The sequence below is a fragment of the Onychostruthus taczanowskii genome, unplaced genomic scaffold, assembly GCF_017590055.1.
Source record: "Onychostruthus taczanowskii isolate IOZ18803 unplaced genomic scaffold, ASM1759005v1 scaffold71, whole genome shotgun sequence".
NCBI lineage: Eukaryota > Metazoa > Chordata > Aves > Passeriformes > Passeridae > Onychostruthus > Onychostruthus taczanowskii.
In genome coordinates this window covers 386,755-530,933 of record NW_024504898.1, presented here as the reverse complement: position 1 = coordinate 530,933, position 144,179 = coordinate 386,755, and the positions used below count along the sequence as shown (strand labels likewise).

Below are 144,179 nucleotides of genomic sequence, written 5' to 3'. Positions count from 1 at the left end.
GTATTTTTATTTTGTCTCAAACACACCACAGTTATGTTGTACCAGTGAGAGCCATGTGTATGTATGGACCAGCAGAGCTCACACCAGCAGGACTTGGATGTCTTCCTTCTCCCAGGCCTCAGTGCCTCATACTACCTAAACTGCCCCCAAAGCAGCCCAGTTTCTCAACTGGATTGTGTTATACAGAGCCACTAATTATCCTGTGATTTCCTATCACATTTATTGGCAGAGAAGATCACTGTTCTCCTTTTCCATTGGAGCTGCATGAAAAGAGTGAGGTGTGTTCCTGAGGTTATAGTCAAAGCAGGAATACCTGACTCCAATTTTCCTTAGATTTATCAAATAAGGACAGAGGCTCCCTGGCTGTTACTCTGATGCACAACTTTTCTGCATATTTCATTGCAGAAAATAATTGCAAAGGAATTTGCCACCAGGGTTATCTTCTAGAGTTTTTCCTGCAGCAGCAGAATCTTAAGTTTTAAACTTTTACCCCAAAATCTTAAAAATTATCTGCAACTAAACTCAAGAAAAATCAGCATGATCGTAAAACTTAAGAAAGTTCCATTATCTGAACTAAAATTTTAAAAATGATACCATATATATTAAAGGAAATTACACTGAGAGGAAAACCCCTCCTGGTATAATGTTCTCCAGATGATCAATAAAAGCCACATGTTGTATCACAGAAGTTTGACCAGAGTAGTTGCAGAGGAGGCCTGTGCAGTTCATTATAAAAACCCTTTGGGGACAGACAGCCTTGTTTCTAAACAGTGTTATTTATCATCAGAAAAGCAAAAACCTATTATGAGTCATGGCATCTGACATTAGAGCCTAAGCATATGCACAAGACAGAAGTACCTTAAAACACCTGACACTGAACTAAGGAAGTGCATATTAGAGGTATTTGTTTAATTTAGAGCAAAGGACACAGATTGTTCACTTCATATGAGGTCTCACCCCGAAGCAGCCACACAAGATGACATGATTGCATGACAGACCACAAATGTCACGTAAACAACCAGCGCCCTTTGGCCATAATACTTATAATGTGATCAGAAGGTTCACAGCCAACATGAACATGACTAAAAATGCCAGTTGTATCAGATGAATACAGGCTCTTTGGATTTCACGGAGCATCAAGTTAGCTGATATTCTCAGTTAGAAAAGCACTGGAAAAGTACTGTCAGTACTGGACATGTAAGATTTGCTTCCCTTTTTCAGGGCTTAAAAAACTTTCAGGTGTCACCAATTATAAACAAACAGACAAACACACCAACCACTAGACTTGATCTTGAGGACAAGTAATTTATATTATTTACAGTCTTCAAGCCCAGGGTACTGTGATTGTGCTTGCTGTTCCCTATCCCATTATGTGCCTTCTACAAGAAAACCCAGTGGCTGTCATTGAGTTTTCAAGTTATTTTTAAAGTCTGCATTATGCATTTAGGGTAAGATTTTTAAGGACAAGACATTTTGAAGTACATTACATCTGACTCAAACTAACAATGAATTTCTCTGTGGTCTTACTGGATGAAAAGGAAGTCTTGGGTGAACCTGTTCTCTTTAATCACAGTGAAATAATACTCTTTGATTTTCAGTGCATGTCATTCACAGTTATTTAAAGGACAATGCTGGAAGTCAAAACAGTCATCAAGGGTTAGAAGATATTAGACTTAACATCATACGTTTTCATTAATGGGCTTAAATGAACAAGTAAAGAAATACTCCAGTGATTAAGGCTATTAGAAAACTAGTCACTCATATCAGCCACCAAACATGACTCTCAAATTTCCATTAAAAAAGTATTTTCTGTCTTAATGAACGATTATTTGGTCACAATATGATTTTCTGAAAACAGCTAAATTATGATGCATCACTAAGTACTGATGGCTCAAAAATTTAATTGTCTGTGTCAGATTCTCTTCTTAAAAATCAGGCACTAGAATCCAAGCAGCTAAAACTATTACTTCTACAAATATAGCTAGTTTTAGGCAACATTACAGTGTTTTAAAAGCCCATTGCCATCTGCTCTGTCAAAGTAATAAATGAAGAAGTTGGATTTACATGTGGCACTCTGTTAAATGAGGTAAAGTTCAGAACAGACTTTTGCTTCCCAGCAGATGGGGATCTCCCAGCAGGGATGGAAGTCAACAAAGAGGGTAGCAGGGGGTTTCCATAAATTCATGTGATCCCTGGGCAGAACTAAATGGATTAAATAACAAGGACTCTAGGAGTTAAGCTGTATCTTGTTATACTAAGATGTCTCTGCATATTAGGTACACAACAGTTATTCATGCTTTCTTGATAAAGTAGAAAAAAACATACTATGCTTTTTGTTTGAATTTTGAGCTTGTTTTTCCTTGTGTCTTCTTGTGGAACTGCAGCACATGAGGCAAACTATAAATGTCTTCTACACAATAAGATATTCAAAAGTCTATATTATCATAGAGAAAGGCAAAAAATATCTGTGGATATCATTCAAGGGTTTCACTCTAGTATTCTAAAACTGCTCCCATTCATAGTTCATTATAATTTGGTTCACAGGATTTATTGTTAGAGGTTTTTAAAAAGGATTTTTAATATTATTTATCCTTTGCGGCTGCAAAAGTAGACAAATTTGCTAAAATTTCCCTTGTTTTGCAGACTCCTATTTATCACCCAGATTCATCACATTTGAAGAGTTAGCCATTAAACAATAGCATTTAAAAATGAATATATTAATGGGAAAGTGATTGGATGAGTACAATATGTATCTTTAAAGTTATTTTTATGTTTGTGGGCAAAGAAATAGGCATTGAGTTTAGGTTTTTATTTTAGGGCCTTTGAGCTTGAACAAGAAATTGAATAGCCGGAATTATAATGCATCACAGTGAACAGATATGTTTGCCTTTGAATAGTCTTTCATATTTGCTTTTGACAGCATATTCCAAAATTAGTCTCCTGAATTTTTGATGCTTTTTTCTGACATTCCTTGAACAAGCACCTGGTCTGGAGTAAGGATTTTAAACTTGTAGTTGTTTGTTTGTTTCTTTAAATTTACTTTGGTTGAAATCATGCCATTTTTTGCATCAGTGATCAGGATGACTGCTTCCTGTATTATTGAATAGTAAGGCTGTTCATTTTTCACTGTTTCATGGCATTGGATTTTCAGTAGATGAAAACCAAAATTTGCCCCCTTATGGTTTCAATAGGTTGTATGAACTGGTTACTTGCAGAGCATCCTATTTGAGATGCTGTATTTCACTTAATTCCAACTCAGACAAACACGAGGAAAGAAAGCATTTGCTCCTGTAGCAGAAGTAACAGACATTTGTTTAGTCTGAATGGTATTTTAATTAAGACAAATTATTTTAAATTATACTTGATGTTAATAGAGAGAAGTGTTTAATTTTAGGCACAATATAGATATATGCCCATCTACACCAAAATACATATCCACACAGGAATTTTGGATGGTTTTAATTAGAGAGATGACTACAGGGCCTGTGTCACCTGATTGCCTGACTGCTGAAAATTTGTTTCTTCACTTAGGAATGATGATTGATTTAGAGATACAGAATAATGATTATGACTGTGGCAAATCTTAAATTATTGTTTACAGACTTTTCTATTTAGCTATCTTTTTTACTTTACCTGACACTAAACTTCATGAACGATAATCCCTTTCCCAAGGAGGCAATACATTTCCAAAAATACTTTCTTAAGGTGACAGGCTAATAATTCTACCCCCATCAGCCTACTTTTCCCATATCGCCAACTCTTAGCATGTGAAATAAATTTAGGGGGAGGATCTCTTTATCAAAATGCGTTCATTGCAATCTCAACCAAAATTCTAGCACACATTTATTTTCATGTTTCTAAAAAGCATATAGCAATTTCAACAGCTGCTGACATTGACCTGACTGGCTTTGGATCTTCTGAGAAGAAAAAAGAGAAGCCCAACAGATGAGTGTAATGTGACAGAAATAGGCTGCCCAGTCTCTTCAGCAGTAGCAGGACCAATTTCCTACTGCAGAAACATCATAACACATTCAGTTCCCAAACAAATGATGGGATACTGCTGATTGATTTGCCAGTGAGCATCTACAGAAAAATGAATGGTGAGACAGTGGGAGAATCAGGCTGCAAGCTTCAAACCTCTTGCACATTTTTGATTTCACACTCAGCTAAGCTGTGTCTGCCAGTTTTTTAGTGTTAGCCTGGTTATGAGTGGATGGGATAGTTCAGGCATAGAAATATTCTTTCTGTTCCTAATTTATTTGCAATATGTGTATTTCAAAGATTATCAAAAGCATAAATCTTTTTTTAAGAAAACTGCAACAATAGAGATGAGTCTTTCATTTGCTTCCCCTGAATAAAGCATCCAGCTCCTATTGTTTTCAAAAATGAAGGATCATGTTCATGATGTGTTTACAAGACAATACAAAGGGAAAGCAGAAAACATAACCAAAGTATAAATATCTCTATGCCTATCTATATATCTATATACCTATCTAGATTTAAAAGTAAAAGTTTTTAAAGCAGTCTGTTTCAAGAAATACACAAATGATCATGTTAACTTCTGAATATACTATGTCACATTGACTGAAAGGGAAGGGAAAAAAAGCAACAGAAAGATAACACTTGAAAACTATGATACAGGATTGTATTGTGCTAGAGACGGGAATATTACAGGCAGGCTTGAATCCTGAAGCAATTTTGTGGAAGGTTCCCTGTGTGGACATCTTCAGAGAGCACAGGGCTGTCTCAGAGCATCTCTTTGACTTCAGAGAGAATCTGAGCTGCAGCTCTTCACAGGAACCACAGGTGCAAGCTCACAGAGCACCATAATTTCTGGATGCACATAAGGGAACACATGTACTGAGGTCTCTCCAGTTACTTCTTAGAAGGACTTCCTAGTCTGATTGTATTTTGCAGCAATGTCCTGCTCTAATTAGTCTCAAAAGTCCATGCTCAGATATCATGTGGCATTGCTCACTGACATGGACTAGATAAAAGCACCCACCAATTTGTCAAATCCTCGGGAGTGCCTGTGTCTGCCAAAAGTGCCAGGAAACTTAGCTCATGTCTGAGTGTCAGAGCATTTTACTTCTTCAGTCACCCTTCTGTCTTTTGTCGTTTCTTGGCCCTCATCATATATCTTCTAAAAGTGTATTACAGCTGAGAAAAAGGGCTGCCATGGGTTACAGCTGATTGTCCTGGTATCTCTATGCTGCAATGTAAAATATAACCATTGATATCATAAGAAAGGGTACTTCCAGAACTTCTGCAATTTAGTCTCATTTCTTTACTAAAAAACCCTAATATTTTGCTGTAAAATGATTGAAAATCAATAGTACTAGTCTAAGTAATTTTGTTCAGAAAATAAGGCATTTAAATTTTACCATTTCTTTTTCTGGAAAATGGAGAGTCCCATCTTCAGGAAAAGAGAGTTTTGTTTAAATTTCCATCAAGCTATTTTTAGGTGACTTAGGTTAGACTCACACACAGACTCAGGCAATGGTGAGAAATGCAGGTCACATTTCCTAAACACCTGCATTTCTTATTAAGCCCCACTGCCCTGAGTCAAATTAAATTAGCTATCTTATACAGAAGACATGAACAACACACACTTTCAAAAGAGCCTCCAGAAAATGCTTAGTCATGAGGCTTTAGGTTACTCTGAGATGACAGATTTTGGGCATTAAATTAGTGTTTTATATGTCAGGCATCATCAAACTTAGGTAAATATGTACACAGACAGGGGCAGAGCTTTAAGGAACATATCAGACAGGCGCCTCTTTGGTTCCTCAAGCACCAAGGCAGAGTGTTAGACTTCCAAACTGGTTGTCAAGGTGAATGATCTGTCCTAGTCTTTTGACAGAATTAGCCTTAAATTGCTTCAAATGTCAATTGTTGCTTGAAGAGAGGTGAGCTGTTCAAACTTATCTAAATATTTCCAGTCTAAGGAGGAAGTGTGCTGTTAAAATAGTATTGCCAACAGAAAGATTGAAACAGCAAAAGAAAAAAAAAAAATCCCTACATTTTAAAGAAGCAGCTACTCAACCATTTCTTTGGTAGTTTAATTATACCTTAAGATTTCCCTAGGGCCAAGTTTCCCTTTACATAGTACATATGCAACTAAAACTATTTTTGCTGACAAATGCTATATGCAGTGTGACAAAGCTGCAAAACAAAGAAGTGAATGTGATTGTAAATGAGATCTTCATAGAAGACTTTTTACTTTTTAGTTGGCAGATTCCATTGCTTTGACTCAGTACAAATCTGTAAAACACATTTCAGATGTAACCTACATTATGGTGTCAGGTTAGAAGAAAAATATCTCATCCAAAAGTGTGCAAAAAATTAAAACAACATTTTCCCTTAGCTTGGCTACTTATGAACAAGATGCTGAAAAGTAGAATTATCACTTCTTGGGAGAGGCTATTTTTAAATTAGTTTTTAAATCCATGGTGAAATAAAAGCTAGTTTTATTGTTCCAAAAGATCAATTTCATACAGAAAAATAAAAGCCATATTTTTCTTTTATTTTGAAATGTTCCTAAGTTACTTTCTGAAACCATAAAGTACATATTTTAAACTTTAACTTTTTAAAACATGAATGATCAGTAAAATTTATTTCACTCCATACATTGCTGATCAAGGATATAATCAATTCAGCTGTCCTATATGCATTAATTTATTTTCATCCAAATATTGCTATTTATAGTTAATCTGAATTTTCACATGCATGATAAAACAGAAGAAAAACATATAAATATTTTCTTTAACTGAGGTAAGACTTTCATCATGAACATTCTACTCAGCATGGGTGACCAGAACCTAGGAAATGTGATTGTTTCACCAACATTGATCAAAAAATATTTACACACATGCAAGTTCAGAACAAATCTAGTGAAGACTCATGAACACATTCTGGATTTTCAGCAGTCTAAATGACAGTAGAAGCGTAACCCTGGCTGCCTCTGACAGTGTTTCACTTAAGTGTTATTTAAAACAAATTTCCAGTGCAATAAGGCCTCTCCCCTCTGCAAACGTAAATTATATTTAATATGCCTGGGAACAAGCGAGGCTGCCAAAGTCTGAGGCAAGCCAGCCTTTATGACTTCAGTCCGTTCTCAGCCCTTGATTACAATTTGATTTCCTTTGGCATCAAAAGACAAACTATTTTAGTGAACAATGTTCTTCCTTTACCAAGAGTGAGCTCTAGTTTCTTGGCAGAGTGCCTATTTACTGGCAGACAACATGTCCAACCTCCCAGCAATAGCAGACCTGTGGACTTTGATTTAAAGCAGCACAAAGTAAGAAAAACAGAACAGAATGTATATTGCTCACTTGAGAGGCTTATTGTTTAACCGGCCTACTTATCATTAGCCTGTGCTCCAATCCTCAACACTTTCTTTTGTGTACTTTATGTCAGACATATGGCCACGTTGGGATGCTGACAGCAGTTTTAGCACTGCTGCACTATATGTACTACTTGTAATTTGCTCTGTCTTATAGCTGGGGCTTTCTTCAAGGAAGAAAGTGAATTTTAAATGCTGCTGTTAATAACTGCAACCGTCTGACAAGATATAAAAGTGATGTGCTTGGAGTGATAGCAGCGTTCATTCATCTACATTGAGAACCTTGTAGATGTTAAAGGATTTAAAATGGAGCATCCATTATGTGGAGAAATTAAATCCACAAACACTGCTGAATTTAAGACAAAATAAAGCATTCCCATGCTCTTAACTCCCTTGCCCCCATGTTAAAAGGAAAAAAAAAAGGAAGAAACACATTTCAAAGAGAGACAAATTTCACCCAGGCTTTTTGTTTACCTCCACCTTTGGGTAACCATATACGTCCCTCGGGAATCTGATAGCATGCTTTTTCCCTTCTCATCACTATCTGAGCTCCAAGAATGCCCTTTTACCTCTTCTTCTGTTTGTTTGTTTCCTTTACTTAAGTACCTTAAACCTGACATAGTGATCAGGAGGGACGAGCTGGTGGGATACCACTCAGGTCCAGCAGGAGCCTTCCTGCCTGCACAGGAACACCAGGGTTTCCCTGCTGTTGCTCCCCAGTTTTCCCTGGGACCAAGGTTCTTCCTGAAAATATTAGGAGCATCTTTGATTTCAGCTGAATCCTACACCTTACAAGAGCTTACCAGCTCTATTGTAGAGTAAGAAGCTTCCAATAATTATGTTCTTACATTAGAAAATATTGTTTCTATAGGAAAAAAAAAAAAAAAAAAAAAAAGTGAGGAAATGCCCTGGTAAAGAGACTGCTTTGTTTAAAAATTCTGATAGAAAATATTGATAATCTCAGAACTTTATTCCAGTTCTAAAGTGTTTGTTTTGTTTTTTTTTTTTTTTTAGTTAGAAGCAGAATAAAAAAAAATACAGGTTTGAATCAGAGCACAATATTTTAATGATTTTTAGGCAGAGCATATCCATCAGTCTCCAAATATTTGGTAAAAACTTCAGTCAATTTTGGAATTAAAAATAAAATAAAAATATATCTCAGCATTTGCCAAGGAATAGACATTACAAGTTCAATCAGCCTCACTCTAGACCAAAATACAGCTGAACAGAAAAATGGGAGCAGATATAAACACATAACATAACCTCCCTCACTGTGATAGCAGAGACACTAAAGTGAAACAGAAATTAACATCAGATAATTATAATAACAGGTAAAATAATCGAAATAATTACCTTTTTACATATCCTATTGAAAAATTCAAAAGCACCTTGGTAAGGGCAGTAGGGTGGAAGGGGGAGAGAATGTGTCTGATCTATTATTGATAGCAAAAATGAAATTACATAAGATTATTAAGGTCTTGAGCATTGTGTTATTGTCATGACAAGTGAAGAATAAGGTCTAGCAAAAAAAAAAAAAAAAGCCTCCTGTGTGCTCTGAAGATTGTCATAAGTAATAAAAGGAAAGTACAGCTGGGTGTGCGTTCTGAGAGCTAGCTTATTGTGAGACTGCTGGAGTAGAACAAAAAGGTAGGATGAAAGAAAATAATGTTATATATATAATGTTATGATATCTCAACTGGAAAATTCCTGTAAATACTTAAGGGAAAATATTAGTGGGGGAAAAAAACCTGCAGGTATTTTTAAAGCATTAAAAGGTATACTGAGACAAAAAAGGAGCAATGTAGGGTAATTAAAAAATAGTGAAGAATTATTACTGTGCAGGTTTTAAGATAAATTTCACAGAGGTGTAGTTTATTTTATATGGAATCTTACTGAGCTCACCTCAAAGCTAGGTTTGATTTGCTGGCATAACTCTTAGAAATCTCTGGATTGTTTCTTGGTTCTGGCAAACAGGAATAATCAGAGTGCTACACTGCAGATATATTCTCTTTTCTCTTAAACATGCACATAGCTAGATACCTCAAAAACTAGCTAAGCAAAACTATGTGCAATTTTACAGAGTAATACTGAAAATCAGTGCTGATGCTCCTGTCACACTGACATGATCCATGTGAAGCACAGGGTTGATGTTCCTCTGCAGTGAGACAGACTGTCAGCCATGAATTTACTCTAAGGGCATTTTTGTCTAGTTTTCTATGTCAGTGAGAAGCCACGGGAAGACAGAGAAACCATCAAGCAAATGCTTTCTTGGGTCATTCACCTGTGCTTTAAGAGACTTGAATCTAATCTCTCTTGTAACTTTAGAGAGGCAGTAATCTGAACTCACTTTGGAGAGATTACCCTTAGCAGTTTGTCGCTGAACGTTATTGGTCCAAGTAATTTTCCCAGTTAGAGGAATTTGTTTTGCTCAGTTAGAGGAATTTGTTTTGCTCATCATTAGACCACAGATGGAAGGAGCTGCTGTCCCCCAGTCCTTAAGACACATGCCCAAGAAACTGGTGCAAGTCTCAGCTCCAGCCACTGCTCCAACAATTGCTTCATCGATTACATTAAATAAATATCCAACAGCTTAATGGCTGGAGCTCTCACAACATTCAGTTGGAAGTCCTGCCATCACAGAAAGGACTTGGATACAGCTTGTTATGCTGAACATGCCACTGTCAAGGATTAAGACCAGGAATCAACAGAGGAAGAGTATGCTATGTGTATTTTATGCAACACATTCACAGGAGACATAAGTACATGAATGGTGCATTTGAGTAGCCATATTTTAGATGATTGGAATCTTTTGTTTCAGTTAGGAAATCTACTGTGGGACGGTCAGCAGTCACAGTGGCTACCTGAGGCACCATCCAAGCTGTGTGCATCTTAGACACTCAAATGGTGACAAGGTATTAAAACTCAGTTAAGATCAGAAGCTGAGGATGACTTTGAAGGTGTCATGGCTAAAGGTGAACCTCAGCACGACTTAGAGAAAGGCAGGTGCCTCACATCCTTAAGACTCTGGATTTCAGATGGCAACGGTTCCTTCACATATAGAAGTGCAAAACTCAAAACTTTAAATGTTTGGACAAGGACAATGCTAGCTAAAAATAAATTAGCTCAATACTCTATTTCCCATACTCCCTATCTCACTGGTCTCTGTCACCCTTAAAAATTCTCTTTCTTCTCAGGCTTCCAATGCTCCTTTGCATTCTAAATGAGAAGAAAATTATGATACCACCACCACTTTAAAACTTCAAATACAAGAGCCAAATTTATCACTGATGTGATCTCATTAGCTTAATGAGATTACACCAGGGATGTATTTGTCCCAAGGACTATATTAAATGAACAGTAATATATGTTTTTTGTAAAATCCTGTAATATGCTTTCATTAACTTTGTTCCCCATACCACATATTTAACCTCTCTTCCTCCCTTTCCACTCATTGTCAGTGTAAATGCAGCTCATCACCTAGGTAGAATGAAGCACATTAACTATGTGAAGGAGTCAGTATGCCGAAGTTATCTATTAATCTTTTCTCCCATCCTCTTAATGGACTGATTTCAACTCCATGAAACACAAAGCAAATATTGCTTTTCCCCATAATGAAAACTTTTTTTTTAAAAAAAATAGGTGCCAGGTGCTTTTTTTAATTTGTTTTTTACATTGTCTCTTCCTCTCCATCTCCTTCAAACTGGCAAAAATCCAGTGATTGTTTTGCTGCATCATGTATGAAATGTTTCACTTCACTGCGATACCAAGGCTGCAATCCTTCTTTCAAACTGTGAGCATTAATATGTATTTCATCCTCTGGCTTTCCTGAGCCAAAGCAAATGAACTGTGGCCTCATCGAAATGATACGGTCTCTTGACCCTTTGTGCAGTTTAAAATGATGTAACCTGAACCATTTTAATCTGAAGGCTGGAACAAGTCAAAAGCTGTAATGAGTTCAGGACACTTCAAGACATTAGAAGAGCTATCTTGCCATAAAAGATGCATCTTTTGCATATAGAAGCTGTAATAGCATAAATCTGAGTGACACAGACATAAAAAATCTGCCCACTACTAGATTTTTTCTACCTCTTCCCAATGATGACTTCAGAGACCAGATCTTACATAAGGGACATAATAATTGACAGTAAAAGCCACACCAGAGTTAAATGCCTCTGTCAATGTTTCAAACAGAATAAACATGATGGGGAGGGTTTAAACCTGTGCAATTTCCAAAGTGGCAAACTATTAAAAGCTTGGGGGAAATGCTGCCTTTCAGTGAGCTGAGTTTCTTACAAATTTTGAGAATAATATGCTTGTCCCTCCAGCCCACTCTGAGATGCCACTTCTGAAAATAACCTTCAGATCTGTTGTGAGTTCCTTCCCATTTCCATTGTGATCACCTCCGGATATCTTAGAGACAAACTTTGACTCCGCCGAGGTCACTGAAAAATTAATACAAGGAAACTTCATATGTTAGTTTGGGGTTTTTTAATACCTCTAAACTCTTTATAAAATGGGAGAAGTTCAGTCTTACAAGTGGGAAATCTTAAGAATAATGATCCCAGCCTGGAAAGCAATTAAAACGGCACAAAAACTCAGTCCCAAGTGTCAAATCCAAAGGATCGTCCTATCTTTTATAAGAGTTTAAGAAACAGCTTCTGTTCATATTATGCAGTGGTGACTTAGTTGTCTGTTCTCATCTTGAGGGCTAGCAATCTAATGGCAAAGGAAAAAAGGCAAATTAAACAAGGCAGAATGAATTCAGACTGCAAAGCATCCAGCAGAGCTGAACCTAACAAGCTTGAATTAAATAATTAGAATACCAAGGAAAAAAAACAAACCTTCAGAGAGCAAAGGGTGTTCTTGGTCACTGATTGCTATTTAACTTGATTTGGCCTCTAACGATTTAGAGATGGTCAAAATGCATAAATTTCCCCAAGCTTGATGTGCTTGGCCATGATGACTGAAGAAGGGAAGAAGTCCAATTTACATAGTACATTTTTTTAGACAGTTAAGCCTTTAAGTAGATTAATAATGTTTGGAACTTTAAAACACATAAGATTTTATTAAATGACAGCATTCAGGTTGAAAATAAAATGGAAACGAAACGACATAAGCATACACTGATTAGAAACATGCAATACCTATTTACTTAGGTTAAGGTCAAAGAGTTATTATAGTCAGATAATCAAAATATCTGCAAAGGAAAAGCTTTCAAATTTCACCAAATTATGTATCAAATAATTTTGAGAGTCTCATGGTACTGTTGAAATCCTTGAAGATTGGTGTAGGCTGAAATAGCTTTCCAGCTTGGAACTCCAGCTAAAATCCTTCTGATAACTATTCACTCACTTTCCAAGTGCAATGTCATTCAAGCTCTTAATTTTAACTCTCCACCCCAATATAGTTACATTAAATGATGGAAAAAAGTGTTGTGATATGGTTTGACATCATAATGAGAAAGAGAGAGAGAGAGAACACGACCTGCCTACAAACCCACAATATTTAATCTGATCATGCAAATTCAAAGTTTTTGCCAATAAAGAAAGTATATATTAACAAATTATCACTGGATAGGTGAGAGTAGGTTTGTGGATTTTTTTTTTTTTTTGTTATCTGGTTAAATCAGAAAGAAAATTTCTGACTTACTTATTATTCATTTTTATATGCTTGTGATTACATGAAAACTAAAATAAGTTGCAATTGGATTGGGGTTTTATACATGAAACAGAGTGACTTCATTTCAAAAATCTCAAAGATAACCTTTTTACCAAAATATTATTTGAAATTTAAAAATTAAGTGTTTCAATTGCATGATATTAAAATTGAAGTTATTTTATCTTGCACAAAATTGTATTATTTCAGAAAAATGAAACTTAATTGAATGCAACAATTAATGAGACAAAAATTCACCCAAAGCAACATTCTGCAAAATTTTTCAACCTTGAAAAATGGAACTAAATGTCTTGCACTACATTGGTAAATATTATATTTGGCTGCCCCTGTCAGCAGATCAAAATTGTCATGGCATCCTTTTGGATGCAAAGTGCTGTGTCAATACAAATTGCACTGGAAAACATTTCATCAATGACTGAATGTGAATCTTCAAAACATAGGGAAAGAACTCTCAAAAAAAGAAGCCATTCAAGAAAAATGCAAACCACAATGTGTAGAAGGGGCAAGACCTTCCTCACCCCCCAGAATTTGACTTGAGAAACTGGCTTAGGGCACATACAGTGTCCAACTCCTTCTAAACAATTAAATACCACATCTACATAGAAATAGCAATATTATAGAATTGGAATAGTGATCACTTTAGCTAGTAATACCTCAATGGGGCCTTTGAAACACAGTCATGTAACTAAGCTATTAATCAAAACAATGAATAGGTGTACGAAGTCAGTGATTAACAGTATTTTAGAGGACCTAGTAGCAGGGTTTTCAGACTTAGACTAGGCACTTTTCTAGCAAAATTAAAATCAGGCCTAGGTCACTCTTGCCTGCAGAGCACAGCTGGTAATGGCCTTCAGGAAATCAGTGCAGTGGATTTGCCGTGGCACCTCTGGTATCAGCATCCATGCTCCAGCTGTTTCCAGTTGTGCACGGTATGCACACAGGCTCTAATTTAGGACACCAAGCTCTGTTTCTTAGCTTGCATTTGGAAGGAGTTTGCAAAGGGTTAGCCAAATATTAGTCAGGTGATGTCAGCTTTGATTGCATAAGTTGCTGTGAAAATCTGGGAATCCCTGAAAAAGTCAGGAAACTGCTTTGTGGGTGTTGCTTCAAAGGGCTGGGATGGACAGTGTCCTAGATTCTTTTTCCCAACAGCATCTAAATTTATCTCCATTGTTCTTTTTTTTTCTATTTTTTTTTTTAGCTTAGTTAGTACTAAACCTGGATGCCAGCCAGCGAGGAACAACAATATCTTGACAGGGAACCTCATGCATCCCACACGGGTCATCTACATTGTCTGGGATCCGTGTGCATCAGAGATTACAACAGTGGAAAACAAAAGAATTACGCAACACAAAGGTCTCGATGAGAGTAAACAAGAGAAACGTGACTTGCTGCTGAAGCACTTTCCTGCCTGTAGTTGAAGCAGAGGGATAAGAGGAGGTCCACCCTTCAAATCTTCCCAGACAGTAACATACAAATGCAACAAATAAGCAACAGGAGTCTCATGTACTGTTGTCCGGTGTTTCTGTTTAGTCAGTACTTTCCTTGGAGCAGAGATAAAGGACTAAATTGTATGCAATTTCATACCAAAACGTGCTTGCTTTTTTTTTTTTTTTTTTTTTTTTTTTTTTTTTAAGCTGATAACATTGATAAAGTCTTAGGTAAATTAAAAACATGTGACTGAAGTCAGACCCTATTTATTCCAAAGGAAAATCAACCATACCCATGAGAGACTTTGACTGAGGGCAAGACTGTGGGACTGGTAAAATAATGATCCATTCTGAGAGAGGTTGTCTGACCTCACATTAAATGCCACAACAATGTGGCTAGCTGAACTAGCTCAGAGCCCTTGGCACAAGTGCCCCTCTAAGCACCTGCTCTGTGGGTGGTTCAGCTTGCCAAGGCTCAGCAGGCTCCCCAGGCACAGCAACATGCGCCCAAGGCACCATTGCCATTACTTTTAACCCTGCCTGAGGCTCCGCATGTACCAGCAGGGGACCACCCCTGCTTTGAAGGAAGGGGATTGCAAAATTGTTAAACTGGAGATTCATTTTTTCTCCTGCAACTCATTGGCAACAGCACATTGCTTCCGTAAGCACAAGTACATCTGCTCTATGTGGAAAGGAGAGACCCAGTCAGAAACCAGCTGAGGGTGTTCAGCATATTAAAAAATTCGTGGAGAGCTTATTATCAAGAAGGGCTTGGAAAGATGCTGTCTAGTGACCTAAAATGTTGGGAAGCCTCAAAGTACATAAAATACTGCATTTTTCTTTCCTGTCCTTTTGCACGTATTGACTGTTTGGTAGAGTCAGTCTTCAGTCTCTCACTCCCAAGGAGAAAGATGGTGCCTGTGCATGAGCTGTGTTTTGAGATATCCCTGAGGGCAATGCAAGCTGAAAGCAATCACAAGTAGCTCAAGAACAAGATTTAAGCAGAATTTAAGTATACATGACAAAGAGGTATTATTCTGAATAGACTTTTCCAGATCCTGCCTAATCCTGGAGCTACCTAGACTCCTTTGGTAAATCCATGGACTTTTGTGGTAGTCCAGAACACACAGAGGTATCTCTGCCTTCACAGTACTAAGTCAACAAATACATTTCTCTTACCTAAACCAGATCAGTACAAAAATAAGAGATGCTTTTCCACCTGTTTTGACACCATGATCCAATAATCATTCTCAGAGCACACCTAGTATCCCCTGTCATCATCAGGACCCAAGCGTACAGTTTCCCTTTAATACAAAACCTAATGATTGTAATGTTCAGTCAGGATGTAGAAAGGAGATTCAGATGACTTCCTTATTGAATCAATGCAAACCAACAACTATAATGTCTGCCAGACAATGCCATAACCACTGGGATGCAGATTACTCAAAATTTATCTCATCAATGGTGTTGAAGCAGTGCCACAGTGCACCATAATTGTAGCAGAACAAAAGTGGTTATTCCACTTTATTTGGCACTTTTGAGGCTCAGTTTTCACTTTCCAGCTAGAGGCAACCCTCTGCAAGAAAGATTTTGAAAGACTGGATCAAATCCAGAGGATGGCTAGCAAGATGAGTTTGTGACATATGAGGAGAAGCCAAAAGAACTGGGTTTGTTCAGCCTTAAGAGGAGAAGGTGAAAGGGAAACCTTTCTGATCTTTGCAGCTGCCAAATATCAAGATGCAGAGATAACAGAGGAACAGCTCTTGCCAGAGGAACAGGACTGAAGATCTCATGCACTGATGGCATGAGAAATGATAGTCACACGTTAGAAGAGAGGAAATTCTCTTTAGACATAGAGGAGGAAAATGTACCATGGAGATGACTGGGTGCCTGAGCAGGCTGCCCAGAAAGGCTGAGGAATTGCAGATACTAAAAAGTTTACTGGCCAAGTGTCCCAGCAAGCTGATCTAACTGAACCTGGTTTGTGAAGGAAATGGGAGAGGATGTCAGGAATCTCTTGGTTTGCGTGAGAAAATCTGAATTATGGTCTCGAGAACGAAATGTCAACTTATATGTGTGTATACACAGGCACATGGGGAGATATTGAAGCTCTGTTAGAAACAATAGTGCCAAACGAGCCACTCCTTTTTAAAATTCCATGTGTTTCTGTCTCCCATACAGAGCTTGAATTCTGGGCTGCAAACTCCAGATGAAGAGGAGCATCTCTAGAAATTTTAAATGAGAATAAAGTAAGTGGGATTTCATACATATCCCCAGCCTTCCAAATGGTTAGACTTGGGCAGAATTGCACATGTTTTCTAACCCAGGTAGCTTCCTCCCTCCATTCCAAAATTACTATTTTCCTCCATTCTTCGGTACAATAAGTCTGTTCCTCCTTCCCACTCAAGTCTTTTGGGTGCTCTAATTGAACTGTTCCCTAATACTCCTTAGATTTCCTGCAAACACATCAACAGTCTTGAAAAGTTTCTGCCTTCTCTGAAAAAAATTCATAATATTTCACCTTTTATGAAGTTCATTTCAAATACACTTTTACAAAAAGGTGCTTTAACTTCTGGATCTTCAAGTTAGTAGATGCTACAGTATTTAAAATATCAAAGTGGACACTGCCTCATTCGCAGATAATTTAATTTTTATACATATCTGCCTTACTTGATAGCTTCTCTTGCAGTCCACCCATAAGTGTGTATTATCTGTTATCTCCTGCCTTACAATGTGTTCTCTTGAGAAACTATGAAAGGGAAAACTAATTTCATTTTCTGTGCTTTCTTTCATAGACCTCAACACACGAGGTCTTTGTTACAGCCATGGGCCCTGGGTGCTATAGTTACATTATATTATTTCATTTTAAAAATTGAAATTATTATAGACTTTGTAAGAAAGAGGAAGGTGTAATTACAAATTAAGCAGTAAGATGGTATGGTCAATGAGGGCAGAAGTGTAAGGAAATAGCTTCAAGAAAGGCAAAACTGGTTTTATATCTTACTAAATATAGGTATCAAGATTTCAATTTCTTATATCCTCATATAAATGAAATAGACTTCACCTATGCAAAAGCCTGAAAATTATCTCAGCATGAAAATAATATTTTTTGCATGCAAATATCTTGTAAATAATTTTTTAAAATATTTTCACTTTTGCTCCATGCAATTAATTATTGGAATAATGCTTCTCTTACCATTTTTACCATTCTCACTGAGTGTGGATGTTCTGAACTATATATCGCTGGTGAATGAGTACTGAATTGACACTAGTGATCTAAGGAAGCAGAGGTGGATGTCTAAGAGATTTCATGCAGGCAGGAAATGCTGATATGTTACAGAACAAAATAAATTTCCCACTGTGACATGTAGGTTGGAGTTTATTTCCAAACTATAGCAGAAGTCTCCATCTTAATGTTGCTAATCATATTAGCTAAATATCACAGCAAGTAAAATGAGTTTTCAATAACACTGCTGAGTAATTTTCCAGCTAGTTTCATGCTTGGGATAATCTTATTTTTTTTCTTTGTAAGTTTTGCATGGATATGCTGGGGCAATTATCTTCAGGCATTTGGAAACTTAGCTAGCACAGCAGCTTGCCAGTCTGCCTTAGTGTGACCCACTGTGGTGTTTATGTTCTGCATGCCAGTGGTTATTAGCTCACATGTGCGTGGAATACCATTTTCCTCTTTATTGGTTTAACACAATAGTATGCCATGGGGAGTGTTTTACAGAGGGGACAGGATCTGAATATAGAGGTCTTTCTTCAAAGCAGGTATTCATTATCCATACACAGGAAATTTTACTCATTACTCCCATTTTTTATATTTAACCACGAACACCAAAACAGATTATATGGATGAGCTTAAAGATTAATAAATAGTGGAGAAAATAATTGCAGTTATCTTCTGAGAAATCACAGTTTGCTCACTTTTGTATAAACATATTCCAAAGCTCAGGCATTTGTTCAATAAAGGCCAGATTAAGATTGCCCACCATAGGAGAGGAGAAATTTCACAGTGATTTTCTCAGTAAATTCAACAAGTATAGGCTTCTGCATTGCTTTGTGTCTTCATCTAACATTGTGGCCACATCCCACCCAGAAATAAGCTACACTTAAATGTCTCTTCACTTCCCTAACATAAAGCTGCCCTCAGCCTGTCCCTTCAGCTGTGCACACTGAGTCAGGTCAGATAACCATGCAGGTCTAAGAAAACTAGAAGATACAAGCAAAATCCTCAGAAAAGTTATTTTTCCTTTGTCCTAGTCTAGTGTATTGCCTCATAAATAATTGTAGTAGAGCAACACAGAGAACAATGTATGGAAGGAATAAAAAGGCAGGGAGAGTAAGGTAAGGAATGCTTAAATCCTCAAAACTGCAGAAAAAGGTGTAGGGAAGGAGGATTCAAAAACAGACAAAAGAGATAGGTGTCATGTCCACAGATTTTCCCATAAAATGAAATTTTCATTAGAAAGAAAGAAAATCCTAATATGAGTGAGGAAATGGAAGCCAAACCTCAGACCATACAACAAGGTTATATACTTAAATGCATTGAACCCCTTTAATTTTGAGCCACATTTACCTATTGATCTATTGTGAGACTCCAATCCTAAAATCCTTATTTCCAACAGATGTAGCTCTTTTTTGTTTTAGCTGAATTCAAATAAATTAATTTTTATATATACTTTTTATATATGGGGTAGCAAATATTTATATTTATATACATGTAGCAAAAAGACATATCTCCTAACTGTGGGGAAAATTTGTGTCAGTGTTTGTGCCTCATTAGATGTCATAGCATCAGCCTGTAAGTAACATCATTTGTAAGAGTCTTTATCTCTAAAAAAAGTTATTAACAATGACTAGGAAGATTTTTATTTGCCTTGGGATTTTTTTCCCTCATCTAGTTATGCCATTCATAACACAATTGTCCCAAGTTCTCTGATCTTTGTCTGAGTTCATGCACCACTACTTATCTTCACTGAGAGAATTAAGTCGATTCTTTACTTGGCTGCAATTTTCAAGAACCACGTGAGAAGTCTTTATCTTTCGTACACCTACCTCTCTGTCTGATTTGGAAGCTGGCCAGTGGTTTCCAAAGTTATTAGGAAGAGAAAAATGAGAGTGAACAGAGTGACAGGCTACACAGTGACAGCATCTTCACTTCACTTGGAAACCAGACAAAAATAGATGCTTGCATATCCTAAATGACAAACTTAAGTGAAGGCAACTTTTCTGGGCTTCCGGTCTAAAGAGAAACCAGATGTTCTAGTGTTATTTTCTCTGGTGCTCCAGAGAAGAGTTTTTTTTGCCAATAAGTTTCTTTCTCCATCATGGCCTGAGACTTTTTCTGATGATAGTCAAGTGCGCAGAAGGTTGGAGTAGGGGGAACAGCCAACAAACCTTCCTCCAGAATTTTGGAAACTCACTATACAAACACATGTGAAGCACAAATATATATGAGCACATAATTTTAATTTTTAAACCTGTTTTCTTCTTACAGATATGAACAGTCAAATTATCCGCTTGCCTAAATCACCACAGAACCATTTAAAAGAGTCATTCCAACTTAAACCAACTGAGAGTCTTCATGTGCAAAACCGGGTGATTTCCCATACACATCACATTTGACAACTGTGCTGATGAAAGTGCGGGAGCCACTTCTCCTTTGAATGTTGATATTAAAATAAAGAAATTAGTCTTAGTGAGTTGTTCCTACACACCATCAGGTGGCAATCCCCAAAGAGTGTTGGGAAGGTACGGCTGAAGGAAATCTTGTGAAAGGCCCAACTCAAAAAAAAGATAACTAGGTAACGTTTCAAAAGAAATATTATCTAGTTTTATTTTAAATAAATAAACAAATAGAATCTGGGACAATAGGTATCCCATCAGACTCCCTTCTGAATACAAGAAATAAAATTTTCTTGAGGAGGATAAACATCTATTAATTCAACAGATTGCTGTTATATGCTGAAGATGGCTAAGCTCTAATTTGGGGTTAACACACTCCAGCTCAGAGAAGATTGATATGAGAATTTAATTTTACATGCTGAAAACTATCAAAATACATTATCACTATCAAGAAATCATTCTCCAGAGGTTTATACATGCACATCATCAGATATGTTACAGTCATAGACAAATCTGGGTGTAAAAGTTGAGCTAAGGCCTCTGTTGCAGGAAAAGGACTGTAATTGTAAAACTGAGGACAAAAGTACTCCTTGAATACACGTCTTAATGTCAGTTCCAACACTGATAGAAGCAATCATAATTCCTTACTCTAATGTGATAAGTCATACGAATGGGGCTTTTGCTGCCACTATCCATTTTTTTCCTAGATCAACTATCACTATGAATTACATATGAAGATTTGGGAGGGTTAATGTGTTGTCTTTGTTTTGGGACAGGGGTATTTATAAAAAAAAAATCTCCTTTATTGAGAAGCAATAGGAAAACTGTGTGGAGATGACAACATAAATTAGATGAAGTACTAAACTAAACCAGTGTGAAATGTCTACCAGGCTATTCAGGGTACTGGGACGACAGAACAAAATACATCTGGTGAGATTTGACAATATTTAACAGGAAAGAGAGGAATTTGTTCACACAGAGGTAATAACAGGTGCAAAAAAAAAAATGTTTGAACTTTTTTTTTTTATTTGTAAGAAAGTCAATTTCAGGTTTTCCAACAGATTATTTACAAGGACCATCACAGATATGTACAAGCACAGTGAAAGACAAACACAAGATGAATCCATCCTACTTTACAAAACAGAAGAACTTTCCAGGAATGTATTATTTTCTTTTTGTTTTAACTTATTCTGTAATGATAGCAGTCTTTGACATACTTGCTATGTACTGAAGAATGTCACACTTGGATTTTCTGCTTCAGTACATAAGAGGCATTAATATCCTAATGATAAGTATTCTAAAATGCCTTATTAATATGCCAGGTCTACTGGTTTCTCAAGTCTCAACACAGAAATGGAGACATTATTTTTTTTTTTCATAAGGAAATCATTTTTGTAATAGCCTCCACATAAAAATCAACTTACTTAATTTTAAAGGATCCTTCCTATGACTCTATACTTCATGTAAAACTGGCACTTAGCTTGTTCACATGCTTATTTCTTGATTTAGAACATGTAAATATAAACAAGCTTGTAGCCTGGGGTTTTTCTGTTTGGTTCTTTTTGTTTGATTGGGTTTTTTTGTTGGGCTTTTTTGCACCTTTCAGGAGATTTATGGGAAAAAACTGCACAGGGAGGCTGCTTTTTATGACCATGTGCATTCAGTCTGAGTCACCTGTGTTTGCTTTTAAAAAAATTGAGTCAGTGCTATGCCCTATCTTGTAGTGACACTTACAGCTGCACACAGACTAAGCCCATCTTACTGCTAAAATGTAGTTTGACAAGTGCTATGAACAGAGCATTAAATGGGGAAATGGCAGTACTTAAACTAAAGAAACTACATTTCCTCTCCTTATGCTTTAGTGACCAAATTAAGCAGTCTGTAAAAGCTATTCCGATACATGTATCCTCCTAATGAATTGTCCGAGTTAATTTTTTAGGTAAAATTAGCATTTTAGTAGCAAAAATATCAAAATAATAGGAAACTATATTGCACAGGGGCCATAAAAAGGTCTCAATCTTCTGAAACTCCTAAAAAATTTTGGACTATCACAGTTTCAGAAAGACCATAAAAACGTTTCTGAAAAATGTTTTCTGACAAGGAGAAATAGACCTGTCTGTGCCAATGTCCAAGACCAGACCTAGAAGTAATGGGTCTATTTAAAATTGAATGTGGAAAGCACAAGTACGGTAGGACAAGAAAGGCATACAAGGAGAAGTATCACTCTAAATTTGATTAAATGCATACCTATTACATCATGCCTCCCCTACTAGCTGTCATTGGAGACACTACTCAGGGCAGAAAGCTTGTTCTGCCACTGTTATATCTATATGGATAAATGCATCTGTCCCAGAGAATGATTGTTCACCTCTGAGCAGGTGCTGCAGCTCCTTTCACATACATTACTCAGCTGTTCCCATCTAGAGGAAAATGGTCTCACTCACACTGCATAGCATTTCCTGTGTGTCTCCCCTCTGCTCCATGCTGGTGGCCCTAGAACAAAATATTTTTTGGTGTGCTGGGTTTTATTCCAGTTCAAGGAGTTTAAGCAATTGTGAGATCAACACTTCTGTACACAGCACAGTAGTTATATGTCACTTACTAAGGAAGCTGTTGCAGAACCTGGGGCATGATGTGGGTGCTTCAGAGTGAAAATCTTGCCAGGAACATAAAATAACCAAATTTATTGAAATATATTCCAAAAATATTTTTCCAATAATGAAGGACCTACAAAGTGAAATATTCCCCAAGCTATAGCAAGTTGGTTTTTTTTTTTTTTTTTTTTTTTTTCTGATGGAGAGCTATTAGCATACTTCAAAAGAAAGCCAGGAGTCAATAAATACTTCCAACCTGTAAGACCTCGGCCCATTTCAATGTGTTCAGTTCCTTACATGAATGGAGAAATCAATTATATTGAAGCCTTGAAAAGTAACAAGAGTATGTGGGACAGAGTCCCAGTCACACACATGCAATCAGGACTCTACCTCTGTTCCTTTACCACCACCCACATGGCCTTTGTCTGGTTCATACCTGAAGGAAAAACAGAGCAGCATCTAGATTAAAATGACTACTAAAGGATGCGAATGGTTGCCCTGTTCAAACATTCAAAACTTAGGATATCAGATAGTGGCAAGGAGAGAAATAACCTCATACCATTCCTTCAGAAGCTTGTCAGAGCAAGTCATAGGGAAGGCAAGGATATCTATAAGCACAATACCACTGAACAGATTAGATATCACTATGTAGTGCGAATGGGCTGAACATGAACAACAGTATTCGATGCGAGATTGTACAAAGAAACCACAAATGTAAATATTAAACTTTGCCCAGACAAGCACATCACTGGTACAGGCAAGTTATTACTGCCCCAAATAGTATTTACCAATGTCTAACTACAGTAACCAAATGTTTGGTTTGAACATGTATTTTAAAGGTTGCCTTAGCTCAGCTATTCCAGTAGACCTATCCTGAACAAAACAGCAGCCTAAACAAAACCTGCAGCTGGGAATTTTTAGGGAAGGATTTCATGTATCTGAACAAAGCATTGAGGCTGAAGACCTGACTAGTTTTTGCTGGTGTGTGACTGCAATTGAAGTGATTCATATAGTTCTGTTAAATTGCACTATTCAGGTAAGGTTTAATTCTTTACTGGAAACTGTGTTTACACAGTTAAGCAATTTTTTAAGCATAAAACAATAACAGTTATTTTTCAGAAATATTTTTCCAAGGTATGGACTAACTGAATTAGTGGAAAAAATTGGAATTTAAAAAAAAAAAAAACAAAAAACCACAACCCACAACAAAATGGGGGTGGGGGGAGGGAGAGTGTGTGTGATTGAAGTTTAGAAGTACATAAATCACTTCAGAAATATAATTTGCAAATTCATTGTGTAAAGTAATTAATCAAAGCATGGCTGAGTTACAGTACTTGAGGGACTTTGATCTGACAACTGGAAGAAATATAAAGAAACTACTGCGTATCAAGCTACAGTGTTAGGATGTAAAATGTTTCTCCATGCTAGTCACAAGTTTAATTACTTCTTTTTTTCTGCTGACAGATCTAAATTAAAATAAATGGGCCACATCGAGACAAATTTCAGATGCATGGAGTGCTTAAGAATATATTGTTCCCACAATACAGAAATACCATGGAATTTATTAATAAGGCTGTTCTTTTTTTTTTTTATTTCACTGGGAATTGTATTGGGAAAATAAAATGGAATATAACAAGTGCTTAACATTTTCCATTTAACATGCTTAATTTAGAGGTTTTAAGGCGTTATTTTTATTCTTAAAAAAGCATATGTGTCTACCCAGATTTACAGCTGCATATAACAAGAAAAATAGTTATGGTAAAAAAACACAGACAGCAGTCACATATTAACTGAACAGCCTTAATACGGTCATGCCTTACTCTCAATATAAAAAATTCCAGTTCAAGTAATACACAGTGATTACTATGCTAATCTGAATTGCTGAAAGTGATTTGAGATGCATCTAAAGTAACTAAATGTTCTTTTAGAGTGACTAATTGCAAGAATAAAAATGAAAATACAGATTATTTATTGGAAAAGTATATGTAAATCTGTGCATCAGATTTAAAGGGTTTAGAAAGTGAATGGCACCCTTGCTAAAGGAAAATTTAAATCAGTATGTTATGTTCTGCTGTCACAAAAACTGTGAAACACAGATGGGGCTGGTCCATCTTAGTGAAACTCACATCATTAAACATGCAGTGAGAAACCAGAGTCAGGATCAACACACCCAAAGTCAAGTTTTCTAGTCATCTGCCTCAAATGAAAAAAGCACAAAGTTGAAAAGAGCTGTCATTGTTACATCACCTGTGTTCTGGCTTTTGAAACCATACAAGTTTATTTCCTAGCAATATTTCAGACGGTTATGAAGTAGCCAAAAGAAGCAGACAACATGTAGCAGACAATGTGTCCCTTTCCTATCCTCCTCCTGGCAGATAGGAAGAGGTCTTGAACAGCTCTTTGATTTCAAGGGTGATGATCTCACTCTTTCCCTTTTCACTTTCTCATCCTCCCAAAGCTACCTTCCAGCATATTTCTCCCCCACCTTCACAGTCTCTTACTTCTCACAGTTTTCTGCCCCAAGTCATTTGTAGCCTGTATATAGAAATCAGTAGATAAAATGCATAATTGCTTACATGAAGCAGGAAAAAAGCAGGAAAAAAATTGTCCTTTTTTTCTATTTGAGTGGCCATACAAATGTAGATGTTTCATTGGCTGTGCTGCTGCTATTACATAGCCATAATTCCCCTGCATATGCCACGCACAATGCAGTGAAGAAGGTTCATTCTCCTGCTCCTGCTGACTAAATTGCACGAGTGATTATGCAATCTTGCAGCAGAGGCTTCCAGAAACACTCCTTTTTGTGTATGAGCCAGCAGTGCCTGTGGGTAGGCTGGAGTTGTAGGGAAAAGGTGACCTGTCTAAGAGAAGGAGAGTAGCATTTAATGTAAGAGCACTTCCTCTGGGAAACATAACTAAAAGCCAGGCAATTCAGAAGATGTGAACACCTTTTTTCTGTGTGACTCACAAGTAAAATTATCCTCAAATAAGGTGGTTTTAAAGCAAACGCTTCACTCTTAAGAGTCTGAGACTTTAAGGTCCCCTGCACCTGGGATCCACTGACATCTTCAGATTTTATTTACTTCACAGCACTGAAGGAGTCAAAAATTCGCATGGACAGTCAAGCCTGAAGTATCAGTCCTAAAGCAAAACCAGAATGAATAATCTTTTATTCTGCAGACAAAACCAAAACACAACCTTAAATGAATGAAATAACTTAATTGCAGCTGTGGACACAATGTGCTTTGCAAGCCCCAGCCTCATTGTATCCTTCCTGAGGCCCTGCTTCCTTCCAGACATCAGTGGTTCACAGGCACCCAGTCCCAGCTCTCAGACTACGATCTGCTGAGTTCTCATGTCACTAAACCTTTGTCTTGCAATCCACCTATTCCCTCAGCTTTGCAAAGGTTGCCTCCATCCCTTGCCAGGCTATGAAAGTTGGTACAGCAGAGGTGAACAGGAAAAGCAGCGTTGGTTTGGAAATTTTAAAATAAAAAAACAAAACAAATCAAAAAAATTAAACCCCTTTTTTACTATTTCTTTACATCAATCCATACAAGCAAGAAAGGCTAAGGAAGAAAGGCTAAGAGTATACCCCAGAAATGGGATATACTTTTGTTCACACAAGTTTCTTTAAATGTGTATGTATACCTAAAATCCTAAGACATAAGTAATGATTATCTTTTTCAAAATTTCATTGTCTTCCACAGAAGTTCACTGAGAAAAAAATAATGCAAAAAAAGGTTGTCTTCTCCCTTAGAATGAGGAACTAATGCAGTCATTTTCTGGAAGAACTTCATTAGGGTAAAAAGGGTTGCAAGGATGCTTGAAACACAAGAGGTAATCCATAACACATCACTAACCCTAGTTACATATATTGCAAATCCATCCATAGGAACTTTCTTCATATCTTACACAGCAAGGAAGATTTTCTGATTGTAGCCTCCTTCCTCCTGCCTCAATTGCATTTTCTTTCAATAAATGTGTTTACTGTGAGATGTGATTTGGAAAACAAACCTGGAGGAAGGATGTTGAGGAGAGAAAAACAGGCAGAATGGGGATCTTTGTGGAAAAGAGTAAAAGGTAAAGGAACAGAAGAAAGTAAAATATAAAAGTGAAGGAAGCAGAAATTATGAACTGTCATATCAAATGGCAGAGAATTTTTTTTTTTTTTTGCTACAACCCAACTTTTAGCTTTCAAGGACAATGTCTAAATGTTGTATTAACCATTCAGAGCTTTATCCTATCTGTATAAATAAAACCATCAAAAGCACTCTGTACTTATGCACCCTAGAAGCTCAGTAGCCACTATTTTTTTTTAATTGCTGATGTATCTTTCTGTCACTAAGAGATGCAATATTCTACTCCATTGGATTAGGCACTTTGAATATTTTTTTTAATTCTTACGTTCTCTTACCACAAGTAACGTGAGTGTTACATATGTCTGCAGATATTTAATCTTGATTTTTTTTCCATTGGCATTCAAACAGTGTAATCCTCACTTCTTACACAAAAGTGAACAATGTTCAACGAAATGAGCATCTGTTTCTTTCATCCTTTCATTTTATCAGCAGGTTATTTGTGGAATCTTCTATTCTGCTTGAAGGAAATGAAAAAATTACTGATATGATTGCTACGAATTCTTCTCCTTTAGCAACCTTTGAAGTTGATTTTCTGTGAAGTATTCAGTGAAATCAAGTCATTATAGAAGATGCACACCAAGATTCATTTTTCTCCACTAATTAAGAACCTATATAGTATCAATATAAAGGCTCGTGAAAAATATTATTGTTTATTCTTTAAATAAAGTAAGCAAATACCATCTTAGGCAGCTGTGCATATAATTAATTTGTTTTGTTTTCAGAATTTAACAGTTTTCTACAAAATATGTGTCATTCTATATCATTACATTAATCTCAGAACACATCATTCAGTTTCTATATTGTGGATATGGTAACAGCTGCAATTTTCTAACAGCATGGATTCTATCCCTTTTGGTGTCCTTTCTCTCAGAGTCACAATTTTTTCCTCCTCCATACCCTCTGATTACTTTTTCATTGGATTCCATGGCTCTCCTTGAATATGACTTGGGGAAGTTTCCCAAATCTGATTGTCCAAGAAATACAGGTTCTGGGGTTTCTTGTGTGTTTGGTTGTTTGATTGTTTGTTTGTCTGTGGGGTTTTTGGTTTGGTCTTGTTTGGAGGTATTCTTGCATCTGAAAATTAATGAGAAATTTTAACAATGAAATTGACCCTTTTTGTCAAATTCCCTTCTGGAGGAAGATATGTGATTCTCATCTTAGAGTTAGAAAACAGAAAAAGGAAAGTTAATGCCATAAACCCAAAAGCAAATATGGGAAAACTGTGGTTGTATGTGGAATAAATAGTAGCTGAATGTTTTGGGCAGCATCTTCTCTTCCTCATCCCCTTTGATAAGCTTACAATTTAAGCGTGCAGAAACCTAACAGGCACTGAAAAGTGTCCTCTGCTCTGCCATGTTATATCGCAGAAAAGAAAAAAAAAAAAATGGAAGACTGCAGAAATGTGTGGGTTAGAGGTTCGGGATCTGCCAAGCCCTTCGATGTAGAGGGAAACAGGAGGGGGAGCTCTCAGTACATCGGCCAGCGACGGAGGGACGCTCCAGCACAGCCGGGAAAGGAGGATTCGCTTTCCCACCGCTTTCAGCAGGGAAAGGGTACAATTTTCTCACCTGCAGAGTCTGACCTTCGCATTTACTGGCCAAATAATTTTCTTTAAATTGCATCTTCCCCTTTCTTGATCATTGAAATCTTGTTTGTTGGGTTATATAGGAAAAAAAATGAACTTTTCTCACCTTTGCCTTTTGATAAAATGCATCTAACTTGGTTCAGCAAGCAACTACAGCAAACAGCTAGAGAAAGAGCTTTGACAGCATCAGTAACAAGTCAGAGATCCAAGAAATGCTGCACAGCAAGAGAAGCCCACACAGCTGCTTTTTGCCTCATTTTTTGTCATCATTAGGTCTTTACTTCATATGTTTGCAGATCAGCACCACAAAAATCTTCTCCTGTCCTGCAGCCCTATATGACAAATGCAAACCATGCCTGGGTCTGCTATCTACCAAAAACAAACTCACCACTAGAAATCACATTTCCTCTTTGCAGCTCTCCTCGTTTATTACAAGGTGCTGCACTCACTCAACTTCAAATCAAGTAGAGACACTTGGGATGCCTGAAAATGAAACAGATAATTACAAAGCAGCTACACAGGCAAGCAACAGGGCAAAGAAGTTAATTTTATAAACAAAACCAAAATACTATTGTAATCAGTCAGGAATAATTCATTTAGTCATTGCTGCCTAGCAATTTTATAGCAGGTAACATAAATATGCAGAATTGAAACAAAGGTTTAATAGACATTGGACAGGCTAGACACAGAAGGTAGACTGCATATATTGAGAATCATCACCCATCATAAATTCATAATAAACCAGGATTATTTCAAGTGTAAAAACCCTAGGCAAGACAGGTACGATCCAGAAAAAAAATATCTGCAAATGGTTCTAAAATTATCTAATTTTACTAATCTGGTAATTCAGCAGGTAGTATTCTCTTCAAAAGAGAAAACAATAGGATGTTTTCTATCCTTTCATTATGAGTTGGATTCAGACCACTGAATATTGTAAAATCAATAGTTTTTAAGTAAGCTACAATAAAAAGAAAGAATTAGAGAAAGATTATGAATAAAACCAGTACTTGATACAAATCAACAGTGACTGTTGATTATTAGGCACTTAAGTTCATGATTGGCTTCTGAAGTTAGGAAAAAAAAAAAAGAAAAAACAACTGAATTAGGTTGAACAATAATAAAAGTAAGAAATCTGAATAAATGAGAATAAAAATGTTCCTAGTATGGTCCAGGGAATAGAAAGAAGATTTAGATAAGTCTTGATTAATCTAACAAAATAGATGCTCTGAAACAAGTATACACTAGAGAAGTCAAAGAGCTAGTAAAGCTGAGAAACTAAAATGTGTCCAAGGATGATCAAAAAAAAGTATTCTTGGTTAAGATTATACTGGAAAATTAGAAGGAGCTTTCTAATTGCTAGAGAAGTAAAATAGCAGCTTAGCTACTTCTAAGATCAAACTGGAAAAGAAATTATGGCTGCCAGCAACAGCAGAGAGCTGTTGGAGGTTGTAGCTGCTCCCCTTTACCCAGGATGCCCTTTCACATCTCATGTCCTCATCAGACAGAGAGGCCAGTCAGCACGGTTTGGTATTCCACAAACAGAAAAAGAGGCTAAATGTGTCGAATGCACTTTAGAAGTAAATTATACACTGCAAATTATTCACAAGTTTTATTATTCTATAACTCATGCAGTGAATGAAGTTCATCTACTATTAATGAATTCTCTTAGTAGGACTAATTTAAAGATTTGTGGTTAGGCTCTCAAATGACATGCGTCAGACTCTCAAAGAATGCTGGCTACTATTTAGTTCCCCAGCATCAAGATTTTGCAGTCCTTTTTTCTTTTTCTTTTTCTGTGGCATATATTTTGCATCAAGTATTTATGCAAAAATATCTAAAGTTAAAATATATTTTGAAAGTAAGGACTGCTGGGTCCAAAACCCCTGTGTGTAGATACATCCCCAAGTCACTCCACGGAGGCAGCACCCAGTCTCTCTGCTGAAAGTTATCTACATATGATGAAAGATATATATATATACATATACATACATATAGGCAAATATCTAAATTGCAATCCCAAAGCTATAGATAGACAAGCACAATCATCTTACTTATCAGTGGAGAGAGCATCAGTAACGGAAAACATTAAATGTGTAGCAAAAGCAGAGAACACACTAAATCAGCTTGGAAATGCCTGCACACAGATAGTAAAAATGAGAAAAATGAACTCTGTATTCTGACTTAAAGGAAGAATCCAGAAGGCTGCTTTGAAAAATCTTAAGCTTTTCTTTGAATGAAATTGATGGAAGAATGGAGAAGAATGAACTCTGATCAGAGAAAGATGCTGAAGCTTAATGAAGAGTCTTTTTGTCATCACACTTGGGGATTTTTTAGATTCCTATGTATTTACTAAGTAAGGGACTGAGCTACAGGTTTGGCACAGGGACACTAAAGTTCAATGTTTAGTTGTATCTAATTAATAGAAGAGCTTTTAAGGGAAAGTTTCATTTAATTTACTTGTAATTGTTCCTCATTTTCTCTCTGATTTGGATCTGGTTTACCCATTGTGGTTTATAGATAAGAAATTATTGGTTTAGGCATGCTGTTGATGAGAAAGACATGGTTTCTTGTTTCATTTTCTCCTATCACCAGCAGCATGTTTCCGGCCAACAATATTCCCACCTTTTGTTCAAGGATGTTTGGAGATACTTAAAAGATATTAAGAGCGCTACGAGCAGAAGCAGAGGCCGTGTATCAGGTAAATGTCCCAAAGCTTCACTCACTCTGCACCCTCCTGCTTCTCAGCCAATGGTTGTTTCTATTTCTGCAAAGAAGAGGAAATTTGGAAGACCTCTTGCTGAAACATTTTACAGAACAGCCTTTGAGCAGTAGCTGGAGAGTTCTGAATTCCTGGAAGCTAGATCTCACATTACCTGGGTACCACACACACACACTTTATGTGTTACCCAGGCTTTATGTGGTGTTCGTGATCCAGAACAGTCTTCAGGCAGGCATGCAGGTGTGAATCACTGAAATGAGCCTGGGCATGCTATAGTTTGCCAGATTTTCTCCTTGTCTAAATCTAAATCTGCACTCTCCAAAACCAGACAAGTGGAGAAAATGGAAGAGCTTACCCTTAGTCAAAGGTACTTAATTTACAGTCATGTACCTTCAAAATGAATTACCCATTTGCAGATATAGGTCATTGTGCTCCATTGTTTATAGCTCTAAATTAAAAGCATTTTTTATCCAGCAAGTTTAAGTGATGCTACTGCTTTGAAAACTGAGTGACACAATCAGAAAGACATAGAAGGAAGTAATACCTGAATGGTGAAATGAGCCCCTTCCTTTCTTGTGAGAGAAGAGAGAGGGAAGTGAAGGTGTGAGTCATTTCCAGATTTAGTTCTGGAGCTCTCTGGGAGGTACTCAACTACAGCTAAAATGGCTGCCATTATAAAGTCCTGGATAGATGAGATGCATAGAAGATAAAGTGGTAACCAGAGTCTCCCTTGGAGCACTTTAACAACTCGGTTTGAATTCGTAAGCGGCCTGATTGTACATGTGCAAATACTTCCATATAAAGGTTAGGCACCCATTGTTATTGCAGCGTCTGTTAAAAAAAGATAGCCATATCGGTTGCTAGGAGATGGCAGACTTCTCCTGGAGAAAAATCACTCCTGATAAAAAAAAAAAAAAAATTATTTTACATAAAGACCCTCTTAAACATAAATATCTTTGACAGCAGCTATTACTATTCACTGAGTTTCTTCACAAATGAATAAATGGCAGAAAAATATATTATTTGAATACCATTATATCCTAAAGTGTTAAATAGATTCTTCTCCCACTTCTCCCCTCCCTTTTTTTGTTACACAGAAGCGATATTTACTTCCAGCTAAAATTGCTGCCTTCCTTTTTCTAAAGACCATTCAGTGAAAGAAACATTTGGAGAACTGAGCTCAAAAATTGAACTCACTTGTCTTTCCTTCCACTGTAAAACCAGCTTTGATTAAAATGAACTGTAATGTAGGATAAACACTTTGTGGGGAAGGAACTTGATGCAAAAGTATGAAAAAAAGCTGCAGCAAGTCTTCATAAATGGATAGCTGGGAGAAAGCAGGTGGGAGGCTGTGCCACATGAAAGAAACTAACCATCCAATTTCATTTCAATAATGTTTGGAATTTTCTTCCTACTGAGGTGGCTGGAAGTACAGCTGCCCTATAGTTGTGTCCATGTGCCCAGCTTTTGGTGAGAATGACCTTAACAAATAAAACATGAAACAAACTATATACTTGCTGTTTTAAACTTGTGTAGTCAATAAATGAAACAATAATCTTTCCTAATTTAGTGCGCTCAGATTGGCTATTGTGGACATGAGAACTCCCCAGCTGCAAAACACAAAGGCACGCTGCCTACACAATATGGGGATTCAGCAGCTGTGCCTTCCATTGACCAGAGCTGGGAGAAATGTATATCAAATACCGACAATAAGAGATCGATGTTGTAAATATTAGCATGAGAAAGAGTGCACCAAGCTCTGAATGTGTGCTTTTTTTGTGCTTGTAAATAAAGTTTCTCTAGAATTTTGCATGCAGTGGGGTGTGTGTGCGCGTGCATGTGTGTGAAGTGCTTCCAAATCAGAGAGCAGCATGTTTCCTTATACAAATATTGACAGGAATCCTTCAGTTTATTTGGAATTTTCCTGAGAAAGCTGCAACAATATGGTAATACCTCTTCACTACTTTTCACACAGTTGTTTCAACTGTTGGCACCAGGAAATCCTTATTGTTTTAATCAATACCACTTGGAGTGATGACATGTTTCTTTTTTACTTTAAGTGACTGACACAGTGCATTTCCTTGCACAAAGTTCTCATGAGACACTTTTGTGCTGTGCTCAATATATCCAACAGAAAATACGTATTTGCCAGAAGGCTGAAAGAATGGGCTGCTATTTTCTCCTCTTACATTTTTCATCCTGCTACTTTATGCTTCATTGCTGTACTTTCAAACTCATAAATGACCCCAAGAAAAGCAATGAGACTTCTGTCAATGGTTATAATGAAACATCTGAGTAATATCTGGAAGATCAGAATTTGTTCATTTAATGAAGCTTTGACTTTAACCTTGATGGTGCCTTCCACCTCCATCTCCTTTCTACTGCTTAGACTTGAACAAAAAAAATCTATATAATAATGCTTTAAATGCATTCTTTATTGCTTTACATTAATTTCACAATTTATTAAAGTTATTAAGACACTTTGAATATAACATGCATATACCCAACTAATACACTATGATGCATGAAAGCAGCTCAGTAGTCTCTGTCCCTGTGCTAGTAACAGCAAAAAATACTCCATTTTGAGCACTCAGGGAACAGGCAGGACCCTCACTCCCTGTTCCCACAGACCCTGAGCAGCGAAGGAATTCAGCACCTGCAGCACTCATGTCAGTGTTTGGGATAAACAGAGAAAATGCACTTGTTTGCACAGCGCTATATATGTTCATCGCCCAGCACAATGAATGAGTGTGCAAAATAAACATTTCTGACTTCAAACTTTTACAACTTAGCGCATGCCCTTTAAAGAGCTTAATTGCTGCAGCTGCACATCCACTGATCTGCTGAAGCTTATGTGTTATGACATCCTCTCCGTTCTTTTTTTCCTGACTTGATCAAGCAAATTTGTAGCTTCCAAGCTTCACTCAGTTAAGTATTGCAAAGCAAACAGCATTTTGTGCTTTCTGAGTTTGTTTGTTTGGGTTCTTTTTTTCCCATTTCTCCTCTCTTTCCATGATTGGGACTTCCTGTTTACCTCTCAAGGACCTTCAAATCATCCTTCAGTTGCAAACTTCTTTCTGAGCCATCCTGTACCACTCCAGACAGCAAAACAATTAGACATCTGCTTTAATGAAGGTGGGATTAAAGCCCAAATTTTATCTGTATCATAAGGCCCAAACTTCTGAGATACTGAATTTTCCTCTCATGGATTCTTGAGTGTAAATGACTGCATGATGGTCCATATATCTATGGTTAGGGCACAAAAAGTGCCATCTCACCCTATTTCTCTGGTGCAAAACCAATGTGGGTAACTAAAGGAAGTGGCAGCAAAGCATATCTGCTTTCTGAAAAGATGCATGTATAAGATGGAGAATACATATGGTTGGTTGCCATTTCTTTAAACTCTGAACTAATTTCTTCATTTCAAACAGAGCCAGTCTTACAAGAAGATCTATACCAGCCAGTTCAATGAGTTAAAAAGTAATTATCAACATTTAGACCTTGCAGTAATACAACACACAAGTATGCTTTTTTTCATTCTGCTAAGTTATAAATCAGTCATAAGGTAAATTCCTGAAAATAGTTATGTTTTAGAACACTCATAATTAACCATCTTATTTGGGGCAAATGCAGGGACTTATTCCTTAAAATGAAGTTTAAGAGCAAATAGAAATAATAGCTGTTTTCCTGGGAATCCTTCCAAAAAACAGAACTATGTGAGTGTAAAGTTATTATTGCTATGTTGTAAGATTAAACAGGATATTCTGAAAAAAGCTTACACACTGAAAAAAAAAAGTATGCATAGCAGTTCGTATATTTGTAAGACTTCAATTCAACAATAGAAAGTGCAAAATAAAGGGGGAAAAATAAATATATCAGGAAACATGTCTACAGCCCTAAAGATTACCTTTATTTTTTTTCCTAATCCACAAAAATTAATTGCTGTTTCATATGCAGCAGCAACTTTGGACAATGGCATTCTGACTGTAAAATGCTCTTGAAAGAGAACTTGGTGAGACTTGTCCTTGTTAAGCTTGAACAATTTTTTTTTTTTTTCTGAAACTACTTGAAAAATAAAGGAAAGAAAAAACAACTCTAGACATGCAGGAAAATACCTGGTTTTGTGTTGTAGTCAGTCATGAGAATTAGGAAATATATTTTGAACTGTACTGAACTACAGATCATTTGACTATGCTAGACATTTGGCTCTTATGTCCCTGGAGTTTAATGCTGATTCTATGACTAATAAATGCACAGAGCTGGGAAGGACACAGCTGGGTGCATGGCTGAGTACAGCACAAAATTTTCAAAGTGTTAGGGATGGTAAAATTACCTTTGACTTCAGCATAGTAGGGCATACTTCACTTAAACAACTGACTTGCAACACTTTTTGATATTTATCCCATCCACCTCTTTAAAAACACATCTAATTAGTTTAACTTGAGCCAGACAACTTTTAAAAATTACAATAAAAACAAACAAATCCCCTGATATCCCCATTTTACTAGCAATAAGTAGAGAAAAGTCTGAGTTTAAATGCTAGCTTTGACCCCTGCTCCTCACAGAAAGTTAATGTGCACAAAAAAGAAAAATAAAGGGAGAGAATTCAGTGTGTCTTTTATCAAAAGTCAATTCAAATCTCAATCTAAAGTTCAAACCTTCTGCAGCATACATTATCATTAAGATGAAATATTTAGAGGCTCTGTATTCCGGTCATCTTTTGACAATAACCTACAATGTCTCAGAGGTGGCAGGTGCTGGAGAATTCAGTGAATTTTTAAAGAATATCTCATTTTTCAGGAAGGATGGTTGAAAACCACTAATTTGTATTAGTATGCCATTGATTAAATTGCACCTTCCATTTTAAAAGCCCTGAACAACTCCTATAAGTATTAAAAATTTTAGCTGCTTTCAATCTTTTACACGCAGTTTATAAAACCTTGAAACATTGCTATTTAATAGCCATCCCCATTTGTTGCCCCAGTGAATGGGTATAACTCTTTGTCCTGTGGAAAATAGGAAGTCGCATTTTTGGAGTTCATGCAATGTTCTTTAGAGATAAGCTTTTCACAAATCATAGCTACTAATAACGTTTCAGGCTTCCCTGTGTGATAGGTGCAAGGTGAACACAAGGTTGGAGGAAAATTAAAGTAGAACTGCTTTAACAATTTTTTCAGATTAAAACCTCACTAACATTTAATATTTGAATTCATGCAAGTGGCAAATGTTTAAAAAGTAAAGATTTTGTGATTATTAAATGAGCACTAACACAATATGAAAAATTGCATTCACATGGATATACACACAGAAGATAGTTCACATGGAAAGCATTTTCCAAGGAAAAAAGCTTATAAGTACTTATTTTGTGTGGCACTCTACTCACAGAATTAATTTGCACCACACACAGGGCAGAGGAAGAAGTACCTCTCTTGGGAGTTTCAGAACAGCACTCCAAGCTCTCTGAGACTTTCAACATTTTCGTCATAGATTGCACTACATTTCCATGAGTCTATACTAACCAAAGGGAATTAGGCTGATCTGGTACCAAGGGGTAAGATCTCTGGGGGCTGGTACCACCTTTCATGTCCACAGTTACCAGCCATGCTAACAAAGAGTGTCTCCTCCATGAATAGTCCCATTCCATCAGCAGGTTCAGCTGTGACAGCCAGATGTAACTGCAGCATGTGACAGTGCAGTCATAAATTATACAATCATACAATCATCAAGGCTAGAAGAGACCTTTAAGATCATCAAGTCCAACCACCAACCCAGCACTACCACTGCAGCCCCTAAACCACTAAACCATCCCCAGCACCAGACCCAGGCACCTCTTAAAAACCTCCAGGGATGGTGACTCCACCACATGCCTGGGCAACATATTCCAATGCCTCACCTCCCTAACAGTGAAAAAGATTTTTCCAATATCTAATCCGAATCTTCCCTGTCTCAGCGTAAGGCCATTTCCTCTAGACCTCTCACTGTAGGCATGGTAGAGGAGACTAGCACCCACCTCACCACAACCTCCTTTCAGGGAGCTGCAGAGTTGTGCCACTGCAGGACAAAGCCAAGGGGAAGCCTCTGCCCCCGAGATGTGCAGCCCAGGTCTCTCTGGCAGTGAAGCAGAAGGTAACTTTGGACAGCTTTGTGAGATCTGAGGAGCAGTAAGGGCTTGGGATAAGCACGACTCCATTGTCTCTTTCACTCCTTTCGTCTTTCTGTTCTTTGATGCCACAGAGAACAAAAAAGCAGCTATTTTGCACTTGCCTGAATGAAAAGTTCTGGATAATACTTACACATGCCACACTTGATACCCATACATTTTAAGAAAAGATCATTTCTATAAATATTTCCGCCTCAATATATGCAAAGCAAAACATTAACTGAAAAGGGTGGGAATTAAGCTGAAGTACACTTACAAAACCAGCTATATTAACAATGGAAAGCTTCTTTTCTTCTTTTAATTTCCTCTCCTCTGGCAATAGGATTCCAGAGAAACCAGCTTCACAGAAAATGAGCAAGTGAACAAGTGCTTAGTAACTAGACCTACACTGGAAATAAGGACTTTCCAGATGTAATTTAATGCCATTTTGAAACTGACTTCACAGAGGAAATGAACCCTTCAATTAATATTTGACTGATTTTGTTTCCTTGTCTTCAGTGATATTTTTTTTAGTCTGAGGGAGTAAAATCCAGATTGTTGTGACAATTGTGAGAACAAGTTAGTCAGCATTTATAAATCACTTGGAAGAAAAATTGGTATTGCTGATAAATATGAAATTGGATGAAATCAGCAAAACATGTTGCATTGAAAACCAGTTTTTTTCTGCTTTTTTTCATCTCAAAGTTAGAAACGCAGAACTGCAGTAATCTATTAATGGTGATGTGGTGGTGGAGGCTCCAGTACTCCACTTAAGGCTGTTAGAACTCATACTCCTATCTCAGTATTGACATAATTTTGCCTTTCCAGTTTTGTAGGAATGTAAAGACAATTGACTCATTTGCACAAAACATCAAAAGTCTGAAAACTTGAATAAGTTTTCCTTTAGCTTACAACCACCTAAACTGTGCAAAAAATAACTGTGTCCTTTGATCAGATTTACAAATACAGCAGACAAACTCCTGGATTCTCAAAAAGTATAATTCACACCTCAGTTAACCCATATCTCCTAGGAAACACTGGCACTTGACTGTGTGTGGAATTGAAGGTAGACAATTATTGGGGAAGGTAAACCTCAGGGATCTGCTTCCCCTGCACCCAGGCAGTCACATCTGCACACATATATGTACACATGCAACCCATGCCTCTCACAGCATAGTTGTGTTTTGCCTGCATTTTGTTTACATTTTATTTTATTATCCTACTTTATTTTACTTTTACAGTTAACCTGAGGCTTGCATGAACAAAATTACAAAAGTTCTTTCTTAGCTGCGTGATGAATAAAGGCCACTGTTTGTTCTTGAATTACAAAACATTGGTACTGAAATATGTAAGAATAAACACTGGAAAGAAGGGATAAGTTTTTGGTTTTAAACATCTGTTTTAAAGTGATATGAGGGAGTGAAATTAAATTTAATAATCTCTCTTCCTTCCTCTGCTTTTGAAATCATAAGACAATGTGGTAGGACATGTGTTTCACATCTAGTGTGGTATTTTCAGATGTAGACAATTCATTATCCGTGGTTCTCCTTTTCTGCATAAACCACGATTTTTCTAAGTACAAAATTGTCTGCTAAATTGTCCCCAGGTTACACAACATAAAACAGCATTTATGTATAATAAGGCATTACCTCCACCTGCTATAGACAGTGTTTATTCTGCACATTTTGTTTTCTCTGTTGGATTGCAGCCAGTGAACTCAATAGTTTGTTGGAAAGCAACGGATCTTACATGTCAAATTGCCTGATTTATTTTACATAAGTTTAATCATCTGTCAGCCTTTTTTCAAATGAATAGAAGGGAAATTCTTCCATGCTTTTTAAGAGATATTTCTCCAGTGAGGTTTTTCCATGCCTTTTAATGGATATTTCTTCAGTGAAAAACTCATTTTTAATATCTTTGTCATATTCTAACTCACACGTGTGTGTTTAAATCAGGCCACAGGGTGTGAGCTGATTTAGGCACTGAGCTACAGGACTTCTGCATTCACTTTAATCACACACTTGAAAATACTCATCAGTTGTGCCAGCCACCTGCTCATTCTGATTTGTACAATGTCTTCTAGACAACTTGGATTACCTATGCCCATCTTTATGCCTACAGCTATATGCCTCAGGGCATCACACCTCCTTGGACCAGTGGATCAGCCCAATCAAGAGAACTTTATCACACAGAAGCTAAATCTTTTGACTGACTGTCCATTTGGATCAGTCAGTTGAGAACAAAGCAGTAAGTGACATAACATTTTTTTCTCTTCTGTGCAGGACAGAACTGTGCTTAATTAGGCATTTAAGAGCGACTTCACTTCTATAGTTCTTACCACACGTTATTTTCAAGCTGCTCAATGATCTGAAACACCAATTAGTTTCAATTCACACCTATTATCCTCCTTTAGTGCACTGTTAATTCAAAGTCCAAATTCCTATCCTTGTCAAAAAGTGGTAATTTTCTCTTTTTGCAAGTGTTTCCTCTGAAGTTCAGAAACATGTAGTGCCAAATGCCATTACTTAAAACTTCACACGGAAGCCTTATACCACTTGCCAGGTTTCCAGTTTTCATGGTTTTTAGGTCCAGCATATTCTTTTGCTCTCTCTCTCCATTGATGAACATATTGTTTCAACTCCTTAGAAACATTCTCTCTTCAAATTTTTTCTTTCTAAATCAGTTACAGGTTTTTACAGGACACGAGTGGTATCGACAAAGACTATTATGACTGCAGTCTCATAAATGACTGCAAATAAACACGTAATATATGATAGAAAAGCTGAAACATAAGGTCTTCACCCTTTTCACACATCACACTCATTCTGCAGTAACATCAGAAAAGCACTCAATGCTTAATATGAAAAAAAAAAAAAAAAACAGACACTTTCAGGTAAGAATGCCTAAAAATTAAAAATCTCCATTATTTACCAGTCTATTTTCAGATCACTCATTTTCACCAGGCCATAGTCCAAAGAGAGGAAAATTCTTAGCCAGGTTTTTACTATATATGATTACAAGCCTATACAATCAGTGATCCCTACAGCACTATGGGCATAGCTGACAGTAATCCCTTATTTTTTCCAAATACTTCTATTTACATAGCAGATGAAAGAAATGGGGGGAATTACTTATTGCATAAATATGGCTTTTGTTTGAATATCTTTAATGCAACTTAATTCAGGTCATGCTTAGAAGAAGAATCAGAAAAGAAATTATCAAGTATCAAAATAAGCACTTAAGAAATGCATGTTACTTTACCTTTTCTTTTAGAAAACTAATGCTCAGAAATGCTTATGACTGATTATATTAATTGCCCATATTATTTTTTTTATAATAACAATAATTTTTTCACTGTCCTTAGTTTTTGAGTGCTTATTTTGAATTTTGGGAGAAAAATAAGAGGTGGGATAACATTTCCAGTCTCCTGCTTATGAGTTGACAGTACAGGATTACCCATCACTATGCAATAACTTTCCTTCCATATAGAAAGTTACTTACCTGTGCACCTGCTGATGTTCTTTCATGCATGCTGTCTTAACAAATGAGCATGTTTCACAAACTGCTTCCAGCTACTACAAGCCAAAATATCTGTTACACATTAATCTTTTCAGTTAAGCTGCCAGTGTTGCTCAAAATCTGTTGGAGTGCTTTGTCAGTCCAGCCTAGCATCAAATATCTGCACATTTCACATCTATCTGACTAGTTTTACATGTGATCTCTTAATTATGGTGGCAGATTGCATAAAAATTGATTGTGTCTGTAGGTAAGAAAACAAAACCAAAACCTTTTTTTCCCTAAAAGCTGAAGAGACAGATCTAGACTTCTGGATTGGATTTTTCAGTTAAATATGATGTAAATCCATATTTACAATGATCTAAATCCATTGGTTTGGATGGAAATCTGGAATTACCTCTGACATGAACTATGGGCATGTTTTATTTCAACACAAATGTAAATCTCAGTTTATATATATGCACAGTATATGCTACTGCCAAAAAAAAAATCCAAGCTCAATTTTGTATGTCTCCTGCACACTTCCAGTCAAATGTACATATGAAAACCACTCAAAGAAAAAAAAAGTTTCCCTCATATCAGCAGCTAAGAGATCTAGCATATGTACAAGGGTCAAAATTTGCAGCTAGCTGTATTAGAGACACAAGTAACCACAATGCCAGACAAAATGTAAAAGCCAGACTAGAATGCATCCAAAAGGGACTATTCACTCGAGACCACTCTTATTTAGATTCATAGAACCGCCTTCTCACACTCATAATGAAAAAGCTAGACAGCACCAGCAAAGCATTCAAGTCCCAAAAAACTGTTAAATAAGTCTTTCTCTGAATGTAAATTTTTACAGACCCTCCACAGCATTTGAAGACATCATAACAAAGCGAGGACAAATCTCATCCACAAATGTAATTAAAAACTTTCATATTTGCCTAAAGATGGTGAACAAGGACTAACGAAAAAACAAGCAAAGCACAACTACATGTTGTAATTATTTCTCCAAACCATCAAGGAATATAACTGCACTTTCTTTGCCAAGGGTTAATTCTGGATAGCTCAATAGCATATTTTCTAGAGATTTTTGTTCCAGATTGCAGTTCAATCTGGCCAGGGATTCAGACTCTCAAAATTGAGGATGTTCAACCTCTAAACAGTCACAAATGCTCAGCTTTTCATCTACAGTTCCTATCAAATATAGAAACATCTTTCAAACGTTTAGTTTTTACACAGATTTCAGTACTCTTCAAACTTATTTTAAACCATTCCACTGCTATCCTTCCTGCCTGTTAAACACATCAAGTGCTTCAGTGCCAGCTGGTGTCAGAAAAGAAAGTCTAAAAACAAAAACCATACTGCTGGCTGTCTTCTACCCTTGCTGGCACCCACTGCTTGAAGAGAGATTATAACACTACTTGTAGCTCTTCCAGCTTTCCACAGACACCAGAATTTTATAGTGGGAGAGACGATTAACAATACCGCTGTCCTGCAAGGGGCATTTTCTGAGTTCCTTTCCTTAGCTCCTTTATGACCTTCTATTTTGATCCCCTATTGTTTGCAAAACTGCTTTCTGGAAAAAAAAAAAAAAAAACACAACTGAGAGAAATGCAAGGTAACTCTCTTTTTTTTTTTTTTTTTTTTTTTTTTTAAATTCTATTCTGGTGTGACCAGTGAACAGAAGAAAAAAAAATGCCTTTGCATTGTGTGTATTCAAAACTTTCAGGAGATTTATGCATTCAATCCAGTAATGTCTCCACTTTCCCTTTCACCTTCCTTACACTGCTCCCTCACAAAAAAGAGGCTCCAACCACTTTGTTTTCCTCTGTGCTCATTATAAGCTTTGGAAGAGATGCTAAACTACATCACCACATCAGATGAGACAGAGCCATACAGCTCCATGCTTTCAAGAGTACAATAACATTGAAAAAAAAAGGAAGATTGTATATATCTTTTCAGACTAACATGCTTGAGTTATGCCCTACTTTGGCAGTTAGTTAAAAATGTAACTAGGAGATGTCTCATTTACTCCATACATTGATCCTGGGATTTTTTTGTCAAAACCATAATTTTTTACAGTCAGTGTCACCATTTTCCTACAAACAGGAAGGTTTTGTACATAGAAACATTTTGAAAAATTTGTTGTTCTTTTGGCTTTAATTGGATCCATTTTGTGGAGCACGTTTAGGTGAAGACCATACATTTTCAAATAAATTCCTACAGGACCAAACTGTTATGCAGCAATTGTAGGAAGACTTTAATAAAGCAACTGCTTAATATTTTCAGTTATTATTTTCATGAGCCAATTTATTATTTAAAACCATATGAAAGTTAGATGGTAAGTGCATACCAGCTCTCACACCATTAGAAATTTTAAAAATACCTGCAATACTAGTCTGATTTGAAGGACAAAGTCTAATTCAGTCAAAGTTAATCAAGTTTGTGGGAAAATATCAACATATTAGGAATTACAGTATGTGAGTCTCCTAATTTTACCTCCTAGTAGCAAAACTGAAAGATCTGCATCTAATGCAGTCATTTTTTTTAATATAAGTAATGTGCCCTTTTCTTCCAATAAAATGTCATGATTAAGATATTTTTATCCCTATTGCTGTTACTTGTCAGAGACTCATGGAATCATTAAGGTTGGAAAAGATCTCCCAGATAATCTCCTTTTTCCAACCTTTGACTGAACACCCCCATGACAATGAAAGCATAGCACAAACTGCCATGTCCTGCTGTTTCTTGTAAAACAATACCTTACTTTTTTTTTTACCAAATGCACTGAAAATAAGTGTATAAATAAACTGGTAAAAGTAGCTGCAACTGAATAGAAACATCACTTCATATAACTTTGGTTTTCATGACTACTACTTTTATGAGACACAAAAGCCTTTCTTACATATAAATAGATGTTTTAAATGAAAAATTCTACCCAAAGCATTATTAAAAGTTTAAATCCAATGTCTTTGGTTATTATTCATTGCTGGAACAAAAAGAAACAATAGTAAAAACTTCCATTGGCTATGCCCATTTTGGCAGACAGTTTATGAACCGAATAACTACTTTGTAAGTATAACTTTTGAACTTGCAAAGTAATAGACATTTTGGCACTGTTCTAGATGTTCTGATAGAACTGCATTTTCTTCCAATCTCCAAATATCTAGATAAAGCAGAATATACTTTATGGCTCAGTTCCTCCTAAAGACAGCTAATTCTAAATAAACTATCCAAATAAGGAGAGAAAGTATAATTGTTTTATGGACACACTTCAGCCAGACTAACTTACCTCTCAGAGAGAAACCCATTCCAGTATTTCTATAGTACAATTTACTGCTCTTTGTAGACAAAACTAAGAGTGAGGACCATGGGAGGATACAGGCACCTAAAGCAAAATAGAGGCCAATGCAAAGGCCTGTGTACAAAAATACCAATTTCATATTGGAGGTGCTTACCAACTGCCAAGGAACAGGCAACAGAGAATAAAGGTTTTTAAAGATATCACTGTACTCCCTGTTTTCCAGTTCACAGCTCTGTAAACCCCCTGCAAAGCCATGGTTTCTCTCAATGGTTAGGTTTAAACAACCAATCTGAGACTTCCCAAGCACCAAAGCCCACTTACATTCACCAAAGTGATCTTTCACGTAGATGACAATTCTCCCTCTTCCATCCTTTTCCTTTTACTCATTGCCAGGGATGGAAACCTTACTGCATAACCACAGTTATCTTCCTAAGGAACTTGAATCTCCCTGCACGTTGTATAGGAATATGAGCTGTCCAATTCTGGCACCTGAAAAGGGAAGAGTTTCATTGTCTAAGTCCCAGTAGTAGACCTATATCTGCAAGTAGTTATATTATATATATAGTTGTGTATATATATATATATATATATATATATATAGTTGCAGCCAACTCCACAATCCTATTGCATCTAAAAAAAACACTATAAATGTGCCACACTCTATAAAAATAATCAGTCTGAATGCCAATCTCAATCTGGTCTTGTAAACAAAGATTAGAGTGCCTATATCTGAGCCAGTTAAAATAAAGCAAAGGGGCACTCTACAGTTACTGAATACGATAACTCCAGTCCTGCAAATACAATTCAGGAGTTTAAACTCAAACTGGTTTAGTTAAAACTAAAACTAAACTTAAATCTGATTTAGTTTCCAAAAATGATTATTAGTAAGTGTAGAAATTTAAAAAGAAATATTTTAAATTAACAGGTCAATCACATCTCAATTGAAGTGACACTGTCAAACTTTTGTGTGGTGTCAAAGTACAAAGCTAAGACATTTCAAACCAGGAATGATGTACTGATTCCTGCTCCCTCCTCCCTCTTTTCATGTAACCCTTTCAACACTTAAAAAATGAAAACACATCTTATTGCAATAGTTGCTGATGATTACTTATATTTGCTGTTTCTAAAAATATCCAACTTTGACAAAATAACTTGGACACAATGTCAGATGCTGATGTATTTTGAACTAATCTTAAGGAAAACAAAGATATTTCATCCCAAAATATTCAAGCAACTTACAAATATGATTCATAGGTGATTAATTATGGCTTTGATATTACTTGCTATACCAATAAAAACAGTAACTCAAGACTTCAAACCATTTTGAAACTGGTCCACAAACACTTATGAAACTTTTTGAAAGAGATGTCCAAACCCAAAAGCATTAATCTTCAAAAGTATTATATAGATTTAATATAAAATCTATATCTGTACTCAAATTCAGGTTGATACTTAGCAAAATCACTTTTATAACAGTAAATACTTGTAATAGTTCCAAATTGACTATTTCTTACAATCCTCACTTAGAAATTGTATTATTCTGGGATTTGCTATTGCTGTTTTGTGAGGATGGAGAAAATTTCTCTCTTCTATACTGTTTATTATTTTTTCACTGGTTTTAAATGTAAAGATTCCTCTTTTGCAAAGGATTTTAGGTAAAGGTCTAGAAAATTATATTTAATTTTATTATTAACTCTAAAGTTCCAGCTTTTCAGAGACTGTTCATGTATAGACTATATGTAAAAATAACATAACCCAGACAGATTTAAAAACAAAACAAAGTCACTCAACTTCTGTGAACCAGACTAATGACATAGGTCTGTGATGTTTTTGTCCCTGTTTCTAGGCACTCTGTGTTGCCAAAAAGAATACAGTGTATGCCAATCTTCATCTGACCATGGGAAAGAAACAGCCAAAGATATATAGCCAGAACTGTTTACGAGATAAACAAAAAGTTTACTGCTTCCCACATACTAGGGAAACAGTTGGATTACACATCAGCATCTGGTTGCTGCAGACAATACTACCAGGAAGTTAATGAAATTGGAACAAGGAAATTACTATGACTCGGCACTCCATAAAAAAGTGTAATTTATCATCAGTAAAAAAACAATGGGAGCTTTGCTGATAAATTAACAAAAGAAAATAAAAAGGCGGTATTGCTGTAAAACAATAAATCAAATTTTTTTTCTGGATATGTTAGTTCTGTTCCAAAAGCTGATGTCACCTAATATTAGAAAAACGGCAGCCTCGTTCTGATGAGAATTGGTGACCTTTCTGGGTTACAAGCAAGATGTTTATCTGAAGTTTCAAGATATTAATGATATTAATGATATTCAAATGAAAACTCTTTTTGTTCTATTCTAAAGGGATCTGATTCTAGCAAGACGGGGAAACCAGAATACATTCAGCATTTAGGAAAGTTTCTTCCTCTCACTACAGACAAAATAAGTTTTTCAATTAAAAGGCTCATTTCCCAGGAATTAAACTTGAGCTGGCAGTTTGGTCACCTGACAGGAAAAATATTCTGAAACTCTGGCATTTTGTTGCCTGAAATTTCTCTACTTTAGTTTTTCAACCTTTACTCAATCCACACTGCCTGGGGAGTACTACAAAACGTCCTGTATGAAAGTTCCTAAGAAATAGTTTCCTTCAAAGCCAGAAAATTCCTCTGATGGGAATGTACTTTTCATTTGGCCATTTCCACAGCAGATTTATACCTGAATAAGATCTCAGTTATGGCACAACAATGGAGAAGACTATTTCCACATCAGGTTCTTAAGAGTGTCTTCAGATGACCGTGGGCAGAGCACACCCAGGTCAGTACACCCTGAGGGACAGCACTTATCCACTAGCCCTGGCCCAGCAAGATTTTCTCAAGCTGGTCCATCCCGTCTCCTGCATCTGCGTGCCAGCAACCTGGCATACCCATGGCCTACACAAAATTCCCTGTCTGACTTACATCAGCAACTGGCAGCACTTTTCAACAAAAGAAGGAAACTTCAGCCCTGGTCTGGGTTCCTTACTCATAAAGCATATTTGTCCACTTGCCAACCCAGGAGCAGGCAGCAAGAAGTCACCCTACAGGCTCAGTCTTCTCCCATTAGCAAATTTATTATTTCTAAAGACAGCTGGAAGAGGATGGCGTGCCTTCTCTACTGATTTCTCATGCGGAGACCTAAGAACACAAATGCCCCATAGCAGGTCAAAACCCTCCTTTGGATCAGTATGAGCAGATAACAGCAGCAGACAGAAACACAGCTCTTTTGTCTGGAGAGAATAAGGGATAGCACCACACGTACACATGCTGGCGGCAGAAAATTGAGTTATGAATGATGTGAATGGTGGAGAATCCTAGTTCTCTAAGAGTTCTATTAGAAGACAAGTATAAAATGAAACATTACCCCCTTCAACTTAATAATAATGATAATAATAATTAAAAATCCTATTGTCTTTGTTTGGTTGGGATTTTTTTTTTTTGAGCAAATACATTGCTCCCCCTATTCTTGTAACTGCTGAAGAATAGACATTTGCTGCCAACCCCCATACTACATCTTCATGTTCTTAATCATCTTGAAAATCTGTAGCAGTAGACAGGATTGTGTCTTCCTCTAAGCAACCTCTAAAATAATGCCCACCTAGAGTCAGGCCTGTGTTCTTTTGCACTACACCAGATTAGGAAAGTCTGGCAATGTTACAAAAAGCCTCTTCTTAAAACACCTTCTGAAGACATGCCATAAATTAAAAGTATTGTAGCACCTACAGTCCTTGGTTCCAAGCAGTACAGAACTGCACTAAAGACTCATCTCGTGTCCCTGGGGCTGACCTTCAAATCAAGATGAATGAGGCCTCTTTTTCTGATTATCCAACTGCCCAAAGTAAGTGATTTCACTCCACAAGGGAAATTCCAGTGGGAAAACAGCACCCTCAAAGATGCAGACTTGTGGTTGGCCTCTACTTACATCCAGCATGTTTTCACCAAAATTGAGCCATGGGGCTCTTGGGAGAAGGTGGGCTGGGGGGGAAGTTTGCTTCAGAGAGATGGCATAGTTTGTCAGAGCTCTTTTCTCAGACAGTTGTCAGTATGGAAAGTAAGCTGTCATCAGATCCTTTTGCAAGCCAATGCATTTTACTAATCTGGCAGAAAAATACAGCAGAAGAAAACCTGACTAGCTTCCTGCCAGACTAGTAAGACAAATCTGTCTTACTGCACAAGCTGACACAGGGGAAGGGGTGGAACCATATGGGTAGAAATTGGAGTAGGGGTACAAACGAATATGGGGAAAAAATTACCCAATTTTCTTGGCAACAACTACATCGGCCACTTACCCACAGTCTGGGTACTCACACAGCACAAGATGGTAAGAGCTTTAGAGAATGTGCAGCTGATGAATGGCAAAGGGCAGGAAGATGCAGCAGCATTTCAATGAGACAATAAGGTTCAGGGACTTGGCCCTGGCTCCCCTCAAGTCAGTGGAACAACTACAGTCTTCTCCATCTGGCTGGGCTTACTATCTGTCTGTCCCATTAAAAACCCACTGCAGTGTTTCCAAAACAATAGCCACTCAGAGTAGCACTCATCTATTGGATAAAATTCATGCAACTGTAGATAAAGGGAATAAAAACACAGTAGGATAGAAGTGCCTCTAGCATTTGAAGCTACAGTGCTCAAGAAATATATTGCCTTGTTATGAAAAATACTGCTTATTGGCAAACTTTTACCAACATTTTGTCACTCCATAAAATTAGTACACTGTGACTGTTCCCACTGAAATGGCAAAAAATTTCCACTGTATAAAAGGCACTGTATAAGTCATTACACGATTTAAGCCACAGATATGAAACTCTACAGCCTGGAAAATACAAACAGTAGCATTGTAACAACCCAGGAACTGTACTAAAAGTTAAACAATGCCTTTGGACATTAAAGATAAGACATAGAATAGGCTAACAAAATACACAGCTGATGAAAACAGTAATGAATTGAAGACTTGAACAAAAAGCATGAAAAGGAAGAACATCTGCAATTCTTAACTACTGGAGGAAACAAAGGACAAATATTCCTGTTTCTTTAGCTGCAATCTATATCCCCACAACAGTTAAGTTAAAATTGAATGTATCTAGGAGGTAGCACAGCCCAGCAGGAGAAGTGTACAGAAGCCAAGGATAACCATATGCAGTTTTATAACCCCACAGGCAAAACACTAATTCTATAGCTATGTGAAAGAGAGCAGACCAGTTGGAGATTCATAATTTTTCAGAGAAAAATATAAAGTATCCTTATTATTGAGAATGCTTTGCTGACAACTCAGTTGTTACACACATGCACACACACACTTTAAGTAGGAAGGACCACACCATTTATTTGACTGATTTAATGCATAAATTATGAAAGTTTCTTCAGAAAGTTTCAGTTACTTCCCTTCAAGGGATGGAAGTATATGCTAAATAAAGGTGAGCTAGGAGGGAGTCCAGGCATTAGACCTGACTTGTTGCTTAATTGTTATTCCAGTCCCTGGCTCTCTTTAGGGATGCTGCAACTAGTCATGTCCAGTACCATACTCCAAAATCCATAAATAATGCTAGCTTATTGCAATGGCCACTCCCAAAACCAAAATAGGGGCAGAAAAGCATGTCAGAATTCAAGTAAATTCTTTTTGCTATCAAAATCAAAGAAATATTAGTACAGCAAACATTATTTCAAAATTACAATTTTGTACAGTAGCTTTTAGCCAAATTTGAAGACCCTGACTCAAAATAACATGAGGAGGAAAAACTTCTGATTTGAAGACAATTTGATAATGGGCAATTAGGTACTAAAGGTAGGTGGGAAATTAGTAGGTATTGAAGAGTTTTTAAAGAAAGTGCTGCTGAATGTTGCATGCCACATAAAATCATCTTAAATCCTGATAAAAAGCACAGGACATATATTCTCCCTATTAATGCAAAAGAAACAGACTAAAATTAAAAGCACCAAGGCTCGTAAGTTCTGAGAACTTATGAGTAAAGAATTGTTACATTCCTTTTGTGAGACATTTTTAAAAGGACACAGAGAAAGGGCTGTGATCAAATGAATTATTAATGGTGGGCAGAGCCCAAATATTAGAAATATTGAAACAGATATTAGAGAGATTAAAATAAAGCCAGCCTACACTTGTACTGCTAGCTAAGGAAGGCTCCACAATGTATATTTATACACAGATGATATTAAAGTAATGTGAAGCTTAGAGAAGGATGTTGCAAGTCCGACATCTCAGTCTTGACTATTGCACACTCTAAAGCCTAAGATAAAGGTTGGAAAGTCTAAGACTCCAATCCCCAAGTTAGTTAATTTGGCTAACACAGGATTAATACAGGGCACTTCTTGCTGATCACCATAATGAAATTGCTCCACATGGGATGTTGAGCCAAGGTAATTAATAAACTTAAGAATTTCTGGACCATGAATACTAGTGAGACATTTGACTCATGAGCATTTTTTTTCTAAAAAGGTTTTAGAGGAATGCAGATTTAGATGGGTCTACATACCGTATAAAAGACCAGTGCACTCAGGTGGATAATTAATCTGTAATTAGATCATTAAGGCTAAACAGACAGATAAACCAGGAATGCTGTTATATGTCCTGTATTACTTAACCAAGCTATTGCATTTTTATCTTTATTAAATTAAAGGATTACTGCTATAGAAGGCATGGATATTGGAACAGGGAAAAAAGATCACTTTCTCTGATAATGATGTGAAAGTCTTTGTTAAGGATTTGCAAAAGGTCTGACCATGTTTCTGAAGGCTTAAGGAATTGCTTGGGATTGTTGTAGTACAACATGAAGTACGCTAAATCTGAAAAAAAAACCCAAAAAAAGGACAAGCAGTAGTCTAATTTGTCCAGTGACCTTAGAAGGGAATGAAATTAAAACAAAAAAAAAATCAAGCCAAAAACCACTTAGAGATTTGTCATTCTCTTTCTATCACTCTCTTAATGCTGAACTTTTGACCAATAAAATATTTTGTGATCTGATAAACAATATTCAGTCTTACATAAAAATGTGGGCTGTTTTCAGTAGACATATGGATATGTGAGGGTGACAAAAATGTTTACATCTATTTACCAAATTTCACTCAGACTTTTGCATATCTGAACATGCATAGACTTACAAGTGTTTCAAATGACGCATCACTATAAAATATTCAAGTTAGGAAAAGGATGCAAAAAGTTGCAGTATCACCAAACCTAGTTCAGATAGAGAAAACAAAGAAAAATAAATATGGGTTTAGATTCATAACATTTTACAGCTTGCTATCTCTCTCACTCGGTGCACAACAAGCAGAAGTTCTTGTGAAACCTCTGATAATATTCTTACATATTTATCATGTAGACTGAATCTTTTCCCACAGTCAGCAACCATTCCATAAACTCTGCAATTAACTGGGAAGCATTTTCCCTCAATGGGAAAAGATAATTAATTGAGAAGAATTTTCCCTCCAAATTTAGGAGCTCAGAGGCACAGTAACTTCCTTGTTTACTTGTACAGAATGAAAAAATTGACCTGACAACACTTCTCTCCAAGAAAATGAGACTGTAACGAAAATTTGGAAGAACAAAATGTCACACCATATAATTGTTCTTTGTTGTCAATTGCATGAAAAGATTTTATTTGTTACATGGCCTACAAGAAAATTGTGAGAAGTGGTATCTCTGTAATACAGCATATTTTCCAGTGATGAGAACTGCACCTCCTGGGTGCAGGTAACAGTAACCTGCTTTGTACAAAAGGCACAGAAGTCTATAAGGAGTCACAAATTATATATTATTACATACCTAAATGTAAATGAATTACATAATTACTTTTACATTTGTAGTAAGATAGATTTCATCTTCAGAACATAATGTGTTTGTTAATGTAACAAACCTCAAAGTCCTCTGCAGTAAATGCTTTTATGTACAGCAGGAAAGAAATATGAGATACTTCAAATGACAGCCTGAATGCTGCTTTAGTACCAGGGATACTTTAGTGGTCTCCCTCTGATTCAATTGTTTAGGTCAGTGGAAGTTGTGAATCCCTTAAATGAGAGCTGTGATCAAATGAAGTATAATTCTCTAATAAAAGATAAGTTGTTGCAAAGCTATATTTTATGCACTAATTCCATCCAGCAGTTAAAACTCAGGTCCCTGAACAATAAAAAGTGTTTTGCTGAGCACAGTCCTTCCCGCTCCTAAGTTGCTCCTTCCCCCACTGTCTTCTATGTAACCAGGCAAATACAAAAGAGACCAATCAAACAAGATTTTTGTTTACCTTTCACTGGGAGATAGAAAGTGGTGAGCCTGCATATCCTCCTTTGTCCACAGAGGACATACACTAGATTTTGTTTGATAGACATTTTTAAAGTTCCTTTTAAGTTTTCACTTCTTAGAGAATGGTTGTGTTGCTATAGTTTTTGGCCCCTTGCTAACAGCAGCTTTTTCCCCTTCACCAGAATTTGAAGCTTTTGATCTCTTTTATCTGCTGCTTGCTCATAGCCTAAGAATTGCATCTGTGGCAAAGCTTGTTCTCTTAAGAGTCCATTGACTTATTGCTAGAAAACAAGGAAATAGCTTTCTTTTCACTCAAGTCCCTGTTGAGATAATACATTCTAAGGAACACAGTCTGTGTGGAGTAATCAGAGCTATTGTTCATCAGTGTTTGAAATGCTACTGGGGAGATGTGGGGGGAAGGTGGAAATCCAAGAGGGCTTCTACCTAAGAAAAACAGAGAGATGGCAACCCAAACAGGGCTTTTCTTAAATATCACACATCAGACTATTCTACAATTTGGACAATAGCAGATCTTGAACATAAACAAACAGAGCAAAAAAGCTATTAAATGCATATATTTTATTTCATTTCTGTGCCACAGGGAAGGCAAGGCACTCATCTTTCCAATTCAGAACAAAACACAGTTCAGAAGACCATCTCAGGGTAAGACTGGACCATGATTTCAGGCTGATTTTCTAAGCACTGGTGACTCTCCACAGCATTCCTACCAAGAAAAAAAAAAATTTAAAAAGCAGTCCTGGCCTCCACTGTACTGGTATACCCAGAGTTCACTAGCAGAGCACATTTCACACCAGCTTGGCCAGAGGGCTGACACTTCCCAGCCTCAGCTGGAAAATGAGTTCTTCACTTCCATATCACATTGTTGCACACTGCAAACCAAGCAGCTGGACAGCTGTCACCAGTGAAGCAACGGTAGTGCTCCAAATGGTCAAGACTGAACACCTTCCTACAAAACTCCAGGTGCAAAGGTGCCCTAAATGTGACCTACTGGCTCCCAGTCAGGTCCCCACTGCACAAGATCTGTGATGGTATGAAATGCTTCTGATATTGCCAACCTACTGCACCACGAGAGTGGAACTACAGTCATGCAGCTCCTTATTCTGCAACTTTCTCCTAAAGAAAGGGTTTTCCCAGAACAATTTCTTTATTTCCACTCAATAAGAGAGAAAAAGTGGGTTGAAACTATATTTATATAGCTTCTCAGCTGTGATGTTCACTCCTTGCAACTGCAAATTTTATTTTTAAAAATCTTTGAGTAGAATTACACCCTACAAAAGCAGGCTATCATTATTTTAAGAGTGCTTTTTTAAAAACTTCCTTTTCACTTGTTTACAGTGCTGTAAAGACTACAAACGCCTAATGGAAAGAAATTTTTATATATCACAGCTAAATCCTTAATTTAATCCATTACCATGTAAAGGAGCCTACGCGCTCATGCCTTAATTATTAAGAGTGGAAATTGTGTGTGTGTGTTTATATTTAACACTTCCTTTTTTATTTTCTGCAAACAAGTTCATTTTCATTCAGGGGAACAGCAAATTTCAACTTTGGAAGCAGAGAAACCCTCTGCAAAATTCTGACAATGCAACTTTACATTCTAGAAAATTAAATATTACAGGATAAAAATCATTAATTTTATTTGTTTCTGAGTTTGGCAAAAAGAGGATATGAAAGCATATTAAGTCACTAATTTCGTGTTCTACATACAGTGGCATAAGGGAATAAAGACTTAAAAGTTAGCAGAGCAAGAAAGACAACCACAGCAGTGCTAAACAAAAAAAATCAGCAATCTTGCCATCTTCAGAAAAAAAAAAATAGTGTAGCATGACCACTACCAAATGAGTTCTTCACACTTTACATAAAGAACTGTAGAAAAGCATAACAAAAAGTGCTTCTGGTCTTCTATTCCCTCCTAATTTCTTTTCAAAAGCCATTTTTCTGCCTAAGGAAACTACACAAAGAATAGTAATTTGGCCCAGCTTTTTTTTTTTTTTCTTTGTTTTTTACAGACACATGATGGTATTTCACTTTATTTTACTTGCCAACTCTCTTTTCATAGTCCAAGACATCAAGCACTAAGGTTATTGAACAAAAAAAATTAAGAAAAAAATGGCAGAGATATACAACATTTGAACTCAGATTGCTGTTTTCCCTTGTAATTCCTACAGGACAAAATTTACTAGGTCCTGCATGAAAATTTTCTTACAAAGATTTGCCTCTGGAGATACATAATTTTGAGGAAAATTTCTCAGAGTAGTCCCATATCTGCTTGAACTTTGGTGGTTCCTTCAAGTGAAGTCACACCACATGCATTCTCACCCTTGAGGGCTATTACTCCAGTATCCACCAAAGAAATCAATGACAAATTCAATGTTGCCTGAAGTTGCAGTGATCCAGAACAGGAACACTAAACACTTCCTCTACCAGCTGCCATCAAAACTGAGAGAAAATTGACACAGCCAGGTGACTTGTGTCACAGCTTTCCACAAGAATAGAGGGAATAGTGAAACGCCATTGTGGTAAGGAGGTGAGATAAAGCTCAATGCCCTGCAGGTTGTTTCCTAGGAGTAGAAGTTAACCTAGACTAGACCTTCAGCTCCAGTGACAACACCAAATGAGAAATTTGCTGCTTTTTCTTTTTTTTTTTTTTTTTAATTTGTAAAGAATTAGCTTTTCTAAGATACGCACTTAACATCATAAATTACAAATTAATTCTGTAAAATATAATTAGCAACTATGATAGAAATTCTCAGCAGTAGCACTGAATATCTCCTCACAATACTTTTGAAGCCCAAAAACACCCTCAGTAATTTTTTCAGTCAGGCCTTCAGGCTGCATATCAATTGTTTTAACTGTTTTGAATACTACATTGCAAATGTATTAAATGCACTTATTTATTGCCTAATTCCTTTAAATTCTGTTAGGTATGGACAACATTTTTATACAGCAATTCTGACAAAAGCTTTAAATAAACTTAATTTGTAACATTACAGCTCTACTAAGCTTTTCAAAGTTGCAAAACAAATAGTTTCCAGGCTTAACACAAGGCTTAATCAAGAAAAAAAAATATCCCAAATCAACCATTAAACAATTAAAAATCTTACCATATAAAGTCCATTTCTGTTTCCACAAGAGATCTTTTCTTGCATAGTCAGCCACATTAAAAAAAAAAAAAAAAAAAAAAAAAAAAGTCTAGCTGCCTCTGAACTTCTGAACTTAATAATGTCTGCAATGAGGTGCTACTACCAGCAATGAGAACATCACCAGTATCAGTAAGAATGATAGTAATGAGGGGAAAAAAATAACACATCACAGTTACAGGATCAATCAAAAAACTGTTTCTGCCTACCAGTATGGACAGTCTTCACAATTTCATCTTGGTTCACGGGGTATTTAATATCGTTTTCTTGAAAGTGTAGTCCCAAGGTTTGTGATGATACTGCAGCCGTCAAGTTTAATTTTTAAAAGTTTATATCCCATGAAACTTTTAAGAAACATTTAAAAACTAAACCCCATGCATTGAGAGGAAAACAAACGAAAAACCCAACAAAAAAAAAAAATCAAACAAACAATTAAAAAAAAAAAGAGGCAATATTTCTTTCTTTTTTTTTTAATCTTCACTTTTTTAATTTATTCCCAAATTCTGTACGTTTGGAAACAGATTCAAACATCAGCTTAAGATCCTGCTCCAGGCAGTTGTGTAGACACCAGTTGCCCACAATAGCCCTTGCAGGAAAAGAAAGACAGGCATCTGCCAGGGATAAGGGCTCCCACTTACACTGCCACACATTTGGTAAAACAGGAGTTGAGCAGGTCTCCTTCTCTTCCTATCAGCTATTTAGGAGACTTGGTTGACCCCTAAAGTTAGATGAGAATTCTTTCACTCCAAGTTCTAAACTAAGCTATGCATCAATTAACTAATATAAAAAAAAAGATATAAAAGTTCAGAAATATTTTAATTCTAAGGCACATTTTTATTTCTATTATAATGTACTACTCATGTAGGATACAAGCACTACAATATATCCCAATAAAACAAAACAAATTAATTAATCTTTGACCCTAAATCAGGGCTATGAAATAAATATAATTTCCTCTTACTATAAAACTATGAAATTATTTCAGGAAAAATGCTACATCATCTTTTCACCACCAGTGGTCCAAGGGTAGCTACAACAAACCACAGAAAGTTTTAATTTCTTGTGCAGGTTATCATATGGCAATAAACATCTCTGATATGTCAGCCTCAGAAACAAGAAATTCCCTAAACTGAGATGACTGCCAAGAACCAAGTTCTGTGTAATGAACTTTCCCATTCTCTAATGTTTCATATGTTCCTCTTTATACATTATATCATGAGAAATCAGTATGACTTTAATACAGGCTTTTTAAAAAGTTACATGCTTTATGTTATGGTTGTTTTTAAAGGAAATCAGTGCACAAAATATTTAATATCTCCAGTCACATTGTATTATACTAACTTTAATTTTTACAAATGAGGGAGTCATTTCAGTGGAATAATTCTTTTCCACTAGGGTTTGCCGGTTCAGAGATAACTACTACAAGGTTACCCAAGAAGATCTTAAATCCCTGTGGCTTGACACAAGTAACACACGCCAGAAAGTCTCACCCCTCACAGAGCTCTATTATTATACATGTTTGTAGTCCAGCAGGGAAGGATGACAGTGAGTCAGCCACAGCCAGTGCCCCAGGGAGATGATCCCTTCTTGATGTCAATCACAGTGAAGATTCTCTCCCTCTTTCACTTGCCGAAAGGCTATGATGGCCAAGAGAGAGAGTTCAGGAATGCAGTTAGCACTGAGCCATAAGAGGTCCTGCTCAGTCGTGCTCATTTAGGGCTTAAATGCTATTAGAATGATGCTACTGAGACAATGTATTACAAACACAAACATTTCACTTAAAAGAAAATTTTACTAAGCTTTATAGAAGATCAAGTTCAAGGCTACTAGGACAAGTAGATTCCCCTTATGCTGCTACACAAAATATATTCTTTGGGTCTGAATTAGTAAGAACAGCCTCTGCCTTTCCTAAACCCAAGACAGTTGGCTTCATTTTCTACTATGGTAGCTTAAACTAATTACATATACAAGAACAAAAAGGGTTGTTGGAGGACCATAAGAGGAAACATTGATGCCTTCAGCCACGGAATAACACAGATATTAATCTGTAACATCTTCCCTGGAACTGTCAGAATTACTCAGTCTGAGGCCTGATTTTGAACTCTTCATAATGATGATGATCCTAATAGTAATAATGTGTTTGGAACAGGCAAATGCATCTGAAGTAGTAATGCTGGAGCCATCATTAAACTTACTGCATGTTCCTGACATTAGACCACAGCAGGATTACCATGGACTGCTGGTACACTTTGGTTTCTGCAAGAATCTGCTCAGTAGGGGCAATCAAAATGCTGCTCCCATAGGTATTTGTACCTGTAGAGCCTATTAACATCAGCTATAAAGACAGGCACACAGCAAACCATCTTACCCGCCTTTTTCAGACCCATCCTTTGTTGAAGTTCCCCAATTTCACCAGGATTCAGGTGCATTTAAAACAAGTGTGATATAAAACAGAGTATCAGACTTCATTTGTTCACTGAATACACTTGCTTTCCAAAGATTTTGTGAAGTGAGATATTGTATTTTATTAAGATCCATTATTATTTTCATTGTCATTGTTGTTGCCATTATCACTCATTAGTAAAATGAAGCACAGAAACTGGATTGGCAAAGAAAACACTCTGATCAGGGAAAAAGTGCCAATTTTAAACATGCTGTTGCATCCACAGGCTTACTTGACATTACAAATACACTTTGTTTCTATAAATTGAAAACTAATTTAAACCAGTGATGAAGTTAATTCTTCATCAAGGAAGTTCATATGCTTTTCAGAGAATTGTGGATTATAATGTGCGGACAATGAAGGGAAAAGTACTTACTGCTGTGAATTGTTAACTTGCTGGTGGTTCTGCTCTAACATTAATGCTCTGCAGGTATTGCTTACAAGGAGGTTTATGGTGCAAAGAACATATATTGAAACCTATAACGTATACTGCAAACTTTGCTTTTAATGAAAAACTCCTTTTCAACTAATTCCTGCCCTGTTACAGAAATATGCTAAGGCACCTGAAGCCATAAAAGCATTTATGATCTCCTATAGAACTTAATAATGGACAAATTGATTTCTCTCAAAATATACAAAAATAATTGGACTGAGAAGTTACATGCCAGGTTTCCACTTGGAAAAAATAAATAGTGATTCCTACTACTACAAAACATTGAAAATGAAGGTTCATAATGGAAATGCTGACCAACTATTTACTTCACCCATGCTAGCTAGACATATAAAGGCTCTCAGACACTCTGTAAAAATCTGAAGCTTTCTTTGATAAACTCTGCTTCCATAACCAAAAATGAAAAACTACCTTTCCCAGCTTTTCAGATCACTACAGATATAAGCACAGAAATTCCTATCTTGTGAATTTCCTGACTTCCCAGAACAGTCTGGAAGCAGAAATTACTGTAAGACATCAGTGAAGACATGAAGATGTATTACAACAAGTGCTACAAAAGCATGAATTACACCTTTTTTGTTTGTTTGTTTGTTTGTTTGTTCAAGATACCATCCTATGAAGAGGTCACCAAAGCCAAAATATAATTGCAAAGTTAATATTCTCTTTTCAGGGCAAATTGAAGGAATTTGTTTCAGATTATCTATCCCACAAAAGCTGGGGAAATAGCAACCTAATCAAATCAAGTGTTGTTTCTATTACAGTTCAGCAAAAGACACTGTATCTGACACTTCCAGAAATGAATCAGATATCTGGGTACAGTAATTTCTGTACAGCAGTAGGCCAAGGCCAAACATGAAATGAAACTCATCACTAATGTAAAATCCTTTAGCCTATGCTGCTCTTGAGTCTTTTTTCACTAGATCCTTTCAACAGGAAATCAAACAGCTTATTTGTGATTCATGTTTTTTGCCTTTTCTGGGAGCGGTTCCCAGTATAATAATCTTTGCCAACGGGACCGAATCACAGTCTTCAGGAGCATGTTCCAGATTTAGCCCTGTGATTCAAGCTCCCACCTGCTTTTAAAGGGGAAAACCCTTCTCTGCGGAACTATTAACCTGACATGTTCTCCAGTCTAGACCAATAATTATGTTAAGAATTGAGTGAGTCCATTATCTGCATGGAATGGGTGGAGGTTTTGATAAACCAGTAATAATAGGCGTCAGATTAGTCACCAAGGATTGTTCTTACTTGCCTTCCTATAAAAGGGAACTTTAGGCTCATTCAAGAATTCTGCTTCCATTGGGACTGACAAACAGTGTGTTTATTTCCATCAAAGGCAAGAGACTGTCCTGTAGTGCCTATAAAATGGGAAATGGAATATTGTTCAACAAAGGTTGACCAGCTCATGTAGATTTTTGTCAACACTGCTTTTGTTCAAAATGGGAAGCAGTGTTCCTCTAATTGTACCATTTCAATTCCTCCCATTGCAGTATTCGAATGGATTAATTAATTTAATATATTCTATGCTTTGGGGGAAAAAAACCAAAAAAACACCCAAACAAACAAACCAAAAACAACACACAAGCAGAACAAACGTTCAGAACTAGAAAGAAACTGGTGATCCTCAGAAATAAAGGAATGTAGAGTTCACAGGGCGACAGTTATGAAAACGCAAGTTGCCCAGGCCCCATTTCAGCAGCGGGCCTGGCTGAGCTTCCACTGGGAAAACCAGGGAAGGAGCTCCAGTCCTGGCAGGAATCGGCCGCTCACCCGCACGCCGGGCCCGCGGCGCGGGGCTGTGCCTTCGGGTGCCCTCTACTGGCACCGCGAGCACGCACCGCGGGTACCACCGCGTCATCGCCGGCAGGCACACAGCCAGCCCACTGCCCGATATCCACAAGCAGGGGTGCAAATCCTTCTGCCAGCCTCCCTGAGTCTATCCGGAGACCTTAAAATGGTTTTTCCAATTCAAGAGTGTTAACCAAAGTATTTAGCTATACAGAAAACTCTTTATCCCCTTTTGAAGCAGGCAAGAAGTGCTCTTCAGACAAAGGAGAATAAACTACATAGAGGACTATTATAAAATATTTGAAATATTTATTGTATTTTCCTTTCAAATATCTCAAAGAATTGCAAGGAGATTGAGATGCATTGTTAAAAACAAATGAGGAAACTAAAATGCAGCTGTTTTATTTCTTACAAGCAAAGAATGCTGTTACTGAAAGGTAAATAAAATATTTCAGGAATTCCCACTTCTATATGCTGTTTTTCATATCACTCTTAAAAATAGGATATTTGAACTGATTGTTTTCATATTAGTTGAGGAGTTTGACATTTTTAAATAGCTGCACATAAATGTCTAATGAAAGATAAATGTATGACGTCTTTGAAAAAATATTGCTGCTCTCTAACTTTGCAGAGTTATGTCAGAAGTAAGAACAGTTACTTTCACTTAGAATATAAATTCCTTTCATAAATGAACACTACAGAATGTAACACAGTCACTTTCACACACAGACATATACAAAGGTCCCAGCACAATGACCACTCAACAACTACTAGTCTTCAGGTATCATGGTAGTTTCAGGTTCAGTTTTCTTTCAATAACAAAAATATATTTAACATAAAGCTTCAAGCCTACTTAAAAAAACCTCTAAAACATATATTATTAGAAATACCAATTTGCATGGTATGTTTCACTCCTATGCAGCAAGTTCTAAAAGATGACTATGCTTAAAAACACTATTCAATTTACAATGCTTTTGTAATAAAAAAGCTTGACAATTCAAAGTAATGTTTTTCTTTCCCTTCTGTTCTCTGAAGTAACTAACAGGAAATAGGAATCCTAAGAGACTGAGCCCTTTTGAGGGACAGAGATGCCAAACACAGACACAAAGAAGATATAATAAAACCTCTAAGATTCAGTTAAAAAAAGCAAAGACAACCCTGAAGCTCTTGTAGATACCCTAATGAAGTAACATAAGAAATGGACATCACTGAAACAAAGAATGAAAAAACAATCAGGAAAGAAGATCTAGCCACAGGGCTTTGTTTTTCTGCAGATGAGAAGCAGTGTGCTACAGTCCCTATAGAAGCACAGTAATTGGTGTGTTGGGAACATCCAAGTCATCCATTCTGCAGCCCAGAGGACTGAGTACATGTTACACAATCTAACCCTTCCCAGCAGCATTAGCCTGGACTCTTTCTGGAGTACTGTCTCTCAGTCACTTCCAGCATTGCACTGAGGTTTGAGAAAGGGACACTTGCCACAGCACGTTGTTTTTATGTAAGCCCTGGCGATCGAGGAACAAACCTTCCCACAAATCACTGCTAGTAAAAATAAGATCACTGAGAATGCAGAACTGCTTGCAGCGTGGCAGAGCTAAACTAGATGGTGCCATTCAGTGAGGTTACCTCTGAGGAAGGGCGAGGAAGGGCTGTAGCCACATTGTCAGGGAACATGACCAGAGCACTGCACAGCCTCCTTTTGTCAAGCTCATCATACACCTATCTGTTAACAAATAACAATGGCTGTTATGATTTGGCCTTAACAGGCTTTGCCAGTTTTAACTTAAAATGAAATTGCATTCCTTTTAAATAGGGTCTTGCTGCAATGCAAACAGACATTTCATTATTAATGTATATTTCAAGGTTATATGGATCTCCTATTGAAATTGCTGAAATTATGATCTGAGGATTTTTTAAAATTTTTATTTTCAATAGCATGCTTTGTTCATTTAGTTCCTGGTAGGTAAACTTGACTGCTCAAGAAAAACCATTTTGCTTGCCCTCCCAGTACTAATATTCTACTACTGATTCTGTCACCTCAGAAAGTGAGCAAAGAAAGCTACTGGCCTGTGATTTGCAAAGGCCCTTGCTGCCATGAACTGTGCAGCTGCAAGCACTGCTCTCCTGCAGGCTCTGTTGCCCATTTGTGAAGCAGAGATAATAGCTACTCCTTGCTTGCTGCACAATAGCTATGCGAAGTCAAACACAATAAACCCTCGGGAACACTGTGGTCATAAGAAGAGTAAAGCAGCAAAGGTGAAAAGTCAGGACATATTTATTCTCCTGGCAGAGCACTGCTCTCAGAACAGTAAGGCAAACAGGTCAACGACACTGGTATAACAACAGGTAGGGTTGGTTGCAAGTAAGATACATTTGGCTTGTTGCTTCTAACTGGTATTGTTTCTGTTGCTAGCTTTGTACAACACTGTGATCAAATAATTATTGCTTCCTTGGTTGCCAACTATTTTTCTTTTATTAGTAATACCGACCTTTGTTTATTCTTCTTCCTCCCATGGGAAATTTCAACACATCTCCAGAAGGGATGTCGTATGACTCTCAGTTATAATGGGATCCCTCCCTTTCTTCCCAGGCAAGGCTCTCTCTTTCCATTTTTTTCCCCCTCTATATTTGTAGAGAGGAACACCAAGTCAAATCTCTAATGTGTTCACATTCATGTGATCTGAACAAGATGAACAGATCAGCAATTCTCACACATTTGCCTAGGAGACGTACAGCTGAAGAGAATTCATCTCAGACACCATTCCATTTGAACTGTTTAACATTCATTCTGACAACATTAGCAATAGACCATAAAGAAAATTAGTGTACATATATGTATACAGTACATTTTTGTGGGCTTTTTTTCTTCCCTTAATGCAGTGAGTGTTTTCAGGGATTTTGCATCCTTCATTTCTTGCCTCTTTTGTTCTTAATTTCCTAGTTGTTCTCCCACCACACTCTTTCCTGTCTCACCAATGCAAGCATTTTACTATCTGTCCCCAATATTGCTCACTCACAGCCTATATTTTGGTGTGGTTTTGTCTGCTTTAATTACCCCTCCACCCGCCCAACACACACCTGATCATCCTCTACGCAGTTGATTTTGCCTTCTTATCATGAACTACTACTCTTTGTCCTAGAAAATCCTTTTCTTTCACTAGGTCATCATGTACTTCTGTCATTCTCATTTGTAGCCCCCAGCTCCACTACTGGCAGCTCCTGCTGATGACAGATGTCTCACAATCAGCTGCAAGCCTGCTCTTGGCTCCAAGCCTGAGGGAAGCTCCAGACTTTTGTTCACATTTTCTCTTTGCAGCAGCACTTTTATACAGATGCAGCAAAGTCACCTTTTCCTGAAGTACAGCTTCTTAGAGAATTCCAGGTCTCTCTGCACCACCAAGACTGAATACCTGTAGAAACAGCCTGAGAAAAATTGCAGACAATGCTATCCAGTAGGGTGAGTAAGCATGGATGGCATTTTGCCCTGGAAGTCCTGTTTTGAGCAGTCAGAGCATGTCAGTGCATTATTTCATTGCCTAATATACACAGCAGGAGCTCCAGAATTGAGTGTGCAGATGAACCTTCATCATACCAACCCTAGGCTGCATAGATCCTCCCCCACCATCTAATGCAATACTTTCATCTCTTCCCATGACTCCAGTGCCATTCAACCTCAGTATTATCTTACTCTACTCATTTCTTCTACTTACCTTTGGCAAGTCATAAAGAATACATAATTGTCCAACATGGAGCTAAATGAAGAGAGTCTAGGATGTGCTAAGTCATCAAGCAACAAGCAGGAAAGTCTATACACTCAGATTAAGTAGATATTCCAATGCTATACACATTTAGATTGGCCTGGTGCCTATCAGGTGCTGGCAGCCAAATACCACGGTCTTGTAGACTGCAAAAAAATGTCTTAAGGGGCTACATCTGTACAGATCCAATATATAAAGTAATTGTATCAACTTTTGGCCTTTTTGCCCTATGTGCTCTGAAGCAAAGAAACCAACACCAAAGGACTTGCTAACTCAGCTCTACATGATGTTACCACATTGGCAAGTAGCACTTTGCAATAAAAAGTCTGTGAACTAAGACAGTGGCTGCTGAGAACTGGATGCCCATGTGACCTGCTTTTGGCAAGAGCTTTGCTTTCCACTAGCTCTAGACTAGTCCTGCAGACTGCAGTCCCAATAGCAGAGAGCGTTCTAGGACACATCATTAGATATCACAGAAACACAACAGTTCAGGCTGAAAGGGACCTTTGGAAGTCAGCTTGTCCAATCTGTCCTGTTCAAGCAGGGCCACCTAGAGCAGGTTGCCCAGGACCATGCCCAGAATATCCCCAAGTATGAATACTCTAAAATCTACCAGGACAACCTGCACTGGGTCACCCTCACAGTAAAAAAAAGTGTTTATGTTCAAACAGAACGTACCATGTTTCAGTTTTATTTTAGATTTAGTCTTATCCAAAAATAACCCTGTTCACCCACTTTGAGACCACTCCAAATGAAATTAAATTGATGTTTGAGAGATTTGCTTCAACAGCAAAACCAAGATTTTGTTCTAGCTGAAACATTATTGTATATTTGTTCACTGTTTCATCTATACAACCATGTTCTGCCACTCTTATTCACAACCAGCTGTACCTACCTTTAAAAGTGGTGTTTAACACAGTATTTCTTCAAATGTTTTAACATTGTATGGCCAACTTTTTCTTCTTCCCTTAGCTGCTTCCTCATCTCCAAAAACAGGACACAAAGCAAAATATAGAGAACTGTCCAAATGCAAATATAGCACCACACTACACTTGCAATGATTTAAACAATAGAAGCACGTTTCATCCATTCAAAAGTTGGTAATAATGCAGGTAAGAGATAAAGAAGAAATGTGCTTTCCATTCCACATTTACTTTGTTTCCCACATTACCGAGATTATATCCCGAGACTTCTTAAAGCCACAATCAGCATCTTGATAGAAATGTGAAAACAACTTTACCAAAGTTGTAGGTCAACACAAAACACTGTCAGCAACCAGAAACCACATAGACATTGATGGCAGGTATATCTCCGAAACAGCACATCTAGGCAGTAGATATGCCATGCATTTAGAAGCTGGTTTTGTTCTAACACTGTCATCTTAGACCCAAATGAACCAAACCCGTTGTGAAATCAGCGCCCAGCTGGACTGACAGCTGATGAAAGAGACTGTGCAGAGGCACTACAGAGTGTGTAGCTGTGTGCAGTGTGGCAGGACACTATGTAAGCAGTGGGTTGGATGCTGCACATGCTGAGGGTGTCCAGTGCTCAGAGCTTTGTGAATCATCAAGGCAGCCCTGCTCCAGTACTGCTGAGGTCATGGTTATGGTTACAGTTCTGTGGCAGATCATCAGCGGGGACAAGTCAACCAGATCCCTCATGAAAATACTATCCAGTTTGACCTGCAGAAATGCTATAATTGCAGGTCAAACTGGATAGTATTTCCCATATATATCCAGTAATCTGCAAACAACTACTATTGACAGAATTTAGGAATAAAACATAAGGAGGAACACTAGAGGAAAATAACACATGCCACAGTATTTTTGGTCTTCCAAAAACAATGAAGAGACACACAAATGAAAACTCCCAGAAGAATAGACTTCAAAATGTCCTCCTTAGTATTTTATTACTCTTCAGATCATTAAGAAAGACTTCTACAAGTACAGGGTCTCAGCTTTTGTCATTCTAGTAAGATTTTTCTCAAAAAGTTTCAAAAGTAAAATTTCTGTTAAAACAAAACTGTACAATAAAATTGCATCATGCCCCAAAACTTTATTCCTTCAACCTTTAACCTAACAAGTCAGGGAAATTAATTAACAAATAACTTGCAAAACAAAGCACTACTTTCGTGAATACAGGAGGCAGAAACTGGCACTCAGAAGACTTCCTGCTAAACTGGCTTGCTCATGTCTTATATTTTTTAACTAAGCATAACTGTTATTTTCTGCCCACTCTAATATGTACAAGTTTTAAAGTTCATCAATTTGCATGGTGAGTAGAAGAAAAAAAAAAAAAGTTTAATCTGACCTTTTTTTGATAAAATTATAATAGAATAGCCATAAACATTAAATAATGCTTCAGGGCCAATTCCCATTAATTGTGGTAAAATTGATTTAATTTGGAGGTGTAGGTAGAATGCTTTTCTTGTACCTGCAACCCTATTTTTATCGTAAACAAGTTGTTTCTTGACAACTTGGAGGAAAAAAAAAAAAAAAGTAGTCACTCCCAGTCATTTTCATACAAAAAAAGTAGTATTACTAGAGATATTAGTGTGCTTAAAGAAATAAGGAGGAAAAAAAAGCAGGAAAAATCATGGTTACAGATAAAATGTGCAAAACATTCTGGATATAAAATTCCCACAGTCAGTATTTAATCCAAATACTTTTTTCAGAATTAAACATAATTTAGGAACTCATCAAATACACATGCTAACTAGGAGACACCAAGCCAAGAGGAAGTGCTGTACAAGGAGGTGTGGCTGTCGCCGTGTTAAAGCCGAAGTGTCTGAGTCAGCACCACAAAGGTGGCATCTTCATCTATTCAGGAGCCAAAAACTGGGAGTCCTCTCCTGAGGGCAGTGCCTACGGTAGCCTTTGAAGAACAGAACACGCTCAGTCCTTTTGAAACGCAGCTGCCGTGGGAGGGGAAATGTTATACAACACCCAAGCAGTTACAGCACCTGCCAAGTTTTGTGATCCAGCTCTCAGGGTTAGCTCTGTCTCTTTTCTCATGATTATGGAACAAAATGTAAAACTAGTCTGTTGAATAGACTTAAATCCAGAGCAACTTGCTCCCCCGCTTCCAGAGTGCCGCTGACATTAGGTTACAACATGTTGCCTCCTGCCTCTGAACATGAATTTTCTGTTTTGTGAAATCTGTGAGGACACAGAGGGGAACTTTGCCCCTAGCTCCCTTCTCACCTTCCTCCAGCCTAGACATTGGCCTGGTGATTAACATACGGTCATGGGAAGGAAGAGACATTGATATGAATGAGGACACACCTGAATCCCATTTTCCTGCTTGTCCAACAAGTCTAACCACTATGTTAACCACTGAATCATCAGCAACTGGTTTTGAATAACAGTGTTCATTGCTACTCTGGTTTGTTTTGTTCGTGGTTTTTGGGGGTTTTTTTTAAAGGCATTATGCCAGTATTCACATTGGATCTGTCCCTCATAAGGTTTAGATGACACCTCAACTCCTTGCTGATTGGTTTGAATCCCTAGTCACACATACCAGAACTGTAATTGCTAAGAAATCCTTCAGATAAATAACAGCATGCCTACGGAGTTAAAGTAGTTCTATGATTATGCAGCTGCTCAGGAAGGTTGGTTGAACTTCTTTTGTTGCCAAACTTTGATGGACCAAGTCATAGGTCCATATATAAATAATTATATGTGACCTTAAATGTACATACTTCACATGGTATCAAAAATATTGAAAAAAAAATACTGAGAAAACAGTGAATTACTATGAATCGCTATAGTTCGCAGATCAGTGTCTCAAGTTGTGATCAGAACTTATGTTCACCACTTCTAATAGCATTCAAGAGCTTTTGTTTGGGACCTAAATAGACCAGGCACTACAAACAAATCATGCAAATGAACATTCTCTTCTTCCTTATAGACAGAATAAAAGTAGTCCAAATGTTAATAAAAGTGGTTAGTGGGCTTACATAAAAGAAAAAAATAAAATGTCCTCTGACATTGATAATTAATGTAATTTTTAAATTCTTACAATGATAATTAATTTTTAAATTCCCATATTGATGTAAATTTCGCCATTTTATTTATTTTTTTTAAAACTAAATCCACATGGGAAAGATACCAGATATTGTTTTAAATTAATTTGAATCTTGTATATACACACACTAGCCCTGATTACTAAAGCTGTGCCTTTTGCATATTCAAATTACAAAACACTTTCAACAGCATTCTGTACAGTATTGCTCATTTCCAAGGACATGATTATCATCTGAACATATGGAAAAGAGGAAAATAGTTATTTTACCTAATAACTATATTTATGTATACAATTTACTCAACTTTATAGGTACCATGTGAAAACTCTTTCCATTTATTTAATTTCTCATTTTACACCATTTCCTCTACATTCTTTCAGTTGAAGTGATTTTCCCCTTTTTGACAGTCCTTTGAAGCAGAGCTTTGGTGACTTATTCTCTCAAGTTTTAGAAAGAATATTTCTCTTTCTGCCAACTGTTCCATGCTCCTGCCATGCCTTCCTCACAGCTGTTCTGCCAGTCTCCCGGGTGCTTCATCTCCCTGCCTCTGCAGCTTAGCAGCTCAGAACTCCACAGAGCTGCTCAAAGAGAAACAAAGCACCTGACAGAAAATGCAAAAGCACAACAAGCAACTCCAGCATTAGGCATAAAAAAAAAAAAAAATTTAAAAAGTGACTAAGTGATACAACTTCTACTCCTGTACAGCTTCTGTGATCTATGTGACATGAATCCCAGCGCAGACTCACTTAGAAAAAGAAAAAAAATTAAAACCCCCCAACCTCTATTCACAGTTTCTGACTTTGTAATAAACTCTGGCTGAAACAGCTACTTTGAAAGAACCAATACACATTTAAACCACCTTTTCTTCCTCAGCTCTTCTGTGCTACTTCTGTCCTCTTACTATTGTGAGACAGACTATACCAGATGACAGCAAATTACATACCAAACACCTTATCCTATTATGCTCTTGCCTTCTTCCCCTGCTTGCCCTCCAGAATTCTTCTATTTTAGACCTATTGCAAAGTTCTCACATCCAGCTGTGCCGCACTAGCACTACCCAAAATAATCCACCTTTAATCTCCCAAGATCCCTCTTGACCCAGCTAATGACAGAAGTGGTGGTGCAAGCAAGAGCAGGTACAATTTGGAGATTATGAGAACACAGTATCACCATGGAGCTACCCCCAAATGCCTATGGGTTGAGAGATTTCATGTGATGACAGTAGCCAAGGTAAAGAAGGGTGAGGTGCTTTAATTACGCCACCATTTGGCTGTCAAATAAGGTATTTTCCAACTCCAAGGCAACCGTTTTAAGAAGCAAATTATGCATTTTAATATACTGAGATACATTAAAATAGAAAAAAATGCAGAAACACAAGAGTGCATGGAAATTCAGTATGTCTTGCAAACTGGGAATAAAACACGTACTTACATGGGATTAAAAACTTCAAAATTCTAATATTATTTAATAAAAAGAAATTGCATTACTTTAATCAAATACTGAAAAATTTGAATGGAAACTGACAAGGGAAATTACCATCTTTTTTAATTAATTGAAAACAAGAAATTAAATTATGTAATTAAACAAAGTTTTTAAATTATTTACTAAAAAGTTCCTTTTGGTACTGTAATTCCATATCAATTATATCTGGAAAAAAAACACCTAAATATTTATATTTTACTACCACTAGGCTAGGAAAAATAAGATGATATAATTTAAAAAAAAATATTTAAAAACACAAAAAAAACAGCAATCAAATAACTACTAAACTTTACTGTAAAAAGAAATCATAGATAGAAATGTTCTTCTACTAATTTTTCATCTATTAGGAATATATTTTTAAGAGGACAAGGAGCTTTTTCCAGAAGTACTAGAATTCAGTCCTTATAAATAACAAAGTAAATAGACTAATGACCTTAAACTATTACAGGTAAAAAAAAAATCTTGTGTTCTTATTAATTTGGAAACTTAAAAAAATGAGACAGAAAAATGTAATAATGGATTGGGGAAAAGTATTGCATTAATCTATATAATTCCTTAATGCTACACAATATATCATAATTAATTGTTCTCACAAAATATTGCCTATTATATTTTATAGTTCTGATGAGTCAATATTACTAAGTAGGAATAAAATAACAATAAATACAGGTCCAGGCTATAGTGACTTACCAAGGAGAAAACTCGGTTTATGATAAATATTTTAAAAACTCATTTATAGTTATAAGTGACTGTATAATAATTAATTCTTCCCCTTCCTCCCTGCTACTTTTCAGGTCAAGTTTAGTACATCCACTATGACACGTAGTACTAAAAAAATGATGCTCCATTTTTCATCCAGAACCTGATGCACCGTGTGAATTTAAAAGCTCCAGTACACACTTGCAGACAAGTTGCTGCAGGAAAGGTGCCAGCTAGAAACTCACCTGCCCGGTCAGGGGCTAAAAGGTCTGATTATCAACTTCCTTAGTTACCTGTTGCATAAGCTTCCCCTGGGCTAGGGACAAACAAGAGTGCCCAGGGCCTGTGGCACTGGAATTCCTGCCGTGCAGGTTTCACCATGTCCATTACTCTGCTGGTACTTGCACAGTGACCCGTCAGAAAGATGCCTCCCTTTGATTTATTTTTGGTACTAGATAGACTGAATTTCAAAATAAGAAAGTCTTCTTTTGAGAAAAGGAAGGCAAGGCAATCAAATTATTAGGATAAAATACTTTTTAGTGAGATTTGATTATGTGCAGTGGCTACAGGAATGTTTTGCAAGCTTAGTAAAAGTACTTACAAAAAGTGCAGACCAATGTGGGGGGGGGGGGGGGGGGGGCAGGTGGGGGGGGGGGGGGAGCATACAAGTTCTGAAAGATATCAAGGAGCTAAACATAAAGAATGAGGTTAACTATCTATAGATTGTACCAGTTTACTGGAATAAAGAATAACACAAGTTCCAAATTTTGTCATTGCAGAAACGGCTAGCAATTGCATGGCAGAACTGGGATAAAAGCATCCTACACAGATGCCTATAGAACCTCTGAGTTCATACTCTCTGCCTGACCCGGATACCTCTGAGTCCATACTCTCCTATGCCTACACTATGCCTGAGGCTAATAATGGACAATAATGTGTACAGGTAAATACATTTAAATACGACCAAGACCCTTCCCTGTGCCACACTGAAACCACCAGGAAACAGACCCCTGGCAGCCTGGGCATCCCATCGGCCAGACCAACACAGCTGGACTGACACCCCCCTCAGCTGGGTCGATGCTGGAACCAGGACTGACGACCTCTTTTTCATCTTTCCTTCTTTAATTCATCTTTCCCTCTTTAATTCCTCTATTCCCTTTCACCTTGCCCCTTTATCCAAAACCCACTGCCGTGTGCTTATACAGTAGGTCAGGGAATAACCTACTAATTTCTTTGCCAAGTGTGTAATTCACTGATGAAACTTTATGGTTATTGGAGACCCCTCTGACTTTTGTGGTTCCTTTCGACCAGTGATCATTTACGAATCATAGGCGATTTTTTCTCTTTAAGGGCGGGTCTTCACAGTGGTGCTCCAGAGGATTCAAAAACTCATTTTCACAATTTAGTGGGGGCTCTAAGTGTTTTTCGCAGCTTCCTTCACCTGCAGTGATAATTCCCTCTGTTCCCCGTATCAAAACAAAACAAAAAGTAGATAATCAGTGTTTGAGAGAACTTCCAATCAAAAGAAACACAGCAAGGCTCTCTGAGGCGCCCCTCGGCCGGCGCGCACTCCTCCCCGCTGCCGAAGCGCCCGCTCCGAGCGCCGCTCGCCATTGGCTGCCGAATATTGCCGAGTGCTCTCGTGCTCCTCCGGCGCGGTGCCGGAGGCGGCGGGGAGGGGAGCGAACGGCTCGAGCACGGCGCGGTGCATTGTGGGGCGGGAGAGGAGAGTCACTGCTCAGCCAAGGCCGCCATCTTGGCTGCGTCCGGACTCGCTCCTGCTCCCGGGGCCTGTTCCTTTTTCTCGCAGCGCAAAGAGGTGAAAACGGAGAAGACGAAGGGCCCGCCAGGGTGGTGCTGATGCGCGCAGAGCCTCCTCGCACCTCTCCCGAGCGCCGCTAGCAAAGGGGGCGGGGGTGGTCGAGCGGTCGCCGGCGCGGCCTCTTCTCTCCTCTGCCGGGATGGGTCGGTCCCGCAGCCGGAGCTCGTCCCGCTCCAAGCACACCAAGAGCTCCAAGCACAACAAGAAGAACCGGAGCCGATCGCGGTCCCGCTCCCGAGAAAAGGAGCGGGCAAGGAAGCGCTCCAAGTCCCGGGAGAGCAAGCGGAACCGGCGCCGGGAGTCCCGCTCCCGCTCGCGCTCTAATACGGCCCCCTCCTCCCGGCGCGACCGGGACCGGGACCGCGACCGCGCCTCCTCCCCCCCCGACCGTATCGACATCTTCGGGCGCACGGTGAGCAAGCGCAGCAGCCTGGATGAGAAACAGAAGCGGGAGGAGGAGGAGAAAAAAGCGGAGTTCGAGCGGCAGCGGAAAATGTGAGCCCCGGGCCTGCGCTGGGGACGAGGAGGGTGGTGAGGGATGGGGGAGGAAGGGAAGTGCTCGGTGCCTCTCTCTCCGCGCCTTCTCTCTGTGGGCTAGGGCCGCCTGCGGCTGGCTGCAGGCCTTTAGGCCCTGGCTGAGGCCGGACCAGTGTCTCTTTTCCCGCCATCCGCCCCTTTCTCAAAGCCCGGCTCCCTTAGGTGCGTTAGGAGCCGCCCACTCCGGTGCGAGCCCCCCGCACGCCTCCTCCCTCTCGGCCGGCTCTGCCCGCTCCCCGTCGCTGGTTTCTCCCTCCTGCCCTGCTCCTAAACTTCCCTGTGCGGCGGAGGCCTCGGCGCCCCTGAGGCTTTGTGCTGCACTGCCACACGCCCGCCCCTCCCCTTCGTGGCGTGGAGCTTGTTACGCGTCGAGCGGAGGCATCTGGAGGTGCTCGAGTGAGGGTTTCAAGAAACTATGCAGCCGTTCTATTAACAGTGTGGGATTGCTTTCTTGCCAAATGGGACGGTGAGATCCGGTGACTTGGTTCATTTGAAACCTTGCCCTTTTTTCAGTTTGTTATGTTTATGGGGAGTATGGTTATTTATGAAGTCTGCAGATCTAAATAGTATTTTAATAAATAATGGGGATGCATTAATGTGTTTAGCAGCATATAAAGTTATAAAACAGACCTTTATGCAGCAAAGAGAAGAATGATTTGTAATCAGGTGATTTTTTTCCTTTGAACACTACCCTTGCTCATTAGACCACCTTATCCAGAAAAAGCACTTGTTTGTACATATGAAGCCAAGTGGTGCAGTTAATTCTCAGGTGGAGCTTTATTTAAGCATAACGTTCTCAGGAAATAGTAGTTGGCATTGTCGGGCTTGGTGAGCCCAAGCTGTCACTTTCATTTTCCTTTGAAGATAATCACCTTTGCTAACTTCAGAGTTTTGACAGTCAAAAAGTTCCACAGTAACACAAACATGTGAAAACTGACATATTTTGACATACTGATCCTAGTTTTGTGGTTTAGAATTTCATTCAGTACCTAAATTAAGAAAAATACTCTGTGCATATCTATAATGAAGAACTGGAATGTGCTTAAAAATTTGAGAATAGAATAAATAGTATTTAGGAACGGGTTTAGTTCATGTGTAAGTAAATTTTCTATGTAAGTTAACTTTGAAATTTTAAAAAGCTCATGAAGTCTGTATAGAAGGAATATGATATTTCAGCAATACTTGCTACAGAATAGTAGACATTTGAGGAAGAACCAGTATTGAAAAAGATTTGGTATGGAATTTTGATACTTCTACAATACACTTTAAATTATAAAAAGAAAAAGCAATGAAACTTTGAGTAGAAAAGTATGGTATTTGAGTAAGTCATCTGTAAATTGTGTTACGTATGTTAGTATAGATTCATGTTGGATAAGAAAAGAAGTACTTCCTTTCTGACTGAGTCCATTAGTGGACAGTTTCTAGATTGGATCTGACTTTCTTCTTTTCTTGTCTTCTTGTCATGTTCAAATCTCAATACCCAGCTTAACTTCAGCCCTTTCCTGTAGTGCTCATTTCCTTGCCTTGCAGGTATGACTTTTTTCCCCTCAGAAATTTGGTAAAATGTAAGTTGTTTCTTTTCTGCAGATTTCATACAATTACTCTTTAAGAAGTAAATGGATCATACAAAAAATAGTTTTTTGCATTAGTGACTTATCTGTTGCTCTGGAATCATAACTCTATAGGCCAGGATGATAAAATGATAAAATACTGTAAGTTCATGTGATTTTAAAAAAAATAGTTGGTATGCTGCAGAATAAATCACTGAGATTTATATCTGTGTTTATAATTTTATTTTTTAATAAGGTCTAAGCCGTTGTAATATCATTGCCTATAAGTCTAAAAATACATTTGATTCATTTAATTAAATTTGAATGGAGTTTGTTGGAGTAAGAAGAATGGAATGCACAGTGCTTAATTTGAGTGCATCATCAATTGTTGAGGATATTTGAAAGTCTATTTCAGACATGAATGCAGTGGTATTTTTGTAACTATGCACTCTTTATTCAATTAGCTAACTTTTTTCCTAGATTTCCTGATGTTAAATGTAAAGCTATGATAGTTTAATAAAACATGAGAACATGAACTTAATGACAATTTATTTCTCTGGAACTCTAGCCTCTTATGTATACTAAGCAGTATTGGTTCAGGATGGTAAGAGTACTCGCTGCTGAATAAGAGGGAAGGGAAACCTTTTAAAATCAAGTCATATTTATTTGAGTGGGGTTGATGCATTTTTCTGGGAGTGGTCTAGGTTTTTTGTTTGCCTTACATTGCTTTGGGCTTTTTTTTTCTGAAAGAAATCACTTCAAGATATTTTGTGTCCATTTTGGAAAAATCAATGCTGGTCTAATGTGCCCCCAGCTAAATTTGCTATGTCTTGAGGATTGTAAGACTAAAATTGGTATTTTCTGGCCAAATGATTGAGTTGAGGATTCCAAAGCTTTCTACTGAAGGAAAGCTCAGTAAGTGTAGTAGATCCATGTAGCTCGGTAGTTTTGAAAAGGTGGAAGATGACATGGGGAAATGGAGAGCCTTTCACGTTTCTATTTCCCGTGGTTATCTAGATAAGTAACCCATACTTCACATCTCCTATTGCATATTTGCAAGTTGTGCCTTGGGTCAACTAAAAGTTGGTAAATGATGTAACTTTTTTTTTTTTTTAAATTAGTTTTTTTTTCAAATAAAATAGATTAGGAAATATTTTCCAAATGAGATAGGAAAATGCAATCATTCTGAAAATGACAGGCTATTAAGATACTACAACAGTAGTTGTTCTTCTAAATCTTGGATTTGTGTTGCTGACAGGCCAGAACAGAAGAAAAGTTTCATAAGATTGTTCTGTATTTCATGGAATATTTGGAACGGAAGTTCCATATCAAGTTTAAAACCAAGAGTCTTCTCCCCAAAGCCCATAATAACTCCAGATGAATTGTACTACATGAAATATAGAGTATTCACTGTTGTTCATTCATCCTTGGATATCTAATTGCCATGTTGCACTTGTGATTACTACCTGGAGTTTTTTCTGTGTGTGGTAATTAACCGGCAAATTTACCTGATTTTTATATCCTTTTTAATGAAAAATTAAAACAGTGATCTGGCTGAGTGATAATACTGTTGCTCAACTAAAATAAAGACAAGACATTTGAAAATATTTCCAAATTTCAGAACATGATAAGCTGCAGTTTGCAAGGATTTATTTAGTGCTTGGTATTGATATAATTTATTTTTGATCATTATGGTAGAAACAGAGTCCTGCAATTAAAAAAAAAAAAAAGTTAAGAGCTGAAGTTACTGAAATTTTTTAAGGTAGGTGGTTGGATAACACCTGGAATTCTAGTTAAAATCACAAATTTGAAATCACAAATTTTATTTCTTCTGTTTTAAGATACTGGAGATAGTTTGGTGCCTCTAAGGTGATGGCTTTAAGGCAAGGTTTTACAGGATATTACTGCTATATGTGACTTAAAATTCAGACTATATAAACTCCTGAAGGGTAAATGATGAGTCTCACCCAAAAGAGTTGCATGAGATTTGTATGTTTTGAGGGAGGGGGTGGCATGGTGTTGTAATTGTTGGTTTGGGTTGGGTTTTTTCTTCCCCCCCAGCTGTGATCAAGAAGTACTATGATAAGTTGTCCTCAATTTAGTCTGTTGTTATATAGAAAGATACTAAATATGGAATGGTCTGAATGGATTCCCTGTTATAGGAACACTGCCTGAATATTCACTTTCTTTAAAAGTAGGGCAAAATATTCATTGAATACATAATCTGTGTGTAAAAGTTATTTAGTAGCATAGCTGATGCTGCGTGTTGGAAGGAGTGTGTTTCAGTGCCAATGTTATTGATTAAAAATGTAATCCTCATGTTTGCATTTTGCAGTCGTCAACAAGAAATTGAAGAGAAACTCATAGAGGAAGAAACTGCTCGAAGGGTGGAAGAACTTGTAGCTAAACGCGTAGAAGAAGAGTTGGAGAAAAGAAAGGATGAGATTGAGCGAGAGGTTCTCCGCAGGGTGGAGGAGGCTAAGCGCATCATGGAAAAACAGTTGCTCGAAGAACTCGAGCGACAGCGACAAGCTGAACTTGCAGCACAAAAAGCCAGAGAGGTAACGCTCGGTCGTTTGGAAAGTAGAGACAGTCCATGGCAAAACTTTCAGTGTCGGTTTGTGCCTCCTGTTCGGTTCAGAAAGAGATGGAATACAGCAAATCTAATTCCCTTCTCATATAAACTTGCATTGCTGCGAAACTTAATTTCTAGCCTATTCAGAGGAGCTCACTGATATTTAAACAGTTACTCTCCTAAAACCTGAACAAGGATACTTGATTCTTAATGGAACTGACCTACATATATTTCAGAATTGTTTGAAACTTTTGCCATGGCTGCAGGATTTATCAGCAGTCCTTTCATTTTGGGGAAGGGTATTAAAAAATATGTAATTATGTATCCTTCATTTGTTTCATTTTGTTTACCTAGACTGTAAGAGGCTTTTGCCTTCAGCCAGGCAAAAAGCAGGGTCCAGCAGTGAGCTGCAGTACCTGTCTTTAACAAATAGGTTTCTTATTCTTCATTTAAAATGAACATTTTCCTTGAGCATACATTGGACTAATTCTGGGACTTCGAGCATAAGCCCATCCACGTCTTCACGAAGGATCTCTGTCCAAATCATTATATCCATTTTTAATAACTACTAACAACTCCTTTTTTTCTCCCTAGAAGTTATAAAAGAGCAGGTTGCCCTTGTCTGAAGTCAAGCTGAACGTGTGACTTGGGTTTTTGGGCCTTTTTTTGTTGTTTTGTTTTGTTTTTTAATCAGCAGCTGGAGCAGAAGCTGAAAATGTCTTTCTGTGAGACAGTAATTTGCTACTAAAGGCTCTGATGCCTGCCTGCACCAATCATTCCAGGATCCAGAAATTTCAAGACAAACTTCAAACCATAGAAAAAATTTGTGCTAAATAGTCATAAGTGTTAAATGCTTTTTTCACTCTCTACATCTTACACAGTTTAATTAATATTTTGATTGGCTTGCGAAAGGAGAGACAGTAGCAATGCAGCTTTCCCCTTCATACTAGATGTGACTTGCCAGTCACATAGTATCAAATTAAATGGAAACAAATGGAATGCTGAGTTACAATAAATACTAAAAAGAATAAATAAATTATACTTTTCTTTCAAATTTAGACTTTGATATTAGAGTTTCAGTTGAATTTACATGTTTATAGTCAGCAAATTCTTCATATGTAGAGGTTTTTATTTGATCAGATGAATGACTTGTTTTTTTTAAAAAAGTATTTTTGGTATCATTGTCATGTGAAGTCCCACCAGTTCCTTGTAATGCAGAATGAACCTCCATGCCTGGAGTGAAGTGTGCTAGCTAGTAGCTGGTTACTAGTCATAGTAAGAAGTTTTCATATGCTTGCTTTGTTCGTATTAACTTTTTTTTCTTACACAGACACAAACCTCTGGCTAACTTTAAATCCTCCAAATATAAAAATAATTTGGATATATATTATGTGAACTGAAACACTTCAAAATTTTTCACGCAGTCTTCATATTTGAGTTGCATAACAGAGTTCCATAAAATTCACCAAGAAAGCAACAATTACAAGGCTTTATTTCCTGATCTTGCCTTCCCTGGACTCCTGAATTCCAAGTTCATACTGCAGACAGTTTCAGCTGTCTTAAAATTGTCAAAATACTGAATGTTAAGACCATTCTCCCCATGAAAGAAGCCCATAGCTCCATGAAGTATGGATTACCATTTGTATTTTTCACTAACAGTAAATGTATTTTTCTTATTAACTGTTTGCCTTAGGAATGATTTACATATTTTTGTTCCTTCTTACCATAAACATCTGCATTCCTCAGCTCAGCCTTCCTTGTATGTTGTTTCTTTATAAATGGTTGAGCTGCTGATGCAGGTATTGCCAAGCTAACAGTACAAATCATTTTAAAGAGGAAGCTGGCGCGTATGGCAGCCGAGGAGCACACTCTGCAGGACACTGGACAAGACAGTAAATATTCAACTTTTAATGCTGATTAAAGGAGTATAGGTAAAGAATACGTAGGTATACTTAATTGGTGAGACAAACTATTCACTTTATTTATATTTTCTATGTTACTTTTTAATTTGGTAAATACTATCCAGTTTTTGTAGTTGTCCTTGTTGATTTGTGTGATATTAAAATTCTAGTAATAAATTGTCAGGATTCTATGATTAGGGAGGGTTTAGTTGGTTGCTGTTTGGACTGGGCGGGATGATTTAAATTGAGTGCTAGAAACCAGTTTTAGTGGCTGCACAGTTTACCGTTGTGAGGCAAAATAGGTGGCTGTAAAGCTGCCGCTTTAATTCAGTTCACAAAAGAATTCTGAGAAAGATTAGTGAACATGCAGAGATGAATATTTTACTTTACTAACATCTTGCCCTGTCCTCCCCTTTAGGAAGAAGAGCGTGCAAAGCGTGAGGAACTAGAGCGAATACTAGAAGAGAATAATCGAAAAATTGCAGAAGCACAAGCTAAACTGGTATGTGAAGGTGTAGGTAACTGTTCTGTAGGGAAATACAGGTGTCTCTGCCAGATTTGCAACACAACTAAAATAAACAAATCAGCCTTTTCTTGAGTGTTGGTGGTTCCATCAGTAAGATTGTTCTGCTTTCCCTGAGCATAAAAAACCAGATCCTTAGCAGTAACATTAGGCTGGTAAAATAGTTCAGATGCAGTTAATTTAGAGGGGAGATAGCTGCATTCAGAATTTCAAAAGTATGTTTTAACTATATCTCATGGGGAGGGTTGAAGTAAGTTTGCCAACATGTTCAGCTTTGTGTGACTAATTCTGTTTTTTGGAGTGGGACAGGTACAAACTAGATTTGATTCTAGTATAATGTTGGTGTAGAAGTGCTGAAAAGGACTTTCAGCATAAGCTTAAGATGTGTAAGCTAGGAAAGTCTAACTTACGTTGGTCTTCTTAAGCCCTTTTAAATCAGGTGCTTGCCACATGAAAACATTCAGTATGATTTAGCTGATTCTAATCAATTGATAAGACAAACTAAGCTGCTTCTAAATCCTGATTGAACTCTGTCAGTTTCAATTGCCCAAGTAATTACACCTCTTTCATATAAAAATAAGGCTTCTTAAATCTTTTTGCTTGAACTACATCTGCTTTAGATTTTTTTCTGTTTTACCCTTTTCTCAACCTCTTATGGCAGAAACAGTACAAATGGAAAATTTAAAGTATTGACTGATGTAATGAACTAAATAAGCACCTTTAGAAGACCACTGGGAGAGCTGTAATAACCATAGGTCAATGTAAGGATTGACTAGTTGCAAATCAAGTGAAGATGATTTTGGATTAGGAGGGGTTTTTAGATGGGTTTTGGAGCAGGGTGACTTGGCCTGAAGATATGTGACTTCATTATGTGTGTTTGTTACTTCAGCTTACATATGACAAGTGCTGGGACAATTTCTGTATATATCTAATGTCTTCCTTAATTAAAATATAACCTGTTGTTTGCAAAGCAATGCTGAAAAACTTGGCATGTAAGCACTCCAGATTTTGATACACTACCTGTAGAAAGTTCTCAGTGTTTCTTTTAAACTCAATTCAAATAACCGTTTTATAAATGGTTTCACTGAAACCAACTATGGCACCCAGCTCGGGTGGAACTGCTTACATACTTATGCAGGATTCGACCTGTTTGGATGTTAATATGGACTTGTAAATTGCTTTTATGACTACAAAATACGGTGGCCTAAACTCTTTACCATTTTCCTATATAGGCTGAAGAACAATTGAAAATTGTTGAAGAACAAAGAAAGATTCATGAGGAGAGGATGAAACTAGAACAAGAGAGACAGCGTCAGCAAAAGGAAGAGCAAAAAATTATCCTGGGCAAAGGAAAGTCTAGGCCAAAATTGTCCTTCTCCCTAAAAAGCAAGGATTAAATTTCAACTCTGAACTCTTAAAAGAAAAAAAAAAAAAAACAAACAAAAACCAACAAAAAAAGGAAAACAAAAACTTTGTATGGTAGCTTCATGTTGAAGTGTTTTTTGTTTTTTTTTCTTTCTCTCAAATTTTTTTTTGTCTTTTTTGAAAGTTGGAAAGTTAGCTTGTTCTAATAGGGGCTGTGCTCTGCAATTCTTATTTTTTTTAAACTTCCATTAAGTTAAACCCTTATCAGATCATCGTTGCCTTTTAGAGGATCTGTTTTCATCAATTTTGTTTCTGTATTGGTGTTCTGAAGCAACTCATGTCACTTTATGAACTGTGGATGATCTGATAAGGTTTTACTGACCTACTCATCAGAGTTTGACTCTGATAATTGACAGAACTTTTTACTGGGTATTGCTGACTTTTAATGTTTTTATTTTAAAGTCAGTAAATACATGAGTAAATTGCCATAGTATTACTGGACCTCTGTGGTTTATTGTTAAATCAGTGTCCTATGATACTGTCCCGTTGTTGCGCTTGATGTTCCTGATACAGGTAAGGAAATAGTTTGTCATTTCTGCTATGAATACATAGAGAGAGTTCAGTATTGTCTCTGTTAGATTTGTTTTTATTACATTGACAGCATTCAACCAGCGTTCCCCATTGTGTAAATAAACCAATTTGCTGAATAAAGTGAAAGTCTTAAATTCATATGTTTAAGTAAATTTTTTTAGTACACTTCTATAAACAGCTATAAGAGTGGCAATTCACATTATTAAATTCAAGACTATAGTGATATTTTTTTAAATTTTGCTTTAAACTGTTGTGGCTTCTACTTAAAATGCAAAATCACAAATAGTAAAAAAATCCCTGCAGTTGTGAATGTTATTGATGGCTGCTGCTTTTTTTATGAATGTTGGTTTTTATTCTGACAGAGACTTATTTCAGCTGTAGTATCATGTTTAAACGGCTGTTTGGCTTACTGCACCCAGACCGATACTTCTGATATCTAAACCCCCTCAGTTCACCTCATAATATATTGTATAAGTTAAGGTCATTACCATATAATGAATCTGATGGATCCTAAAGGATTTAAAAATTAAAGTTTTTTTCTCCCAAAGGACTGAACTGGCTAGTATATTTGAACTGAAAAACAGAAAGTGAGGTTCTGTCTAAATATATTGTTTTAGCCAGAAAGCAACTGTTATACAGATCTTGAATATTATCCATTTATATTACAGGTTTTATTTTGAAAAATGAAACTACAGATTGAAAACTATATCTATAAAGTCCCCATTTTTGTATGTAATTCCTCTACTAAAATCTAGATTACTATAGCTTGTCCAGTTCTAAAACTTTCTTTTTCCTGTCAGTGTGCAACATCTGTAATAACCATAAAATGACAGTTACCAGTAGTTGCCTGAGCATTTGAATGTCACTGGACAAAGTTGGAAGTAGTTCCTCATATGCCCAAAGGGTCTGTTTCTGTAGATTTAGCAAATTAAATTTGGGAGCAAGTTTAATGTGCCACTGAAAGCAGTATTCAACCAGCTTTGTCTGAAACTGGGGCTTGGGGCCAGATTGATGTGTATCACTTCGTCCAGTATGTCAAGAAAATGTGAAGATGGTAAAATACCTACACTATTACTGTACTTAAATTTGTCTATATATTGTATGACAGAAGAAGGTTGAAAGTTGCTTAATGCATAAAAACAAAAGCTGAAGCCAAATAAATCATGTACATGACCTGTTGGCAGGAGCAGGCTGTATTTAAAGATCAACTGATACCTGTATTTCTAAAGCAGAAAACATCCCCTGTTCCCTTATGAGAAACAAGCTATTAAAAGTCAATACAAAGTCAAAACAGACCTATGCAGTTTTGTTTCCTCTTCTAAAAGTGAGAAGCTAAGAAATCATACATACAGCTGTGGTATCAAGCGTTTTGTTCTGCATCACATAATGTGCTGCTAAATAACAACATTTGTTCTTTGCATTTAACATTGTGTAGGCTTAAATATTACCAGGTTATTTTCAGTCCCACCTCTAGGATTATCTTTTGGACAAGATGCCCATTCCTAATGAGATTGTCCCTCTTGCCATTATACATTTCACTACCTGTTTCTCTTTCCCCTGCCCTCCAATTAAAAAAAAAAAAAAAAAAAAAAACAAAAAAACAAGAAAAGAAAAGCAGTTAGGTCATTGGTTTGGTTTGATTTCTTCTGTTAGGGTAGGAGTTCAGTTGTGGAACCTGCTGTCTCTTTGCTGTCCTTAGGCATTCTCTGTGTCTGTTAGATTTTGGTAGAACTGCTGTGGGTGAATGTTATGTTTGCATTACTGTAAGGTTTTCTTTTTAAAATTATTGTAAGACTTCAGAGATACTGTTGATTTCTAGAAAAAATATAAATGCATATAGTTTGGAAAGGGGGCAAGTTGACATTTGATGGTAAGAACTTGGGATATTCTTGTATTCCCGTAGGACTTCACACCCTTTTAACGTAAAGTATGCAGGAGCATAGACTGACGTGTAGTCAGTTTATGGTTTAAACCATGAGGTCCCTGCATGTGTCTGCATACAGAAAATGCTGTTGGTGATTGTGTTCAGTGTTTAATTTTTATTTTATTGCATCTGAAGTTTGAACTTCAAATTTTGGTTAGACAAGTTTTAGGTTGTTCTGGAATTTTGTATGTCATTGACCACCCCAGGAAGGCAGGTAGGCATTTTTGTTGCCACCTACCTTGAGCAGTATTCATTTCCCTTATATGGTAACAGAAGAGATCTTAGTTTTCCCAAACTTGTTCATAAATGTCCTGGATAATTATTTTAATATGAAACAGTGCATCTGTCTGGCAAAGGTAGGAGCGTGGAAGGCCTTAGAACAGCATGTTAAACATGTGCTCTTACTTTGCTGATTTGATAAACTGCCCTTTGAACTTTGCATGTTCATTTATCATCGTTTTTCTAAGCTCAAGTGGAAACTTGACTCCTGAGAAATGTATTGGCAGGACGGCATCCTCGCAGCTTAGCAAAACAGAGACAATTACGTTAGTGAGATGTCTAAACTGCCAAGCAACTGCATTCGTATGTATAATCTCACCAAAGTATCAACAGTTCATCCATTCCTGTCTTGTGTTGAAAAAGAAGGATTTACCTTTGGTGTTTCCTTTTTTCTTGGGATATGTGCCACCTCATACACCTCACCCTATCTATTGTCCTTCCTGACCTGAAGCTGATATCCCCCTCTTTGCGATGTTGTTAACACGCTCTCAGGCATTTTTTGCATGTACACCAAATATGGAGATGTTGGTTATTACTCACTTTTAACTGCATGCAGTGTTTCATTAAACATTCTCAGAGCATTTGGGGTCTTAGCTCTGTCATTGCAAGGTCTCATCTTGGTGCAAGTGCAGGTGAAATTCAAGTCAATAAACACCTTCCAGGTTGTGTTACAGAGGGGGTTTATTTCAGAAGAGAGCTGTGGAGAGCTGCCTGTGTGCCTAAGGCTCATTCCAAGGCAGGAGGATATGGTTGAAGTGCCCAGGTTGGTATGGTTTCGGACTGACAGGCCAGACTAGTAGGAGCTGAACCATGACTTTCATGCATCTCTGTTCCATTCTCATGCTGGTATTGCCACATGTGCATTTCAGGGTTATTTTACTCTTTCCATCCCACTATTTTGTTAGCCTGCTGAAGGGTGCTGAGCTTCTGTTGACATTTCCATACTAAACAACCTTATGCTTACAATCGTCTTCCATGGACTGACACTTAGAATCAAGCGTTATGCTAGCTCAGCATCAGCTCTGCTCAAAAGGACATAGATCCCCTTTGACAATGTTGTGTTGCAGAAGCTTTATTATCCCAGGTCATTTTTCCTACCCCTCATATCACAGACCATAGAATAATGAAAATATTTTTGTTTTCAAGGAGTGCTACAGAGAATCAGCATAAGTCAAACAGAGCTAAAATGCATGGTTTAGAGGTATGAACATCTCTGATTTTTATTACAAGGCTGCTTGAATTCTATAGCTGTATCTGGGAGAAGCCAAGCTCATTTTCTAAGCTATGTTGACCAAAACTACAGTTCTAAAACAGACCTGGTGAAGACAAATTAATATCTAGACGTGTACCTACTCTACCATAAGTGCAGAAAATGCACTGTTGCAGTGTGAATGATGTATTAAGAGCTGTTGCAGGTATCTGGCACACTTGGCCTTTTGTACAAATGATAAACAATTCATTTAAGTGAATGAGCATCAGTCATGATCATTTCTCTTTATTGAATTTAGCAGTAATTGTATGCATTGTGTTATATCTTTTTGACTTTCAAAACTGGTACATTTTCATATAATAATTATGGCGAGCTTTTCCACTTCAAAAATTTCATGTTTAGGCTGATGTTTAAGAGAGAATTAGGGATTGTGGGCCCAATCATGTTCCCATTAAGATTAGCTGTCCTTCATTATAGATTTTGTAGTACCAGAGCCCGTATCTACATTATTATTGCCGACATCACTGTTGGAAAGAAGGTGAAGGAGGTTATTCAGTGATGAACAGATTTTATTTTTTTTTTTAAGCCGAGGCACAGGAATAAAGGTTTAAGCGGCACAAACAGCAAAGTCCCAGTTTTTCAGTGAAGGCGAGGGACAGGCAGGTCTCACCTGCTCCTGGCAGCGCTCATCCACCCATCCGTCCATTTGTGCGTCCATCCCCGTCCGCCGAGCCGGGCCGCCCGGGCGCCGTGGGACAGCGGCGCCGCTCTCCAGGCCGCGGCAGGATTTCCCCCAGAAGCCTGTTCCCTGTGCGTTCGTCTGTCAGGAAACCGCGCTCCATGCGAAACCCGAAATGTCTGCCGGGATCTCCTCCTGAAATAGCCCCCAGAGAACGGGCGGCCGATTTCTAACTTCCGAGCACTCGTCGGCTCTTTTGCTTTGAAACCCCCCGTCCCCAGCCTTTACTCTCACGTTTCTGCCGTGTCCGAGGCGCTTCTCGGAGGCGAGACGGAGAGGTTGGAGGCTGATGCAGCGGGCGCAGGGGTCGGGACCGGGGAAGGATTGCGGCCGCAGCGCCGCTGCCCAGGGGCTCCGCGCCGCCGCAGCCCCTCCGAGCGTCGCCTGCCCCGGCCCCCGCCTCCTGGCCCGGCCCGGCCCGGCCCTGCTCGGAATCGCAGTAACTGCGGCTCTGGAAGGGCCCTGCGGCCCGAGCCAACCGCAGGGATCGGATCCTCGGCCAAAAAGGGTGACCTGAGCAGAGTATCCACCGAGCCCGCGTTCCTTTGGATGTCTTAATCTTTGTTGATTAGGTTATCTCGGAAGCAAGCACGCAGTTTTGTCTTGTTTTTTTACTGAAAAAAAATATCTTATTAACGTGGATTTTTATACTCTTACAGCGTGCATCGGTAGAATGCTGGACAGTAGAGTAAAACAGCTGTATTTGCGTAAAAATGATTAGGCACTGGACAATAGGAGCCGTGTGATATATTTAGCTACAAGAGGATATTTTCAGACAATACCAGGGCTCTTCATTTCCTCTGGTTTACTTAAAGCAAGGATACGAAGAGTTAGAGGTCACAGTTTACTCACCACTTCTACAAAACACCGCTCGTAACCTTTTGCTTTTAAACAAACAGAAGCAGCAGCATCACAAAATTGAGGTAGACCTATTTTACACGTCTCTGTTGCTGGAAGCATTTATCAGGCTCCGTGTTTATATTGCCTCACGACCGGCTACACACCACACATTTGTTTAAAAGTTTAATAATTAAGTACTTTCCTCCCCTCACTGCTGAAGTTCTCCTTTGATGCCCCTCGGTGTGCATAGATACCTAAGCTCCCACTTGAGTGCTAAGTTTCCGTCCCGGGAATCAGATCCTTTTCCACCAAATTGCGTCGCCGGATCTGCAATTCCTTCCTCACTGCAAATTAAATTTAATTAAGCAGTTTACTTAAAACGTATTCGATGTTTTGTGTGAAAAGCAAACTGATTTCCTTGTTTTCTTGAGTGGTAGATTTCATTAGAGAACTACCGAACACAATTAACTCAAAATCTATGAGGCTTCGAGCGCGCTTCCAATTTCTTTCTGTTGCGAGCGGGAGGAGCGGGCTCTGCCAGGCTGAAACACCCGTTTAGTTCAAAAGGGGTCGAAAGAGAACACTGGGTTCCAAAATTTATCCGAGAAATAAATTACAGTACCAGTTGTTTTCCTTATAAGAGCTTCTTGGCGTTCGTCTAAAAGTCGGACGAGTACCATCACGAAGCCGATTTTTAAGCGAATACACATATTTCTTCAGGAATAAAATTATGCGAAATTGGCTCTTTATTAGGGTTTTTGGTTGGATGTTCTTTGCATGCCTCGATTAATCGGTAGGGAAATGGCAGAAAAGAGCGCGGTAATTTACTGGGATTTAACTTTTAATCCTTTCTGCAGATACTATTTTGGCAAGAAATCCCTACTGGAAGAAATTCGGTAACCCCCTTAATTTCACCGGAGCGACTGTGCCATTTACACCGCCCCTGTTTAGCCTCGGTACAGCTCTTGTCGCAGACCCCTCGCTTGTGCCGCCTCCCCAGCCCGGTACCACCTCCCGGGGCAGCGGTACCGTCGACCCGTTCGGCTTTTGCCGGTGACTTTTGCGGTGGAACCGTGTGGGCGCCGGAGCGGGCAGGACGCGGGGGAGCGGCGGAGGGGGACAGCAGCGGGAGACCGCTCCCCCTGCGGACGGCAGCCGCTGGCCGCTAGTGGGAGCTGTGGCCCCGTGGAAGTGCCGCGGGAGCCGCGGTGTGTCGGGCTCCGAGCGCGGCGTCGGGAGCACCCGCGACCCCCCCGGCGCCCTCCGCACCCCCCGGGGGACCTGCGCGGCCGCGGGGAAAGCATCTCCAGTGCTGCCCGCTGATAGCTCCCTCTGGCTAGAAATTAATGATACAGTGAAATAAAAGGGCAAGGTGTCGTGCCGTTGGGATACGCGGCGTCGGAAAACGAACTGTGTCCGAACCCACTCCCCACAAAAATCTAGAGGGGAAGAAAAGAGTCCCTGACCAATCGCCAGAAAAAGGCGAGGGAATCCTCAACCGGCCCCAGAGTCCCGCATTGCCTGCTCTTCTGCATCCCTCTGAAGGGCTCCGCATGTCCGACTCTTCTTTAGTCAGTGACGGCCCGTGGCTAATTGTCGCGCAACCAGATAAACTTAGAAAACTCACAGAAGCCGTGGGAAGGGCCGGTGGGAACCTAGAGCGGAAGCACCTCCGGGCCTCCTTCCTAGCAAGGAACCCGCAGAAAGTTGTGCACGGAGCTCCGCGCCAGTGGGAACACGGCCCGGCCCTTTCCCGCGCCGCAGCCGCGCAGCGCCCGCAGCCGCGCTCCCCCGGGGTGCTGCACTCGCAGCGGCAGGCAGCGTGAGGGGGAGCCCTGTGCCTCCCCGCCCTGCCGCTGCCCTCCGCTCTTTGAACGCCAGTGTACTCGGGAAACAGTTTTAGCAAAGGCTGGTCTTTAATGCTTATTTAATTTCATTTTTTTTTCCCCTGATTTCGCTCCATCTGGGCCCTCCGCGCCTCCCGCACAGCCCCAGTGTGAGTCAGAGCGAGTGGACTCTCCCCGCACGCCGGGCAGTGGCCGCCTGCGGCACGGCGCGGCGGGGCTTGGGGGGTGTTACCTGCCGGCCCGCTCGGCCGGGCTCGGCGCGGCCACGCCCGCCGCTCGGCGGTAAGTGACAGGCGCAGCGCCCAACCAGCGCGGCGGCCCGCCGGCGGCCCTATGAGCGGCGGCGGCGGGGCAGCGGGGCCGCGCTTATATGGCTACGGCAGCGCGCTGCCGCCGGCCGCGCTCCTGCGCCGGGGACTCGCAGTGGCGGCATCGGAGGTTGGAAGCGCCGCGCTGGGGACGACAGTGGCTGGCGCCGCTTCTCATCCCTCGCTCCATTCCTTCTCCTCCGCGGCGGGTTGCGCGTCGGCGCAAGTCCCGCGCCCGTCGTTCCTCCTCAGTCAGCCGCCGCGGCGCGCACTGCAGGTCGCGCAACGGGAGAGGGACGATTTGACGCTGCGACCCCCCCGCCCCCCCGTTTTGGTTTATTTTATTTTTTATTTTTGTAATCATTATTGTCCGTCCCTGTTTCTTTCCTTGCTCCGCTCCGTGGTCTTTGCCGGCGACAAGGACAGCAGTGCCCCTCGGGGAAGCCGGAGCCCTGCGGATGCGCCTCCCCGGGACTGGGGGAGCTGACTCGGAGTGGATTTATTGACTCGCGGTTGCTTCCGAGCTGCCCGAAAGAGCCCGAGCTGGTGCCCGTGCGGATTGCAAACTGCGGGGAGCAGTGAGAGACATACAGGAGGAGCCGCGCGCCGAAGCTGTGTCCTTTTTCCCCCGACCCTTTTATTTCTCCCGCCACCCTTTATTTTGCCTCTTTTTAATTTATTTTTTGTTTTACTCCTTTTCACGCGGGCCTTAGACACTGTGAACGCGTATGGCGCTCTGGATCCAAATGGGAGTTGGCAGTTTGAGTGGCATCTTCCAAGGCAGCCGGGAGACCCCCACTAAGAGGAAGGACTAAGGCGTTTGCTCTTTTTTTTTTTTTTTTTTCTATTGCTTTTACTTCGGAGGTAGCTTGGATCTGACCTCAGAGGAGATATTCCTACATGCGAGTGGCATACATGACTCAGTAGATCTGCTTGCACCTCTCGCCAAGTGCATCGTCGACTCTTACTGATTTTTAAATTTTTTTTTATTATCCTTTTTTTCCTATAAATCATCCCGGCTGTTGGGATACCGGGCAACCACCCTGCTGTTGCCGCTCAGGTGCGTGGGAAGGCGCACGGCGGAGTTGGCGAGGCTCCGGGGAGGGACTCGGTGCCGCCTGCGACCATGGCAGCGCGGAGGCGAGATGCCTCCGCCTGGAAGTACTGCTGGGGAGCCGTGATGGTTTTATGCAGAACTGCACTGGCGCGGTCCATCGTTTTAGACCCCATATATTGGAATTCCTCTAACCCCAAGTAAGTTTCCATCCCGCTCCCGCCCGCCGTTTCCCCGGGGACCGGCGCTGTCCTCCGTGCGCGGGGGAGGGACGGGACGCTGCCGCGGTCGGCCGCGGCCGCCGGGAGACACGGGGACGGGCGGAGTGCGCTAGCGGTGAGCGGCCGGGGCTCCGGCCGTGACCGGCAGCGGGATCCGGCTCTTCCCAGGGCGGGTGTTTCGTGTGACGGCGGAGCTGCCCCGTGCCCTCGGCGGGAGGGAGGAGGGAGGACCCGGGCGGCGGACCGGTAGCGGGCTGGGGGGTGGTGCGGCGGTAGCAGGATAAAATCTGCGGGCAGAGTCCGGGCTCGCCCGGGCTGGAGCAGCGGAGGAGCCGGGCTGCGCTGAGTTGCTAGGAAAGGGTGATACTCTCCAACTTCTCCGTCTGCAGATGCAAACTCATCCCATTGACTCCAGCGAAGTTACATCTGCTTATAACAGGGCTAAATTTGGTTGTGGAGTTGATGGTATCAAGGCACATGTTAGTGAGTAATGAACTAAGCATTACCCATCACACAGCCATATAGTGTCATTCTTCATTAACAAACCCAAGCGAAAATGTACATGTGTTCCCAGGACCTCACTTTTAAAACTCACTCTTAAAAGAGATGCATTGTCTTTAAAAAAAAGGCAACAACCTTTTTACTTAAACTTACAAAATTATTATTGCTGTTAGAAAGAAGAACTTTTCAAAAAGTAGGCTGTTCTTCTAAAGAAAAGTCTGAGGCAGTGATGTAACGCTACTTACACTTCTCTTTTGTCTCCTTGGATTTTTGACGTACAAAATGGAAGTTGGCTTTGTTCACTTGTAAGAGCCGCTGAACTTTTGTGATTAGAATCACTACTTTGGAGAACAAAAATCACCACAGGAAAAAGTAGACTCTAATGAGTTAAGGGAATTTTAAAGCAGAAATGGGTGAAAATAATTTTTATATGCTTGCTCCATCTTCAGTTATATATGATTAAAATCATATGCAATGTGTTAATTGAATTTAGCGTTTCCCATTAACTCCAGTAAGTACATGTCTTGTTTTCCCGGGGGAGTTTGTAGAGGAAATGTTAGGTGGTGATGAGACAAGTATGAATGGAGTATTTCCTGGATCAGGGATTAATCCTGCGCAGGTGGCAGGATCTCTAGGAGTTTGGTGACGATTTCAAAGTTTGAATTAGAAGTAGCATCTCAAGTTTACCAAAGTACCTTGTCTTACAGTCATCATCTACTGTTGCTTTCACTAAATGAAAAAATCACTATCGTTTTCTGCCTGCATTATTTTTTAATACTTGCTCTGTTTCTCTTTACCGAGAAGTTTCCTAATCTTTGTTAAAGAAAAAGAACTTAAAAAAAGAGAAACTGGCAGGAGTGCGCTGGGCTGCTCAATTTGGAGTCTTTATTTGTAGTGTTGATTGACAAATACTTATTTTGTATATGCATCAGGTGAGAAGCCTGTTAAAATTTACCTCCAGTCACTGGCTCAGCACTTCCATGATGTTGCACAGCTGAAACCTTTCTTTGGCTTAAGAAAGGCACGGCGTCACATCGGAGGATAAAGCGGCCTGGCCGGTTATAAAGCGGGCTTTATAAGGCTGTTTAGGCTCTCGAAAGGCAAAGGCTGAGAGCCGGGGTTGCATTGCAGGAGTGGGCCTGCTGTGCTGGTGGAAAACAGCATTGGCTCGGCCTAGGAGGAAGGGGAATGCTTTTGCATCCCAGGCCTCGCTGGGTTTATGCCTACAGAGGTCACTCTTCCAAAGCAGAAGAGCCGGCTGCTCGGAGCTCTCCTCTGCCAGCCCCAACCTGCTTTCGCTTCTTTTTTAACTTACCTTGATCGCTTTTATTAGCCATCAGTGAAACGAAAGCATCGGAGCAGCTGAATTCAGCCCATCTCACAGAGCCTGGGGATATGCTTCTTTTGTCAAACACGATTTGTGTTTCCATTTAGTTAATTCTAAACTGTTTGATTACAAAAAAGGTTTGAATGTTGTTAATGGTAGATCTAATGATAATATCTAATTACTTTTTCAACTTAAATGCACGCTTAAAAATAGGTTGTGTTTCTGATGTAATTGAATTTTCTTGAGTGATTCATTGAGGCTTAATCACCACAGTGAAGAAGTACACTATTAAAATTAGTCTTTTCAATTGCTGGGGCTAGTGATTTATAGGCCTCTTGGAGGCCTGGAGTTTGAGGAGGCTTGCAAATGCATTCCTGACACTGCTGCTGGTGAGGCAGCGGTACTTCTCCAAGCAGAATTTCTTACTAATTCCTCTCACACTTGTTTGCCTGAAGGATCCTGAATAATTTCTCCTTAGAGAAGGTTGTCCTCACTCTGGATTCAAGCTGAATGTTAGCTTGGGAAGTAATGCTGTTGAACAGACCTTGGCATGGTATAATAATAAAGCTCCTTTTTAGGTTTGAAATAATAAGTATCTTTGATGCTGGTTTATTTATTCAGGGAAGCTGTGCATTTAACTCAATGGAAAGTCTCAAAGCAAAAATCTGCTGAACAGGTAGGCAGTTAAAATGGGAGAAGTTGTTAGGTTAATAGAAAGTATGAAATAATAAATTTTAGGTTAAGGTGAATGTATAAACTGAATTGGTTTTGCACTGAAGTCTAGAGGTTATAATTTCTACCAGGTGGCTGGAATGGAGAGTGCGCAGTAGCTATTGGAGCACAGAGCTCCCCTCCCTGTTCCCCCCTTACCTTTTTAGAGATCTACTTTATTGCCTTGACCAAATAATGAGATTGAAGTGACCTCCATAAAATAATTATACCTGTGGCATTATTGCTTGGGAGGTTAAACATCGTTGTTGTAGATGGTCTTGGCATACTTTGTAGACTTATCATCTGAAGAACTTCTAGATCACCTGATCTTGAAAACACAGAGGAAAAATTACTTTAGGTTTAACTCCTGTTGACACTTTTTAATGGGAGACTTTCTGCTTGTGTTGTTTCTGCCAAGACAAGCAGTGTACGCAGATAGCATGGATTACCTCAGTTTCACCTCACCTTTGACACACAGGACCACGTGTAATGTTATGGGTTACCTTTCAGTGAAGCAGTAAAGAAATCTCATTCAAAAAAGCATGGCTTATGTCTAGGCGTCACTATTTCCCTGCTTGCTATAGGCCAGCGATCAAGGCGGGTCTCCTTAGTGACATGTGGAAGGTTATCCTCATAAGTGGTGCCTTTGACACTGATTAAGTTAGATTATATAGCTGTTTTTCTCTCCCTCTGATAACCAGTTATATATGGGATATTTCACAGCCTGCCTCTGAATGAATGCTAACATGTCAGAAACTGATAAAATAAACTACAATTGATGACCCTGCTAAATGTTCTATTCAGTAGAGTATAGACTAGTCTGCTTCTCATTGTATCTGAAATTCTTATTTTTGTAGGTAAACAAATGCACATTCACTACCGATTGAATAGCCCCTTGAACTATGCTCTGCAGTTTGCATTTGGGTTAATCTTGTCGGTTTTAATGCAGAGGGGGAAAAAAGGAGAAAGCACCAGGGGTGGAATTGTTAGTGCTTTCACATCCACATTCCTCACATTTTGTCAGGATGATAAACTGTAGGTAATGGACAGCCCTTGTTTCACAGGACAGGCAAGCCAGCCAGAGCACAAAGAGCTTGCTAAAACGATATCACACAACATGTTTGGGAGGCTCTCAGCTAGACAGGAATTTATTTGGGAGTCCTGTGCTGTGGGACTGCGCTTTTTAACCTATGCAATTACAGCTTCAAGCTGAAGAAACGGGAGTGGAAGGTTAAAATTGTTTAAACACATGCTCCTAAATTGTACCCAAAACATAGCTGTTGACACTTGGCGTGCTAATAGATGGAGCAAGTGGTGTCTTCCAGTCAGTCCATTTGATAGTTCTAGCATTTGTAGCCAGGTCTCCAAAAGCACAGGTGAATTAGCGAAATGAATTCAGAATAAACTGAAGGCCGATTTCTTGAGCTGGTTGTTTTTCCCAGCCTTTTATACGTAGAGTATAATTGCTACATTATTTATAGTAATTATGTTAAAGCATGTTATCTGTAAGCTGTGCTACATTATTTCACTTTCTTTAATGAAGTAATTGCCTTTAGAAAGGCAGTGACTAAAAGTCGTGCTAAAATCGCTTAAGTTCTCCCTCTTCCCACACACGAGAATGCCTTCTCCTGGTTTTTTTTTTCCTTCCCCTCCCCTTCCCCTCCCCCCCCCCCCCCCCCCCCCCCCCCCCATGTTTTATTGTAAGGAGATCACATTGCTTGAGGTGTGACACTCTGGATCCTCTCAAATTCGGCGCAGGTTCCTGGCATGGGGAATCAGGAGCTGAGGTGACTGCTCTGACATGCTGGCATAGACAGGCCTTTCAGCCCTGCGCAGCAGCCACAGGCAGGCCTCCTTTGGGGACCTTTTTTCCTTTATGAGCTGGTCTTCATGCATCGTGCAAACCTGCAGTACTTGAAATTGCTTGTTGCAAATGAGAAGAAAGTGTTCTTCTGAGAAAAAAATAGTGATTAAAATGTTATTCATGTGTGCCTAATGTCTGTCTGCCTTGGCTGCTGACATAAAGAAACCTGTTTTTCTGGTCATTTATCATACATCTACATGGATTTGCTTATGAGCTCATTCTTTGTGAGGCGTTGTGGAAACTTACATAGGAATGTTAAACTGCTTGAAATATTTTGATTAAAATACTGAGTGCCACAGTACATAGACTTTTAACTAACACAGTCTTGAGGGAGGGGAAGTTTTTGTGGGGGGGCGGAAGGGAGCAGCAAGGGAGAAGAGTTTGGGGGGGAGTTGCACGAAAAAGCAGAGGAAGGGGAGGATGGCAAATGGACAGTGTTAGAGGAGCTTGGAAAAATCTCCTGTGGCTTCATTGTCTCCTTAAGGCCAGAGAACACAAAGACAAATGCAGTTCAGCCTTTCTCCCATGATGGAAAATGTAAACCGTTGACACAGCTCCCATGTTTAACTTGTTTAATTCTCATTTTAAATTCAGTACTATACCGGCCGTGTGAACTCTGAAGATTTCTTTAGTAATCCATTTTGTAGTTCCGAATCAAAAACAAAGTGAAAAGGTCTGACACAATTTGCTTTTATTTTTAGGCAAATCAACCCTGGTCATAGTTAATAAGGGGATTACAACCCAGACTAGGTCTTTACAGATGTAATGTAAATCAAGGGCAGAGTATAAAGAAACTGATCCCTTTTGATTGAAGTATGGTAAAAAGGCATAGAGAAACTAGCAGCAGTAATCTGATTGTATGACAATAAAACCACCATTTTCTGTCTTTCAGATAAAAATAATGTGGTAAATCCATGCAGTTCATAAGATGTAAAGGCAGATAAAGGGTGGTGCCATGGCAACATATAGATTAGCTTGATGTTGGAAATGACACGTCTCTGAAAGGGGTGTTATAAACTAAGGACCTTGCTCCGGGCTGTAAGGTATTATGTGAAAACCGCACAAAACTTGGGGGCCGGGATTAGGAACTATGAAAGGCCTACTTGTGGCTTGGGGTGGTTGGAGCGATGAAGAAAAGCTGCTCAGTTCTTGCTCATTGGTGGTGTATAATATGGTAAAGATAGATTTCATTTACTGCTTTTTGCCGAGATGGGGGCCGATTAGAACTCGAGGTGGCTGCAATTGTGAGGTGTGGAAGATTCTCATTTTTAACTCCTGCCCTAGCAGCAGCCTTTCTGAAGAATTGGCTGCACTTGGGATTTCTTGCCTTAATCTGTTTGGGCTTCGGGCAGGAGCATGCTGGCAAGGTACAGAGAGCAGAGGGTAGAGGTAGTATTGGGGTTATCTGGAAGGAAAACAGAGAGCTTTTGATTTCAGCTGTGTTTTAGTTTGTGGTCTCCATCTCACACTCCATGGGAGCAGCAAAGATAAACGTGCTGCATTGTCTGTGCCTAGGCCAGGTGATACTTCAGCATCTCTTGTTGTTTCCCATCCTGTAAAAATATAAAAGAAAAAAGCAACGTGAAAAACCGAGAACCGAGCAACCACAAACAAACCAGCACCCATTCCTATTTACCAGTCAAGCTGCAGATAACCAAATGTTTCTGGCTCAGTCTCTAGGTGGTGTTTATTTCCGAAAGGCTGGCTGAAATCTAGAAATGAATGAGATAAGCATCTGCCTTCCCCCCTTCCCCTCCTCCCCAGCCAACTTACAATCACTGGGATGAGTTTGCTGTCAGCCCCTTGAGTTTAGCCGGCAGACAATATAGATGTTGTTTAATCATTTATTTTAAGTAATCTGCAGCTGTAAAGGTAGTAATATACCTCTCCTAGTGCAGCTACTTGGATGTGTTTTTTCTTGCTTTTTCTCTTAAAGAGCCTTTAAATAGTTAATACTTTGCTTTTCTATCCAACTGACAACCCTTAACGCCCACAACTTAATGTCAGCATTACATTGCAAATCAGGGGTACGATTCAAATGAAAAATATCTGCGTTATTGCCTGTTCATTTGTCTGCGAAGGGGGGAGAAGAAAGCACTCTGCATTTGTTAAGCGCAGTCTAGACACAAGGGGAAAAAACACCGAAGCCTACAATAACAGTTGTGTCTTTCTTTACTGGGAATGAGCCTGGGATGAGCTCGGCAAAATGGAATTCATGCTGTTTGTTTGGCAGTGGCTTGGACACTTTGAAGGTGGATTGGGTTTTGGTTGGTGGGTTTTTCTTCCCTTTTTTTTTTTCTTTTTTTTTTTTTTTTCCTGTTGGTTTTGTTTGTTTGTTTGTTTGTTTGATTATTCCAGGGTTCTATATATATAAAGATGTTAATTACATGCTTGACTTTATCATTCTTATCTTATCCCATAATATGCTGGAAATCTTCACAATTCTGACTGAAAAGGGGACTCCAGACCCCAAACTGTCAAGCTGCTGTTGTGATTTTAACAAATTAAAAATAAGCAAGTGCATATAGGGCGCCGAACGGATTGGCAGAATTCACAGGACCTGAAGCGCTCAGATGGGTTTCCTGTGTTGAAACTTAACCTTCACAAATCTATAGCAAAAGATCCAATTCATTTGCTGAAATTCTCCGAAGCACAGGGGCAACCTCGTCTAATTTACAGGCCGGGCACATTCAAGCACCTTGCATTCTGCATTTGACAATGATTGCTAATGGGCCATTCAACTAAAGTATTTGCTTGTTAACGGGGAACAGAGCATGATAAATGTCCAGCAAGCTTGCAGCCTCCTTCAGCTTTTCAAATGCAGACTGGTGCATATTTATGGCAGGCAAATGACAAAGGGGGAAGCTGAATTACTCTGGCCTTATGCTTTCTGTTCGAACAAGGGTTAAAGTAATTAAAGAAATAATGCAAAAACCGATGTCCTTTGTTTGCCCACCATTAGCTTTCGAACCTACCTGTCATGTCACATTTCAGAAATGTCCCAGATAAGGCCGGACAGGTTTGGCAGGGCACAGGGAGAAATGGGGAATCATCTACGAAGAGCATCGTGGGCAGTGGACCCCAGCTCTCCCTCCATCCAGAGTCTTTCCCCTCCAGGTTCCCCTCACCTTAAGGAGTTTTCACTGATAGAAGCTCGAAGGTGTATTTAAAACAGAGATTTTAAAATTTTCACTCCTGTTCCCTAAACGGGGGAAAAAACCCCCAACACTGAAGAGTAGACAGGCTTTGAGAAAACGTGTACATTGAGCTCAGTCTGTTTCTGGAAGCCAAGTATGAAGGCAAAATGGCAGAACAAAAACCAGTTTTGCATTGCTCCTCCACCCCCAGGTAGACTTAAGACCCAAAAAACATACACACAGAAATTTCCTAAACTTGAAGTGTTTTCAGTGTCATTTTGAATTATCTGGGTTTTTTTTTTTTTTTTTTTGTTGTTGTTGTTGTTGTTGTTACCGTTTTTGTCCTTGTAAATTCAGGTTTAATCTTAGCCTATCTAGCTCCTGTTCAACTTCATGAAAATACCTCCAGTGAATTCAGTGAGTACTGCAAGTCCTGCAAGCCTGAAAGGGCTTTACATTATAATTGTTGTTCATTATAGGCAAAATTTAAATTTTCGTGTTACGAAAAAGAATCTATCATTTTACTCTAGGAAAGAGAACATACAGGTTATTTTTTTTTTCTGTTAGCTGTGATGCAGAGAACTTTCCTTTGATGTGATTATATACATTGTCAAAGACAGCAAATAAGGGCAGGACCTCTATCTTTTTTGGCAATCCTGGCCAGCCAACACCCAGTGTTTATTGAGGTATCAGCATGATAATTATAATGCAGCTGATTTAAACTTTGATGTAATAGTCTATGCTTTCTTCTAGTTTTAAACATAAGTTCCAAGCCAAAAAAGATAAAGGTTGGTAGAGGATTGTGTTGCTAGGTGAATCATTCCTGATGTATGACATATACGTAACTGTAAGATGGGTTTCCTACCTAGTGTAGTGTAGTTAAAATGTCTCAGTAGTGTTCTTTTAAAATGTCTCATGGGTGATGGCTAAAATAGGATTTACAAAACTTTATTTGGTAGGATCAGAGCTTTGTATGCTTTAAAGGAAAGTCAAGCTTTACATGTGTCAACGGAAAACAAGAAATTATTTGTCTTGTTTTACACAGCAGGATAGGTTAGATGGTGAAATTATGTTAGGCTGAAAAATTTGTGATGCTGCAAATTGCTTCTCACCGTTTTCTTAGTTTTTGTTTGAATAGCGCTTTTATTTATATACCCAAACCAGAGAACAGCAGTGGGGAAGGTGAACACTGCACTGTAAAGAGAAATGTGTTTTAAAGCTAATAAGAGTGATTTGAAATTTCATTATCATAATTATTATTATTGTTAGTTAAAATCCAGTCTCACTTGAATGCTGTTTTATTTTGGATTGGGAATTCTGCCAGACTCCAGCCTGTCAGTGCTAAGAAGACTCAAATCAAGTCCAGGCCTATTTCTGCAGTAAACGGGAATCCTGGCTCCTTGCCTGTGGATTCATTCAGGAAGACCCATCTGGCTTTTGATGTTCTCCAAGTTTGAAGCAGTTTGTTTAAGGAACCTATGCAGTGAGCACTGGTTGAAGCACACATAACTGTGCTTCTTCTGACTCCTCGTCAGTGGTGCATCGTTTCACAGTTTCATTTTTGCTTGGTGCTTGCCATCTGCTTACCTACTGCCTGAGCAGCAGTTGGTTTCTATACCTGACTAGATGAAAGTGTAAATTTGGAGTTGGGAATATCTTGACTCCTTTTAAGGATTTGCAGTCCCATAGCATTCTCTGTCCACACTTCAATTGCTTTCTTCATGTTTAATTAATTTCAGTTTAGCTCAGAAGCAGTCTAGCTTAATCACTGCACAACACTTTACCTTCTGGTTTTTGGGGGGTTTCTTTTTCCAGATCAGCTGAATAGGGACAGTCACACTGGCATACAGATTACTTCACTGCCTGAAAGAAATATTTAAAAGGTGTTTTTTAGTGGTAATCACTCTTTGTGTCAGACAGTTTTCAGGCACTTTTTGAAGAAAACCAAAAGCCACATCTTAGATTTATAGCGTATTGTAGTCTTCCATTCTGTGGATCAGTGTGTGACACCAAGGCAAGCAGGACTGCACTGTGCTCTTACAGCCTGACTTGGGAAACTGTCCTTATTCAGAAAAGCTCATGTTGAGCATGTGCTGAATGCTGAATATTTTTGCTGAAGCAGGACGAATTAAGCATGAGCTGTCTTGAACCAAGGCCAGTGTAAGAGAATTTTTGGGGTTAGACAAATACAGATCTCTCCAAAGCTTTGTTGCCTTTTTTTAAAATCAGAAAACTGTGTCAGAAGCTACATCCCTGTCTGCATTTGGAAAGAGATACATAGCGTGCCAGTAGTCCGTGTGTCCCCTGTGCCAGCTGGGAGCTCAAGCAGGTCTATCAGCTGTGCCTCTGGAGTCTGGCTGCACAGGTAGCCCTGCTTCCACTGAGTTTTCTGTGCGTTTTTTAGCTCACTGTTTGGTGTAATGCCAGATTGATCACTGAGGGTGACCCGGGAGCCCAGGTTTCCCCCTGCAAGAGAGGGCCTGGTTTGTGAGGGGTGTACTGTCTGAGCCCCCCTGCAGTAGAGGCTGAACCAAATGTCAGTGTCTCATGAGTGCAGGGCAGTGGGTTAAAACTGAGTGGCTGGATCTCCTGTTATCCCCAGCTTTCTGCTGAACCCCTCCAGTGGACTCTTCCATCTGGGTCAGGGATATCAGTTGTGTCAAATGCACATTCTGGATCTTTACAGAATTTTTTAAACTACTCAGGTGTCAATTAAGCTTCATTTCAGAGGCTCAGATGTTGTAGTGGGCCAAAATCTGTTTCTTCATAGGTCAGATATTACTACTGCCTTGAAGGTGGCTGTGGCCACCTGGTTTTATTCTGCTTCTGTACGTCAGTCAAACCTTGGAAAAGCTGGTACTTCGTCTAAGAACATAGGAGGATCTTTGTGCTTGGAAGTGGCTGAATCTTGGGTTTAATGTAAGAAATAAGTGCTGACTGATTATAGGTCTCCCATTTGGATTTATGCTCAAGGTCATTTTCTCCTTGGCATAAAAATGATTTGCCAAAAAGGGATTGTTTGTTATACATTTCTGTTACTGATTTGGCATAACTTTTCCTTCAAGTTGTGAGTTAACAATTTGTTCTACTTCCAGTGTTTACTTATTCAGGCAAATGGTATGCAATAATACATTTTCTAACAACTGCAAAGTAGATGAAATTCTGTCCTTGAAAGGGAGATACAATCACCGATTATTAATGTCTCATCAACTAACAAGACAGTCCCCGCCCTCTTTTATAGACTTTGCTTGAAGCATGTCTTGAAACAAGACTGCACAGGTATGAGCAAACTGTAGTTAAGGAGGGCTGCAAACTTTGGTTGGCATCCTTATATTGTGGCTGACATTAGACATTTGTTTTTCAAACAGGAATGGTAGAGAAGAGCATGGAATAGCACAGCAATAGAACAATCTGGTTTGCACTTTTCAAAAAGTAGTTCTTTGGCAAATGCCAGCTGCTCTCTGTTAGCTTTCTAAAAGCAAAGGCTTTAGTGACTTGTGTAAGAAACACACATGGTTTGGTTTGACTTTCTGTTCCATGCTAACTACTGCTCTGCATCTTTTCAATAAAGTGCCATCTCTTGGGTTTGGCACACCCCGCCTCTGTGAGCACAAATGAAGTAGGGCAATGGTTTTGTTTTACGCTGAGTTTGTGGCACAGATTTTTTTTATTCTACTTTCTTATTTTTTTTCCCCAAAATTCAAATTATATAAATACCTGATTATCTTTGCCATGAGAGCAAAGAACTACTTTAATATTCCCAGTAGCATATTTTGAACAACAATTCTTTAATTAAAACAACATTGGTTTCTTCCTGTATTTCATGGCTAGCAAATGAGAGAAAACACCAGTGTTAATATCAAAGGGAGTCAGTTTTCATTACAGTAATGGCTCAATTGTGCAATGCTGTAGGCACTGAAATTTAATATTATTGTGACTTGTATTGTAATTGTAGGATGACAGAGGAAAATGGATTAAGTTTAAATGTAAGTGTACACAGCAGCACATGGACTTTTTCAAATGGAAGTCGAGGGTTGGTACAGGATGGGTCCCCCTCTGCCTCTGTCATAATGAATTAGTATTTTGTAAATAACTGGCCACTAAACTATAGATTTATTACCTTTTGCAGATCTATGTGGACACACATAGACATACATCGATTCTGTACTGACTGTAATTGCAGTGCAGAGTTGCAGAACGGGTTTATGCCTCTAGGCTTGTAGGGTATTTGAATGTCTAGGCTTCTTGTCTTCACCTTTCATGGAAATATTCTTGCCTGCCAGTTTGTGAAGTTTTGTTTTGAAGGATACACCCATCCTTTTAGTTCAGGCATTGGTAACATATGCATGGCCTCAGACTGGAAAGCCCTTTGTCATCCTGATGAATAAACCAAATTCACGTTGCAGATGATCTTTGCCTTAGAAAATTATGCTAGAGACAACTAGTGTTAATGAGCAATATCCCCCTCTTTTCCAGTTGCCCATAAACATTCAGATTGCAGTGGAAGACTGCAATTTAAACCATTACTGATCTCTCCCATGGAAGGTTAAGGACAATGAAAGCTAGATGTTTAATTTGTTTGCAGTGTAGGCAAGGGGAAGATGTCCCTAAAGCAGTGCCTGAGAGTCTATTAGTGACTAAACATGATGCCCTGTAGTTTTATCTTCACACTCTTCCTCAGATGTATGTTCACACTGAAACCTGTTCTAATGTTAAAGTGCAAAAGGGGGCAGTAAAGTGCTATCCAAAAAAATTATTTATTTTCATGGGTACTTTTTGTGGCAAAAGTTGCATTTCTCAATAGGCTTATAATTGCCCATATTAAAGTAATGATCATAAGAATATCTTCTTTTTGAAAGGCTTACAAATGTTGCCAAAGTGTATTATTATGCGTTGTGGAAGTAGTGTTTGTCCTGTGTATTTCCATGTACTTCTGTCTTTGAATGGAGCCCTAAAACATGCTACATATTTGGAAGGAATCAAAGGCAGGAAACTTTCCTCAGATATATTTAGGACGTAGCTATATGAAGCACTTCTGAAAGAATTCTAGCTTTGCTAATCATCTCTGATTCTCCTGTTGTGCATTACTTAGCACCACGTTTCTGGAAAAAGCAAAATGAAAAGAATGCTGAGACTAGGGGTTTCTGCGTGAAGTACTAAAGTGTGTAGTGGTGGCATGGGTCAAGAGTTGGGCTCTCATCCAGACCCGCATGCATCATTTGTCAAGAGGTAACTAGAAAGAGCAACTAATTACAATGCACCTACTGAGTGTTCTTCTTTCAGAAATTTCTCAGAGTAAGCCATTTATACAGACTGGCTGCTACTTTCCACTGCAGCCACTTGCAGTTTTTAAACTTTACACAGAAAGCACATTTCTATTGAAATGAAATTAAATAAGAAGGAGAATGTACCTGTGTGTTTCCGTGCTTTTGTATGAGAGCCAGTGAGCAATGATTCCATTTGCTGAAGCTAAGTAAGTCCAGCGCTGTTGTGAGGTTCATATTTCTGTAAATGCTGATGAAATGTTAATATAATACACTTTAAAATAGAACATTGGTCATACTCATCCCTTTTTTTCTTTTGCTCCTTACTTAAAAGACTGTCGTGAAGCACATTAGTGGTTCTTTTGTGGTAACAGGAATTGATTTAGTAAATGGATCAGAATTCTTTGGTGCTTTAAGTACTTTAAGCAGAGCAGTAATGGCTTTCTGCATATAATACAAAAAGTTAATTGCTATTAATAGTGCCTTATATGGAGGCCATATATGAAAACGGAATATAAAATCTATATTTTTTTGAAAAACATCCTTAGATTTAGTAAAAGATTGGATTGTGTATCTTTGCAACATTTCAGGCCTTACCCTTGCAGTAAATATTCTGATCCAGGTTTCATATTCTTATGTAGAAAACCCATTGCACAGGAAAAGACAGATAAGTGTTTGCTCTCAGAAATTTTTTAAGGCAGGGAAAAACATGACTGACTTTTACGTGGGGAAAAACAAGCATTCATTTTTACATTCTGGGTTTAATGGGGATGGAGGGGTAAAGCACAAATTGGTTTGAAGGTTTTAGTTATGTAAGTGGGGGTTTTTGCTTTTTTCTGTGAGTGAGAGCCAAAGCAGCAAAGGAAAGGGCAACTTTCAGTCAAAACTTAACCACCTCTCGCATGTGGAGGTGACATCCCATTGAAACAGATACGCTGCCTAACAGCAAAACCCTTCTGGAGCTGCACGCCACTTCAGGTGGCTGAAGGCAGGATGCTGCCTTGTTTGCACATGGTGGGTTGGGGAAAGGGGGCTCTCGGTGCCCCTGCGTTTGTGGTCACTCCAAGACACCATGGTCCCAGTCTGAGATGACATGATTCCCTGGAGAGGGACTGCAAAGTGACATGCTTCTGCTGGAACCCAGGACTGGGGTACCCTTGAAGGGGAGTCTGCAGCATTTGCTTTGTCTTACTTACTTTGTACGAAGAATGAGATCACATCTGTACTGTAGAACCTCGTACATCACAGCTTTTAAGGAAACAGGTTTTTCTTTGAGTATCTCCAATAAGATGTGCTTGGTGGTGGGTTGCAGGTGACCTTCCATATACATGAAGGGTGAAAGGGGTACACTTTTGCCAAATACTACGTCTTGGCTGCAGGGTTTGTGCTCTCTCAAGTGCAAGGCACCTTTAGACTTGGGATGATTCTAAGCTGAGTGGAATGAAAAAGCATCTGTATTTTTGCAAAAGCACTAGTCATAAGAGTTACTGGTTGAAGGAAGCTCGTGACAGATCTAGGAGACCAGCTAGGGCAATTTCTGATGTGTTTGAAGACGAATGGTGTCTGTGGGTATCTCTGTACAGTAGAAGCTCTGTGCCTTTAGAACTGTGATGTGATGGTACAATTTGACTGTCAAATCCAGCAGGTCCATGCAAAAGAATATTTCCTTTGGAGAGAAGCATATGCACTCTAAGCCCATCCTTGGTTTACACGTATTAGAAATCCCTTGTTGTATTTTAAATGCTTTCCTCTAGTATTTTGCTAAAGGTAGTGCAATGAGTGGATAAATGAAATGGCTAAAATTTCATACACATTCCTAATTTCCATTAAAAATTTTGAAAAAACATGATAATGCTACAGAATCATTCTTGTGTAGGTTTTTAAGATTCCACTTGCAAACATACTGCTCTGTTTTGCCTTACTGAAGTAAATGGAAATCCTGAAGCTGATGTCAGTAAGAATAGGTCCAGAAAAAGGCACCAAGAACAGTGCCCATTTGTGTGGTTACTTGGGGCACATGTAATGGTGGCACCACTGACATGTTGTGTCCAGCGTTGTGATTAAAACAACATAAAACCTTTACCATTTCCTTTTTCAGTGCACTGCAAGCATTTGGCCCAGGTAGTCTGAAAGAAGATGGGCTCTTTTAGAGGTGAGGAAGAGTGAGGAGAATAAGGTACCCCTAGTATGGAGATCAGCTGTGGTTTCAGGGAGCTGTTTCAAAGCACTTATGAGCTTACTGCAGGTTTATTTCAGGGGAGCCTGAACATAGGTTTTTCCCTTGCAGTAGAAGTGAGAAATACAGGACTTGTTGCTTCTTTACCAACTCATGTTATAATATTTTATACTTTGGCTTTGTATAATGTGGTATTTGCCATTAAAGATCTTAAGGGGATGAGTGTGAATATATTTGTTTATTTATTTGTTTGAATTCCTTTTAGTTTCTAGCCTGCAAGTCCCATTAATGCCAGCAGCCATTCCTTACATAAATTGTTTCATTAACTGTGTGGAAAAATGTTACATATAAATAAAGGTTAGCAGATTAAACTTCTTCAGTTTTATTTAAATTCAAAAACTTCCCTGTTTAGCATGTTGTGTAAAACTTTCCTATAGTATTAAAATGAGTTAATAAGACTGCACTGGTAAAGAAAAGTAGCTTCCAAAGCTCACTTTAAATAATTTTAATAATATGAAATGCTATACTTTTTTTGCTCTCAAAGGTTCATTAGCTAGTCTGTGTATAAAGCCAGTCTGTCATCTTGCTGTGTCACCCTATGGTATTTTTTCTTACAAAGATTTTACAGAAGCATAGTGCCTTCTTTTCCTCATAAAATTATGTACCCATTTTGAGACAGACTCCGCATTAATCTTTTTTTGATGAAGCTTGTTTTTCTCTCTGTCCACAGCAGTTACTGATCCTGTTCTCACTCAATTCGTGTTCCCTTAATCTATTTAAGGTGGAGTGAGATGAGTCCTATAAAATCACTGCTTCTGCACAAAAAGCATTTACAGCCAGGTGTATACCTTATATGCACGTGCACATTTTTGTACGTGGTATTGAATATGGCAAAAACTAGCATGAAAGTTTTGTGTAGACCTTTTGCAGAGAGCTCTGATCTTTGTTTTTGGATTTCATGCAGTGCAGTGTTTTTGGCAATCAGGAAATTGTTTTTCTGCTACTTCACTGAAGTCGCTAGCCTTTTCCTTAAAACTCTATTTGTTTTGCATCAAGCTGGTAGGACTTTTGCCTTGCTTAAATATTTCTCTCTGTAGACTAAGTGATATTTGAAATATGAACGTTATTGTTTTCTCAGAAGTCAGATGATTAATACATACACTCATTAAAAAACATTATTTTTAGGCAGTAAGGACTTGTATATGGAACGTAATTCTGTATTCTGTTTCAGTTTGCAGTTTTGTAAGTAACGGACTAACATTCTGTGTTATTAGTATTCATGATATTTCCTTAATAAACTTCTCAATTAATAACTTTAGAGTCAGGCTCCTAGTTAAAACTTCATAAAGTTAAGCGGGTAGGATTCCCCAACAGTAGGTTTCAGGCTGCATTTTAAGAAGTGTCTTGATTGTTCACATTTTTAGGATTATTTTTGTGACATGAATTTGAAGGTAATTGCCTTCACCAATTAGTTCAGGTAAGTTATTAAAGCAAAGAAATTTGGCACTGCCTCCCCAGTTAAATATACAAGCCTTGCATCAAGTCCTAACATGCTTTCTAAAATCATATTTATTTTATAATTTCTAGAATATAGTTAAAGCTAAGTGTGCATATATATTCATAGTATATGTACATATATGTGTATAGTTTCGTAAGTTGGAAAAACCTTGACAAATCGCTTGGTTACATCACTCAATACTGATTAACAAAATGTCTTAAGAATTTATTTTTCTAAGAATTTTTTCTGTAGATAATTTTACAATTTCAGAAATTTCTGCATACTAAGAAATGATAAGAGTATTTTCAGTGAATGAGAGTGTGGGCAGGTTAAGTTCTACTTTTTTTTTTTGAGAGTGTGCTATTATGAGGTTAGGCAGGTTTGAATGGTTGTGATTAAGCAAATTTCCTTTGTAAATTAATATGGTTGAATGTGCCAAGTTTCTCTAAACAATAAGGAGATTCTTAAATTCTTTGGAAACTAATATACTTTAAAAAAAATACATATAAAATTTCACAATCAAATTTTAACTTCTTGAAGACTTTGACAAGTAAAGTTGCATTAGTGCCAGGAACTGTTGCTGGGACCTAAAATTAAGTGTGGTAGAAAAAAATCATTGAAGTGTTGGTGTGAGCAGGGAATGAACTACTCTCTCCTTAATTTCTGTTTGTGTCTCTGTGACTTTTTGGTCAAGTACAATAATTATTTTAAAAAAGGTTTGGGAACTCTGCAAGGTGTTGATATTTGATGAACTGCATGACTAGCTGGACTTGTGGGAGGGATTCACATCCATGGGCTTTTGCACAGATGTCAAATGTCGCCCACAATGCACCAGTTTTGGGCTGACAGTAAAAATGCCATCTGTATCGAAAAGTGCCAGACAGAAAGTGCATGAATTTCATCGTACAGCTTATATGGTACTTAATATACTTTTCTGTGCTTTCTCACAGCAGGCACCAGGATTATTTATTGTGAGCAGGATTTTTCAAATGCTCCAAGAGTCTCTCTGTATCTATCTGACTGCTGACAGAAATGAGTTGGGAAGCTTGCTAAGCTTTTCTCTTAAGTTTTTGTTGGGGCCGGGGCCTGTGTTGGTATTTTAAGTTTTGCAGTAAATCATACTTAGAGCTGAAATGCCGAAAGTTAGAAGGATTTTTATAGAAAGCAGTGGTTCCAGTGCTGTCACTATCCTGACTTCTTGGAGAGCATGTCACTGTCCTAAGCCACCGCTGGAGTAACAGCCTCCACAGGATCAGCCCCAGGATTCTGGAAATACCTTGCTTTGTCTTTATTATGTTTTGACGTGAAAAAGAAAAAGCTTTCTAATGAGTTGAAGGCACATTTTGACCAGACTTTTAAAGCCATTTTAAACTTAAAATTTCTAGACACTGTCCTGCAAACATTTCATCAGTCTTGATGCTACTTTGGAATACTTAAGACAACATCAACACTTGCAGAAAAGACTCAGGATTAATCTTGGTGCTTTTTTAATCTCCACTAAGGCTGAATGTACGTTGTCCTTTTCTTTTTGCCTTTTTTTTTTTTCTCAAATAGAAGATCTTCAAAAATAGGATCATAAAACAGTAGTCTTAATCCTCCTGACATTTTATAAATAGCTTCAGAAAATGCTTACTACCCAGAAAATGATTTATTTAAAATCTTTATAAAAAGTACAGTAGAAAAAGTACTACACAAATGCAGGGATAATAATCATGCTACAACTAATCAGCCACTGTAGGTTTTGTGGTTGAACTGAAATGCATGAGGTGAAACTTTTTTATTAACTCCATCCATAGTTGTGCTTTGTTGTTGTAAGAAAATAAGGAAAGTAAATTGGAAAAATATCTCTCCTAGCAAAGGTCATGATCAAAACTGCAAAGTGTGGAAAAATTTCAATACAATCAAGTTCTCAGATTAATCCTTGTATTTTAAGCCTTTTTTCTTCCCTAATCCCATCAGCATTAGATCCTACAAGTTCAGACACTCAAGCAGAAGGAGATTTACTGAGTTTAGTTCTAAAACTGTACAGACTTCAGAGTCATAGCAAGAATATTCCCTGCCATGAAGTCTAACAAGTACATTCATTTAAAGCTCTTGTAAAATGTAGTTTTAACTGTCTGTTGGGGACAGTTCTGTCCTCTACCTTTTATGGGACAATTCCTGGCTGAAACTAAGGCTCACAAGTGTGCCCTCTTTCCTATAGATGTTTCTGAGGATTGCCTGGCATACCATCTCTTAACCCATCCTGTTTGTGCTCAGAGTTTTCGTGGAGAACATATACTGTGGCTGTTACATGTATATACCCAAAGTCTAAAATTAGAATCAGTGTCTTGTTTCTCAGGGCAGATTTTAGGTTATATTATTGATAATGATGGACAGGAACATTTATCTAACCTTAAGAATTTAATATTTGTTATGTATAGGAATCTAACTTGAATCACTTACAAGCAAAGATTTAGTCCTTTGAAATCTCACGTTTCCTATTACACAGTCCTGTTACGTGAAGAAGAATTGCTGGCAAGAAGAAATATTTGCGGCAGTGGGATCATACAGTGACCAGCCTTTGTCCTGGCATGCAGATGGGGAAATATGAGTGATTGCCATCTTCCTGATACAGCAGTGCTGCACAGGAGCAAAGTTGAAATGGTGCTGTGGTCAGACAAGGTGGTAAAGTCAGTCACAGGTGACACAGGTTGGCTTGGAAACTCGGTCCCTTTGCTTCCGCCTGGTCAGAGTTCATCCCCAAGGAGAGCCAAAATCAGAGTACATGCTGCTCCCTTGGGAATATTTGCTGGCTGTCATCCTCCTCAGTTATAGGATCATAGAATCACTCAGGTTGGAATAGACCTGTAAGACCATCAAGTCCAGCTGTTAACCCAGCACTGCTGGGTTAAACCACATCCCTGGGTGCCATATCTACGTTCACTTCTGGTTGTCCTTCAGCAGGCTGATAACTCCAAGGATGCATTCCCACCTTTCCATTTGTTTGACCATTTCAGCTTTCCTGAGGTGGTAGTTGCTGTATTCCTTTGGCATGTCTGAAAACGGGGGGAGGAGGCGCAGCTTTGCCCCATCTCCAATCTCAGTTTGAACAGCCGTGGCCAAGCCCAGTTTCTGCAGTCTGGAAATTACACTGCACAGCACAAAAGAGCGCAGTGATTTATACATCAACAGTCGCTTTTCTTGCCATAACATTTCATTGTTCTAGTTCCCTAAATCTGTAATTAGATGTCTTTGTCCTGCTACGTGCTGCTTCATAACAAATATAATTCTTACACTGGCTTTGTGAGTGAAAATAATCCTGCTCAATTAGCACAGATCATAAACTTGAATTGTGTGGAGCAAGCAGTTGTAAATGATGGATTCAAAATTTGGGGCGTTGCATCATCCTTTAATTTAGTGGGTTCTCTCCCACCAGTACTTCATGCTGGTGGCTCCTTTCGCCAAGCTGAGGTTGGAGGTCACCGACGCCTACAGCTTTGTTCTGCGTGGGCCTTGATACTCTAATTTAAAGTTTCCAGGAAGGCTGCCTGTGAATAAGCTAGATTTACTACGTGTGCTGTTTAAATATTAGCACTTGGAGAAGGGTGTTCATTAGACAGGAATTGTTTCACTTGGTTTTTCAGGCCGATTCTCCATTAAGGAAGATCTTTGGAAAATGCTGGCAGGCAGGAAAAAGAGGAAAGAAAGTCTTTTAGGTCTGTGCATTCGAGTACATTGGTTGTGTTTGTGGCTGTTGTTCTAAAACATGCACTTCTTGGCCTTAATTGAACAAATATGTCTTAATGGAGAGAGAAACAAACAAACCTGCTGTGGCTTTTGTCCTTGTGAGAACATGACTCCTCATTTTGTGCATGAATCAATACTATAAGTAATTATTTCTATTTTTCTTCCATGAAGAAGTGGTCATGTTTGCCTGTTAATATGAGTAGGAAAGACAAAATACTGTGTCTAACTGCAAATATTAAAGCTCCCTGCCAGTTTGTGTAAGAAGTCTTCCCATACTAAGAAAAAAAGCACACCCGTCTTTAACTGCTAGCACAGAAAAAAAAAAAAAAAAAGAAAAAAGAGCTAAAATAATGACAGTGGTGGTGGAATTTGTGAAAAGAAATCATTGTAGTGGAAAGGTCACACTGTCCTGGATAGAAGTGTTTTTCTCAGAAGCATGTGTGGTCCATGGATCAGGTAGATCTCTGTCTATCACAGAGATCTGTAAGCATGGTTGAGTGTCTGATAATCCTTTGTGTTACATTAGTAATATTTATCAGCATGTTAATATATTGTAAAAGTCTTACATTTTTTCCTGTCCCACATGGCTGTTCAGTAGGGTTGAAAGATTGTTTTTGTCATTCTGCCATATTCAAAATTAGCAAAATACTTGCAAGAATAGTAGAAATATTAGCAAAACAGAAAAACAGAATCACAGCTCACCAGGTATTGTATTAGCTGCTCTGCATGGCTAAATGCAGTGCAAGAAACAGAGATGCCTGCCAGAGAGAGATGTAAAATCTATTAGTGTGCCCAAAACTGGGATAAGGACTAAAAGACTCAATCCATCTATAATTTCCAAGATCTAAATAAACATCTTGTTGATATTGAATCAAGCCCAAACTATTAAGATTTGGTTTGCTCAGTCTGTCATTTTGGTTTTGGAAACTGTGTATTCCTGTCTGTTCACTGCAGTTGCTACTTTTCTGTGTGGGATTTTATTAAGTATCTCAAATTTTATCTCTTCTTCTCTTCCCCCATCCTCCCCCTTTTTTTTTCCTTCCTTTTAGATTCCTTCCTGGACAAGGATTGGTACTATATCCACAAATAGGAGACAAACTGGATATTATATGCCCAAAGGTGGACTCTAAAACTATTGGCCAATATGAATATTATAAGGTCTACATGGTTGATAAAGACCAAGCAGATAGCTGTGCTATTAAAAAGGACAATACACCTCTACTTAACTGTGCCAAGCCAGATCAAGATGTTAAGTTTACCATCAAGTTTCAAGAGTTCAGTCCTAATCTCTGGGGCCTGGAATTTCAGAAGAACAAAGATTATTACGTCATATGTAAGTTCAAACTTTCGGTTCTAATTATTTTAAATATAATTGTTCGTTATTTTGCTGTCTTGTGTATTATAAGCAAACTATGAATGGGTTTATGTATTTTTATCTGAAAATTATTTCTTGCCAGCCTATTTTTGATATTGTTCCTGATTTTCAAAGGGTCTCTGTCTCTTTTTTCCTTGGTTTGTGTAAACCACATTTGATTGTACTTCTGTGCCTGTAAAAGGTTGATTTTTTTTTTTTTTTTTTTGTTTGTGGGGTTATTTTGTGCATGGTATTGTGTTCTGTATTTGCATTAGAAGTTGTGTGCAGCTAAACTGTGATGTGTTTCCTGCTCACAACCCTGGTGATGTGGTGTTGGCTTTGTCCTTGGCTTCTCTTTTGCCAAGAGCAGGAGCACAGTGATCCAGCTGTTCTCAGATCAGGCATCCTGTGTGACGTGGCTAGCCATTGCTCCAGGTGCTCTGGGGACTCTCACAGGAAGCATCTTTTGGCCACTTTGGTGCCAATTTTGTCAGTGTAGTTTCCTCACAAGGGTTACTGGTAAGGGCCTGTAATTGAACATACTTTTCCTCAAAACATACCTATTATATTCATACAGTAGCTAGGAGAGTTCTTGGGTAAAACCTAGACTAGCATAGTCTTGAATTTTATCCTTTTTCATGGTCCTGGCTTGCTAAACAAATAGGCATGGCACAGGCCTCTGTGCAGCAGTACAAACTTTGTGTGAGTTTCTGATCAGGGATTTATGGCTGAAAGCAAGTCTGGAAGTAGCCACTGTGTTCAGTGATTCAAATTACTTATGATGTGTGAAGTTAATGATGTGAATCAGGAGCTAGCATAAGCTGAGACCTCAGCAGTATAACAACAATTTACATTAGTTTAGGTTTTGTCATTGTATACTATGCCCTGTGGATGTCATTTAGCCCCATGGGCACTTTTTAAGTCTTGAGCAAGTATCCGCAGTTATTAGGTGATAGAACAAATCCTGCAAATACATGGCTTTTCTGCAGTTACAAGGAAGTTAGATACCCGAGTGTCTTATTTTGCAGAATCATAGAATAATTTGGGTTGGAAGGGGCCTTTAAAGCTCTTCTAGTCCAAACCCCATTTAGTGTGCTGGGACATCTTCAACTAGATCAGGTTGCTCAGACCTCTGTTCCCAGGTATGGAGTACCTACCACCTCTCTAGCCATCATGTTCCTGTATTTCACACACCCACTGTAAAACATTTATTCACCATACCTGATCTAAATCTACTCTCTGTTAGTTTAAGACCATTAACCCATGTCCTGTCACAACAGGTCCTGCTAAAAGATTAGTCCCTGAACACCACCTTGAACACAACCTCCTTGAAAACTGGAGGATTGATAATTGTTTCATGTAATGTCTGCCAGTGCAATTATTTCTCAATTTCTGATTTAAAAACATTGGCAGTTTTAAAAGTGCTCGATCAAGTACTTTTGAAATGGAATTGGAAATTAATTCGATATAAATTAATGCTCGCTTTCCAGTTATATCCATAGTGAAACATGGTAATATAAAACAAGGTTGTATGTCACAGAAGCATAAGTAAGAATTCACTGCATTATTAATATTAATTACTAGTTTTAGAAATTACTAGGTAAGAGTTACAGGAGATACAAACCACCATTTTCTTGGTTTTAAAGATTGCTAAATATGGACACTTTCTCTGTTTAGCTGGGGAGTATATAAAAATGCAGTCCCATTTAAACAATATTAACTTTGACAAACTTCCCACTGAAATACAGTGAGATATTTATGAGGGTGAAAGCAACAAAATTACCTGTTGAGAGATAGTAGTATAGAGAGATAGTAACTCCTGTGAAAATGTGTAGCATAAAAATGACCATGCTCAAATATTTGGCTTAAATGAGGAAATGTGCTCATTATTTAGTGCTGCTTTTAAAAACATCCACAGAAGACCAACTGTAGTGGAACAAATGGCACTGTTACAATTATTACCTGAAAATTATGGGCACAAATGGAGCTTTCTGATGCACTGTCAGTTCTGTCATATCTATGTCATGGATTTACCCAGAGAATTATTAAGTACGTCTCATTTTCATTAGTTTTGTGTAATTATTTCATTATAGCAATAAGACATAATAGACGTTGCATTTCCTGGAAGATTACAGCATAACCTGGTTGAAAGAATTTACTCAGCCTTCAGTCTAATGCCTCAAAAATCACACTGGACTAGCAGTAATACTGGAGTGCCTCAGGGTATTATTTTTCCTTCTCATTGTGGCATAAACAAATGGCTAACTTACCACTCTGTTGCTAGCATACTGACTGAGCTTCAGCAAGGGTACCCATACATTTTAATGGGCTGGACAAAAAAGCACCCCACTCTTGAAAACCCAGCCATCCTGAAGCTAAAACCCTCACCTTCCTGTCATTCAAGGAGAAAACAATAAACTCAGTGATGCTGGTCTCAGAAGTGCTAAGAGGCGTAGAAAACTAGGCCAGTGCTCAGCTAGGACACCATTTTAGAGAGTACTGGAGCTAGATAGGATTTTATTAGTTCATATTCAAAAGCTCACGACACAGCCTTGTCAGTGCAAGTTCTGGTAGTCAGGACATTTGCTGTCATTTTTATAAGAAATAAAATGCATCTTAGTCATGTATGCATTGTTTGCATACATTTCTGTTCATAGACCCGTCCTCCCCTCCCTCCCTCCCGCCTTCCTTCCCTCTGTTTTGCCTTGCTTATTTGTTGGGCTTTTTCGAGGGGTGGAAAAGCTGTGACATGAAGGCAATGATGCATTTTATGTGCCAGCTTTTGATTTTAAAGTATTTTAGGATCTTGCATTCCCTCAACTAAGTGGCATCAAACAAACCTAACACAAGAGCTCACTGAGCTCAGCATCTTTGCAGCACTTGCTGTGGCTGCGCCTACAGCCTAATCTCACGCTGTTTATGCTGGCAGGCTGTTGTCAGCCCTTTAAATGTTTTGTGCATTGTCATGCACCTTTATCATCTTGCCATTATTTGAAAACAGAGTTTGTTTTTCTAAGGTAATAGTGGTTTGTGGAGCTGTATTAAGCAGTAAGATCTCTATTCATATTAGGGGGTTAGTCATTTTGGGATGAGGAATTGCAACACAGGATGAAGTAGCTTCCTGAGCCCTTTAGAGACATGTGATTGCACAGGAATTCTTCAAGCCATAATTTTTATATCATCCAGATGTATTCATGAAAAATATAGCAGAAGGAGATCTTTTCTGTTCAGTGCTTCCCTAAGCCTAGGCATATAAAATTTTCTCATTTCACAATTCCCAATTTTTTAAAAAGTAAAAGTGTGGGTAAGTTTCTCATATCTGTTTTCACATTTAGTGGGAATTTAATAAATAAAAAAAAAGTAACCCATTTCTTGGCAAGATATTCCTCAATATGATCAGTATCCAAAGAGTTAATTCTATGAACAGCAGTAATTGGAAAGACGATACTGAATGATACTGTGAAAGTGAATAAATGATGTAACAGAGTGTCCTTGGTTTTCTCTTCTTTGCTATCATCAATTTTTCGTTCCTGGGAAATGAATAGATTCATTTTCCTACAGTTACCTGATTTCTTTTTAGCAGAACTGGAGAAGGTCAAATGAACTTGAGATCTCAGAAGTATTAATGTTGGATTATGCCAAAATATGTGACCATTTAGCTAACATACCATAAGTCTCTAAGGAAATCCTTAATCACATGCATGAAGATACATCATGCCTAACAACATAAATATCTATGCGAAGGGCAAATTTGAGCAGAAGGGTGTGAAGATTTGCAACTCTAATGTTTGCATTAAAAAGTCTTTTTATGTCTTTGCATGGTTAGGGAATAATTTTCTGCTGTTGTGAATTGCTCAGAAAAAGCAGTGAGTATATCCTCACTACTGAGGAGGTACTCAGTACTTGATCTGCAAGTACTTAGGTCATGGTGTCACTGCTTCAGTACCCCTCTCAGATGCAGATTCTTCTTGTTTGTGAGATGTATTCGCATAGTTCAAGTGCATTCCATATACCAAAGTTGTTTACTCTTGGTGTACAGGAGTCATCCTAAACCCTTCCCTGTAAACTTGGCCTTTAGTCAGAGAGCCTAGAGCACCTGGTGATAAACTGGCTTTGTGCTGAGGGAGCTCTGGGGGAAGCCTGTGGGAATCTGTGCCAGAAGGAAGGGAGCAGTGCCACCTGCCTCCAAGCCATCGTCAAGCTCCTTAGGTAGTTTGGCCAAGCAAGCACATATTTCACGCCATCTCTTCTTTTGCATAAGTGAAGTCCTATGGGCTGACATCATCAACGTTAAAAAATAAGTCACCTGCAATGAAGTCTTCACCTGTTCCAAATTTGTAGTAGAGTGACTTGGGACTTGGGAAGGGGTTACAGAACATTTCTCTGAAAGATTCCTCTATAAGGCTTGCTCTGCCTGGACCTCATTAGCTGAGCTTGCTGAGCTAATGATGCTCATTGGCTTTGACGTTGGCAAAATCGAATATGCAGCTTTCCTTAAATGTTTTTTTTGTCAACTTTTTTTCAAGTGACCCACTTACATAATTGGCTTCTGGCTTAAATTAAAAAACGTATATTTATATATATTTGATCCCTGACTGATTGGAAGGTTTATACTGGCTAGTAGCACTATATTTTGGATAACTGCTTTAATAGTACTGTGGCTTTTAAAATCAAAACAGTAATTCTGAAACTTTAGCATTAGCTGTGTTTGAAAAAAATCACAAGGCATTTTATGTTTTCACTTTGTCATTCTGTTACAATTAAAGGGCAATAACTGTCTGAGGAAGAACATACTAAAGGACAATATAGATTGTGCCCTGAAATATGGCCCAGCTGGGAAGAATAAATCTCTTTGCATGGCCAAATAGATTTACATTAAAATGTTATTTTAGTATTCTGACCAGTTTAAGCACTGGCTAATCTGTCTGGCTGGGCATCCTGAAAAATTCTGAGGCAGATTTCAGCCTGCAGCCCCCTGCAACTTCCAAATCACCTAGTGAAAGCTGCCCAAAAGGACACAGTAAACAGGTTTTCCTTTGTTAATGCCAAACTAGCCAAAGCAGGAACAAATACTCTATCAGAAATTCAATCCCTTTATTTTGCAACAAAGATGTTTTTCCTGGTTTGTGTTAAAGACTCAGAAATCTACGGTTTGGGTTTTTTGATGGTTTTTGGGATCATAGAATGGGACATGTTTTTTTTTTTTTTTTTGTTTTGGTTTTTTTTTGTTGTTTTTTTTTGTTTTGTTTTGGAGGTTTTTTGGTTTGTTTGGGTTTGGGTTTTTTTGTTTTGTTTTGGTTTTTTTTTGTTTTGTTTTGTTTGGGGTTTTTTAGGTTTTTTTTGTTTTGCTTTCTTGTGGTGGTGATGGTGTTAATGAAAACCAGTGCAATAATAGTCACTCTGATTCCATTTCTACAAAGATCACTTTTTTCTTTCCTTTCTCCTCTTCCTTCCTCAGAAAATTAGATAAATAATTTCTCCTTAGTGTAAAATGATATCCGGAGGTCAGTCTTTGACTTTGCTGAAGAGTCTTTTAAGGGGTGTATCAGCAATACCACTTAGCTCTTGTTGAATGAAATATAAATACAGCTTATACAAATAATATTATTAGAGAGAAAAATCACTGTCTGTGCAGCTTCAGATTTCTAACAGAGTCTAAGACCTGCAGGATTAATGGAGTCATGGTCCTTTGGGGTTTTGTCCCAGACCACACAGGTCTTGTAAGAGAATAAGGCTATTTTATATTGATGGACTTTGTTCATATTTGGTGCCATTACCTAGGCAATACCAATCGTTTATCTCCTTTAAAGTAGACAGAGATAGTTCAGCAGGAAATCTGTTATTATGTCTCTATTCCTAAGGGAAGGAAATGAAAGATAGGAATTCTCAGTTTTTTAATTGATGGCATGTTGTGAAAAAAATACAGTTATCTTCCCCCACACCCCCACAAGTATTCTGAATAGATCTGGAATCAGATGAAAAATGAAGAATAATTGTTCAGATGGGAAGAAAAAAATATTCAGGAAATATTCATGAATTAAACATATTTTAAAATTTCATAAGAAGCTGTTTAATAGTTTTAGTCTCTATTTTTATATCTTGCTTTCATAATTCCTCAGAAGCTGGAATGAATACGGGAAATATAATACATTCTCAAAGAAAGATACTGTATTCTTCCTTAGAAGTTTTTGTGTATGTAGCATTTGTCGTGCTTTGCAAAATAAAAAGCTTAAATCCTGATCTTCTCCAAAATGTGTATGTTCTTAGATTTACATAAACATCCTTAACAGGACTACATGCACAAGAAGAATGTGCTGAGTGTGTATTTTATCCTTTATATTCAGGATATGAGTAACTGTTTAAATCAGGGGATGTGTATTGGAAAGATTCTATGAGGAAAGCATGAAGAAAGTATCTGTCTAAACTGAAACTTGAGAGTGCACTACCACACTGAAACACATTTAATTTCTATTTTGTACGTAAGTTCGGTGATGATCATTTAGCTCTTGAGTGGAATGATTATTCTTTACTTTATACAGTTGCTTGTATCATATGTGTTACATATTGCAGTATTTGAAGTCCTAAAATGAAAGATGAAGAGCTGCATAAGGATTTATAAAGGCTTCAATGAATCTCATTTTAAAGACTTGAAATTGTTTGCCTCATTAAAGTCTTTAAGTAGCTGGAATGGAGGGAAATATAATTTTCTGAGAACTGCATTAGCTAAACCAAAAGGCTGGAATGGTCGGAAACCAGGGTTTGGATTTTCTTTCCTGACTTCAGTGCATCCTGGAAACCTTGGATGAAGAATTTTTGAGGATTTAATTCTGATAAATCAGACTATAAAACTAAGCCCTAATGGGCAGTCTTCCAGTTTCTTTTTTCAGTCCCAAGGAAATCACGCAAATTTTTCTGGAAGTAAAAGCAGGATTAGGCTTAAGGTGGTCTTAGCTGTTCTTGAAGAAGAGTCCATATTAAGCTGATAAGGCTGGTTTTTAAAAGCATTTTTGGATCTTTGTTAGCATGATTTATCTGTTTTCTGTTTGGTAGACGAAGACAGCAAAAATCACTAAACTGCGGCAGCTGAGTAGTCCTTATGTTCTCACTGGACTGCTGTGAGAGAAACAGAGTTCTGAATCCAGATCCTGGCAGGAAAACTTAAAATTATTTGTTTTTCAAGTATTTCATGTTAGCGCATAAATGCATTAAACCACAACAGCCCAGCTGATTGCAGAATCCCAGAATGGGTTGGTTTGGATGGCACCTCTGGAGCTCATCTAATCCCCTGCTCAAACCTTTGCTCAAGCAGGCCCACCTGCAGCCAGTTGCCCAGAATTGTGTCCAGCTGAGTTTTGAGTATCCCCAAGGATGCAGCCCCTCCTCCTATGCAGGTGCTCTGTTCCTTCATCATCTCCATGAGCATTTACTGCACTTGCTCCTGGGAGTCCGTGTCTGTCTTCTGTTGAGGAGTCTGTGACTGCACCCATCTCTGCAGGTGTGGCCTCACCAGCTCAGAGTGGTGTGGAAGGATCACCTTCCCAAACCAGCTGTCACTGCTCTTACAGATTGCGCCCAAGAGCTGTTTGCTTCCTTTGGCACGAGGGCACTTGGTGGCACTCATGGTCAACTTGGTGTCCACCAGGACCCTGACGGCTTTTTTGCAGAGTTGCTTTCCATGTGTTTGGCCCCAGCCTTCGCTGAAAAGTTGATTCCACATGCCATCCAGAGGCTGCTACAGCAGGTTCAGTAGCAGAATCAAGACATTAGCAAAATAGTTTTCATTGCAACAGGGAAAAAAACCCAAATAATAACTAATTATAACTAATAATAAAACAAATAACTAAATAATGTTATACTGTTAAAGCCCCAGTGAATTTTTAAAAACTCTATGAACATAAGTATTAAAAGTATCAGTTCGCCTGTCTAGTTGTGACTTTTCAAAATTCCAAACACTGGCAGAATTGGCATATCCCACTGGAGTTTCTTAAAATGAACCAAGATGTGCCTGCATGATAATTTCTAAATAAGCTAAACCTCTTAATTTCTTAATGGTAAGTATTTGAACAGGAGATCGTGTAGAACTGTGGACATTCAGATTGCTTTATTTCAGCAGTGTTCCCTCATTAAGGTTTACTTTGTGGGTATTTTACAGCTCTAAACACAAACATAAGCATACTGCAGTCAAAACAGTGCTTAACTTCTGATCATCTTTGCCAAGTGTACAGTCATCCAATAGTATCATAATTGATCTCAGTACTAAGGTGCCAAACTCTGTGTTGCTGAAGGATAGTTAGATGATGTAAATAGCTTTTTGTGTTTTGCAATAAAGAACACTTTTGTTGTGCTACATGTAAAAGCAGGAGATGAAGGTATTCTTTTATTGAAGCAAACATGTGGAAAATTGCTCTAGATTGTTATAGTAGAGAGCATCTCCCCTGAAAGGAATGAGGTTCATCTACAGGGCAAAGTCTGACTGTGGTACTTTATTGGGGTTACTGCTAGACTCTGTGTGGTCAAAGCAAATAACATCATGTCCATCTAAACTGTTATAACCGTGAGACTGGCACATTTTCTCATCTGTAGTGTTATATTCTAAACTGTCACTAGGCATTAACTCAGTCACTGGTGAAGTCCTACCACCTAGAGATGAACTCTGCCTCAAAATGATGTTTTCCACTTCAGTGCTACTCGTATAGCAATTACTGGGTCATTAATATCATTGCATGCAATTAGTGACAGTAGAATGAGCAAGGGGTTAGTTATTTAGTATGAACTTTCACTATAACCCTTTCTTATCCACAGACAAAAAACAGAGGGATTTTCAAGGCAGGTGAACATCCTTGTAGAGTGAAGTTGAATTTGTGTGATACAGAAAGTAGGTCCTCATTTAATGTTAAAGCTTCTGCTTTTGTTTCAAGCAAGCCCTCTTGTCATTAGCAACCATCAGTGTAACTTGAATGCTAACTAATTCTATTAGTTCTGTTCAGCTGAACTGTTAAGCAAAGCTTGCTGTGGCAGTGGGAGACACTTCTCCCCATCCATAAGAAGCTTTTGTCAGTAGCGTGCTGGGAGAGAGGATAAATTTGCATAAAATACCTGTTTGTGAATGGTGAAGTCAACTAACTAGTAATCTGTTTTAGATGCATACTTTTGGGTATACACTAAATACATCATAATTAGTGGGCTTACATCTGCCACAGTTACTTCAGCACTCACAAATATATAATTTGTTTATGTAAACTAAAAGCAACCATGTGTGCAGTGGATCATTATCTGACAACATTTCTCAGAGTATGTGAAATATAGAACTGAAATTCTTTTAGAAATGCTTAACTGTAATGAAAGACTTGTTGTTCATAGTGATACAGCATTGAGATGCTTTTCTGGTTTGTTTTTATATAATCTCTAAATCATTCCCAGGGAGTTTTGGAAAGGAGCACTGCACTTGACAGCAGTGAAGCAAGTAGGATTTTGTTGTGGGTGGGTGGAACCTGTGACCTTCAGTAATGGATAATAATTCAGCAAATAGTTCACTGTTCAGTACACTTCAGCTGTGGTATTCCTTAACTCAGTGAGAAAGTGGTGGTGTTTTTAAAATGATAGACAGCAGTAACCAGTCGGAATTCACAGCTTTTATTTATATTTTCCAGCTCTCTCACTGTCTCTATTTTCTCTTTATGGAAAGACTTTGTTGACATAAGCAGCGCTTTTTTTACCTTGTATATTTTTCTTACTTGGTGCCATGCCTCTCTGGAATTAATAAAATAATTCTGATTGTAGGAAACTTCACAACTCTCTCCCTGTTTTTTGCTGTTGGATGACATGAGATGTGGGAAGGAGAGTCTGTGGATTTCCAGAGATGTCCCTGGAATCATACAGCTGGTATATACCAAAGTATATTACAGTAAAAAGCTGATTGGCTCGGTCTTGATTGCATCCTCCACATTGCACTCTCAAAAAACCATTGAAACAGTAATAGAATCTGTCCCTCTCTTAACATATGAATACAAGTGGAGACTTTTATGGGGAATTATATAAATACCCTTGTATCGTGAGTCCCATCTAAGTACCACAAGTCATGCTATTCACAGTTGGACAAGACACATTTCAGAGCAGTGGTTAGAAAAGTGAATTACAAAGTTTCACTGAAGAGACATTGCTTCTTCCTGGCAAAAAGAGACCTGTCCTTTATTTTACTTTATTTTGTTCTGGTTTTAGCTTGACTGGAGAGGGCATTGCTGCTTACTTGCTGCAGAGAATATAATTTGTGGATCCTGTTTATATATATAAATCCTGAGACACGCAGTATAGGACCTAATTTAAAAAGCAAGAATGCAAAGTGAAAAAGAAGAAGAGAGAATTCTTGTCCTTTCCCTCTCATCTTGTCCTTTCTGCCTCACATGTGGATAGAGGGGAAAAAAAGGCTGGCATCAGGAGTATTTATAAACACTCCATGAGCCCTAGTTTAAGGGAAAAAATCTATCTTAATTTGGAACAATGTTTGGAATAAGGTAGAATGAGGGGTTTTTAAAATGTTTTTTAGGCTGAGAAACTCCTCAAAATTCTTTTTCTTCTGCCACCTTGACTTTGCAAATAAAAAACCAGATGTTAGAAAAAAAGCAAAATTATTGGTAAGCTGCTTTTATACATTTTTCATTATAGTCTTGGGGTCCTAAATTTTATTGAGCAAATTCAGCAGCTTTTTGTTTGTTGTTGGTTGGGGGTTTTTTTAGGATCATTTCTTTGTCTCTGAAAGATCGGTAGAAAGTTACCATTTTATTGTGTGTTGATTAAAAACACAGTCAACACATAACAGCATTCAATTCAACTATTCATAATGCATTTACATTTTAGTACTTACGGTCCAGGTTTGGGACTGCTGATGGTTAAATTTCAGAACACAGTTTAATTTTTTTTTAAAAAGTGAAGGTTTCGGGGTCAATCTTTTTGTCACTGCAAGAAAAGGGAAAGCGTTAGTTGCTAGTATTTGAAACTAGCGTATTTCTCTTTTTTCTAAACGTTCTTGAGCTCACCCAGAGTAATGTGTGCCAAACTACCTGCTCTTTGGTGAGAGGCCTGAACAATTTTTTTTTATTGTTCCAGATCTCCATGCAGATCTGGCATTGTTACTGGGGGGCAGAATTTCATTTCATTTAATTAAAACACTCTTTCTGTTCTCTCACCTATCTTGTTCTTTCGTCCATGGGTAGTTTCGAAACAACCTCCCTCCTGTGATCAGTGATTTGTGGTTTTGCAGTGTGTGATTTCTGGTGTTCCTAAACCTCTCCTATAAATTATCTAAATTTATGGAAAAGAAGAATTATTTATTCAGTGCTTTACTAAGAGGATCATTAAAAGGACCAAAAGCAGATGAAAGCAATCAGAGCACAAACAGTGATGCCTGGCCAAAACAGTGTTCTATTACTTGATACAATAAAAAACTCAACAACTTTACATGTACTTAGTAATCCTGAGAGTGCATGTGAGGTGGAGTGCAACTTTGCTTTAAGAATACCTTCTTACTACTGTTGAATCTAAAGCTTGTGTGGATTTTTGCTGCTGGTTTTTTCATTCTAAGCACAGTATGGGAAGAGTTGAAAAGGGTAGTATTATTTGATTTTATTTTATTCTGATTTTGAAAAATCTATATTCTGATGCAGTATTTAATGAACAAAAACTGGGAAAATCACTACTATTGGATACTACTGAACTGCCCCTAAAAAACCTGTAATTCTCAGTTTGCTATTTACAGATCCACATCAGCAGCAATTAATTCTTCACGACCTCATCAATGATGTGTCTTTAATATATTGCCAAATGACTTTTATTGTCCAGCACACTAAGGAGGGGCAAAATCAATTTTGTCCTTGCCCATCAGTTGACATCACTCATTTTATTCCTACAGTGTGTGGTTTAAAGTCTATTTAGTTTTCACAGGAAAATTAAATATGATGGTCATAATTTCTCTCATCAGTGATGTAGTCCATTTCATGTTCAAGCTCTAGAAATAGATGTGTTTTAAAGTTGTGTCGGTTCAAAGCATATGTCATTTAATTTGCAAATAGGTAATGTTTTTCGTAATCCTAAAACATGAAACTGTGGGTAATAAGTGTAGCAGAATTAAAAGGCTGAGATTTTTGTCTGCTGGTGTTTTAAGTAATTGTGATGGCATTTTTTTCATTTTGTAACTAATGTGTGTTTTTAGGAGTAAAGGAAGTTGAATTTTTGTGACTGTGCCTTCATTTCTAATCTCTTTGTGAATGAAAAGCTATATACAGGCACAAATCCAGCAGCTTAATTCTCTGTCTGATTAGAGCAATGTTACCAACCTGGTAGGTTGAAAACAGCCATGATCCATGCAGTGGCATAGCCTCCTGGGAGGCAGAGTAATAACAATCAAATGAAGACATATTAAAATGTAATATTACTTCCTCTCCGTGGGGACTGTATAAGAATCATAGCCAGGAACTGTTCTTGTCAGCTGACTCTGCTATGCTCACTGACTCCCTGCCTCTGCATTTATGACTAATACACTTTGTACAATAAACAGCACTTGTGGAGTTTTAAAAGCAAATAAATGTAAAACATTATACATTGATTTACATGAGTTCCAGCCTTTTTTGTTTGTTTGTTTTGTTGGGGGTTTTGTTTGTTTTTATACAATTCATGTATTTCAAAGATGGGGAGGCAGATCAGAATGAGGTTTTTTGGTCTGAATAATTTAATTTCTCCCATGTGTATGGAGGAGAATATGTTAAAGTAGTGTGTTATGAACCTGGAAATGTATACTAGCTTCTCTAAAGTAAGTATGTATCAGCAAGACTCTTAAACCTTAATTTCATAACAGATAAGTGTTTTCTGAATGTTGACAAGCTAAACTTGCATTCCTTATAAAATGGCAGCTGGTGTTGTATTCAAGGAATGCAGTGTCTGATAAACTACTGTAAAATGGCCTATAAGTTATTACAATTTTGCTAGAAAGTCTTAAAATTAGTAGAGATTTTAGCACAGTTGTATGTGTTTATTTTTAGGTGTGGACAAACTATTGAATAATTTAATGTAGTTTTGGCTGTAATTATTAGTTTTGCAGTTGACACCAGTGGAGCAGGACAGGTCTCAGAAAATCAGAGGTATTTAACCATCAAAAGATGTAAAAATATTTTGCTACCTGTTTAGCAACATTTTACTTACTTCTACATTCCTATGTATTGCTGTATTAATAGAAAGTGAAGTGTGGGATCCTGAGAACATACTAATGAGAAACTTCATATTAATCATTAGTTATGCTTATTAATGTTAATATTTAAGTATTTAGTCTTCTTAGCAGAGGGCTTTGTATGGTAACTCATCTAAGTAATTGACTTTAAAATATATCCATATTCAGACCAAAATGTTCTTTTATGTGTGTATGTATATATACACACACATATACATATAAGAATAAATTGGATGGAAAGTTTAAAATCTGATTATATAAATACACTGGAGGATTACATTTCCATTTTGGATACCAGAAACTTATGTTACATTTGTATTTAAATCCAAAACTCCTATCGGGGGCACTTTTTTTTTTTAAATATCCTTTCAGTGTGAGGCGAGCTGCAAGTTCTGGGTCACTTTCCCACAGAGGTGTGGATGCAGTGGAGGACCTCAAATGACAGTGGGTGTAATTTTCATTTGGAGATCAATATAGAAAGGCCACAGAAAGTGTTTGAGGAATATGTTGTACTCACTTACTCACTCCCTTGTTTGACTTCTGCACACTGCACTGTCAAGGGGCATTAGCAGTATGAAACTGTGTTTTCTCTGCTGTCCCAGATTACTTCTTTTTCTCAGTGAAGCTTTTCAAAGCTTAAAGCGATGTGTTCAAAGCTACCCACTTTCTTCCTGGTACACTAGGGATACACAAGGTTGTATTTCGGTAGTCTTAATGAATTTCGAAAAATAATTTCCTCCAGTGGCCTTGGGTAATTGTCAGTTTAATTACAGGAAAAGCTGAGAAGGAAACTTGCTTTGTCACTGAAATGCTTCTCTTTGAAAATTCCCTGTTCCTCAGGACATAGCAGTCTGTATTCTGAGCTACAATGTAGGCTTTCCTAAAATCCCTTGAAGAACTGTGGAAAAAGTGAATACTTCTGCAAATTCATTCGTCTGACATCAAAGCTATGAAAGCATTCTTTTAGCAAGCAAGCAAGGCGGATTGCGCTGGCGTAGGCACACAACCAGACTCATTGTACATCTGGGTCTTCCTATTTGGAGACTGTATTTGAAGTAATTTTTGCTTTTTTTTTTTTTTTTCATCTTACTTTCTTGCTCTGTACTAAGGTCAGACTGCATCCTCTGCATCCTGTTGAGGTCTCCTGCTCCATGGGTTAAGTGGATAGGCCTTTAAAGAATAAAAAGACATTGGTGTTCAGAAGCAACATTCTAGTCAATTAAAATCAAGTAGAAGGTGTTTAAAGAGATGTGATTCCCTTTGGCTCGATTTAAAAAATAATCAAATAACGAAACCACAAAACAAAGTCAGTGTTTATTATTTGTATGTTCAATTGGTGCTCAGCTTTGATATTTCTATTTACTGCATTTTTTCTCTGTGTCCTTGTGCTGGTACATTGGCAAATAGATCATAAAAAACACTTTCAGCAAAGACACATTTGATTTATGTCCAGGATGGGTCCTTGGTATTGATTTTTTTTTTCCCTCTGGGGAAAAAAAACCCAAAAAAACCCAAAAGAAAACAAAACTATATGTCTCCATTATTTTCCAAGCCTGGCAATGCAGTGACACATTTCAGATCAGCTTTTATCTTAAATTACTCAACGTGCTCTTTTGTATTTTGAAAAGTCTTTCTGCCATACAGCTATTGTCATGTTTTTACAGGGGGGAGGGAACAAGAGGAGGAACTGGGAGGGACCACGTATTAGGAGAAGGGAATTTTAGGAAAAGAAAGCACAGTTTGGGAAGTTTGTATGGTGGCTGTAATTCGAGTTGGTCACAAAAGAGTCAGAAGTGGAACAAAAACAAGACTCAGATCAAAGGCTAGGAAGCAGGGTTCAGCAGTATGGGGTTTATATCTTTACGGCTAGAGAGAAGATTAGAGCAAGAAAAATACTGCCATGGGGGTAGGAAGACATTGTGAAGGAAAAAGGAAATATACATAGACTGCATTTGAAAGAAAATCCTCAAGGAAGGTGAAAGAGAAGGAGCGAGAATTAAAAACAAAGACCTGAAGAGTGTAAAGCCCACAGGCTGAAAGGAGAGGGGCAGAGGGAGGCATGTGCTGCTTAAGCAGTTCACCACCACCCCACCATGCCAAGCACTGAGCTCCCTGACATCCCATTTCCCATGTGTTTTCTCCAGTTGGGGGCCCAGTACACCCTCTCATAAGTTTATTCTGGGCCTCAGATAAACAGCTCCAAGAAATGACAGTGAAATTTCCATGCCCAGGACAACCAGGGTAGGAAAACCGCCGGCGCATTCCCTGCATAGAGAATGCACGGCCCACCATTTGCAGCTGTGCCCCGCTCATGGTGGCAGGTGGCCAGTGCAGCGCAGTGGCCGCAACACCTCCTGCTGTGGAGCTGCCGAATCCTTTGCCAGCAGCTGTTTTGCAACCAGCAGCTGGCTGGGGCGGCAGCGGCGCACCCATGCACTGTGATTCAGCCTCGTGGGTTCTCCAAGGGAGTGGTGCATGGCCCAGCAGTGTCAGCCTGCGCCCGGATCGCGTGGCTCCGGCTGGCACCTAGATAAGCAAGAACAATACCGGCACAGGGGAAAGCAGCCCGTTGTTTGTGTGAGCTGAAAGGTTTCCCTGGGAGTAGAGCGTACTCCCCTTTGCCCCCCGCCCCCGCAGAGGCTCCTCAATGCTGAGAAAAGTGAGATTGTGCTTTAAAATATTAAATGGTTTTCCAATCAGTTCAGAATCTTAGCTTTCACCTGGGTCTTTTGTATGCGTTCACTTATTCCAGCAGGAGATTTGTAATAGAGGAAGCAGGTGTAACATGGTGATTATAAAGATATTGTTGGGAGGGGGAAAAAAAGAGTGATTTTTCAGTGCTTTTCTCCTCTGAGCCTGCCAGAGCTTCCTTTTCAGCTGACTCCATCACCTTTTTAGCAAGATGGTGTGTTTTTGTCCGAGTCAGTCAGTCAGTCAATTGTGCATAGGAAAATAAAAGGCTGCTGGGTAAATTTGAAACCTTGATAACACATTCCTCCATTTGTATATATTGTACAGCTTACCAGTGTATTCATTCCTTTGGCTTTCAACATTTCACAACTTTCCATAGGTCAGCCTCAGCAACAAAAACAGGTCCTGGTAGATTGAAAGATCCCTGCTTTCAGACACTCATATTCGCATCACTTTGCCTGTTGATTTCCTGATTTTTATTTATTTTTATTTTTATTTATTTTTCTTTTATTTTTAATCAGCAACATCAAATGGGTCTTTGGAGGGCCTGGATAACCAGGAGGGAGGGGTGTGCCAGACAAAAACCATGAAGATCCTCATGAAAGTTGGACAAGGTAAAGACCATCTGCTGTTTCATGAAATCACTTTGATCGGTCTCAGTGTTCTTTTTAGTTTTCAGGATTCTTTTAGCAGTGTAGAGCAGAGAGCCAGTCGAGCCTAGTGTGGTCATTCCTCCCTTATAGTCTGAAAGCACAGCCTATTTTCTCTTCCTCAGCTACTGACAGATTTCTATAGAAGGAGGGTTAGTGTAATAAGATCTCTTCATTGGAGAGATCCCTAGAAGGAAAGGTCGCCTGGGAAGTAGTGTGTTTCAGTCATTTTTATTTTTATTTTAAAAACAAAAGCCACAACTCTGCTGCTCAGAATTATTTAAAGTACATGAAAAGAGGGAAGCTAATATTTCTATAGTTTGCTTGTTATGAATTCTGATTACAGAGAGGTTTTTGTTCATTGTCTCTTTTCACATATAGATAACCTATTGTGCAGGAAGAAAGAATTATTCTTCTAAGTAGAAGTTGGTTCAGTAGTCAATCAACTTCCTCAGTTAAACTGAAATGTCATCTGCTAAGCTTTTCTTGCCAATTACAGGAGACCCTATAGTTTCTGCAGATGGCCTCACAATTTAAACCTGAAATAACTAATATAACCATTTTGCTTTAAAAGGAAAATTGCATTCTTATATCTCCCAGTCCTTTGCATAAAGGTTCTTCTGTTAAACCACTTGTGTCTCATGAGGTACCTAGAGCCAGCTTGTAAGGCTCCATACCATCAAGTGCCAAAGCTGCATGAGTCCTCTTTCTCTCCCCAGATCCCAACTCAGCAGGGCAGCCCCGGCACACGGATCCCACCAAGCGCCCTGAGCAGGAAGCTGGCACCAATGGGAAGAGTTCCACCACCAGCCCCTTTGTGAAGGACCACTCAGGTAGGTGTGGTGGGACTTTGCCCTGCAAAGTCGTCTCCTCCCATGTCCCAAATGTGGGTTTCTTTACCATTAACATGCAAGAAAAGCAAATGTTTTCATCATGAGGTGAAGCAAAGGCCGGTTCTGATTGCCCTGGTGGATAGTGTGTGGGAGCTGCAAGTTTTGCCAATAGCTGCTCTCTCCCCTCTTTCACTCTGCTGTAGAAGTTAATTACATCTTGTAACAGTGTCTCTCATTTACAGGAAAACTTTTGGATAGGACATTTGCTAAGTAGCTTTACAGTGGTCAGTGCTGCCTTACATTTAGTACTCTGGCAGATAAACAAGGCTCTTTCTCTTCCTGCATAATACATTACCAAGTGATTCTTGACAGCCATTTATAAAGTTTATTTCAGGGCATCTATAATTAATGTCCTGATGTTTTAGCTGACCATATGAAGTCTAGACATGTATGGCTGGTTTTCTACTACATGTAAAGTTTTGGGGTTTTGGTTTTGTTTTGTTTTTTTTGGTTTTTTTATAATTATCTAAACAAAATAAATAGATGATTTAAAACAAATATCTTCAGGATGCATTTCACTCATAGGGTAAACAAGAGAAAACCTAACTCTTAAGAATCACGCTGTCCAGAAGAAAATTCAGTAATCAGCAATGCTACAAAGCAAAACTTTGCTGACAAGTGATTCTAAGTTTCCCAAAAAAAGGCCACAAGTTTTCCTTGCCAGCTGTGTCTTTAGTTACTGGGCTAATGAATTTTTGATACAGTGAGTGGCTTCAGCTGATCCCTGCAGAGGCTTTGGTGGGAAGAGTTAACAATTATGTGAATATAGCATCTGTATCATTTTTCCATTGTGAGTGAACATCAAGAGAGGGAAATAGGTTAAAAGTGAAAAAGTGTCAATGAGCATTCATGTAATTTTTGTGACAAATAATGTGATGGTGTGATAAGCAGCAAATATTCAACAGGCTGTTCAGCACATGAGCTGCGTGGTATTGTTCTCTTTTAAGTAAATGTAAGTTAATACTAAGAGACATGCCATAACCGTTCTGCCTGTCTCCCATGCTGCCTCAAGCTCCTTAGTTTCATTTCCAAGCAAGAGGAGTCCTTGTAAAGAGGCACTAAGGATGGTTTAACTTAAATCAATATGTGAAAGATAAAATAGCAGAGGGAGCAGTGTGGCACTGAACGGTACCAGTTGTTCTGAGAATTGTCATTTCCCTGTGTTATTTTCCCTATCCCACCCCTCTCTTGTGCCTGGGGCTGGCCTGCATCTGTTAAAAGATGCCGTGTGCATCAAAGGCTGCCTTGTCAGTGACAGTTCTCGCCGCTGATGGATGATGATGTATGAAACAGGGTGGTTTGGGAGCAACACAAAAGTGAGACCAACAGGCACAAAGTCTTGCTTTATATTGATTGCTGACTTCGGCTGTTTGCATTTAGCTATCTAACAGGGTAATTGGTTTGTCAAAGTTTAGCTGTCAGTTAATTCTTCCAGTCTTGCTTACTCTGCACATTTTTAAGCAACGTAAATGGGTCACAGGATGGCAATAACTTTTGTCTATTGTATTTCCGTTCTTTCCAGGATCTAGCACAGATGGCAGTAAGGCTGGGCATTCCAGTATACTGGGTTCAGAGGTGGCCTTATTTGCAGGGATTGCATCAGGGTGCATCATTTTCATCGTCATCATCATCACTTTGGTGGTTCTTTTGTTGAAGTACCGGAGAAGACACAGGAAGCATTCCCCGCAGCACACGACAACTCTATCACTTAGTACATTAGCCACCCCAAAACGCAGTGGCAACAACAATGGTTCTGAGCCCAGTGACATTATCATTCCTCTAAGGACTGCAGACAGTGTCTTTTGCCCCCACTATGAAAAGGTCAGCGGCGACTATGGACATCCGGTGTACATAGTTCAAGAGATGCCTCCTCAGAGTCCAGCAAACATTTATTACAAGGTCTGAGGAACACACAACCAGCTCTGTGGTACAGTTGAGTCGTAGAGGAAACTCACTGGTCAAATGCTTTCTGTTGGGGTTTGTGATGACGCCTTGTGCGCTAGCATTGACTTAAGCACAGGGGGGAGAAGGCAACAGCTCTTTCTCCAGGAGCCGACGCGAGCTGGACAGCTTACCTAGTCTGTAGAATCCCTATCTCGGTGAATAAGTATTCACTAAAAGCTGGAAGACTTTTATGTAGAAGATGCCCATTCTGATTGCTGTACTCTTGTTACATTTATCATCCTCAAAGCCATGTGCTGTGGGCATTCAGGCATGTACAAAAGCCAAGGGAAGATGGAGCAATCTGTGGATGTTAATAGCTCTAGGCATCCTGGGAAGGTGCTCTAGGATATATCAAGCTTGAAATGCAATCTTCTGACTTTTGTGTGTCTCTCTCAGTGCATACTGGATTTGTCATACAGACCTTGGTGTCTAAGTAAGACTTGTTAAAGTTCTCTTGCTTTTAGTCCGTCACTGTTCCATTTGTTTCTGTTATCCGGGGCTCTGCCATCCTTCACATAAGATTTCCTTTCACTCCACCTCCTGAATCACTAATGGAACATTAATGTTTGGAGATCCGCACTCCATCCATCTGCTACAGCAGCCTCACTCGAATGGGTAATGCATTTATAAAAATTGTGTTTGATAGTAAGGAGCCTTCCAGCCAGAAAGTTAGGCTGTCAACAAAGTCAAGAGCAGGACTGGGTGGTGGAGGGAAGGGCTGATTGAGGTTGCAGTTGAATATTGCTGCCTCAGAAATAGAAGCTGGGAAGAAAAAAAAAATGCATTTAGGTAGCACAGCACTTTGGTATGCTAAGTTTTAAGAGGCAAGTAGGAAACACAATAACATGTGCAGTGGATTAAGGCTGCATTTGAAGGAATTCACGGTTATCAAATACCAGTGTGCAGAAAAAAATAGTACCTTCAATACAGTAGAACAAAGGGGTATTGTTAGTAAGTCAACAAGCCTGGAGAAGACAAGACAATAGCAGGCCACTGAGGATGTATTAGGGCAGGGCTGTTGTGGTACTGGCAATAAAATACACAGCTTTGAAGCTGTAGCAAAAACGTAGTCTGCCTTGGATGACTTTTATGCAGACTCAGCTGCTATACTATCACATTATACTAAACACAGGGAAAGCATTTAAGAAAACAACTGAGAGCCAAGTGCCCAAGATGATTATAAGCCAGTGGGTCAAATGAGCTATAATTCTATCACTGATAAAGTTGTGGGGAAAGCAAACAACAAAACAACAAACCACAAAACCTTGCTCATCTCTAAGGCAGAATTTCTCTGTGACTGACCCTTTGGCACTTTGGCTTATTGTAGTGCTGTCCCTGCACAGTGAGTGTAGGTACTGACTGACACAGCAGTTCATTGGTGCTCTGTTGCAAAGTTAAAGCACATATGGCAAACCTCTGGCAGTCCGTAAGAGTAAAATAAATTATGACACTGAGATGGAGAAGGAAAATATGTCTTATTTATATTAGGTGTATAGAACACAAGGGATATAAAGTGAGAGTTTTTCTTTTGTTCATTCTTTCTTACTTTTGGTTTGGATTTTTTTACTAATATATATTTTGAGATTGCACAGAATCTACACCAGAAGATGTGAAATTCATTTGCGGCAATTGCATAGTCTTAACTTGTCATCATTTTCCATATATATGTGTGTGTGTGTGTCTATGTATATACACACATATATAAGTATATATGCATACGTATGTATATATATGTATGCATATTCGCACATTTTAAAAAAACATAAAATACTTCTGGGAAAAAAAAAAACAGCTATCCTAAACCACCAGTGGGAGCATAGTTAAAAAAAAAATTCCAAAGCATCTTGTAAGAGGAAAGTAGAAAATATAAGGTCCAAAATATCAGGAATTCATTGTTAATGCATCACATATTTAACAGCAACAAGATGTGCCGGCATTTATTTTCTGTGTTGTGTTTTCCCTTGCCTTACAGGCTGATGTGTTCTGTAGATTGTGTTGAGGTTCGTAGAGGGGGTTTTCAGGTTAAAGTTTTCTCTTTAGCATGGATATTCCCCTAAAACTCCCACCCTAGGGAGGAAATAATAAAAAAAAAACCTCTACTTTTATATGTGCTATGCAAATAGACATTTCTAACATAGTCATGTTACTATGGTAACACTGCGCTTTCTGATTTGGAAAGAAAATGTAGCAACAGCATTTTAGGGTTCTCAGACCTCTGGTGAGCACCTGCAAGAAAAAAAAAAAAAAAAAGAAAAAAAAAAATATCTGTCGTAGAAATGATCACTCTCTTTGTTTTCTGAATCTGAAGATAACGTTGGGATAAGAGTCCAAAAGAGAGAAACAAAAAACAAAAAAAATTCCAACCCATAGTTCTGTGGAAGGTTACCATGGTGACTAACTACAGTACATATGTAATTCTTTTCAACAACCCTTCTTTTCTATGAATCCATCCATACAAGGTTCTCTTGTAAGTCATTAAGATTTTATTTTGGGGGAGGGGAAGGGAAAAGATGGACTTACTGATCCTTATTTTTATTAAATCATATCTATGCTTCATCAGTTGGCTACATTCTAGTTATATACTAAACTGTGAAAAAAAATCAGACTAATTGCTCAAGAGCAACCTGCAACCAATTGAAAAAAAAAATGTACTGTGCGTCTGTTTTGTGTCTGGTGCAGAATTATGACAATCTACCAACTGTTCCTTTCTTTGACGTTGGTCCAGCTTTGAAAAGTTACTGTAAATGCCTTGCTTGTATGATCATCCCTAGTCACCCAAATTGGAATTTGCACCATCATGTCTAAGTGAAGATGCTGTAAATAGGTTCAGATTTACTGTATATGGATTTGGGGTGTTACAGTAGCCTTATTCACATTTTTAAATAATTAAAAAATCCACATGAAAACAAGATAAAAAAGGCTTTTCTTAACCAGATTGTGTATATAGAGCAATGTTGGTTTTTTACAAAGTCTGAGCAAGATGTTTTGTATAAAATTTGAATTTTGCAATGTATTTAGCTACAGCTTGTTTAAAGGCAGTGTCATTCCCCTTTGCACTGTATTGAGGAAAAAATTATATAAAAGGTTGCCAAATTGCCGCATATTTGTGCTGAAATTGTGTACCATGAATATTTATTTAAGAATTTCTTTGTCCAGTTTGTAAGTAACACAGTATTATGCTTGAGTTATAAATAATTTCTTCTTTCTCCTTTTTTTTTAATTTTATTTTTTGGTTTTGTTTGTTTCATTCTGTATTAAAACTAGCCGGTCATAAGTTTGAAATCTGCTTTAGTTCCACATTGCAATTAGTTCCCAGAAAATGAAAATTATGAAAATCACATTCCACGTCTGTTTCAAACTGAATTTGTTCTTAAAAAAATAAAATATTTTTTTCCTATGGAAACCTTGCCTTCTAAGTATTTTCTTCTTTAATTTTGCAATTTTTTTTTCTTTTTTAAAGGATGAAAATAAATAAGTCACCAAGCTTGCCTGCCTGCCTCCCTCCTGTCTCTCTCTTCCTCCTCGCCCTCCTCTCTCCAACTTGACTGCTAGTAGTTTATAGGAAATCTCCTTAGAGTACACTGACTTCTGTTAACCTACTTCTTTCAAATTCTCTCTTACATATATCAGCAGATTTTAGAAAGCACCTGGGCATCTTATGCCCTTGGAAGTCAGTGAACTGCAGTCAGATGCAGTAGCCAGGTTTCTTGGATGATCTTGGAGTTGAGAGTACAACCACATAAATAATTCCCAGACATTATGTGGTAGATGTACTCTGTGGGCAGGATCCGAGAAAAAAAAAAAAAAAGAAACCTGGAGCCTTCTGGATATGGTTTCTCCTGAGGAGGGGCAGTGGTGAGCCTGGGGTGACAGGGCTGAGCAAGAAGGGACGGGAGATGAAAGATATTGGGAGGATGACGAAGGATTGGAAGCGCTGCAAAGTCAAGACATCACTTCTTGGTTCTTTTACTGCAGCCTAGGGGAGATGGGGGCAAACGTGCAGGTAGCACAAGCCTTAATACAATTCCTCTGGTTCTGCTGCCCTAATTTTCACTAGGGTAACAAATTCATTTAATAAATAGTACCTTAATTTTCTGACAAAGCCTAATCACCCTGAAAGTGAAGCACCTTTCTGTTTTGTTAGCAGTACATATATGGTATGATGGTCCATGGAGTAACAGGCGGGAAGGTCTACAGAGGGCAAATATGCATTTTTCACTTTAACAACAGATGCCAATTAGCCATAGAAATTTCACAGTTAGCTATTTTTAGTATGGGTTATGCCATTCCCATTTGTCAAATTATTTATTATTTTCTGAATAATCAGAGAAAAATGACAGTATGGCTAGGACACTTGGCGTGTCACAATGACACGAGTACTCTGAAATGGGATGTACAGAAACCGCTGGACTGGGAGATGGTTGAACTAGTATGACTTCTTGCAGTTGGAGATCATTTTGGAGATCCAGTTCACAGAATCTGTGCTGGAAGTTGACCTTAAGGGGAAAGTCACAGTAGCACTTAGGTTCACCTCCTGGCTCTGGTACAGATGACCTTGGAGATTTGGTCCAGCAGAAGGCATAACAGTGAAACATGTGAGCATCTTCTGGCATCTCAGTAAATCTTGGGCCTAATCCTCTATTTATGTCTGTTAAGCCACTTCAAAGGAGATAGCCTTGTGTTCTCTGAGCACACAGATACTCAGCTGGATTGTGGTTTCACTCCCTGCTCCATGGTTGCACACAGGCGATTCCACTTGCTGATCTCGGCTGGTTGTCGTGAGGGCTCCCACGTCCTCATCTGCTGTGAGGTGCTCAGGTCTGGTCTGTGCTGAAAGCCTGTCTGGCACAGCCATCTGTTAGAGCTGTGGCTCTAGCTCAGTTAAGGCCAAGGCTATTGTTTGTATTTTAATCCTTGTTAAATACTGGAAGCTGTTGATAAACAAATATTTCAATAGTGTCAAGTTTACATGGTGTTTTCATTACTGTGCCTCTTTTTTCCAAGTATAATAAACATATATTATTATATATATTTATAACTAGCATGTATACTGACACCCATGGACACCTATTTTTCCACTGTCTTAGCAACAAGGGAAAATTGCTGTTGCTAAAAAACTGTGTCTCCACTGAGAGGGGAAAATCCTTGCCAGTGTAATAACTATCTGTATATTTATGCCTGGGGCCAAGGATGCTTGGTTAACAGGAGTGCCTTGCACGCATACCTTCCCAAACAGAGCAGAACCTCCTCTGAGTTGCTGAACTCATTTTAATAAAAGATGCCTTAGACACTCAGCATAAACTCATTGTCTTACAACCCATCTTTTATAACTTGCAGAGGAAAAAAATACTTTCATTTTTTCCTGCTGCTGACACCTCACTATTAATTATCAAACAAGCACAAAATCAGAATTTACTGCCTTTATTACAAAACTGGTTCTCTGGCAAGAGCTAGTCCAAGTCAATAGGCTTCACTAAATGGAAAATAAAATTATAATTCACAGTAGTTATCCATCTAGAGTGGAATTAGGGTCTGTTATATAAAATAGTGCCTCACAAAGTAAGCATAACAATGTTACTGTCTTGGTTTAAAACCTTGTACCTCTTGTTCAGCCTGTCTCTTTAGCTTTGCTGTGATGCATTGATCAAATGTTCACTCAGTCAGCAGCACACTTGTTTTGTTTCTATGAGCACCTTTTTTTGGAACCGCTTTTTTTTTTTTTTTTTTTTTTTTTTTTTTTTTTTTTCTTCTCAGAAAAGCTTAAAATTTTGTAGTGGTTAGCAAAATAAAGGACAATGAAAATTCAATCTTTCTAACTGCTGCTCTCCGTCTTCACAGCCACAATACAAATTTTGGTGGGGAAAATGCCCATGGTTTGAAAACACCAAACACACTCCTTATACAATTGGCATGTCATTACATGAAGCATCAGACCAGAAATCAAGTAATATTTGTTTTGGAAAAAAATGGATGTTGGCGCATATACCACAGTGTATTAATGGCTGTGCTATTCATAATCCAAATGGTGCTGGATTCAGCTGACTGAGCTATCGTCTATGAAACAAAATAATAATAATACCCGTCTTTCACATGATTCATGCAAATACTTCGATGCGTAATTAAGGCACAATGCAATCCATAGGAAACCCTCTTGAGAGGGAGGGGCAAGAGCCTGCCCATACACAGTGAGGATGAGGAGGTGGAGCTGCTGGTGGCTGCTTCTGGAAGAAGGCCTGTGGAAAAGTGGGATGAGGCAAGAGAGGGAAAGTGTGTGAGAGGGCAGTGACTTTCTGAGCAGTGACTTTCTTCAGCGAGATCTGCAATGACAAAATCCAGGGATGAATCAGTGCAAGGTGGCAGCTGTGGAGGTAGAGAAACAGGGTCTTCACAGCTCTGGGGAAGGCTTTGGTGGGAAACGTGCAGAAGACAAGTGTTGATAGATGAAAAGCAAGTGTAGTGTTTGATAAGTATTGGTTATTTCAGGTAGGTAAGGAGATCAGGCCAGGTTGTTCTGCTAGAAACTGAGAGGAGATTGAGCCTAAATAGGGAGGAGAACCCAGGCCAGAACTCAGTGCTTTCTGCAACCTCAGATCCTGTGAAAAAGACATCAAGGATCTGCAAGAACTGTAGGACTAGTCAAACTCCAAAAAGCAGAGAACTTTGTGCACAGCTGTCATAGCTGGAATACAACTTTCATAAGTGCATTGAAAAACCATCATGTGCTTAGACTGCTGAAGAAGTGCAATTATTAAATTAATAATATGGGGAACTCATTGAAGGTGGGAGGATAGCTGCTTCTAGATCAGACCTTCAGTGGACATAAATTAGCGTAGTTCAGTTTGATATGTGATCCTACTTATCACAGTTCAGAATTGCACACACATAAGCAATACTCATACAGATTTTACTATAGCCCTCAGCTATGAGAAAATGCTTTATAAGAGCGTTGTTCTGAATATTATGAAGATTGTACTCAAAAACATACCAACAGTGACTTACTTTTATAAAATACTGCTATCAATGCCATAAAAATTGTATTTTGTATTTTATTGAGCATTGTCAGCAATTTGCTGTATCTGTTCATTAAAGTAGGTTGGATTACTAGCAAATGTGTAATAAAAATTGTTCATGTTTTAATGAGTCTTTTTGGCCTTTCTTTAATATTTAAACTCATTCCTTCCTCCTGCTGCATTCAATTCTATTCCTTATGCTTAACAAGCAGGTCAGCTGTGCAATGTTATTACATTATCTGTTCATGCCCACATGCTATGTTTCTAGTCTTTCCAAATCTCTTAATTCGTTCAACATACCTAATTCTGACTGTCTTTAAACTCAGCTGTTGGACATGTATGGCCACATGAATAATTTAGTAATTATTCAGAATCAATAGCACTTCAGCTTTCATTGCCATGAGAAATATGGGAGGATGTGAGGCCAGGAGGCCAAAAGAGCCCATTGTTTGTCACACTAAAAGATCTTGTGATTTGGGGAAATCCAAATGATGACAAAAGAGTTAAAAATCATGTGTGTGCTGCCTTTGCTTCACACTTTCCCTTCATTATGTGTTATGTTTTCTTTTCATACATAACCAGCGAAGCATATCTGAATTTTCCAGGTCTCAAAACAGTGTCCAAGCTGTAGAGATTCATGTGGCTGGGTCTGTAGGTCTTTTCTGAAATTCCCACTGTTGAGTAAATTCTGGCTGCTTTCCTTCAGCCTGTTTATTGCACACCCAGATGCCATGCCCTGATCACCTGCTCATCACACCAGCCCTCGCTGGGGCTTCATATCTTCCCAAATAAGGTTTAATTTCTGGACAAAGCTTTTTGTTACTCACCCTGAAATTTTCTTTTCAAATGTTGCCCTAGGCTGTCCTCCTTTTATATGCCTGTCTCTGGATTTCAGATGGTGATGACATTTCCTGAAAAAAAATAAGGTTCTGATGGAACACAGAAACTGTCCCTGTACCAAGAGTGTGTTTTCTTGTAAGCCCCTTATTTTTCAATCAGCTTTAGTTTAAATTTTTATAGGCTTTATCTCTTCCTTTTGTATTTATGCAGTTGCATCTGAAGGAAAATAACATGCAGTAAAATTCCTAAATACAATTTAAATATAGCTTGTTTCAATCCACTAGGTTTTACATTTCCATTTATCAATACATTAAGCTAAAAATATCTTAGATTGCTTTGTCTTTCTTCTTATAATTTAAGAAAAGGTATGGAACATGTTATTATTTCTTCTCAGAAAAAGTGTAAGCAGTTCACTTTGGAAAGCATAATTTGAGAAGAATTAAGAAGCAGTTATTGATGTGCAGTGCAAAACTGAGTGAGCATATTTGAAAAAGACAGAATGACTTCTGGCAATAACCAAAGCTTGGTTTTGGTTTGTTTCCTTAAGCCAGCTCAAAACTGGAGTGGAGAAAGTGCTGTTGGTTTTACAGTCAGTGCCCCAGTCTGGTGGCAGCCAGCTTTTTTATGTAGCTTTGTCCTTTCAGTCTCTTATGACAAGCAGTGATAAAACTGAATTCTGGATGCTTTGGCCACCGAAAGGTGTAACCTATGTGATTACACACAATACAAGGGATTTATACTAGGACATTGTTCCTGCAGAAAAGACATAAATCCCTTTTGCCAGCTCCCTCCACACCATTCTAGTGCTGCATTTCAACAGCAGACGTTTTTACTTTGGATTTTTTACTCAGCCTAAATATTTCAAAGCATCAGAACTATATTTATCAAGTTATACAACACTTTTCTCTCCCCGTGTAGCTGGCTGCTTGCAATGTTTCCACAGGATCCTCTTTACACAAGGCACCATTAATAGACTGGTGCCTACAAGCATCCAGATGAGACTTGGGAGACTCATTTTTGCCCCAGCTTTTTGAGAGACATCTTACCACTGCACTTTAGCTGTGTCACTCTGCCGATGGATTGAAAAACCTACACACTTGGCTCCAGAAAGGCCCCATCAGTGCCGACCAAAGTTAGACAGACCGGGTTTGTTTTCTCTTTCAGTCACAATCAGGGAGGGAAGAATCGCTGTGGGCTGCTGGGGGAAGGATCGCTGTGGGCTACTGAGGGAAGGATCGCTGTGGGCTCTCGCAGGGAGGCGGAGAGGAGGTGGCGAGGTCTCGCTCCCCTGCACTTTGATAAGTCCTTCCCAAAGGGGAGAGCTGATCCGTGCTGCACAAGGCACGGGTTTCACCCAGCTCTGGCCGCGGCTGCGAGCGGGGCTGAAGCTGCCGGCGATGAGGTTCAGCCATTCAGCTTTCTGTGCACGGCCCTGAGAGCAGCCGCTTAGAATGCGAAAGATTCCTTGGAAGTGGGCTGAGCCCGTAAGGGAGGCACGTGGGGGCTGATGCCGGGCTCTCGGCATGCCTTAGCTCATCTGCTGCACCGCTCTGCCAGACGTGCTTTGCAAGGAACAATGAGGAGGATCCGCCTTAATTAAACCCTTGGAAGCTCCCCGGGTGGTGAGAATCACGGATGCAGGGACAGCCAGCTGTGGCTGTCGCAGCAGTATCTCCTGCAGACCCGGAGGTCGGCCCCTCTCTGGAGAGGCCGTTTTCTGGAGATCTGTGAAGGTTTACACTTCCTACATACTGTTTGATGGCTCCGCTTAACATTACTGCCGGCTCCTGGAGCAGCGGCTGGCCCAGCCGTGATTTCTTCAGCATGAAGTTTCTCGTTGGTGCAGCCGACTGATTTCAGTGCCCTGAAGAATTTGGCCCCTGATTACCAACCAGCTGACAGACATGAATCAGGTGGCAATTAAATCCCTATAAAATATAAGACCCATTCAGTAACATTTCCAAGTCCCCTAGAAATACGGACTCTTGGAAATATCCTATCCATTGCCAGCTATTCTAAGTTAAACATAATCGTCAAGTGTACTAAGTTTTTTTTTTTTCTTTAGGGGCGGTGAAAAATCGAACTCTGAGCACTCTTAATGGGTGTTGAAATGATGATTTTTTTATTTTTTTTTTAAATCTCCCTGAATTCCAGGCCTGTATGGCTTTCTGTGGAGGTGAGTTTTACAGTTCAGTCACACATCATATGAAAGAGTGCTTTCTTTGATCAATTTTTAGCTTTCCACTTTTGAATCTCTCTATTCCTTTCTTCTGAGACAGGAAAATCAACTCCTAAATTCTATCACTTGTTAGCATATTTCTACCTTAAAGAAAAGTTAAAATTCATTCATCTCATTCTCTTTCTTGTGGTACCCATGCTTCCCTGTCTATTTCCATTTAGTGAATTTTCCATGCTCCAACACTTTTTTTCCTGTACTTTGAACTCTCCCTTAGTTTTGCTTTGTCCCTTAAAAAGGAAGAGAGAGGGAATATATAGTTTACTAGTCAAAATTACATGGCTCTTTCCTATTGTATAACCTTAGAAAAGCTGAGGAGAAACTGCATTGAAACAGTTTGGATGCCATCCTGGCCAGTTACTGTGTCCCCAACATTTTAGAAACTACTCCTGTTAAACATCCTGAGAGATAAAGCACTTTAAGCTTGCATTAATAGTAGCAGGATTTGAAACTGCTCAGCACCTCTTAGCTATCCTATCCAGAAAGAGAGGATTATATTTTTGGCTGCACTTGCAAAGCTTAAGGGGTTTCTACCTATGTTTCTCTATAGCAAAATCAGGATATTTCCTTTATAATATATTAACAGGAAATATTTCTCTGAATACTCTGTTGTTGTATCTTCCAACCAGATGCATAAAGCTCCTTTCTCAAATAGCCCTCTTAATCCTTTTTTTTTTTCCCTCACAAACCACATGAATCACCCATGTACTAACAAATTGCCTCATTTCTCAATCCATCTTTTTTAGACAGACCACACCCTGAGCTAAGTCTGGGTCCTTTCCCACGTCCTAAAAGTCCCTGTTAGCAACCAGACTGTCACTATCACCATGACCTCTGAAAACATGCAGTTTAGGTCATTCACCAGGGATGTAGGAGTCTTGGGTTGAAATACACTGCTTGCATGACTCAGAACAGAGCTATGGTTATATGACTTCAGGTTAGTACCCTGTCAGCTATTTTCTGTTGGAGTTTTATCACTTTTGGTAGATGAAACAGCTGTTGCTCAGAAAAGCTTCCAAAAGTCATGAACTGGCAGCTAGGGAGTCAGGCTGCAACTCTGCTCACCAGCCACCTGCAGAGGCATTATCCTGTTGTTGTTCAGTGAGAGAGGTTGATCAAGGTTATCCCCAAACCTGACATTTAGGGTTTCCCTTTAATATGGAGGGCATGGTTCACATCTCAGAGAAGACTGCAAGCCCACTTGCACAGCTTAAATCTTGTTTGATTTGACTCTCACATTGTCCCAATTTGCCACATCCTAAAGTTGGAGATTGGGTCTTGCAGGCAACGCACTCTCCTCTGAGCTTTTTCCTTGGGCTGAGATGCCAAACGCTTCCCTAAAGGTGGACAGTGGACTCCTTCAAGAAGTTTCTTTTTTCAGAAATCAAGGTACCCTCCAGAACCACTGTCAGGGAGAGGTGTCAGCAGCACCAGTCAGAGAGATTCAGATGAGAAAATGCAGAACAAAGAACCTGAGTGCTTCTGAAGATCCAAAAAAAGATGAATCTGTCAATTTTTGCTCTAAATGGGAAGCTGAACTTTAAGTCATGGCTTAACCAAAGGGCAGCATATGGCAGCACTACAGCTGTTTGAAATCCACATGCACTTCACACTGGCACTTTGACAAACACTATTGTGTTACAAATACTGGATGACACAGTAAATCTGGGGCTGCATTCAGCTCTGCCCTACGCAGGCATAATTCCCACTGACTTCGTACACGTCTATTGCAAAAAATGTATGGAAGTGCGTAGGACTGAAACAAATATCCAGCACTTGTAAGGAATCCTTCTGGCAGACTGAGCAACATTTGATATGGTTAGACCCCTGTAGCAGGAAGCGTGAATTCTATAATATGGAACTGGAGGAAAAATTAGGGAATCCATGAGGTCTAGAAGACGCCTGGTGATTTTAAAGACAAAACTTGAATTTCTGCACTGGAGCAACAGACATGCTGGCTGGCCATTATAAGGGGAACAGGGCTCCTCCTGCTGAGATCCATTTACTGTCTTTCATACTCTGCTTTTTGTCTCTCTGCCAGTTTCTACAGGGAAAGAAAGAATTCAGAGGGTTGTTGTTTTTTTTTTTCTGGAGCGAAAGCCTACAGGAGGCCTGAAAAGAGTGCTACACAAATATATCAGAGAAGAGATCATGTTGCAGGGAAGCTGTGGCTGCCAATGATGAGATGTTCAGTTTCGTAGCCACTTTAGGTCAGAAACCAGGTGTTATGTTGTTGATCCCATGGCTGCTTGCCATCCCCTGCCTCCTCCTGTAACAAACAGTCTCAGCCGAACAGCTTTCACAGCTCCAGATGTTTAAAAATACACTTTTAGAGTACTTGAACAAGAAAGTGCTCTTTCCAAAGTGCTGCTTTCATGTTCAGTGGCAGAGCCAGTACTGACTTCTCTACACTGATTTTTAGATGGCATTTTAAAAGCTTCAACAAGTCTGGACACATATTTTCTTTGCTTAAAACATTCTTAACTCTTTCAGCACTGTGATTTTAGATCCCCCTGATGTTCATATAACTACAAAGGGCTTAAAATCCAAACAGTGGAAAATAAATGGGAAATCAATGACCTTTTTTTTTTTTTTTTTTCAGAAAGAGTAAAGGCAGAAAGGAACAATGTTGTAAACATATCTATGAAATCAACTTACTTGTGCATCTTCTACCACTGAGACAAAACAAGCTGGCTTTTGCCCAATGGTCAGGCAACAGGAACAATTTTTGCAAAGGGTACAATACCTGCAGAAAATACCATCCCACTGGAGTACTTGAGGCACTTTATAACAATCACAGCTCCAAATTTATTAAGCCAAATGACATTACAAACAGTGGGGAAAATGGAGCAAGAGTTAAAAATCATTTAAGATTTAGGTAAAAATCTATCCTTATGTTAAAGACAAGTACTTTATGCTAAAAGAGGCAGAGCTGGTGCTGGCATCAAAGACAAGGATGTCAGCAGGAAGTGCCAAGGAAACAGCTGAGGCCTTGCACTTCAAAAAGCTTAACTCTGGGTGAGGGATGTTCCCACCAACAGTCAAGATTCACAGATGACATTTTCAGATGTCTTCGGTTTTTTGCATCCAGGCAGTCACATGATGGATCCTATGCCATATGTCTTTTCCATGGGCTTCAGTTTCTTAGGTGTCTACAACTGCTTTCAGTTCTCCACTATAAGGTGGAGAAGAAAGCCTCGCTGCTCTGTCTTGTTATTTTAGAATTACTTCCATGAGATTTGGACGGATTCCTATTTCTCTTCCATTAGCAGAGACAATTTTTAGCTGTTAAATTCAGTGTTAACCAGTTTCTCTGACAAGGACATGGCTGACCCCTCAGATCTTTGACAAATGATTTATTTAATCTAGAAGTGTCTATTTATAAACTAATGCAAAAAAAATGTTAAGGATGAATAAACTAATTAATAAGCAGTGTATTCCTGCTGGCAACATGAATAAAATTACTGCTAGGTCAACAGAGAATTCAGCATTGCTCCATATGCTTCTTTTAGTGGTGTTCAAATAGCACAGGTGTAAACTTTGGGTGACCTTATTTATTTCATGTTTAAGGGTCACTAAAGGAAACTGTCACATATTAAAAAAATTGATTTTTTTATTCCCTCCATATATTATGAAGAGGAATACTAAGCTTCTTATCTTGTTGATACATCTAGAGTTCTTATCAAACT

At 38.7% G+C, this 144,179-nt stretch overlaps 2 protein-coding genes and 1 long non-coding RNA gene across 4 annotated transcripts; all 3 read left to right on the top strand.

Annotated features, from left to right (window-relative positions):
- Positions 1-8,944: 8,944 nt before the first annotated feature.
- LOC121345307 lies at positions 8,945-20,102 on the top strand. The gene is made up of 3 exons (XR_005953953.1): positions 8,945-8,992; positions 16,633-16,700; positions 19,955-20,102. It is a non-coding gene; the product is annotated as an uncharacterized LOC121345307 (long non-coding RNA).
- A 51,762-nt stretch (positions 20,103-71,864) lies between these two features.
- Positions 71,865-81,165, top strand: ARGLU1 (arginine and glutamate rich 1). Of its 2 annotated transcripts, XM_041422165.1 has the most exons (4): positions 71,867-72,480; positions 76,408-76,633; positions 78,967-79,050; positions 80,304-81,165. In XM_041422165.1, exons 1-4 carry the CDS (start codon positions 72,125-72,127, stop codon positions 80,466-80,468), a joined length of 831 nt encoding a protein of 276 aa, XP_041278099.1. In that variant the 5' UTR covers positions 71,867-72,124; the 3' UTR covers positions 80,469-81,165. The 2 variants fall into 2 exon arrangements, 1 of the variants encoding a protein (XP_041278099.1); XR_005953958.1 differs by lacking the exon at positions 80,304-81,165 and having other exon boundaries at positions 71,865-72,480; positions 76,408-78,539; positions 78,967-79,051.
- A 7,102-nt stretch (positions 81,166-88,267) lies between these two features.
- EFNB2 (ephrin B2) lies at positions 88,268-133,803 on the top strand. The gene is made up of 5 exons (XM_041422164.1): positions 88,268-89,428; positions 110,706-110,989; positions 127,439-127,531; positions 128,287-128,400; positions 129,983-133,803. Exons 1-5 carry the CDS (start codon positions 89,301-89,303, stop codon positions 130,363-130,365), a joined length of 1,002 nt encoding a protein of 333 aa, XP_041278098.1. The 5' UTR covers positions 88,268-89,300; the 3' UTR covers positions 130,366-133,803.
- The last annotated feature ends 10,376 nt before the right edge of the window (positions 133,804-144,179 follow it).

Coding starts and splice junctions, on each gene's coding strand:
- ARGLU1 (XM_041422165.1), top strand. CDS start 72,125: ATGGGTCGGTCCCGCAGCCGGAGCTCGTCCCGCTCCAAGCACACCAAG. Junction 72,481..76,407: donor TTCGAGCGGCAGCGGAAAAT/GTGAGCCCCGGG, acceptor TGCATTTTGCAG/TCGTCAACAAGAAATTGAAG. Junction 76,634..78,966: donor CAGCACAAAAAGCCAGAGAG/GTAACGCTCGGT, acceptor CCTCCCCTTTAG/GAAGAAGAGCGTGCAAAGCG.
- EFNB2 (XM_041422164.1), top strand. CDS start 89,301: ATGGCAGCGCGGAGGCGAGATGCCTCCGCCTGGAAGTACTGCTGGGGA. Junction 110,990..127,438: donor CAAAGATTATTACGTCATAT/GTAAGTTCAAAC, acceptor ATTTTTAATCAG/CAACATCAAATGGGTCTTTG. Junction 127,532..128,286: donor CCTCATGAAAGTTGGACAAG/GTAAAGACCATC, acceptor TTCTCTCCCCAG/ATCCCAACTCAGCAGGGCAG.